The sequence below is a fragment of the Bos grunniens genome, chromosome 13, assembly GCF_055505025.1.
Source record: "Bos grunniens cultivar Pamir isolate PY7600 chromosome 13, Bosgru_T2T1.0, whole genome shotgun sequence".
NCBI classification, from domain to species: domain Eukaryota; kingdom Metazoa; phylum Chordata; class Mammalia; order Artiodactyla; family Bovidae; genus Bos; species Bos grunniens.
The window spans coordinates 30758915-30903093 of record NC_141177.1 but is presented as its reverse complement, the minus strand read 5'-3'; the positions used below and the strand labels follow the sequence as shown (position 1 = coordinate 30903093).

The 144179-nt window shown below is 43.0% G+C and overlaps 2 protein-coding genes and 1 pseudogene across 5 annotated transcripts; 1 reads left to right on the top strand and 2 right to left on the bottom strand.

Moving 5' to 3' along the window:
- Nucleotides 1-30220: 30220 nt before the first annotated feature.
- Nucleotides 30221-39284, top strand: SNRPB (small nuclear ribonucleoprotein polypeptides B and B1). Of its 4 annotated transcripts, none has more exons than XM_086333108.1 (8): nucleotides 30221-30332; nucleotides 33022-33173; nucleotides 33452-33575; nucleotides 34878-34989; nucleotides 36831-36983; nucleotides 37698-37836; nucleotides 38166-38291; nucleotides 39128-39284. In XM_086333108.1, the coding sequence occupies exons 4-8, from the start codon at nucleotides 34960-34962 to the stop codon at nucleotides 39163-39165; spliced, it is 486 nt and encodes a 161-aa protein (XP_086189234.1). In that variant the 5' UTR covers nucleotides 30221-30332; nucleotides 33022-33173; nucleotides 33452-33575; nucleotides 34878-34959; the 3' UTR covers nucleotides 39166-39284. The 4 variants fall into 4 exon arrangements, with proteins under 4 accessions (XP_086189234.1, XP_086189235.1, XP_086189232.1 ...); XM_086333109.1 differs by having other exon boundaries at nucleotides 38984-39284; XM_086333106.1 differs by lacking the exon at nucleotides 33452-33575.
- Nucleotides 39285-40375: 1091 nt separating this feature from the next.
- Nucleotides 40376-40642, bottom strand: LOC147360653 (TP53-regulated inhibitor of apoptosis 1 pseudogene; annotated as a pseudogene).
- Nucleotides 40643-63241: 22599 nt separating this feature from the next.
- Nucleotides 63242-100931, bottom strand: TGM6 (transglutaminase 6). Its single transcript, XM_086333105.1, has 13 exons — nucleotides 100844-100931; nucleotides 92570-92743; nucleotides 91835-92077; nucleotides 90924-91042; nucleotides 89641-89769; nucleotides 87774-87951; nucleotides 87107-87245; nucleotides 83644-83747; nucleotides 83323-83565; nucleotides 74473-74814; nucleotides 67571-67725; nucleotides 67074-67207; nucleotides 63242-65911 (listed from the first exon to the last, which is right to left on the bottom strand). Exons 1-13 carry the CDS (start codon nucleotides 100848-100850, stop codon nucleotides 65758-65760), a joined length of 2121 nt encoding a protein of 706 aa, XP_086189231.1. The 5' UTR covers nucleotides 100851-100931; the 3' UTR covers nucleotides 63242-65757.
- Between the last annotated feature and the right edge of the window lie 43248 nt (nucleotides 100932-144179).

Here is a 144179-nt window from a genome sequence, read left to right as displayed (position 1 = left end):
CCAGGGTCCTCTGTCCCCATGAGATTTCCCAGGCAAGAACACTGGAGTGGGTTGCTGTTTCCTCCTCCAGGGGATATTCCCGACCCAGAGATCAAACCTGCATCTCCTGTATTTTTCAGGTGGCTTCTTTACCACTGAGCTACCTGGGAAGCCCATGACTCTCATATCAGCTACAATTTACCCATGAACTGGTGAAAATGCCAGCTTCTCTTGGGAACCAACCAGCTTTGCTTGGTCCCAGTTCCTTGTAAAAAAATCAGTTGGTTTTCTAGGTAGCTGGACTCACTTTTTAGTTGGCAAACTTCACAGCAGGCAAAGTGGCCAGAAATCCTGCCTCTACGGAAATAATACTTGGGGTCCTTTTGTGGTAACTAATCTTTGCAACTGAATTTTCACTGAAATAGAACTTGGAAGGGGATCAGAGAACAGGTAGTGGCAGGAGAGTATCTCACTTCACAGATGTTACAAGTTAAGATATATCATTTTTCTTTTGACAGCCCCCTTCCCGCCAATGATCTTTGATACTACAAAATTCACTGCCTGACACCAGACTATTCTTCATGAATCATGTCAAAATTTTACAGCATTATTTGATAATCCCTTAGGAGTATTTGGCCAAAACCAGATTACTGGGCGACTCCCAATGATTGGTATTTAATCTGGCACAGAGGTCTATTAGCTGCTACCCACAAATTGGACAGGAACTTGTTACATTGGTACACTAATCCCTACTCTCAAGATCACCTCTGACATTACCCAAGGTCCATTTTGGCCCACTGGTTTGTCTGCTAGGAAAAAGAGATCAGTTGGTAGTTTCACTGAAAAAGGAGAAACGGTGGCCCTGATTCCAGAACTGAAACCCTAACCACTCTACAGGAATTCTGGATTCCTCTCTTTTCTCTTCAGAATTCATTTCATACTTTGCAAGAAGCCCAGATAGTATGAGGAACCTTACATGCTAACATAGAGAGGGAAAGCTATAGGACTCAGGCAGTGCCACCAAGACTGGAACCTCCGGAGAGCTTCAGAATGAGAGGTTATGTGAAAGAATGTTGTACTTACATTCCTACAGGCCACTCAGAGATCTTGAACATTACTGAAAAGATCCAGGAAGTAAATGAAGATATCATAAAGCTGGGTAACATGCCCAATGGCCCCATGCATAGTTCTGTGGACGACTCCTCATTGTTGGGCATGAGATCTATTCTCTTGTTCAGTCTGAGCACTTGGCTCCTGCATGACAAGTGAGCTATACACACTCTGGCCATAATCTTCTTACTCCAGAGCTTTGAAGCTGTTGCACAGCTGCTGTGTGTCAAATGATCCAGCAAAGGGTCCTCCATCAGAAGGAACTGGAGAACCTGACACAAGTTTGAAAGGACCATCAGCAGATACTTGACACATACTTATGACACCTTAAACAGCAGTGAAGATCTGGGTTGGTACTCTCAGCTATTAGTGGCTAGTCCTTCAGTTCAGGCTAAAGAATGAGAAACTGAGAACTGAAACCATTTTCCTATACGCAGCCTGGACACAGAAATCAAACTATACCTTAGTGTGTATATGAAGATGACGTGTTGTGCTGCTGTCTTCATTCAGGTCAGTTCAGTTCAGTGGCTCAGTCATGTCCGACTCTTCGCGACCCCATGAATCGCAGCACGCCAGGCCTCTCTGTCCATCACCAACTCCCGGAGTTCACTCAGACTCATGTCCATTGAGTTGGTGATGCCATCCAGCCATCTCATCCTCTGTCGTCCCCTTCTCCTCCTGCCCCCAATCCTCCCAGCATCAGAGTATTTTCCAGTGAGTCAACTCTTCGCATGAGGTGGCCAAAGTACTGACTATTTTTCCAGGAATATCCTGCCTGGAAAATGGCTTGATTGCTCATTATAGAATTTTCTCAGAGACCCATCAGCTCTTCAGCAGAAATCATCACAGACGCTAATTTGCCCCCTAAGATCCTTTTGATGCTTTGATTCAAAATCCTGGCCTTGCTGTTTGTTGTGGACTGTTATATTGTGATTCTTACCCAATCTTAATTAAGCCCTCACTTTGAAAGTCCTATCCTAAACCAAACTTCTATTTCTTAATAAATTCTGACCTTATTTTCCTTCTGTGAGATATTGTCAAGACTTTGCTTGCTGTAAGCATTAAAGCAGTTTTGTCTTATCAACAGACTGTGTTGGTGATATTTAGGGACCCAGCTCTTGACAATAATTTAGGTAAACATCTTTTAAAAAGAAGGAATAAAAGATGAACTAAAGGAAAAAAGATCTTGGAAATATAGAGGAAGAGTGATGAATTATGGCTAGGATGGTTGAAAATGCTTCACAAAGAACTGATGTTTTCCTTGAATGTTGAAGAATGAACAAGGGTTTGTCAAGAAAAGAAAGGGCTGGAAATAGAGAGAGTTGGTGGTGAGATGAGCAGATTCCAGGCAGAGGAAATGGGGGTTTAAAGGGCCCCAGTGAAAATGCCAAGCAGTCTGGGGGTGTAGGTGACCAGGGCAGAGCTGAGTCTTGGGTATGACTGATGCTGCGGCAGGGAGCATGGGGAGAGGAGGTTGCCCAGAGAGCAATGCATACCTTTGGGGAGCAGGAGGAAATCTACAGGGAGAAAATATAATACTGGAGCATCTACCAGATGTGATCACATCAAAGGATCATGACAGCAGCACTAAAGAAGTTGTTGAGGGTGGAGACACCTGATGTAAACACACTGAAAAGTACTGAATGCTAGTTACAGACTCAGAGATAGACAATCACATGTGTGGCAGGAAGGTTTTCTTCACCCACTCCTGCCCTAACCTTCTTACCTCTTAGGGGAAGAGGGTTTTGGGTAAGACAATGTAACAACAAATTCTTTAGGTGTAATAATAACTCATCAAGTTAGGAAGATGGTTAGCATTGGCCAGTGAAAGATGGGTTTGTCCTACAGATGCTCTTTGCTGTGCTTGGAAAAGCTTTGGGCAGAAACAAATCTACTCTTTCCAAAGATGTGGGAAGGAGTGTGAAAAAGTGTGTGTCACCACAGCTGTGATCTCAGGGAAGAGTTCTAGAACTGAGCTCTGCTCTCAGAGAGGGCAGAGGAACAGAGACAGGGGGCAAGGGATTAATGATTCATCTGACTGCTTCCAGTCTTGGTTGAAAAGACTGGATAAGAAAGTCAATATATGTTTGTGTTCTCTTCTGAACTGTGTATCCTCAATTAGCTAAGAAGTGGTTTTCTCTTTGGTAATGAACTGTGCCAGGCATTCTTCCAAGCACTGTAGACATTACTAGAGGGTTCATAAATTTTTTCCAAACTGTAATTCCTAATGTAATCTCATTTCCCAGCTGAATGAAATTCATGTGGAATGTGGAAAGCAAGCCAGAATTTGCCTTTCAATCTTCCCTAACCTTTTTTTCACAGAAAGCAAACTGCTTTAGTTTTTCTTTCATAGTTTTCAATAGAGTTCACATAATGCATAATTTAGGAGCTGGGAGAGCAGCTGTCACATTAGGAAGAACTCCAAGCCCTGAACGCACTCACTTACACTTAACAGGCCTCCTCATGTGTATGCACCTGACTCAAGTGAAAAATTCAGAACGAAAAATAGGCTGAAAGGAAAAGAAAGAAGCTGGGAGACCGAGTGTGTCTGGCTCACACTCCAGTTCCTCACAGTTAAGTATGTTCACCAAATGATACAAGAGAAGGGAGAATTCTGACCCTCCTTTTTGATGGATGGAATAAAAAATTGTAATTATTTTGAGAAACACACTTTGTATTCTCAGACATATATTTTCCTTCTTGTAGAACAGAAGCTGAAGGAATAGGATTTGGGTCCCTCAGAGGTGACTCCAGAGGAGATTTAAAATGGAAATCTTTATGTAATTGGGTTTCAGTTCATTGAATGAATTCCCTTTATTTAACTTCACTGCATCCCTTGACCACTGGGGTCCCTGAAGTGAAAATTTTCACTCAATTCCTTTTTCCTCTGCACAAGGGAAAATGGCAAGGGGGGAGAGATGTGTATGAGGCATATTTCAGTAGAAAAAGGTTTGTGTTTTAGGCAAAATGACTTTGTATTTCAGGACCATTTGCCCACAGGTGGCCCCCGCAAGGCCCACCTCTTCAGGGGGGCAGAGGGGGAGTTGGGATGGGAGGAGAATGGACAGAAATTGGAAGACAGCAGGGAAATGGAATGTGGACCTGACCAGCATCAACACAGTGTTACCCAGGGCTTGGACCCTCCATGAGGACAGGGCCTCATCCAGCCCCACTGGGAATCTGTGCTCTTTCTCACAGTCACTCCTGACACTCTGGAGGGACGGGAAGATTAGACAGGGAGGAGGGGGGGTGGGGAGAAGGGACAGTGGCCATGTGGCAGCTCCGGGGGCAGGAAGGAGTGTTGAGATGCTAGTGGTGCCTCCATAGCCTCTCTCTCTGCCCAGAGTCATAGCTCTGCTACACACCTTGCTCTCGGGTGTCCCCCCAACCCCATTATGGACTGCCTCACCAAGGGCTCAGGCCCCAAGTAGTGGGTGAGTAGTAGGTGCAAGAGGGAAGGGGTTGGCAGATGCAATGGGGTAGATCCTGGGGCCAGATCCCCTATGCTCCATGTGTCAGCATGGGGTCAGGACAAGTCCTTCTCCTGGGAATGAGGAGGGGGATCTCTCCCAACACCCTCCCCCAAGAAGTCCATTGCCTCCTGAGTCTCTGCTTCCTCACCTACAAGCAGGGCCCTGCCTGGGACGCAAGGAGGAGAAAAACGTACCATAACCACATGTCTCCTGACCTGAAGTGCAGGATGCCTGACCCCTGGGTGTGGCTCAAGCTCCCCTGATGGCACTGGAGGGTTTTCCACCTGTGACTTCAGCTCTTCCTGGAGCAGGTTGTCCCCTCTGCGTAAAACCCTCACTGGCCCACGGAGGAGCTGTGTCCACATTTCAGATGGGAAGGTGACCCACTGCTGCTGGCACTTTGTGAGGGTAAGAGCTTGTCCTCTGGAGTCAGGTTGCCTGGGTGTGAGCTCTGGCTTCACTCCCTACCGGCTGCCTGGAATGGCATCCCGACCCCACAAGCTGGTGAATGTTCACTGATCTTTGAGGCTCAACTCAGTGTCACTCACTCTGGGCCTCTCCCTTGACTCTCGGGGCTGAGGGCAGGCCCTCTCTAGCAGCCCTTGCCCTCCTCCCCAATTGAACTATTATACCTGCCTTGGGAGAGCTCCTTACAGTGAGTCGGGGGGAGGGCAGGAAGCAGGAGGATAGAAGAGAAGGTTGAGTGGATGGCTGGACTTTCAGCTCCCCAGGATACCTCACCCCTTCTCACCTGTGCCCAGAGAGCCGCTCCTTGCCCGCCCCCTCGTGCCACCTCCTCCTGTAAGAGATGGAACAGGTGTGAATGGCTGACCTCTGGAGAGCGCCCTTGCCCACTCTGCCCATCTCACCATGGGGACCCTTAGCAGGTTGATAGGGCCTCAGAGGGAACTGGGCTCCAACTGTTTAGCTCCACAAGCTCTAGGGCCCATTGTTCTGACATTTCTCTGGCACCCTGGAAACTTGTGAGGTCAGAACATCTCCACAACCACAGAGAGAAAGAGAAATCTGTGGAGAGGATTGCTAAGGAAAGGTGACTGTTACCAAGGCAGGGGAGGCTGAATGAGCCTGCGGGCACAGACGGCCTCTGTCACTCAACCTTAACGCAGGCATAGGCTGTTTTTAATCCCTCCAACAGCCCTTCAAGGAGGCTATGGCTGCCTTTGCTCATGGATGAGGCAGGGAGAGTTTGGATAACCAGACTGAGGTTGCTCAGCAAGCAAGTGGCAGGCCCTGCAACTCAAACCTGGGTTCCGCAAAACATCCCGTCTGCTTCCCTGTCCCCTGCTGCCCAGGAAACCTGGGAGGGGGCTCTGCAGAGATGAGGATAAACTCACCTTCCTCCCCTTGGCCCTTTAGCTGATGGCTCATGGTCCGCAGGGCTCTGTCGGCCCCCAGGCCAGCTCACAAGTCTCGCTCGTCCACGGACAGCTTCGGCCTGGGATGTTTTGGGGCTCTCATGGTGGTTGGCTTCCTTTCCTGGTAGCCAAAGCTCCTTGGCTTGTTTGAGATTGAACGTGGAGGTGGGTGAAGTTTGGGAGACAGGTGGGGCAGGAGGCGGTGAGTTCCCAGCCCTTCAATCCGGCTGCACAGTCCTCTGCTCAGGTTTCTCTGCAGAGGCGCTGCGGTCTCGGGTTACAGGCATCACTTACGCACAAAGGGGCCCTGAAGGGGCCAGAAGCTGCTGGCTCACTTCCCGACAGTGATGCCACTTTTACTCCAGCCAGGGGAGGTGCGAGGAGCTTCCCAGGGCTCTTTCCCTCCATCTTGGGTCCCTGGTTGGGGCAGGCACTGGGGAAATGATAGGATATTTGTGAAAGTTATCACCAGGACTTTTACTTAAAACACAAACTCCCAGGGTACCAATGGACATTCAGATTAGTCTGCATCTGAATCCTGATAAGGAAGCCCTGAGCCCACTCTGAGGAACTGTTTCTGTTTGCACCATCTGCTCACTTGCTCGCCAGCTCTTCCCCCTGCTGCCTGGCTTCAAAAAGGGCAGATTTGGCTGGGTTGGAAACCACCTTTCAGGGTGCCTCTGAAAGGTGATCACAGTCCTCAGCATTCTCTGTTCTTAACCTGGGGTCCCTGGCACTCCAAGAGTCATGAATGGAATTTTGTGGGTCTGAGAACAGGAATGGGGGAAAACATTGTATCTTCATTTTTCCTTGCCTTAAACCAAAATTTAGCATTTCCCCCCAAAAAAGTGTGATTTTGTCCCCAATAGGAGTCACAAATATTTTCTTTTCTTTTTAAATTGAAGTATAGTTGATATACACTATTATATGAATCATAGGTGTGCAGTACAGTGATCCACAATTTTAAAGGTTATGCTCCACTTATGGTTATTATAAAATATTGGCTATATTTCCTATATTGTGGAATATATCCTTGTAGCTCATTTCATGGAGAAGGCAATGGCACCCCACTCCAGTACTCTTGCCTGGAAAATCCCATGGACGGAGGAGCCTGGTGGGCTGCAGTCCATGGGGTCGCTAAGAGTCGAACACGACTGAACGACTTCCCTTTCACTTTTCACTTTCATGCATTGGAGAAGGAAATGGCAACCGACTCCACTGTTCTTGCCTGGAGAATCCCAGGGACGGCGGAGCCTGGTGGCTGCCATCTGTGGGATCACACAGAGTCGGACACGACTGAAGTGACTTAACAGCAGCTTATTTCATACATAAGAGTTTGTACAGCTTAATCCTCTTCCCCTATGTCGTCCCTCCCCCGATTCATCTCTTCACAGGTAACCACTAATTTGGTCTCTACATCTGTGAGTCTGTTTCTTTTGTTATATTCACATTTGTTGTGTTTTGCAGATTCCACATATAAGTGATATCATATATCTGACTTATATATGATATCTCTGTTTGTCTTAATTCACTTAGCATGAAAGAAAGGTGAAGGTTGTGTCTGACTCTTTGTGATCCCACGGACTGTAGTCCATCAGTCACCTCTGTCTATGGAATTCTCCGGTCAAGAATACTGGAATAGGTAGCCATTCCCTTTTCCAGGGGATCTTTCTGACCCAAGGATCAAACCCAGTTCTTCCACTTTGCAGGCAGATTCTTCACTGTCTGAGCTACCAGGGATGCCCTCCACTTAGCATAATACCCTCCAAGTCCATCTATGTTGCTACAAATGGCAAGATTTTATTCTTTTTTATGATTGAGAAGGATTCCGTTGTGTATATAGACCACATCCTCTTTATCCATTCATCTGTTGATGGACACTTAGGTTGCTTCTACACCTTGGAAACTGTAAATAATGCTGTGATGGACATTGGGGTGCATGTATCTTTTTGAATTAGTGTTTTTGGTTTTTTAAAGATAAAACCCAGGAATAGAATTTCTGGGTTATATGGTAGTTTTTTAAAAAACCTCCATACTGTTTTCCACAAAGGCTGCACAAATTCACATTCTTACTACAGTGTATGAAGGTTCCCTTTCCTCCACATCCTTGCCAACATTTGTGTTCTTTTTGATGATACCCATTCTGGCAGGTGTGGCGATATTTCCTGATTGTTTTGATTTTGCATTTCCCTGAGGATGAGCATCTTTTCCTGTGCCTGTTAACCATCTCCATGTCCTCTTTGGAAAAATGTCTATTCAAGTCTTCTGCCCATTTTTTAATTGAGTTATTTGTCTTTTTATTGTTGTTGAGCTGTATGAGCTATTCGTATATTTTGGATATTAACTTCTTGTCAGTCATATCGTTTGGAAATACCTTTTCCATTTCTGTAGATTGTCTTTTCATTTGTTGATGATTTCCATCGTTGTGCAAAAGTTTTAAGTTTAATTAGGTCCCATTTGTTTAGTTTTTCTTTTATTTCCTGTACTTTAAGAGACAGATCTAAAAAAATATTGCAATGATTTATGTCAGAGTGTTCTGCCTATGTTTTCCACTAGGAGTTTTATGGTTTCTGATCTTACATTTAGATCTTTAATCCATTTTGAGTTTATTTTTGTGTGTGGTGTGAGAGTATATTCTAATTGCATTCTTTTACATGTAGCTGTTCAGTTTTCCCAGCACCACTTTGAGAAATAAAATGTTTCCTGTCATGTCAATAAACAAACAATGTCACAGTCAGAAGTGATTGCAGCCCTCCAACGTGAGCCATTGAGTACTGTGGGAACTCAGGAAAGAAAGAATTCCTGCCATCTAGCTGCCGTCAGACTGCAGCCATTCCCAATGGTGAGCCCTGGGGAAACTCAAAATAAGAAAACACAGGATACTGGCCCCAGATAGCTTAGGTGCATAGCAAAGGAATGATTTCCTGAGCCCAGACTCTTGTATCTTCTCATATACAGAAAAGCACTAAATTCCTTAACTTGAGATATCTGGTTTTCTTTAATTAATGATAATAATTTGATGTTCAGACTACCTGCCCTTGGTTGCAAAACTTCTATATATTTTGGGTCCCCTCCTTTGCTCCTTGGAGCAGTTCTCTCAGTGTTACTTGAAATGCTGCTCCTGGGATTGAACATCTCAGTGTGTCTGCTGAATAAAACAGAACTCTCAACTTTTAGGTCATGCATATTTTTTTAGTCAACAACTTATTGATGAGACTGTCTTTTCTTTATTGTACATTCTTGCCTCCTTTGTTGTATATTTTTGCCTCCTTTGTTGACCATGAGTGTGTGGATTTATTTCTGGATGGAGTCACAGATATTTTCACATCATACCTTCCAGGGCCCAAGAGTAGGCTTTTGTCTAACACTCAGAAATGAATTGTCTGAGGAGACACATGTGCTGACAAAACAAGACAGATGAGGCGTCCCTTATTGGGAAGGGGTGCCTTGGCAGACAGCAGGGGTGTTAGGGAACCCAGGAAGACTGCTCTGCCATGGGGTTCACAGTCTCAGATTTTATGGTGACAGGATTAGTTTCTGGGTTGTCTTTGGCCAGTCATTCTGACTTAGGGTCCTTCCTGGTGGTACATGCATTTCAGCGAGGATGATTCTGGGAGGTGGTAGGACACACGGCGTCTCCTTTTGACCTTTCTTGAATTCTTCCAGTTGGTGGTGGCTTATTAGTTCTGTGTTCCTTACCAGGCTTCCTGTTGTAAAATAACTCAGACAGATGGTTACTATGGTGCCCAGCCAAAGTGGACAGTTTCAGTCACTGTTTCTTCTAACAACTCTAAAGCTGTTGGAGATCTCTCAAAATATCATTTATGTTTATCACCACTTTGAAATTATGATAGTTTTATATTTGCCACTAGATCTTGCTGCTTAATTTTGAGGAAGCACATATGTCACTGTTGACAGATTTTTAAAATTATTTCAACGCCAATTTCAGGATCATTAGTCTCTTTTGTAATCCTAGTACTTTATCACATGGAATTAAAATCAATGTTCTGAGAAGGGTAGTCTATATATCTCACCAGGATTCTCACAATAGGATTATGAACTTACTCCAGGGCAAGTCTTACAGGGGTGTTAGAACAGACCCAATCTGGGACTTTTACTCCCCTAACAGGGTCAGGAGTAGGACTGTCTGCCACATGGGGACCTTGGCAAATGGCAAGGGCAAAAGAACCACCAAGTGTGGTAAAACATCTGAAATGCACACAAAAGTTCAACTCAAGCTTTAAACTTTTTCTCTTTGTCACTGACGCTCTCCTCAGATCATGTTGCTGGTTTCTGCAGCATGTCCTTGCCCCACACTGGGGTTCAGGGGAAGTGAGGGGACTCTCAGTTGCATTCTCTGGCCTCTGCTGCCTCTCCCCATCTCCTGATGCGGAAGACCCTCCCAGCAGACCTACCCTGCCCTTCCCTATTCTCTGCCATTGGAGGAGGGATGCTTTCTGCCTCACCTTCCTCTCTGGAGGGGAAATCCCTTGTGTCTCAGCACTTGCCCTGTTTACACCATGAAATGTTCCCCTTCTCTGCTTCCCTCAGAAAATTTCAAGCACTCACTAGGGCCAGACCCAATTCTAGGCATTTGGGGATTCATCAGTGAATAAGACAGAGACCTATGGCCTTGGGAACTGATGTGTTTCTGATGTGTTAAGGTGATTAGTTTTAGCCTGTGGTGTCTCAACATGTGATCTCAGATTTAGAGATGTCTTCCCTCTCACAATAGTGTCTATTTTCCACAATTATTTCTATGGAATTCCAAAGTCAAGTTTGGGAGTCAAATAAATAATATGAGTATTTTGCTTAATTTGTTGCATGGCACTTACATCAATTTCAATATTTCTAGAGGGAAATACATCCAGGGGAGAATGAGAAGGTTCCTGAGGAAGGGAGGAAGGCTGTGCCATCTTTGTCTCCATGGGGCCCACCCACAGGGTTCCTAGGCTGCAACAGGGATGCAGAAGGCTGATGACATCTTGTGAGGCAAAGGGACCCAGGTTAGAGCCACTTGCTCAAGGAGTGAGAAGAAGAGAACAACATATGTGCTTTAAAACTCTTACCCAGGTAGCATGCGTGCTGTATGCTGCTCTTTGCTGGGTCCTGCCCAGGAACCCTCTGCAAGACTCCCATGTTCTTTCTGCCAGGCTGTCGGCAAGGCCTTATAAGGATTTGTTTAGAGCAGAAGCAAGAAGAACTACAACTGCAGCCTCCGGAACAAAAACCACAATCACAGGAAGTTAAAATGAAAAGGCAGAGGATTATGTCATAGATGAAGGAACAAGATAAAACCCCAGAGAAACAACCAAATGAAGAAGAAATAGGCAACCTTCCAGAAAAAGAATTCAAAGTAATTACAGTGAAGATGATCCAGGATCTTGGAAAAAGAATGGAGGCAAAGACTGAGAAGATACACGATATGTTTAACAAAGACCTAGAAGAATTAAAATACAAACAGAGAAGAATACAATAATTGAAAAATATACTAGAAGAATCAATAGCAGGATAATTGAGACAGAAGAATGAATAAGTGACCTGAAAGACAGAATGGTGATAATCACTGCTGCAGAACAGAATAAAGAAAAAAGAATGAAAAGGAATGAAGACAGTCTGAGGGACCTGTTGGACAACATTAAATGCACCAACATTCACATTATAGGGGTCTCAGAAGGAGAAGAGAGAGAGAAAGGATATGAGAAAATAAGTGAAGAGATAACAACTGAAAACTTTCCTAACATGGGAAAGGAAACAGTCAACTAAGTCCAGGAAGTGCGGAGAGTCCCAGGCAGGATAAACCCAAGGAGGTGCATGCCAAGACACATTGTAATTAAGCTGACAAAAATTAAAGACAAAGATAAAATATTAAAGGCAATGAGGGAAAAAAATGACAAATAACATACAAGGGAATGCCCATAAGGTTATCAGCTGATTTCTCAGCAGAAACTCTGCAAGCCAGAAGGGAGCGGCATGCTATATTTAAAATGATGAAAGGGAAGACTCTACAAGAAAGAATACTCTACCTGGTGAGGCTCCAGTTCAGATTTGACAGAGAAATCAAAAGTTTTAGATAAGCAAAAGCTAAGAGAATTCTATACTACCAGACTAGTTTTGCAACAAATGCTAAAGGAACTCCTCTAGGTGGGAAAGAGACTAGCAACTTAAAAACCAAAAAACAAACAAAAAAATCTTGTACATATATGTACCGTTATATCAAAACCTCATGAGAGCAGCAAACCCAAAAACAACAATAGACAGACACACAAAAGGAAAAGCAACCCAAACCCAACACTATAGATGGTAATCAGACCACAACAGAAGGGAACAAAAGAGGAGGGGGAGAAAAAGACAAACCCAAAACAATTAAGAAAATGGCAATAGAAATACACATATCGATAATTACCTTAAAAGTAAATGGATTAAATGAGCCAACCAAAAGACGTAGACTGGCTGGGGGGATTTGAAGACAAGACCTGTATATATGCTGTTTACAAGAGACCCACCTCAGACCCAGGGAAACATACAGACTGAAAGTATAAATGGAAATCAAAAGAAAACTGGAGTAGCAACTCATATCAGACAAAATAGACTTTAAAACAAAGACTGTTAAAAGAGACAAAGAAAGACACTACATAATGATCAAGGGGTCAATCCAAGAAGAAGATATAACAATTATTAATATATACACCCAACATTTGTTGTTGTTCAGTCGGTAGGTTATGTCCAACTCTTTGTGACCCCAAGGACTGTAGCATGCCAGGCACCCAACATAGGAGCACCTCAATACATAAGGCAAATACTAACAGATGGAAATGGAGAAGTCAACAGCAACACAATAATAGCGAGGGAATTTAACACCCCACTGTCAATGGACAGATCCTCTAGACAGAAAATTAATAAGGAAACACAGGCCTTGAATGACACATTAGACTGGATGGACTTGATATTTGTAGAGCATTCCATCCAAAAGCAGCAGAATACACGTTCTTCTCAAGTGCACATGGAACATTCTCCAGGATTGACCACATCCTGGGCCACAGGGTGAGCCTTGGTAAATTTCAGAGAACTGAAATCTTATCAAGCAGCTCTTCTGATCACAAAGCTATGACATTAGAAGTAAACTACAAGAAAAAACTATAAAAAACACAAACATGAGGAGGCTAAACAATCTACTCCTAAACAACCAATGAATCACTGAAGAAATCAAAGAGGAAATTAAGAAAAACTACCTAGAGACAAACGAAAATAAAAGCACAATGATCCAAAACCTGTGAGACGCAACAAAAGCAGTTCTAAGAGGGAAGTTTATAGGAATACAATCTCAAGGACTTGTGACCCCATGGACTGTAGCCTACCAGGCTCTTCTGTCCACAGGATTTTCCAGGCAAGAGTACTAGAGTGGGTTGCCATTTCCTTCTCCAGGAGATCTTCCCGACCCAGGGATTGAACCTGGGTCTCCCGCATTGTAGGCAGATGCTTTACCATCTGAGCCACCAGGGAAGTCTCTATTCAATTACTACAACCACCATCTGAGGTGGGCAGTCTCATTATCTTTTTTTTTTTTTTTGTAAACAGATAGGAAATTGAGGCTGAGATAGTAAGTGTCCTTCAGTCCCTGGAGGCTGCTCTTACTCCAGGACACAAGCTTTTATTCCCTACGCTCTCTGACCTCTCAGGAAAAATCTGGGTCACACCACATCCTTCCTTTCCAAGGACCCTGCATTTGCCTCCCACTTGGGAGGCCTCTAGAGCAGAAATCTGACTGCATCTCTCCTCTGCTTAAAGCTCTGCCCTAAAACCTTATGGTCTGGGATGAAACTCAGACTCCTTACTGTGCAAAGCAAGGCCCCTGAGAGCTCCGGGTATCTCCAGCCTCCTCTGCCTCTCCATTTCAGGCCAGCTTTCCACCTTAAAACTGAAATTGGGTCTTTACTCCCAGTGCTATCATCTTCCTTTGCTTTGCTTCCTCTCAGCTGAGGATACAACTCTGAAGGATGCTGCCATCAGGACTCGTGGCAGAGCCCTGGGCACACCAGCCATTCAACATTTAAAAGTAAGTCTTGGAATGATGTTTCCTCACAGAGTTTTTGAGTGCTGAACAAGGGAAGCATGTAAAGGTGATTTAGAGCACAAGCTGGGGTATCAGGCAGAGTTCAGTCCTGTATGACCTTATGCATGTTATTTATCCTTCCTGAGCCTCTGTTTCTTTATCTCAAAAATGGGGTTAAGAGGGCTCCTTCTGGGACTTATGAGGGACAGGTGGATGAAGGTAGGTAAAGGAACCTGCACAAGTTCCAGTAAATAAAGAGCACGCCCCACTATCCACTTATGGGAGGTGCTTGCTTCATGCTCTGAGTCCTGTGGGGCCTGATTTATCTCCCCTCGCTCCATGTTCTCTATTCATGCCCCTCTGTGCCCTTGGCAGCAGGGCAAAGAGGGCTGTCTCTTACTTGTCACAGGAAGATCCCAAGGCTGGTCCTGGATCAGCCAAGAAACTGCTTGCCGTCAATAGGGAAGCACCTGAATTCAACCCGAGCCAGAGTCCAAGAACAGCTCCTCCTAAAAGCTGTAGCCAAGCCCAGCTAGAGTGGATTCTCCACTTTGAAGTGATGTTTCTTAGACTTTGAGTAACATTCTTTCCAACCAGAGAAGAACCTTGTTAGAACAGGAGAAGCCACATCAGGGAGTCTCAGGATCACCTGCAGTCTTTCTCTTGCTGTTCCTGCTGGAAGGGGTTCACGTCCTTCCTTATTGGTTTCTACTTGTCTTCCTCCTGCTGGAGGACAGTGGGGTTCTTGTGGGCAGGAGTCCAATACCTCAGGATGAGGAGCTTACTCCCTCTTTAAGCTGCTCTTTTCACCAATGCCCATACTGGTTTGGGGAAGAATTCATTCTGGGGCCTATTTATGAAAGCTTCACAAACACAGAGGGCTAACCATCAGAAGCACCCAGCGTACCCCTTTCCAAGGGATCAGCCACACACACGTTTTGGTCGCTTGCATCCATAATGCCTAAGCCAGCCCCTAACCCACTTCCCACAACTCTTTGATCGCACTGACCACATTTGACAACTTGAGTCTTCCTCTCCTGTGTTCCCTCAAGTGTGAGGCAGTTCTTGACCCTCCACAATGCTGGGGAAAGGAGGCAGCTTGTCTTGTTTGTGGGGAGGAATCGGGGACCCCCAGGAAGCAGTGTGCTGAGTTGAGTTTTAATGTGAGGCAAAGGGAGAGTATCTTGGGCAGAGGTAATGGGTAGGGCAGGGCAAGAAGTCCAGTGTGTGTCTTTTGGTGGTGCTGCTGGGTCAATGGAAGGTGAGGCCAGGAGGAGGGTGAGGCTGTCAGGCAGACTGGGCAGATGGTGAAGGAGACCTATAATCATCTTTCAAGGATACAGAACACTGAAGGGTTTTGATCAAGGGCACAAGAATCTCGAACAAACAGAATGGTTAGAAGCAGGTGAGTTATAACGTCTGTGATACTGACTCATTGAGTTCCAAAGGTTTTGCTGTCCTTGAGGCAATCCAACCACTGGATATGGAATATCAGAAAACAATATCCAACCCCAGCTACCAGCGGGAGAGAACAGGCATCCTGCTTGGTGGTTGCAGGGCAGGTGGGGCAGCCAGGGCTTTGGAAGAGCTCTCTGGGTGGCAGCGTGGGTATTATAGTTACACTGTGTCCACATTCTTTATATTTCTTTCCTGTGGAGCTTCCAAGTATACTTGGGATGGTCAGCACTTAGGCAAACGTCTGATTCTGACTTATATCCTTCTTGTATCATTGCCACTGTTCCAGGCTGGTGGGTACATGAGGACTCAGACACACAGCTCTGCTGGGATAGGTGGCAGGTTTCTTTCAGCGGATGAGAAGGTGGTGTACCTGATACCATCTTGAGAAGTTCTGTAAGAACTTCTGCTCTTTACTTGGGGAGATGCTGCAAGGCAGAAGTCAACACTCCATCCATGGGAAGGAACTGCATCCTGACTCGTCACATGGCGGCTGGTGTCTGAGATCCTTTGAGCCTCTGGGAAGATTTCTTCTCCCCTTTGCCCTTGAGTTTTGTCTCGATATTTGCCTTTTCTTTGTGGTGATTTCACCATAACTATAAGGTGAAATCTCTTGATTTCACATATTTGCAAGTTTTCAGCAAAACAATCTACTTTGTAGACAGTAAGACCAAAACAGGTGGTGCAAAAACATATCTTTCAACTTTTCATAAATATTCTTCTTATTTTTCATTCTGCTCAACACAGGCTTTAGCTAATTAATACTTGAGTTGCATTTATTGGACATTCAACTCAACATAAATAAACATTGCTCTGAAGAGTAATAATGTTGTGAAACTGCTAGATGGTATTTTGGGGGCAGTTCCAAGGAGCTCCAGTTCTTCATGTCTCAGCACAGAAAGAATTCAGTGGGAGGCAAAGTGATAGATAAGAAGTGATTTAATAGGAATAGGATGCTTGTGAAGCTTACCAGTGGGTGGGCAGGAGGGTGCCTCAAGCAAGAACTTATTGGTTACAGTGTTATAATCAAAGGAAAAGAGGGGAGAGGGAAAACACCATCTCCTTCCTCATTCCTGAATAGATGTCACACTTCAACCTTCTGTTCCACCTCCATGTCGGGTGGGGAAGTTTTCTTGTCCCTCTGTGGTCAAGTTAGGACTGTCATGGTACTATGGAAAAATCATTTCAAGTCTCAGTACAATGAGGGTCTTTCACTTTGAAATTTTTTACCTTCCCATAAACTATTGTTTTTCATGTATGCAGAGAGCATGTTCTAGGGATCATTAACTTACTTAGCTCACTGGGCAGCAGGTGGGTCTCATGCCCATATTGTCTTGGGGCCTCTCTTGCGTGGTTTTGTTGCTAAATAAGCCTGTTCAATTTTGTGGTTAAGCAAACCTGGTTTCTAGAGTGATCATTAACTTACAGAATCTCCTATACTTTTTTCTTTTCCTGTAATCTCCTAGAGGAATTAACTATTTAATAACCTACTTTGTCCTTTTACTCTGTCCTTATCAATAGGAATAGTATTTTACCATGATGGTGAATATTTCTATTGCTAAGGTTACAGGTGGTAAGCTCTATAGTAATCCTCTTTCATGAGTGTGGCTTGATCTGAGAAAACCCTAAAACCCAACATAACAACAACAAAATGACATGTGCAATTTCAACCAGAAGTCCCTGGGCATCCAAATCTGGTGGTGATTTTGTCTCAAAACCCCTCATTAATTGGGAACTTCTTGGATCACCTTGTTAATTTAACTCCCCAATTAAAAAAACATCTCTCTCTCTATAATTAGCTATGGGTATCTTCTTACAAACATCCAGTATCGCTCACAGAATGTTGTAAACCAGCACAATAGAGAAGCTCCAGTGACAGGAGGGAATGCCTTCTTTGGATAAGGTGAGCTGGTGTGATGGCCGGGCTCTTACCCTCCACCTACAGGCTGCACCAAAGAGCTTCCTACAGGGAAGTTTGCGGGGGCAGGGCAGCCACGGGGCCATGGAGATCTGGATGGCAGCCACGTGTCCTTGCAAATTTTGCGGTCTGTATTATGAGCGGCTGATTCTGAGGTTCCTTTGTACAGGCTCTTAGTTGGTCGACTTTCCTGGATCAGTAGGAAAAGGGTGGGGCAGAGCACTGAAGGTATTTACAAGGATACCCCTGCCATCCCAGGGACAGGGGAGCCTGGTGGGCTGCCGTCTATGGGGTCGCACAGAGTCGGACACGACTGAAGTGACTTAGCAGCAGCAGCAGCCTGCCATTCTGGCCTCTTTATTAGGAAGGGAGAGCCACATCTGGTATTTGGAACCTGAGGGTGCACTACTCCCAGGGAGGGGATGATTCTGGCCAGATATTAGCTGGGCAGATGAAGAGATCTGGCTGGGCATGGCTCACGATCCATGAAGAAAACTGCAGCCAGGTGGTATCCGTGGCCATGGGTTTTATGCACCTGCTTCTTTCCCCTCCTCTTCAGGAGGCAGAGTCAGGCAAAGAGAGCTGGGAACCAGGATTCCGAGGCCTTGTTACTTATGCCCATAGGGGATAAAGACAATTAATAACTGGAATGTTCCCCACAAGCTAGCTGATAACAGATGTCACCTGGATCAAACAGGTGACAAATCCCTCTTCAGCCTCCATTATATACAGGACATAAGCAAGATACTTGATTTCTTCATCTGTTTGGTGGAGGTAATTTTGCTACGAGTCCTACAAGGATGCTTTGGGGGTAGAGGGTGTAATGTGGCTATTAACAGGAACACCCTAAAACCCTGAGGCGTTCAGAGGGGTTCTCTTGCTTATAGCCCCACTTTTAGGAGAGCACGGACCAGGCCATTTCCTCTGTTCCTCCATGCACCTGTCTTGATGCTCTTCACCAAGGCAGAGAGGGGTTAACTTCACCCTGCTGCTGCTCATCTCTGGCCTCTGCTGTGCTTGCTTGTGCCCATGTGGCTCTGGCGGGGGCAGGGGTGGGGGGGTGAGCAGCTTCTCCTCCAACCCACGGAGCAGCACTAAGCCCAGGATGTACTGCCTGTCATCAGCAGCTTGCAGATAACCAGGTGTGGCTGTAGCAGAGCCCAGGGCAGGAAGTCTCAAACAGGGACAACTCAACAGCTCGAATTTTCTTGGCTGCTTGTGCCCTCCCCGCTCCCCAAGTGTTTCAATGCTACCTGCCACTTGGTTTCCAGAGCTCAATCTTCCTAGCAAGATGCCTCTCATCTGATAAACTTGATCATGCACAAGTTGATCATGCACAGACTGGGAGTTTACTGAGCTGTAGACTCCCCATGGTTTAAGATTCCTGGGAAACTACAAGTCGTGTGGTTGGAATGCTGCTTGCTTGCTTGGTGAGCAGGGACCATGGAAAGGAACTGGGAAAGGTACAAGGGGACTTCACTTGTTGGGATGCAGGTGTCTGCCTAACGATAATTGAGTGAGGACTTATGGGTAAACTCATGGGTAAGGTCTCATGAGTTCTCACTCTTTTGATGTTTGTTTTTATCATCTAGAGGTTCTTGGCTATCTATTTAACCTTGGGGTACTGAAAAGCCTGGGGAAGCTTTCTGCCCATGGGTGGGCATTGCTGATTGGCGGGGTGGGGGTGGGGGTCTCACTTTAGGACAGGGTTACTCAACCTGCACATTATTAACATTTAGGACCAGATAATTCTTTATGTGGGAGCTGTCCTGTGACTTGAAGATGTTAAGCAGAGTCTCATTAGATACTTATTAACTTCCACCCCCACCTCAGGTAAGACAAACAACAGGGTCTCCAGAGATTGCCAAGTGTCTCCTGGGGGCAAAAGTGCCATAGGGTTGAGAGTCACTGTTCTAGAATGATGAGGCAGGGATAAGAGACACCCATTCAGTGTCCATGCGCCTCGTCTGTCCCAGAGAGAAATCTTCCCGTCTCCTGCCTGAGGAAGATGACCTTGGCGCCAGTGTGGGAAGCTGAGGCAGAGGAGGCTGGGAGCCCCACTCTTCAGCACGTGGTTTTTCACTCCAATCTGTTCTGTCTGTGCTGCTTTGTCTTGCTCTCAGTCCAGAGCTCCCCACTGTCAGCCTCTCCAGTCAATGCTGAATCTTTTGCAGGGGTCTAACATTGTTTTAAAATAACAGCTTTACCAAAAAATTCATCCTTTTAAAGCGAACAATTCAGTGGGTCTTAGTACATTCACACAACATTTGTCTCTGGTTTTCAGAAGTGATTGCTTCATTCTTTTTCAACTTGGTGCTGACTGTGATCATAGTTAACACGTGGAAACCCTTTCCTGGTGAAAGTTCTGTTAGCCCCCCATGCCCCAAGTCCAGAAGAAGAGAGGGAGCAGAGCTGGCTGGTGTGTGGGAAGGGTGAGCCTTGTCTGGGGCTTCCTCTCCTCTTGATTCAGGAACATGGCCCACCCTCATCTGCTCTGCACTTTGTGGAGGGCAGGAGTTCACAGCCATCTGGTCCTTTCCTGGCTGTTTGGTGGGGCGCTTCCCTACAGAGGCTTGTAAAAGTTGCAAGGAGGACACCAAGGTAAAAAAAGTAGGGACCTTGCCTCTGGGCAAAAAGTGGGAACTAGGTTGGTGGCCATTGGCACTTAGCCTCTGGTGGTAGGGTATGGGGAGGATGACATACATCTTCATCTCTGGAGCAGAAGGTCAGGACTTAGACCTTGGATAAAAAGTTCTGAATTCAGGTTATGGGGTGAACAATTAGAGAGTACCGAGGGAACAGAGGGACCCTAGCCACTGGAGGGAGAGTGGGGACTAGGCATTGGGAGTGGTCACTGGGGATTCAGGTGGACTTTGGGAGGGAGACTCAGTGTCTAAGTTGGAACCAGGAAACTTGGCCTCTGGGACCAGCTTGCGAGGGTGTCCCCTAGAAGGCCCTGTGAGTGCTGTGGACACCCCTGGAGGTTTGCAGGTCAGACTCAGTGCTCTCCATCCTTAGAAGGGGCCAGAAAGGGACCAGGTGAGGGAGGCCCCTGACTTACGGCCCTGGGGGGAAGCAGGTGGCCGGGCTGAAAGGTCCCACATCCTCTGTGAAGGCCCCTTGGCTTCCCCTGTGGTTCCAGCCGCTCTCCTACCCCAAGTGGACGGGAGAAATTGCGCTTGGGTCCTGGCAGTCGGTCGGACGCCCCCTGTCGGCCAAGCCGGGACTTTGCCTCTGGGGCGACGCGGGGCGACAGACGAGCCAGAACCAGAAACAGCTTCTACAGGTGCAACGCAGCCTATCTGGGCCTTGGCAGCTGGAGATTCCACCAGTGTTTGTACACTGGTGAAAACAAATTAACATTTGTTCCTTGCCAAAGTAAGAATCTGTTGTGAATTAGAGAAACTTCACATGAATCTAAGCAGTATAATTAGAAGAGGCTCAGATCTTTGATCTCAAAAGTAACTTCCTGTGAATTAGAGCACATGCAAACGTAACCAAGCAATTTATGTTGAAATGAAAAATAAGCTATATTAATTTCTTTGATTTCTTATAGTGAGTTATAGCACATTAGCTCAGAAAGGCAAATTAGCTCGGAAACACACATCTCAAACTAAAGATCTTTTAACAAGTTAGAGCAAATTAATATACATCTAAGAAGTATTCCTAAACCAAATTTGGCATGAAAATTTGGAACAAATTTTCTATTTATCAAACTTAAAACCACTCATTTAAAATAAAATGTCTTATCTTTAAAGTGCTATATAAAATTTTTGGCTTCTGGTTCAAGATGGCAGAGTAGAAGGGCATGTGCTCATCTCCTGTGAGATAGCCAAAATTGCAACTTGCTGTTGAACAGCCATAGACAGGAGTATGCTGGAACTCACCAAAAAAAGATACCCAATGTCTAAAGACAAAGAAGAGCTTGCAGTTAGATGGTAGGAGGGGTGTAATCATGATAAAATCAAATTCCATACCCGCTGGGTGGGTGACCCACAAACTGGAGAACAATAATACCAAAGAAGTTCTCCCACTGTTGTGAAGGTTTTGAACTCCATATCAGGCTTCCCAGCCTGGGGATCCAACAAAGGGACTGGGAATCCCCAAGGAATCTGACCTTGAAGGCTGGTGGGATTTGACTACAGGACTTCTACAGGACTGGGGGAAACAGAGACACCAGTCTTGGAGGGCACTTGCACACACCAAGAGCAGTCAAGGAGCTGTCACCTCACAAAGGACTGTCACCCAACAAGTCACCCCACAGGAGACTGAACCAAAACTACCTGCTAGTGTGGGAGGGTCTCATCTGGAGGTGTGGGTTGACAGCGGCTCACCACAAGGACAGGGGCACTGGCAGCAGCAGTCCAGGAATATCCCCCTTGGCATTAGCCCTCTTGGAAGTCACTGTACCATACAGTAACTGTACCATACAGCCCATAGACCCCAGGGTGGGCTGCCTCAAGCCAAACAACTACCAGGGAGGAGCACAACCCCATCCACCAGCAGATAACTGGATTAAGGTTTTGGCTTCCCTGGTGGCTCAGACATTAAAGAATCTGCCTGCAATGAGGGAGACCTGGGTTTGATCCCTGGGTTGGGAAGATCCCCTGGAGAAGGGAAAGGCTAGCCACTCCAGTATTCTGGCCTGGAGAATTCTATGGAAGAGGAACCTGGGAGGCTACAGTCCATGGGGTAGCAAAGAGTTGGACACAACTGAGCGAATTTCACTTTTACTGAGCAAGACCCTGCCATCAGAGTAAGACTCAGTTTTTCCTACCACCAGTCCCTCCTCTCAGGAAGCTTACACAAGTCTCTTAGCGTCCTCCATCAGAGAGCAAACAGAAGAAGCAAGAAGAACCACAGTCCTACAGGCTATAACAAAAACCACATCATAGAAAGTCGATCAGGATGAAAAAGCAGAAAGTTATGTCCCAGATGAAGGGACAAGATAAAACTCCAGAAAAATAACTAAATGAGGTGGAGATAGGCAACGTTCCAGAAAAAGAATTCAGAATAATGATAGTGAAGATGATCTAAGATCTCAGGAAAACAATGGAGAAGATGCAAGAATTGTTTACCAAAGACCTAGAAGAACTAAAGAACAAACAGAGATGAATAATACACTAGAAGGAATCAATAGCAGAATAAGTGAGGCAGAAGAATGGATGAATGACCTGGAGAATAGAATGGTGGAAATCACTGCTGGCAGAACAGAATATAGAAAAAAAGAATGAAAAGGAATGAAGGCAGCCTAAGAAACCTCTGGGACAACATTAAATGCACCAACATTCAAATAATAGGGGTCCCAGAAGGAGAAGAAAGAGAAAAGACCTGACAAAATATTTGAAGAGATAATAGCTGAAAACTTCCCTAACCTGGAAAAGGAAATAGTCAAAAAAGTACAAGAAGCACAGAGAGTCCCAGGCAGAATAAAAACAAGAAGGAACACGTAGAGATACACAGTAATCAAACTGACAAAATTAAAGACCAAGATAAAATATTAAAAACAATAAGAAAAAAAAAAAACAAATAACATACAAGGGAACTTCCATAAAGCTATCAGCTGATTTATCAACAGAAACTCTACAAGCCAGAAGGGAATGGCACAATATATGTAAAGTGATGAAAGGGAAGAACCTACAACAAAGAATACTCTACCCAGTAAGACTCTTAATTCATATTTAATAGAGAAATCAAAAGTTTTCCTGACAAGCAAAAGTTAAGAGAATCTAGTACCACCAAACCAGCTTTACAAAAAATGCTAAAGGAAATTTTCTCAGCAGAAAATGCAAGGAAAAGACCTACAGAAAATAAACACAAAACAATTAAGAAAACGGTAATGGATCACACATATCAATAATTACCTTAAATGCAAATGGATTAAATTCACCAACCAAAAGACACAGACTGGCTGGGCGGACGAAAACATGTGAATGTATGCACTTACCACATCACTCTGCTTGACCCACCAAACTGTATGTAAGTATTTTATATTGTTAGGTTAATCATGTTCCCATTATGGCTTGCAATTGCAATTATCTTTTATTTTTTGTCTGGCTATTGATTGTGAAAACAGATAAACATCTTTTATATTGTGATTATGTAACTATTATTCACTTAATACCATTGTATCATGATTGGTCCACAGAAAAATAATAGAACCCTATATCATAAAAATTACCATTTAATAGAAAATCCTGTAGTCACTTTTGAAAATCCAGATGCATATCACAAATATCTTGGAATTTTTTGAAAACTACAAATGCCCAGGTATTACTTTTTTTTTCCACCAGGGCTTCAAATATGTTTGTAATGAGCAGTCATGTTTAAAAACAATTGAACTATATGCTGATCTTTTACTTTTATCTAGTTTGTTTCACTTTTTCTATTTCATATTCAGTGCTTCCATTTCATTTAGTTTGTTTTTCATTTTCTCCATCTCTTCTTTTTTTAAAGTGTTCTTTCTTAAGCCTTCATCAAGTGTAGTAGAAAAGCTTTTGTATACATATATATATATATAAATAACATGTATAATATATATATTAGAAAATTTATGAATTTTTGCCTAACAAAAAAAATTTATGACATTTTTATTCCACTTGTTTGACTTAGTATGAATAGAATGCTAGATTTCTAACTAAAAACAGATATGCAACAACAACAAAAAGGTTTACTGTATAACAAAGGGAACCATAGCCAATATCTTATAATAACCTGTAATGGAAAATAATTTCAAAAATAATATATATGTATATGTATAATAGAATCATCTTGTGCATCTGAAACACTGTAAGCCAACTATACTTCAATAAAAAAATATATATTTAGAAAAAATTAAGAAAAAATATTTTTATGTGCAAATAAGTTCAGAAACACATCATCACCTCAAAAGTACTATTTTTGTGCAAATTAAAGCAAATTAAAATTAACTTATAGCAAATTAAGTAGATTAAGTAGTGTGTTAATCATACACTTTTACTTATATAAATCAAAAGTTCCTTATTATGTTGAGTTAATGAAAATAAAGATGATACTACACTATGTGTACAAATAAACAGTATGCCTACAAACAAACAGTATCTTTATAAACAATCTAAGAATCAGACATTGCCCTCTAAGGAAATTTCTAATGGTGAGAGAGAGCAAATAAGAATGAGGTAGAACTAATTTAGAGAAATCTAAGCAGTAGTAGGGAATATGTCATTATTCTTTAATTTACCTTGTGAGGAATCAGAGTAAATATAGTCAATTCTAAGCATTGTAGGTGAAATCAAGCTCAAAATCACTCATTCATTTCAAATGAAATTTCTTATCGATTCTCCAGGCAAGAACATTGGAGTGGGTTGCCATTTCCTTCTCCAATGCATGAAAGTGAAAAATGAAAGGGAAGTTGCTCAGTCATGTCCGACTCTTAGCGACCCCATGGACTGCAGCCCACCAGACTCCTCCATCCATGGGATTTTCCAGGCAAGAGTATTGGAGTGGGGTGCCACTGCCTTCTCCCCTTATTGCTCCTTAGAGATATTCATACGTAACTGTTGATATATTAAAACAAGTACACACTCAAGTGTGATCAAAAGGACCTTCTTGAGATAACTTAGAGTGTATCTAAGAGTTTATGTGAAATCAAGATAAAAATCATTCATTCATTTCAAACAGCTTCAGAAGTACTTTGTAAATTTTATGTATGCAAACAAGCTCAGAAAACACATTCATCTCAAAATTTCCTGCTTCCCTCAGTCACCAGGGGGAGCTCCTCAGGCCTGGCACAAAGGCCACTCTTTTCCTCATGACAGACAGAAGCTGATTTGACTGCTGCCAAAATCTCGGCTCTCTGTCCCCCTCCAGAGGCTGAGTCCATATTTCAGCTCCAGAAACCAAGTCCTACTCTCCCATTTCAGAAGCTAAGACCCCACTCCCCACACCAGAATTTAAAGACCCCACTTCCCCATCTAGAGGCTAAGTTCCCACCACATGCCCTTCTGGCTAGGTCCACACATCCCCTTACAGAGGCTGAACCCCAGTTTTGGCTGCAGAGGTCACCTGATGCTACATCCTGCTTCTCTCCTCTGGGTCAGTCTCTGCTTCTCCATCCAGAACCTAGGTCCTCAGAGCTCTCATTAGAGGTTAGGTCCATACTCCTCCTTCTAGAGGCTGAGTCTGGACTTTGGCTCCACAGGCAGTCCCTAGCTCTCACCTGAGAGGAGGTGCGCCTTTCTCTCCAGAGGATGAGAACTCTCTGCTGGCCCCAGAGCCTGAGTCCCTATCCCTCTTCCAGATGCTGAGTCCCCATTTCAGATCCAGAGTCTAGTGTCAACTTGTGCTGCCAGTGACTGTCCCCATATTCTGCTATATATGTGCCCCTTGTCCCATAGTCTTAAGTTGCTACTTTTCCCTGCAGAAGACAAGTCCTTACATTCACAAGTACTTTTAACAGGGTGCCAACAAAACTACTGGAACCAGAGTCAATCAGTAATCTTCCCAGTTCCCTTCTCCTTAAGGTGAGTTACAGTGTATTTAGTTAAAATTAAGCAACATATTAATAAATACAAGCTCAGGATCAGACATTGTTTTCAAGAGTAACTGTAACTTCTTAGGCAGTTAGAGTATTCAGTTTATCTCAGTCTCTCAGTCATGTCTGACTCTTTGTGACCCCATGAATTGCAGCATGCCAGGCCTCCCTGCCCATCACCAACTCCCGGAGTTCACTCAAACTCATGTCCATCAAGTCGGTGATACCATCCAGCCATCTCATCCTCTGTCGTCCCCTTCTCCTCCTGCCTCCAATCCCTCCCAGCATCAGAGTCTTTTCCAATGAGTCAACTCTTCGTATGAGGTGGCAAAAGTACTGGAGTTTCAGCTTTAGCATCAGTCCTTCCAAAGAAATCTCAGGGCTGATCTCCTTTAGAATGGACTGGTTGGACCTCCTTGCAGTCCAAGGGACCCTCAAGAGTCTTCTCCAACACCACAGTTCAAAAGCATCAATTCTTCGGCACTCAGCTTTCTTCCCAGTCCAACTCACATCAATACATGACCACTGGAAAAACCATAGCTTTGACTAGACGGACCTTTGTTGGCAAAGTAATGTCTCTGCTTTTGAATATGCTATCTAGGTTGGTCATAACTTTCCTTCCAAGGAGTAAGCGTCTTTTAATTTCATGCTGCAATCACCATCTGCAGTGATTTTGGAGCCCAGAAAAATAAAGTCAGCCACTGTTTCCACTGTTTCCCCATCTATTTCCCATGAAGTGATGGGACTGGATGCCATGATCTTAGTTTTCTGAATGTTGAGCTTTAAGCCAACTTTTTCACTCTCCTCTTTCACTTTCATCAAGAGGCTTTTTAGTTCCTCTTCACTTTCTGCCATAAGGGTGGTGCCATCTGCATATCTGAGGTTATTGATCTTTCTCCCGGCAATCTTGATTCCAGCTTGTGCTTCTTCCAGCCCAGCGTTTCTCATGATGTACTCTGCATAGAAGTTAAATAAGCAGGGTGACAATATACAGCCTTGATGCACTCCTTTTCCTATTTGGAACCAGTCTGTTGTTCCATCTCTAGTTTTAACTGTTGCTTCCTGACCTGTATACAGGTTTCTCAAGAGGCAGGTCAGGTGGTCTGGTATTCCCATCTCTTTCAGAATTTTCCACAGTTTATTGTGATCCACACAGTCAAAGGCTTTGGCATAGTCAATAAAGCAGAAATAGATGTTTTTCTGGAACTCTCTTCTTTTTTCCATGATCCAGCGGATGTTGGCAATTTGATCTCTGGTTCCTCTGCCTTTTCTAAAACCAGCTTGAACATCAGGAAGTTCATATTGCTGAAGCCTGGCTTGGAGAATTTTGAGCATTACTTTACTAGCGTGTGAGATGAGTGCAATTGTGTGGTAGTTTGAGCATTCTTTGGCATTGCCTTACTTTGGGATTGGAATGAAAACTGACCTTTTCCAGTCCTGTGGTCACTGCTGAGTCTTCCAAATTTGCTAGCATATTGAGTGCAGCACTTTCACAGCATCATCTTCCAGGATTTGAAATAGCTCAACTGGAATTCCATCACCTCCACTAGCTTTGTTCGTAGTGATGCTTTCTAAGGCCCACTTGACTTCACATTCCAGGATGTCTGGCTCTAGGTGAGTGATCACAACATCGTGATTATCTGGGTCATGAAGATCTTTTTTGTACAGTTCCTCTGTGTATTCTTGCCACCTCTTCTTAATATCTTCTGCTTCTGTTAGGTCCATACCATTTCTGTCCTGTATCGAACCCATCTTTGCATGAAATGTTCCCTTGGTATCTTTAATTTCTTGAAGAGATCTCTACTCTTTCCCATCCTGTTGTTTTCCTCTATTTCTTTGCATTGATTGCCGAGGGAGGCTTTCTTATCTCTCCTTGCTAAGAGTTAGAGTATAGCTGATCTAAATTAGTCAATGTATGTGAAATCAAGCTCAAAATCACTCACCCACTTATAAATGAAATTTACAAGCTTCATAAGTGATATGTAAATTTTATATGTACAGGCTTACTCAGAAATACATGTATGACACAAATATACAATCCCACATCACTCTACCTAACCCTCCAAACTGGGTGTAATTATTTGGTATTAGGTTAATCATGTTTCCATTATGGCTTGTAATTGCAATAATCTTTTATTTTTTGTCTGGCTACTGATTGTGAAAACTGATAAACGTCTTCTACTATTGTGATTTTTGCTTAATACAATAATTGCATCATAATTAGTCAACAGAAAATAGTAGAATTCTGTATCAGTAAAAGTACCATTTAATAGAAAAACCTGTAGTCACTTTGTAAAATCCAGATGCATGTCACAATTATCTTGGAATTTTTTGAAAAATACAAATGCCCGGGTATTGCTCTTTTTCCTTTGCAGCTCCAGATGTGTTTCTTATGAGTCAGATCAGATCAGATCAGTCGATCAGTCGTGTCCGACTCTTTGCGACCCCATGAATCGCAGCATGCCAGGCCTCCCTGTCCATCACCAACTCCCGGAGTTCACTCAGACTCACGTCCATCGAGTCAGTGATGCCATCCAGCCATCTCATCCTCTGTCATCCCCTTCTCCTCTTGCCCCCAATCCCTTCCAGCATCAGAGTCTTTTTCAATGAACCAACTCTTCGCATGAGGTGGCCAAAGTACTGGAGTTTCAGTTTTAGCATCATTCCTTCCAAAGAAATCCCAGGGCTGATCTCCTTCAGAATGAACTGGTTGGATCTCCTTGCAGTCCAAGGTACTCTCAAGAGTCTAATGAGTAGCCATGTTTAAAAACAAGTGGACTATATGATTATTTTTTCTTTTATCTAGTTTGTTTCACTTTTTCTATCTCATATTTGGTGCTCCCATTTCTTTTAGTTTATGTTTTCCAATTTCTCTCTCTCTATTTTTTTTTTGACATTCTTTCTCAAGACTTTACCAAGCATAGTAGAAAAGCTTTTGTATACATAAATATATATATATTAATAGTATGTATAATATAATATATACATATTTAGAAAACTTGCGAATTTTTGCCTAAATAAAAAATTTGACATTTTGATTCCACTTGTTTAACTTAGTCTGAATAGAATGCTAGACTTCTAATTTATATTCACTTAAAATTCTGAAATACTTCCATGTATTTTGGCATCCAGAAAAAAAGTCTAAAAAGTTTATTATCTTAGTGATTAAAAAAATTTGAATTAGGCTTGACACTTCTAATTCAGTTCTGAATATATAAAGAAATATTATGTTGCCAAAAAACAAGAAAATTATCATGTGATACAGTATTATTAACTAAAGTACAGATTTTGTCCAAATCTCAAAAATACAAAAAAAATTTATGGAAATTCAAAATGTAAAAAAATTAAAATATTAATTTTCTTTTTTATGTCTTTACCTGAATGGTCATATTTTCTGTAATGCATTGGAAATACATTTTGTATGTGTGTGTTAGGACATTTTAGTAAAGGTTATTATTGAAAAAAGTCATGGGACTGGATGGATCATGGGATTGACTGATAAATTCATTCATTCAAATATTTATTAAGCCCTTGTTTTGTGCTAAGCAGTGACGTTCTTCTAGGCATTACAGCAATAAACAATGCACAAAGAAAAATTCATATCCTTTGAACTCACATTCTAATGCGGAGGGATAATAAAATAACACACATATAGTATGTTAGCAATCAGTGTTAAGGAGAAAGGTGTTAATAAAACAGGGATTGGGTGGGAAGGTTTCAGTTTTAGAAAAGGACGGCCAGGAAAGCCCTCAGTGGGAAAACGTTACTTGAGCTTAATTCATGAAGGTGAGTTAGCATTCTAAGCAGAGGCAACAGAACATGCAAAGGTGCTGAGCAGAAGCAGGTCGAGTAAGTTCACGGAAAAGCAGGGACTGTGGCTGTAGACAAGAGATGAAAGTGAAAGTCTTTCAGTGGTGTCTGACTCTGCGACTCCATGGACAGATGCAGTCCATGGAATTCTCCAGGCCAGAATATCGGACTGAGTAGCCCATCCCTTCTCCAGGGGATCTTCCCGACCCAGGAATCAAACAGGGGTCTCCTGCATTACAGGCAGATTCTTTACCAGCTGAACTACCAAGAAGGTCCTGTAGACAAGAGAGCCGGGATAAAGTGCCGGGAGATGAGGACCGAAAGTTAACGGGCTGGGACGCGGGAGAATGGGTAGTGAGGGTGAAGAGGAGCAGCTCTAGTACCGCCTGAAGCTAGGAAACTGTCCAACAAAGAGGATCTGAAGATAGCACCGCCCAAAGCTCCGCCCTGCTCTAAGCTCATAACTCAGCGCCTCGGCCGGAACTCAAGGCCCAACTCCGGGACCGGAAGCAGCTTTCTACCCGACCCCATTTTGCCCGCGGTTGTATTTCCGGTAGCGGCGGCGGGAAGCGAGTTACTCGCGGGCTTCTAGGCCTCCGAGGAGGCGAATCCGGCGGGAATCCGAGCCATCAGAACCGCCACCATGGTGAGGAGGCGCAGACCAGCAGCACGGGAGCTCCTGAGTCTCTTGTGGGGTGGGGATCGTGATTAACCGGGAAGGAGGTCATGGGTTGGCCCCTCAGGGGGTGAAGGCCCGGGCCTCGGCGCCTCCGTCTGGGTAGGAAAGACTCACACCGTCGTCCCTCGGTGGACTGGGCGGTGGGGGAGCGGGGGTGGCCAGAAGGCTGGAAATAAGGGACCGAGGCTAGAGTCGCTTGGTGCGCGCGAGGGTAGCGCTGGGGCTCTCCAAGCCTCTGTGGCCTTAGTGCTTGGGATCCCATAGGCGCTGAGTAAACTTTGCGGCATATATGTGTGTGTGTGGGGGGGGGGGGCTTCTGAGCGGGCACTAGCGCCGTAAAAGGACTGATTAAGACCCGGTGGGAGGCTCAGACTTGGGAAGGGTGAGGGTCCGAGGAGTTGCGGAAAGACGTGGAACGACTTGTGGCCGGAAACAGTCTTGATTCTGGTAGATGGGAAGGAGGGAACGGAGGATGAGTGAGGGGAGGAAAAGTTCAACTCTTTTGTTCAGCATACATTTATGCTTGAGTATGCCAGACTTTCCAGGCCCTGGGGCTACACAATGAAGTGTTTCCTTTCTTCACCTCGTTCACTCTTATTTGGAGACACGGGTAACATAATTCGGAGTGGTAATTCAGCGTTAAGTAAAAGTAACGGCGGGGAGCGGGATAAGAATGTTTTCTAGACTTGGTGATCCCTGTCAGAGTCCTAGAAGACGCAGGCTTTCCCCCAGCGAAAATGGGAGAGAATGGTATAGATTCGAAGGACTGCAAGGCCAAGCGTGAAGGGTAGCATTGTTGAAAGTTCTTAGAGGGAAAGGGAAGAATGGGGGTGGGAGGAATTGGCGGGAATCTGATTATTAAAGGCTTTACATGCTATTTAATTTTGTTGGTGATAAGGGATGCCATTCAAGTATTTTTAACAAGCAAAAGGACACGTACTTACTTGTGTTCAGAAAGATACCTGTTACGTAGCTGTTATATATTGGGTGAACCGGAAGTAGGATGTTGTTTAGAGAGCTGGTTAGAAGAATAGGCACTGGATTCAGGCTGACTAGCTTTCAGCACAGCTTAACCTCTTACAGCCTCTTGACCTTATCTGTAAAGTCTGATTTTAAGGATTAAATGAGATAAGTAGTGCTTGTGGCAGTGCCTGCCAGTGAGCGCCCAGTGCGAATTAGCTGTAGAAGACAAATGGAGCAGTAAATGTTACTGTAACGGTTCAGACCCGAGTGGTTAGAAGCTGTGATTACAGTTTGGTTAAAATGGTCATGTAAAAGAAACTGCACCACATAACTTGAGTCTCCAGGGTGACAGGAGTCAAGATTCTGATCCATGCATTTGTAGGTTCAGAAAACCTGTGTTTGTCCAACCTCACAGAGATGAGTAGCAAGCACAGTGCCTGGTACCTCAAAGGCTCTTGGATGAGTTAGGACTGGTCAGACTGATGGGAGGCTGATATAACAAATGCCAGGTTGTTTATTCATAGAAATGTAACTGCCAAGGGCACTTGACAGTCCTCTTCTGAGGTCTATATACTCTGTTTTAGCACAACTACATTTGAAGCCAGGCTGTGAAGCAGAAAAGGTTGTTGGGTTAAGGAGTATGGCAGCTTATATATTCTCATTATGTGTTCAAACTCATTAGCACTCTGACTACTAGGAAGTTTTAACGTTTCTAAATGTAGTCTTGGAGACACACTAACAAATCACTGATTTGGGGGTTCCATTCTCTTCTAAGCTGATCATCTCCTTTCTGATAACAGGCTCTTCATTGATTGGGTTCTTAGTGCCGGTCTCATTCCAACTCTTTTACTCAGTCTTTTTTTTTTTTTAACTCAGTCTTTTTAATGGGATGTTGGTGTTCCACAGCGCCGGAGTCACCTGTAATCTGCACAGTGGCAGATGGCCACTAATCTCTAATATGCATGGGTGTCAGTAGTTTGGAGCCATCTTACCCTCTCACTTCTGAAACATATACAACATTCAGTCCAGTTCAGTCCCTCGGTCGTGTCCAACTCTTTGACCCCATGGACTGCAGCACACCAGGCTTCCCTGTCCATCACCAACTCCCGGAGTTTACTCAAACTCATGTCCATTGAGTTGGTGATGCCATGCAACTATCTCATCCTCTGTCGTCCCCTTCTCCCACCTTTAATCTTTCCCAGCATCAGGGTCTTTTCAGATGAGTCAGGTCTTCACATCAGGTGGCCAAAGTATTGGAGTTTCAGCTTCAGCATCAGTCCTTCCAATGAATATTCAGGACTGATTTCCTTTAGGATGGACTGCTTGGATCTCCTTGCTGTCCAAGGGACTCTCGAGTCTTTTCCTACACCACAGTACAAAAGCATCAATTCTTTGGCACTCAGCTTTCTTTATAGTCCAACTCTCACATCCATACATGACTACAGCATAGACAAAGATATACAATATAGACAAAGGCAATTGTTATATAAAAAAGATGATTTTACGGGAAGGGGGACTAACAGGTCAGGTTTGAAAACAGGTGAGAGAATTCCTAGGAAATGGCTGTGGTTGAAAGATAGAATACTTAGAAAGACAAACAGAAAAGAAGGCTGCAGCAGAAGTTTTAAGGAAAGACAACAGTTTTGTGGGTCCAAAGGAGCTGAGTCTCATTCCTGCTGATTTCTCCTTGCAGACTGTGGGCAAGAGCAGCAAGATGCTGCAGCACATTGACTACAGGATGAGGTGTATCCTGCAAGATGGCCGTATCTTCATTGGCACCTTTAAAGCTTTTGACAAGCATATGAATTTGATCCTCTGTGACTGTGATGAGTTCAGGAAGATCAAGTAAGGAGTGGGCTGCTGGGGAGGGGTTGAGTGGATGGGGAGTGGATTGGGTGGGTGGGGCAAGTGATAGGTGGTGACTAGCTGGCTGGTTCCTCTCAGTTTGCTCTCCTGTTTTACAGGGCAGATTAAAATGGAGAGTTTCTTAAATCTCTTTCCTTAGTCTTGCTCTTTATTTCTAGCAGAGTACAAGTTGTAAGGAGGGCTGCCAGGCTTTTTATTTCTCTGATTTTGTGTGCCCCTGGGTACTGGGGTAAAGGGCTCTCATGTTCTCCCCACAGGTGTGTAAGGGGGGAGAGCTTGATTTTCTGGCCTCATTGCCTATTTGTAAAGCTGTAGCCTAAAGGGCTCTCACAGTGCAGCCTGGTCTGAAACTGCTTTAAGAAGCCTCTGACCCTCTTCAGGGTAAGTGCTCAACTCCCCTTGTGGGTTTGGGGCCAGTGATTTTTGTTGTCATTTATAGAAACAATTGGAGAATACAATCCCATAATTTGTTAGATGATTCCCTTGTCTTAGGACTCACAGATCTTAAGCGTCTAGCCTAGTAAAAGATGTGGTCTAGTGCTTCATTCTGTTTTACAGTCAAGGCATCTTGAGGCCCAAAGAAGTTATGTAATTTCCTTGACCATCCAGCTCTCTTTTGCCACTGGAGTGTCCATAGTGTGTTGCCAGTGGCTGTTAATTCCCTTCGATTCTTTTTGGGACTTTTGTTTTCTTTGTGGCATGAGGTCAAGAAGGATAGGACAGAAAATGGTAGTGATGGCTGAGTGCCAGGTGCACATTAGAGAGTGGCCAACATTTTTGAATGAGACTAACTTTATTCTGGTAATGAAAATGTGCCCATTAGAAATATTTTTTAAAAGTACATAGAAGTATATGAGAAAAAACTTAAGATACCCATAAAGGATTTTTTTTTAAATTGTGAAAGGGCAGTACATGCTTTTTTTTAAAAAATAAGAACTATAGATAAGTTTTTAAAAAGAGGAAAAAATGACCACCCACAGAAAATTTATATAAAAATCATTAAAATGAAACCTTTAAGTAATTTTTAAAAATCAAGGTATTTTGTATTTCCTTTAATTTTAGGATATTGGCTTTGACTTTCCTTTCCCTATCTTGTTGCAATTACTTTTTCCCAGTCTTATCTCGTTTATATTTTGCTCATCCTTTTCTGCTTGTGGGTATTTGGAGATTCGTTTTTGTTCTTTGAGGATAGAAGTATAATTTCTATGTAGCTAATCTCAACCTTTTCCTTTATGGCTTCTATTTCTAATGGGAGGTGAGAGACAGCGTTATAGTTCTGTGGGGTTGAATTAATACTAGAAGGATACTGCATGCAAGTAGAGTGAATGGGATTCAGTTGACTTGAGGAATTGTTTTGACTGCCTTCCTGACATTGTTAAAGCCTTAAGCTGAAGGAAGAAAAAGGGTAATGGCAACAAAGAGTTGACTGAGGAAAGGCTCTCATGGTGGCTTTGTGAGTGAGCCAGGGCTGGGCTTTCTTGAATCTTGTCCTGTCTCTTGGTCTGTGCATTCTCTTGGCATGGGACACAACCATCTGATGGGGGGAGGTTACAAGTTTAGCCTGTCAGTAGATTTAGTGTAAAAAAAGTCTTTGAGGGCCCCTAGGTAGGTGAATATGAACTTTACCCTTTTTCTAATGCTTTTTTTGTTTTGTTTTGTTTCTTCTCCTAAACCTGTCTTTAGACCAAAGAACTCAAAACAAGCAGAGAGAGAAGAGAAGCGAGTCCTTGGTCTTGTGCTACTTCGAGGGGAGAACCTGGTCTCAATGACAGTAGAGGGACCACCTCCAAAAGATGTAAGTCAGAACTGAGAGCCAGTGCAAGGCCAGGAACCTTGTGCAAGGGAGGTGCCACCCTGAGCTGGGCCCTGTGTGGGGTTCTCTGTTTCATTGCAGTACTCACAGGTATCTTCTGGTTTCTGTTTCCGTTATACAGATAATAAACCAGAATCTTAAAGAGGTTACTTTGCAAGTCAGAAGTAAGGAGCTAGGATTTGAGGGTTTGTAACTTTAAATCCCTCTTTTCTTAGTAGATGTACATAGTCAATAGAAGAGGCACTTAAGGCCTCCTGGGTCAGTTCTTAATGTGATGACAGTCTGCTGCTGTTGCTAAGTCACTTTAGTCGTGTCTGACTCTGTGCGACCCCATAGACGGCAGCCCACCAGGCTCCCCCGTCCCTGGGATTTTCCAGGCAAGAACACTGGAGTGGCTTGCCATTTCCTTCCCCAATGCATGGAAGTTGGACCATAAAAAATTGTAACTCCAAACAATAGAATACATGTATATTTTTTGTAAAGTTGTGGAATAATAGTTAATATTTAATTAAGCATCTGCTATTTGCCAAGCCCTTCAGTATTTAATCCATGTAACAGTCTTTTGAGATAGATTATTCCCACTTTATAGATAATGCAAATTGAAGTTTAGTAACTTGCACAAGGTGGCACAGCTGGAAAGTAGTGAAACTGTCATTTGATTCCAAGCAGTAAGGCAATGGCACCCCATTCCAGTACTCTTGCCTGGAAAATCCCATGGACGGAGGAGCCTGGTGGGCTGCAGTCCATGGGGTCGCTAAGAGTCGGACATGACTGAGCGACTTCACTTTCACTTTTCACTTTCATGCATTGGAGAAGGCACTGGCAACCCACTCCAGTGTTCTTGCCTGGAGAATCCCAGGGACGGGGGAGCCTGGTGGGCTGCCGTCTCTGGGGTCGCACAGAGTTGGACACGACTGAAGCGACTTAGCAGCAGCAGCAGCAGTATTGGTTCATTAACATCAGCCTCCCTTTAGAAATAGAAGAGGCTTTAGAGAATCTAACCAAATTTGTTTTCCCTTTTTTGTTTTTAAGATACTGTTTGTTAAAGGAATAATCTTGTTACCTTGTTTTAATTTTTGTCCATATATATATGTTGGGTTTTTTTTTTTACTTGTAATAAGTATGTATCAGTCTGCTTTTTAACTTAACATTGTAAACATTTTTCCAAAGTTGCTGTATTTAAAGATATGTTAAAGATACTTTCAAGTGAGTGCAGAGTAGTTTATCCTAGTTCTTTCCTTCTGTTTAGACTCTTATATACAAAGGATGTTAACCGTGTTTCTGATTCAAGGCCTATGGACCTATTCATAGCTTTGGTATCTATTTCCAGTAGAATTTGCTACTCTAATGTAGCCAATTGTAAACCTTCAGGACCACAACCAGTTTTGTTAAAACCTCTTCATTGGCAGATAAGGAAGCAGTACTAGAATGGTGGGATTACTTGCCCACTATCCCCACTATCACCCACCAAGTGAGAATCAGAGCTGGGACTGGACCTCATATCTCTTTGTCAGGTCAAAACTCTGATCTAACATAGACACCCTTTTGGGTGGAGGCTTAGCTGTTTGTTTATTTAATTTTCATAGGAATGCATATTGGTTGAGTTGTGTGTGCTTCTCTTGACTTAAAACTCTTAAGTTCTTTTAGCCTGCTAGGCATATAATCTTGGATGGAGGAGGAGTGGTGTTAACAGGAATGGATAGTGTTTATAAGAAGGTGTTTTGATGCCCTGTAAATCTGAGGGGTTCTCTTGGCAGTGATATTCCAAAGTGTACTTCTTATTCTCTAGGCCACAAGTGTATTAACATATATTTATTTTTCAGACTGGCATTGCCCGAGTGCCACTTGCTGGAGCTGCTGGGGGCCCAGGGATTGGCAGAGCTGCTGGTAGAGGAATCCCAGCTGGGGTTCCTATGCCTCAGGCTCCTGCAGGACTTGCTGGGCCAGTCCGTGGGGTTGGTGGTCCATCCCAACAGGTGAGGAGTTGGAGGAAGGGGCACCACCTTCTGTAATTAAAGGATAGAGTGAAGATCTGAGTCCAGAATGACCAACTAGGCTGTGATTGTCAAGCTATCAGTATTTCACTGTGCTTCATACACGGTTGGAGAGTCAAGCAAAAAGGAAAGCTTGCTATTATACATTATTTTGATGCTGTAAGAGATGCATGAAAAGTTTTTGACCAACTGTATTAAAGTATTTCCGTGACAACATTTGAAATCTTGACCCTTGCACAATATGGGTGTTAGGAATGCCAACTCTGCAGGTGAAAATTTGTATATAACTTTACAGTTGGCTCATTATGTCCATGGATTCAAGCCAAGAATGTGCACAGTACTGTAGTATGTATTTAGGGAGAAGAATGCCTATAAGTGAACCCTGGCAGATTAAAACCATGTTCAAGGATCAGCTGTACTATAGCTTTTACAACCTATTGTCAGGCCTGTTTGAGCATGCAAATGCCTTATCTAATTTGGATTGGGCATCCTTAACTTAGGCCTGGAAAACAGGAATTGAACTTAAGATCACGCTTGATCTCCTCTGGCATAATAGGTTTTGATAGGAAGTCTGATGCTTTGAGTTGTAGCTCAGTGGATTTGGTGTCTGCTGTTTCTTTACCAAGTTGGAGAGGAGAGAGGGGTACTGCATTGCACTGTACTGTTCTGCCTAACTTCTTTCCTGTGTCTTCCTAGGTGATGACCCCACAAGGAAGAGGTACTGTTGCAGCAGCTGCAGCTGCAGCCACAGCCAGTATTGCAGGGGCCCCAACCCAGTACCCACCTGGCCGTGCAGGTCCTCCACCACCCATGGGCCGAGGGGCACCCCCTCCAGGTGAGGAGCCCAGGAGGAGTCCATTGTTAGTTGATAGAAGATGCCTTAGCTGGATTTATGATGAGACATACCCTTGACTGAAACTAATGACGAGTTTGTGTAATTAAGCAGGATTACTCTGAGATCCAGCTTGGTTGACTGACTTTGGAACTAGCCAGACTAGAGCTCTATCTCTGTCTCAAGTCCTAGTGCTAGGAAGGACTGGAAGGGTGGAATGGTCCCTCTGTCTTAGAATGTGGTGAACAGTTTTGTACGTTTCCTGCTACCTTTTGTACTTTTCCTGCTATGATGGACACTTGAGCTGTATTCTTGGGATTTTTCTCTTGCAGGCATGATGGGCCCACCTCCTGGTATGAGGCCTCCCATGGGTCCCCCAATGGGGATCCCACCTGGACGAGGAACTCCTATGGGCATGCCGCCACCGGGGATGCGGCCTCCTCCCCCAGGGATGCGAGGTAAGTGCCTGTAGCAGTGGCGTTGATTCCCTAGAGCTAGGTTGGGTTAGGAATTAGAGAGAAGGTTGGATTTTGATCATACCTTCTTGGCTTTTATGCCTTAAGTTTAGGGAAGTGAACACTTAGAGGACAGCTTTGTTCAGAAAGGAAAGAGGGAGCAAGCATTTCTTAAATGGACCTTACCTCCCTCTTAGAATAGTGAGAACCTCCCTGTACACAGTACTTCCAGTATCTAAGGCAGTATTCTCTGGTCACTGTAAAATAGTGCATTTTGTTGCATGACCAAGAAAGGTCTTAGGCCCTTTGGTTTGGGAGTGGCTATTAATTAAGGAGGGACTCTGGGCTTTGCTGTACTATTTATTATGGATTATCTGTTTAACTCCAGTTTGAGAAATGCTGATGCAGATCAGTTCTTTTGTTTTGTAGGCGAGAAACAGGCCCATAGAGAGCTCAGTGTCCAGGCCAGTGTTCTTTTCATGAAGCCATAGTGGCCTATAAGTTAACCCGTGGCCAAACTGGCTGATCACTGTATTTATAGTTTTCCATTACTGAGCTTTGTAAGCTTAGGAGCCCATGGCCCCAGAGAAGTACCCCTCTGAGCATTTGGTAACTGCCGGGTGTGGGAGGCTGGGGTAGGGTGGGGATTTGAGTTGCAGATCAGGCACTGACTAAACTTCTTACTCTTACTTCAGGCCTTCTTTGACCTTGGCCACAGAGTTATGGAAGTAGCTCCACAGAGGCTTGGGCCCGATTCTCCAGGGCCACGTTACCACACCTGTTTGTTTGTTAAGCCGTTGTTCGCGGAGTCTCACCGGATTGTCTGGTTTCCCTTACAGGGCCCCCTCCCCCGGGAATGCGCCCACCAAGGCCCTAGGCTCATCTTGGCCCTCCTCAGCTCCCTGCCTGTTTCCCGTAAGGCTGTACATAGTCCTTTTACTTCCTTGTGGCCTGTGACACTAGTTTATAATAAACTCTTTAAGAGAATATTACAAATGCACCTAGTATGTTTGTTTATTTTCAGAAAAACTGTTGATGTATTGGGTGCTTGATAAGAATCAAGAAGGGTTGCCTTGGAAAAACTAGCCCCAATCCTGTTTCCTTAGCCCTAATCCTTAGCTGTTTCCCTTGTAAAATACTGTATTTATTTGCAGGGATGCACAGTCTCATTCAAGAGAATTACAAAATTGAACTGTAAGCAGACATTTTCACCTGTTATACTGGCAAAAATCATCTTGTTAACTTTAATACTGTATTGGTGAGGGTTGTGAATTGGTATATCCTCTTTGGAAGGCACTAATCAAGATAACTTCTTAAGCAGCACTTTATTTTCTTTAGAAACTAAATTTACAATTCCATCTTAAAGTTGAAAGTTGGCAACAAGTCTTTACAATTTAGGATCTTTCTCCATAGCCTCTCTAAAGATCTTAATTCCTAAACTACTCCATGAGCTCTGAAATGGTGTTCCCCACACCGTTCTGGAAGTTTTCACATCTTAATGTGAGATCTGACACCTCTTGTTAACAAGGGAACTGTTAAAAGCTGTCTTCCTCTTGGCTAACGCAGTCCACCAGCAATGTTAACAATTAATTTACTATTTAAAAACAAAACTACTCAAGCATTGCTTGGAACTGTTACGCTGGGAATCCTTTCCAGAAAATTCACTCCCTGAGAGAAAAGAGAGATCCTAACCAGTTGCTTCTACGGACGATCACCCTAGTTTGGTGCATGTAACGGAATGTCCTTTGAAGTATAACTCAAAAGGTCAGGAGTCCTTGGTCATCCTGACAAACCTAATGGCATTTACATACACGATATATGTAAAACTGATCCTAGACCAAGTATTGCAACCATAATCCCAAATAATTCCATTATTTAGCACATGAAGTTCCTGCTGAGTTGCCAGAACTAGCTAGAAGCAAAGAGTGATGGTTCATCATCTTTTACAAGTAAGGAAAAGGCAAGAAGGAAAGGAAACTTCTCCTTCCTAAATTTGTCAAATTGATGGCTATCTTCATGTCTTTGATATGATTGAGAGTCCTCAATTTCCTGATCTGAGGAGTCCATTTTCAAAGTTACTGTCAAGATCAAGAAGCACTTTCAGGTTTTTCTTTGCCATGGCCCAAGAACTCCAGTCTTTCAATAGGAATCTTCTCCTTCATTGCTTTCTAAACACACTGCTGGTAGCACTTGAAGAGGCCAGTGCATGGATCCCTGGAGCCATTCCCCTTGAGGAAATTACTGGCAAACCAGTGATTGAACCACTGGTTGTATTCAGCTTTCGAGGTGGTGCAAGCCTCCCCTACATTGTTCACGATGTCAGTGTCTGTGGTGGTTGAGCAGTGCTTTATCATTTTTCTATAATAAACTATGAAGCAAATACTGAGACATCTCTGATCCAGTGGCTAAGAATCCACCTTCCAAAGCAGGGGACAATTCCTGGTTGGAGAACTAAAATCCCATAGGCCTTGGAGCAACTAAGCCCGTGTGCCTCAACTACTGAGCCTGCACACTCTAGAGCCTGCATGCCACAAGAGAAGCCTGTGCACTGCCAAGAAGACCCATCGCAGCCAAAATACAAAAAGTGTGAAGCAAGTAATAAAAATGAAGTGAATCCTATTGGAAGAGGAACAGTTTTGGTATAACTTTCTCCTGGGGTCATATGCATGTATATAATCTGATTTTTGAGTTGTGGGGTATCAATTTCTTCCACCCAAAGTCTGTTCGATAGGTCACTAAACAGTACTCTATTAGTACATCAAGCTTAAAAAGGCTACAGAAATAAAGTGAATACTCTAAAATTACTGCATGGGATGGAGGACCATCCTAAATGTAAAAGAACTTGGTGGAAAAGGAGAGACTACCGTTGGAGAATGAAGGTGTTTGTCCAGGGAAATAAAAGTGGTTCAGTATAAAAACAGTCAAATGTAACAAGTTAATAGGACAAGGAAAAAGCTGTATGGTCATCTCAGTAAGAAGACATTGGATAAAATTCTAACACATTAGGAATAGAAGGGAAATTTATAAACATGATACAGGTGTGTGTGTGTGTGTGTGTGTGTGTGTGTGTTTTAATGAAAAGCCCACAGCTAACATAATGAAAGGTTGAAAACTTTACCCTTAAGATCAGAAATAAGTGTCCCCACTTCAACCACTGCTTTTTAAAATTATACTGGAAGGTCTACCCAGAGTAATTAAGAAGGAAAAAGCCAAATTGGAAAGGAAGATTGTATTCTTCCTTTATGTGGAAATTCTGTATGTGGAAAATCACGAAGAATACATAAGAAAGCTCCTAGATGTGATAATTGAATTCAGCAAAATTGCAAGTTAGGAGAGTGCAATTGTATTTCTATATACTATCTATAGTCTGAAAAAAGGTCCATTTACAACAGCATCCAAGAGAATAATATACTTAGGAATCAATTTAACCAAGGTTGTGGAAGATTTGTATGCTGACAAGAACATCCTGAAAGAAAAAATGGAAATACCTACCATATTCATGAATTGAAAGACAGTATTAAAATGGCTGTATTTCCCAAAGAAATATAGATTATATGCAATCTAACAAAATTCCAAGAGATCTTTTTGCAGAAATGAAGCTCATCCTCAAATTCTATGAAGCTGCAAGGGACACTGAATAGCAAGAACAATCTTGATATCTCACTTTTAATTTCAAAACTTAACTACAAAGCTTGAGTAATCAAAACTCTGGTACTGGCATAAGGATAGATACAGACCAGTGGAATAGAATTGAGAACCCAGAAATAAGCCGTTGCATATTTGACCATGAAAGTGTCAACACCTTTCACTGGGAAAAGGGTAGTCTGTTGGACAAGTGGTGCTAAGACAATCGCAAAACCACATAGAAAAGAATGAAGTTGGTCACCTGCCTCACTTCATATATCACTCATTAACAAAATGGATTAACAGTTTATAAGAACTAAAACTAAATTGCCAGAAGAAAACAAGTCTTGGTGACCTGGGGTTGCATTCTTACCAGATCAGATCAGATCAGATCAGTCGCTCAGTCTTATATTTGACACTAAAAGCTCAAGGAAAAAAAAAAATGGATTTCATCAAATTTAGAAATTGCATCAAAGGACATTATCAAAAATGTGAAAATGTAGCTTACAGAATGGAAGAAAATATTTGCAAAGCATATATCTGATTTGTGTTTAAAATCCAGACTACTAATTTTATATAAAGAACTTTCAAAACTATAGATAAACAGCCCAATTAACAAGTCAACAAAGGAATACACATTTCTTCAAAGAAGATATACAAATGGGCAACACATGAAAAACTTCATCATTGGTCATGAAAGAAATTCAAATCAAACCCACAATGAGATATCACTTCAACCCACTAGGATGACTTTAATGGGGGAAAAAAGCTGGCAAGGATCTGGAGAAATACTGCATTACTGGTAAGAATGTAAAATGTTGCAGTGACTATGTAAAATGATTTGACTGTTCCTCAAAAAGATAAACAGAATTACCATATGATTCTACTCTTAAGTATGTATCCAAGAGAAATGAAAATATATGTCTACACAGAAACTTGTATAGGAATGTTTGTAGTAGAATTCATAACAGGCAAAAGGTGGGAACAGCCCAACTGTCCCATCAGTGGATTAATTAATAGGTAAATTGTGGGCTGTACATTCAATGGAATATTAGCCATAAAAGGAATGAAATATTGATACTGCTACTATTTGGATGAACCTTGAGAATATTCTGCTAAGTAAAAGAAACTGATCTCAGAGAGACAACAGGGAGCAGCCCTGAAGAGGGATCTTACTTCCCTGCCCAGGAATTGAACATGGGTAGCTTGGAGAAGGGGCTTCCCAGGCGGCACTAGTTGTGAAGAACCCATCTGCCAGTGTGGGAGACATAAAGAGATGCGGGTTCGATCCCCTGGAGGAGGCATGGCAGCCCACTCCAGTATTCTTGCTTGGAGAATCCCATGGACAGAGGAGTCTGGTGGGCTACAGTCCATGGGGTTGCAAAGAATCGGACATGACTGAGTGACAGCACACACCCACGCAGCCTGGATGAAAACCAGGAATCCTAGCTACTAGACCACCAGGGGCTAGAGGTTAGAAGTAAAGTTTCCCTCTTACCCTTTTGAAAGGATTTTTCAAAGAGGCAGAAACTGAAAACAGGTGTGAAGTTTATTATTTGAGACAGCATGAGATGTGGGAGAGCACAACAGAGAAACAGTTTGTTTATTTAAGACAGGTGAACGAATCTAGAGCATGTTATACAGAGTGAAGTAAGAAAAATAATGTATTAACACATACAGAATCTAGAAAAATGATATTGATGAAGCTATTTGCAAGGAAGGAATGAAGATGCAGGTGTAGAGAATGGCCTTGTGGATGCAGTGGGGGAGGGAAAGGGGGACAGAGAAAGCAGCATCAGCATATATATGTATACTATCAGGTGTAAGATGGATACTAGTGAGAAGTTGCTGTGTAGTGCAGGGAGCCTATTCGTGTGCTCTGTGATGACCTGGAGGGATGGGATGGGGGGGGGGTGCGGGGAGAAGGGAAGGGTTGTGTGTATAATTATGGCTGATTTGAGTTGTATGGTAGAAACCAACACAGCATTGTAAAAATTTTTTAAAAAGTTATATATACTGTATGGCATTAAAAAAAAGATACTGCAAAAATAAATAAATAAATAAACACTGAAGCAAGCCAGAGATACACAGCTAGAAAGAAAGAGTATGGGCACCCTCTACTGAGGCAGGACACAGATTAGAGGTGATTTGTTGTTCAGTCGATCAGTCATGTCCAACTCTAACCCCATGGACTGCCGCACACCAGCTTCATCTCCTGGAGCTTGCTCAAACTCATGTCCACTGAGTCAGTGATGCCATTTAACCATCTTGTCCTTTGTTGTCCCCTTCTGCCTTCAACCTTTCCCAGCATCAGGGTCTTTTCTAATGAGTCAGCTCTTCACATCAGGTGGCCAAAATATTGGAGCTTCAACTTCAGCATCAGTCCTTCCAATGAATATTCAGGGTTGATTTCCTTTAGGATTGACTGGTTTGATCTTGCTATCCAAGGGACTCTCAAGAGTCTTCTCCAACACCACAGTTCAAAAGCATCAGTTCTTTGGCGCTCAGCCTTTATGGTTCAACTGTCTATGGTTCAAGTCATCCATACATGACTACTGGAAAAACAATAGCTTTGATTATACAGACCTTTGTTGGCAAAGTAATATCTCTGCTCCTTAATAGACTGTCTAGGTTTGTCATAGCTTTTCTTCCAAGGAGCATTTTTAATTTCATGGCTGCAGTCACCACTGCAGTGATTTTGGAGTCCAAGAAAATAAAGTCTGTCACTGTTTCCATTGTTTCCCCATCTATTTGCCATGAAGTGATGGGATCAGATGCCATGATCTTCATTTTTTGAATGTTGAGTTTTAAGCTGGCTTTTTCACTCTCTTCTTTCATCTTCATCAACAGGCTGTTTAGTTCCTTTTCACTTTCTGCCATAAGGGGGTGTCATCTGCATATCTGAGGTTATTGATATTTCTCCCGACAATCTTGATTCCAGCTTGTGTTTCTTCCAGCCCAGCATTTCTCATGATGTACTCTGCATAGACATTAAATAAGCAGGATGACAATACAGCCTTGACGTACTCCTTTCCCTATTTGGATCCAATCTGTTGTTCCATGTCTGGTTCTAACTGTTGCTTCTTGACCTGCATACAGCTTTCTCAGGAGACAGGTAAGGTGGTCTGGTATTCCCATCTCTTTAAGAATTTTCCACATTTTGCTGTGATCCACACAAAGAGGTGATTGAAATCACTCATATAGGACAGTCCTTCAGTGTCTTTGTTTACATTTGGCCAATTATCTTGTTTCTTTCTTCACTCCTAACTAGTCCTTGGACTCTCCCCCAGATGCCTATGCAACATTTTTCTAAGATTCCACCACAGAGGCTTGTGGGTACATGTCTACACTTATTATGGGAAGGTGTTGCTCCCTCCCCCAACCCCCCCACTTTTTTAAACTTTTTTTTTCACTGTCTCTCCCTCCTTAATCCTCCCTCTACTTGTCCTGGTGTTTCTTTCTTTTTTCTTTCTCTTTTTGGCTGTCCTGGGTCTTCATTGCTGCCAGACTTTTCTCTGGTTGGAGTGAGCAGGGGCTGCTCTCCAGTTGCAGTGCACAGGCTTCTCATTGTGGTGGTTTCTCTTGTTGCAGAGCACAGGCTCTAGGGTGTGTGAGCTCAGAGGTGTGGTTCCTAGACTCTAGAGCACAGGCTCAATAGTTGTAGTGCACAGGCCCAGTTGCTCTGTGGCATGTGGGATCATCCTGGATCTGGGATTGACTTGTGTCTCCTGCATTGGCAGGTGTATTCTTTACCACTGAGCCACCAGGGTAGCCCTTCTTCCCTTTCTGACCCCCAAGGAGCCTTCCTCTGCATGTGCAGACAGGGAAGTTTCACTTGACCTCAGGAGTGGTCATCTTATCTCCACTTTAGCAGAGCTCAGCTTCTGCCATTAGCTTTGTCCTTGGAGTGTCTGGGTGAGAACAAAGCTCCAAATTTACTCCACTTAACAAGCACCGTCTGTTTAGTGCTGCTGCTGCTGCTGCTAAGTCGCTTCAGTCGTGTCCAACTCTGTGCGACCCCAGAGACGGCAGTCCACCAGGCTCCCCTGTCCCTGGGATTCTCCAGGCAAGAACACTGGAGTGGGTTGCCATTTCCTTCTCCAATGCATGAAAGTGAAAAGTGAAAGGGAAGTCGCTCAGTGTCCTACTCTTAGCGACCCCATGGACTGCTGCCTACCAGGCTCCTCCGTCCATGGGATTTTCCAGGCAAGAGTACTGGAGTGGGGTGCCACTGCCTTCTCTGTCTGTCTAGTGCAGGGGCCTGTTTATCTCTTCCCTCAAAACTAGACCCAGCAGGGCATATATGGCTCCTTTTTGTTTTTAGTTTGCATGTTCTTTTTTTTTAAAATTGAGATATTTGTTGTTGTAATTGTTCAGTCACTAAGTCATTCCAACTCTTTGTGATCCCATGAACTGTAGCACGCCAGGCTTCCCTTCCTTCACTATCTCCTAGAGTTTGCTCAAACTCATGTCCATTGAGTTGGTGATGTCATCCAATCATCTCATCCTCTCTCACCCCCTTCCCCTCCTGCCCTCAATCCTTCCCAGCATCAGGGTCTTTTCCAATGAGTTGGCTCTTCACAACAGGTGGCCAAAATATTGGAATATCGGCTTCAGCATCAGTCCTTCCAATGAATATTCAGGGTTGACTTCCTTTAGGACTGACTGGTTTGATCTCCTTGCTGTCCAAGGGACTCTTAAGAGTCTTCTCCAGCACCACAGTTTGAAAGCATCAGTTCTTTGGCACTCAGCCTTCTTTATGGTCCAACTCTCACATCCATACATGACTACTGGAGAAACCATAGCTTTGACTATATGTACCTTTGTTGGCAAAATGAGGTCTGCTTTTTAATATACTGTCTAGGTTTGTCATAGATTTTCTTCCAAATAACTTTCTTTAAAATATTCATATTTTAATTTTATGACTGCAGTCACCATCCAAAGTGATTTTGGAGCCCAAGAAAATCTGCCACTGTTTCCATTTTTTCCCCATCTATTTGCTATGAAGTGATGGAATTGGATGCCATCATCTTTGTTTTTTGAATGGTGAATTTCAAAGCTAGCTTTTTCACTTTACTCTCACACTCATCAGGAGGCTCTTTAGTTCCTCTTCACTTTCTGCCATTAGGGTGGTGCCATCTGCATATCTGAGGTTGTTGATATTTCTCCCAGGAATCTTGGTTCCAGCTTATGATTCATCCAGCCTATCATTTCACATGATATACTCTGCATAGAAGTTAAATAAGCAGGGTGACAATAGAGCCTTGATGTATTCCTTTCCCAATTTTGAACCAACCCGTTGTCCCATGTCTGATTCTAACTTGCTCCTTGTCCTCCATACAGGTTTCTCAGAAGACAGGTAAGGTGGTATGGTATTCCCATCTCTTTAAGAATTTCCCATAATTTGTTGTAATCCACACAGTCAAAGGCTTTAGTGTAGTCAATGAACCAGAAGTAGATGTTTCTCTGGAATTGTCTCACTTTTTCTATGATCCAGTGAATGTTGGCAATTTGGTCTCTGGTTCCTCTGCCTTTTTGTAAATCCAGCTTGTACATCTGGAAGTTCTCTGTTCTAGCTTGAAGAATTTTGAACATTACTTTGCTAGCATGTGAAATGTGTGCAATTGTACAGTAGTTTGAACATTCTTTGGTATTGCCCTTCTTTGGGATTGAAATGAAAACTGACAGTCTTATGTACCTCTTAAATTGTCACCCCCTTATTGCCCTCACCTCTTTCCTCTATTTGTTGGTAACCATAAATTTGCTCTCTGTGACAGAGTGAGTCTGTTTCTTTTTGTTATGTTCACTAGTTTGTTGGATTTTTTTAGATTCCACACACAACTGATATCATACAGTATTTGTCTTTATCTGATTTATTTCACTTAGCATCAGTTCAGTTGCTCAGTCGTGTCTGACTCTTTGCGACCCCATGAATTGCAGCACCCCAGGCCTCCCTGTCCATCACCAACTCCCGGAGTTCACTCAAAGTCACGTCCATCGGGTCGGTGATGCCATCCAGCCATCTCATCCTCTGTTGTCCCCTTCTCCTCCTGCCCCCAATCCCTCCCAGCATCAGAGTCTTTTCCAATGAGTTAACTCTTTGCATGAGGTGGCCAAAGTACTGAAGTTTCAGCTTTAGCATCAGTCCTTCCAAAGAACACCCAGGACTGATCTCCTTTAGGAGGGACTGGTTGGATCTCCTTGCAGTCCAAGGGACTCTCAAGAGTCTTCTCCAACACCACAGTTCAAAACCAGCAATTCTTCAGTGCTCAGCTTTCTTCACAGTCCAACTCTCACATCCATACATGACCACTGGAAAAACCATAGCCTTGACTAGACAGACCTTTGTTGGCAAAGTAATGTCTCTGCTTTTCAATATGCTATCTAGGTTGGTCATAACTTTCCTTCCAAGGAGTAAGCATCTTTTAATTTCATGGCTGCAGTCACCGTCTGCAGTGATTTTGGAGCCCCAAAATATAAAGTCTGACACTGTTTCCACTGTTTCCCCATCTATTTCCCATGAAGTGATGGGACCAAGTGCCATGATCTTAGTTTTCTGAATGTTGAGTTTTAAACCAACTTTTTCACTCTCCTCTTTCACTTTCATCAAGAGGCTTTTTAGTTCCTCTTCACTTTCTGCCATAAGGGTGGTGTCATCTGCATATCTGAGGTTATTGGTATTTCTCCTGGCAATCTTAATTCCAGCTTGTACTTCTTCCAGCCCAGCGTTTCTCATGATGTACTCTGCATATAAGTTAAATAAGCAGGGTGACAATATACAGCCTTGACGAACTCCTTTTCCTGTTTGGAACCAGTCTGTTGTTCCATGTCCAGTTCTAACTGTTGCTTCTTGACCTGCATATAGGTTTCTCACTTAGCATAGTGACCTCCAAATCCATTCATTTTGTTGCAAATGGCAAAAATTCCTTCTTTTCTATGTCTGAATAGTATTCCTTTATATATACATGCATATGATATATATGTATAATATATATACCACATCTGTAGTTGTATCTGTATGAATGCATTAGTTCCTCAGTTGTGTCTAACTCTTTGCGACCCCGTGGACTGTAGCTGGCCAGGCTCCTCTGTCCATGGAATTCTCGAGGCAAGAATCCTGGAGTGGGTTGCCATTCCCTTCTCCAGGGGATCTTCTTGACCCAGGGATCGAACCTAGGTCTCCTCTGTTGCAGGCAAATTCTTTAACATCTGAGCCACCAGAGGAGCCCCTATCTGTATCTATATGTCTATATCTATATATACCAGTTCAGTTGCCTGTGGGAAAAGAAACCTAGTTCAAGGGAAACAGAAATGGACAGGAGAGTTTCCACTCTATGCCACTTAGAACTTAAAATATTTAACAGTGTGAGTTCATTACCTACTTTAAAAAATTAAGTGCATTTTAAAAATTCAAAATTGTAAAATAATGAGTGTACTTAAAAAAGTAAATCCACCAGGAGGCAGCCATGCTCTGTCAGGAGGAAGGAAGCAGCAGATATGTGAGCTCAATCTTATTAATGGATGCTGGGATTGTGGGTTTTTTTTTTTTTTTTTTTTCTCTCCCTAATACTCTGTATTTTCTAATTTTCTACAAAGACCTATACAGAAATAAAATACACTTAAGGAAAGAAGGAAGTGTAAAGCCCTGCCCCTTTATAGCTATGTCTGTATGTATAAACTCCTGAAAGTAGGGTTACCGAGGGAGAGTGGGGCTGCATTTAAAGTGTTGATAGACCTACCAGGTATCCCTCCAGTGGTATCACCCTACACCACTCACAGTGGTGTGTGCAGGTGCTGGGAGTTTGTAGTTACAGTGTTACATCTTATTCAGTTTAAGTTAAAAATAGCTCCTTGTTTTAATTAATATGTGTTTAGCTAAAGGGACACTAGTTATATTTTCATATATTTAAAAGTAACTTATGTATAATCATATAAGAAATGAATCGCCAGTCCAGGTTTGATGCAGGATACGGGATGCTTGGGGCTGGTGCACTGGGATAACCCAGAGGGATGGTACGGGGAGGGAGGTGGGAGGGGGGTTCAGAATGGGGAACATGTGTATACCCATGGCGATTTCATGTTGGTGTATGGCAAAACCAATACAATACTGTAAAGGAATTAGCCTCCAATTAAAATAAATAAATTTAAATTTAAAAAAAGTAACCTACTTTTGTTTTTCAGTAAACTACTTCCTTGGCTCTACCAAGGGCTGGAAATCAGTCCATGTTGTTTCCTACTTTGTGCACTGAACACATGCTGTTGAATAAATTAATGATGAGTAACTTTTCCAAGCTCACTTTCCTCATCTATTAAGTGGGAGTGTGTCTTCTTGTCTCATGGGGGGCGGCATTGTGCCCTTCGCCAGCTTTGATTTGGGTATCTGAGACTGATCTATCTGTGCACCACAAGTGTTTGAAACGATTTATTGTAGACATAATGAGGCTTTCTGGGGAGGCAGGGCAGGGTCCCGAACAGGTCTGAAAATGTTTTGAGAGAGCAGGGTGGGGCAACTCTCCCATTTCACTGTGGTTGTTGGGGTAGGGGATGCTGTGGTGAGGTCCCATAAAAGGGCCAGGGCATGTATGGCTTGGACATCCCACAGGTGTCAAGGGAGGGTGCCCATAGTTTTCTTATGAGCTTTGAAGCTGTCAGCAGTCAAACAGCAAAAATGAAGTGGGCCTTGGTATGACAGAACCTTATCTCTTGTTCTTTAGTCATTAAGTCGTATCTGACATTGACTCCATGGACAGTAGCATGCCTTAAATCACTGAAGATTAGATGAGGTAATATACACAATAAGCTTGCCATAGAGGAGATGGTCAATAAATATTTGCCATTATTATTGTTATTCTTGAGTCTTTCAATTGTAGCTTTGTAAGAAGTTTTTTTCCCTTGTTTTTTTCATTTTGAATATAACCTTAGAATTTTTTTTCCTACTGATCTGCTGTCACTGTAGATCTCATTATAGAGTGAGATCTATAGTGACAATATTGACAAATCTTCTTACATATCATATGGCTTACTTTGAACCATACTTACTTTGAGTCTTTGTTTCATCCCACTTTTAACCAGGTACAGTGCTTTGCATGGAGTCTAAGAAAGAAAATGCCTGTTTCCAGAATCCTCATATTGAACCCAGCCCAATGCTGGGTGCTTCATATATGTCATGTCAGGGAATGTATTTGACATGAATGAAAGAGACTATCCCTGTGGTATTGGCTGGGGAAGCTGGTTGATAAATCTGAATATGATATATCTGCTCCTAGATAAACACCCAACAGAAATTCTGACATATGCTTACAAGAAGACATGTGCAGGAAAGTGCATAGTGACTCTATTCATAACAGCCAAAACTGGGAAGTACCCAAAGATTCATTGACAGTACACAAATAAACTTGTAGTATATTCACACATTGGAATGTTGCACATCAAGGAGTATGAAAGATACACAGTATGAAAGATACACAGAAATACGGATGAATCTTCTATAAAAATGTCAAGTGACAGAAGCCAGACCAATCACAAAATACATATTGTGTAATTCCACTCATGAAGGACAAAAACTAATCTTTGATTCTGCAATCTAGGATAATGTTTACCCTTAAAGGGGGCACAATGGGAATTTTTAGGGTGCTCGGTAGTGTTCTGTTTTTTTGATCTGAGTGCTGGTTATGTAGGGGGTTCATTTTGTGAAAATTCAGGAAGTTTCACATACAAATGCATTTCTGTGTCTTTGTTAAGCCCCTAAAAAACCTCATAGGGGAAAATCTGAAAGGAACAAAATATTAATAGAATTCTTTGTACTTGATGAGCTAACATCCTTGAACGTGGAGAAGGATAATAAATAATAAATAGCCAAATAAATAATTGCTTTGGAGAAAAGGATGAGGTCTGAGTTGCAGAGTGCTGTGAGTATGGTGCTATTTAATGAAGTTGGTTAGAAAAGGCCCTACTAATAAAGAACAATTTGAGCAGAAACCTGTTGGATGTAAGGGAGCAAGTCATGCAGAAAAGATTGAGGATCGAGAAAAAGGATTCCAGATGGAGGGCACAACAACTGCAAAGGCACTAAGGTGGGAGTGAGTTTTTCAGAGACTGTCAAGAGGTCACAGGCCACGTATCAATTGATTCCAGTTGTTAAGGTTTGTCAGTGGAGGATACTTTGCAGGAAGACATTGCAGGAAGAGAGGGCTTTCTGTCCTGGTTCTACTGTGCTCTAGAGGATTTCTGCAGGGAAAGTGACTTTAAAAAAATTTATTTTTAATTGGAGGATAATTGCTTTACAATGCCGTGTTTGTTTCTGCCAAACAACAGCATGAATCGCCGTAAGTATACATATGTACCCTCCTCTTAAACCTCCCTGCAACCCCCACCCCACCCCACCCCTCTAGGTTGTCACAGAGGACGAGATTGAGCTCCTTGTGTTATATAGCAACTTCCCACTAACCATCTGTTTCACCTATGGTAATGTATGTGTTTCAGTGCTACTCTCTCAATTTGTCCCACCCTCTCCTTCCCCTGCTGTGACCACAAGTCTGTTCTCTATTTCTGTGTCTCTATTCCTGCCCTACAAATAGGTTCATCGGTACCATTTTTCTAGATTCCATATATATGCATTGTATACAATATTTGTTTTTCTCTTTCTGACTTACTTCACTGTATATAACAGGCTCTAGGTTCATCCACCTTAACAGAATTGACTCAAATTCATTCCTTTTTGTGGCTGAGTAATATTACATTGTATTTATGTACCACATCTTCATCCATTCTTCTGTTGGTAGACATTTAGGTTGCTTCTCTCTGACAAAAATTGTAGTGATATCTTTTTCAATCCATCTCTCTGAGTAATGATAATAAAAACAAAAATAAATAGGAGCTACTTAAACTCAAAGGCTTTTGCACAGCAAAGTCAACCATAAACAATATGAAAAGATAATGCACAGAATGGGAGAAAATTTTGCAAATGATGCAACTGACAAGGGATTAGTCTCCAAAATTTACAAACAACTCATGTGGTTTAATATAATAAGAAAAAACCCAACAAAAAATGGGCAGAAGACCTAAACAGACATTTCTCCAAGGAAGACATATAGACGGCCAACAGGCACAGGAAAATGATGCAAATCAAAACTACAGTGAGATATCACCTCACAGTCAGAATGGATATCATCAAAAGATAATAAATGCTGGAGAAGATGTGGAGAGAAGGGAGCCCTCCTACACTGTCGGTGGGAATGTAAATTGGTACAGCCACTGTGGAGAACAGTATGGAGGTTCCTTAAAAAACTAAAAATAGAGTTATCATATGATCCTGCAATCCCACTCTTGGGCATATATCCAGAGAAATGTGGTCCGAAAGGATATATGCACCCCAATGTTCACTGCAGCACTGTTTACAATAGCCACTTACAATGTAATTATTGACAGGTATGTTCTTATATTAATAATCTCAGATACGCAGATGACACCACCCTTATGGCAGAAAGTGAAGAGGAACAAAGAGCCTCTTGATGAAAGTGAAAAAGGTGAAAAAACTGGGTTAAAACTCAACATTCAAAAAACTAAGATCATGGCACCTTGTCCCAACACTTCATGGCAAATAGATGCGGGAACAATGGAAACAGTGACAGACTTTTATTTTCTTGGGCTCTAAAATCACTGTAGATGGAGACTGCAGCCATGAAATTAAAAGACACTTGCTCCTTGGGAGAAAAGTTATGATCAACCTAAACAATGTATTAAAAAGCAAAGACATTACTTTGCCAACAAAGGTCTGTATAGTCAAAGCTATGGTTTTTCCAGTAGTCACATATGAATGTGAGAGTTGAACTATAAAGAAGACTGAGCGCCAAAGAATTGATGTTTTTGAACTGTGATGTTGGAGAAGACTCCTGAGAGTCTCTTGGACAGCATGGAGATCAAACCTGTCAATCCTAAAGGAAATCAACCCTGAATATTCATTGGAAGGACTGATGCTGAAGCTGAAGCTTCAATGCTTTGGCCACCTTATGCAAAGAGCTGACTTGTTAGATAAGTCCCTGATGGTGGGAAAGATTGAAGGCAGGAGGAGAAGGGAATGACAGAGGATGAAATGGTTGGATGGCATCACTGACTCAATGGACACGAGTTTGAGCAAGTTCTGGGAGATAGGGAGGATGGGGAAACCTGGCATACTACAGTCCATGTTGTCGCAAAGAGTCGGACACAACTGAGTGACTGAAAAACAACTGTTCTTATTGCTATGTTGTTTAGTATCTTTTGGTTGTTTCTGTATTGAAAGTTTTTTGTTCCTTCTTTTGCTCTCTTCATTTGTGATTTGATGGTTATCTTCAGTGTTATTTTGGAATCTTTTCATTTTTTGGTGTGTATCCATTATAGGTTTTTGGTTCATATACAACTATATATATAACTATATATACACACACATACATATATGTGACTATTTTAAGTTGATGTTCTTTTCAGTTTGAATGCATTCTTACAATCTTGCATTTTTACTCTCCCCATAGTCAGTGTTTTTGGCATCATATTTTACATCATTTTTTGTGTGTATCCCTTAACTACCTATTGTGGATATAGGTGGTTTCACTGATTTTGTCTTGTAACTTTCCTACTAAATTTATAATTGGTTGATCTACTACCTTTACTGTATGTTTGCCTTTACGAATGAGATTTTCCTTTTGTAATTTTCATTTTTTCTGATTGTGGTATTTTCTTTTCTACTTAGAGAAATCCCTTTAATGTTTCTTGTGAAGCTGGTGTAGTGTTGCTGAACTCTTTTAGCTTTGCTTGTCTGTGAAACTATAAAGTCTGAATGATAGCCTTTCTGGATAGAGTATTCATGCTTATAGGTTTCTTCCTTTCATCATTTAGAGGGATGGACCCTATAGGGAGGACTCCAAAATGGCGCCAGCCAACAGTACTGTCCTTGTAGTAGAACAAACTCAAAAATGGTCATCATGAACATCCCTTTCCCCAAGGGGAGTCCCAGTTACCTCCTGCGTCTCCAGGAGGCTTTCCAAGATCAGTAAATGGGTCTGACCCAGGATCCTTATATTACTCTTTCTGAGTTGGGCCTCAGATTTGTGGGCAAGATTTTGAATGAAGTCTCTGGTTCCTACAGCCCTTGCTTTCCCATACTCAAGCCCCATTGGTCTTCAAATCCAGGCTTCTGGGAGCTCATCTTTCTGCTTCAGGACCTCCAGACTAGGGAGCTTGATGTGGGCCTCACACCCCTTGCTCCTTGGGGGAAACCTCTCCAATTGTGGTTATCCTTCTATTTGAGGTTACCTACCCAGGTGGGTGAGTCTTGACTATACTGCATCTCCACCCCCTCCTTCCTTTCTAATTGTAGTTTCTTCTTTGTGTCTTCAGTTATAGAAAGTCTTTTCTGCTATTTTTCAGGTCATTCTCATAAAGAATAAATACTTATAATTTTGGTGTGCTCATAGGACAAGGTAATCTCAGGGTCTTCCTACTCCATGATCTCGGCCACATTTTGAATAATTCCAAGGTTTTTGACCTGAAAAGCTGGAAAGAAGGAGGTTCCACTAACAGTGGGAAAGGACAGGAGTCAGAGATTCAGTTTGGATATGTTATGTTAGACACAACAACTTGAGAAACATTTATTTAAGAACATCTACCAAGCCTCAATATGAACAATGGGAATTCATGGCATATGAGCTGTTCTCCCACTACCCACCACCCCCACCTCTGTAGTCCTATGAGGACATGGTAGGCCATGAAGGCTAATGAAAGGGACAGACTTTATGGGAGAAGAGTACAGAACCACTTGCCAGAGTGGTTGTAAAAATCAGCAGTGACATCAGTGGCAAATAATTAGAGAAGGCCAACAGCACAGCTAACCTAAGGTCTCTGTAATGGTTGGGGCAAGCAACAGACAGATAAACCAGCCAGAAATTTAACAAGGGAGATCTAGGTAGGAGTCAACCAGAGTGGATCTTTGTAAGATCTCTGCTTAATTCCTGGTGGTCTGAAAGGCTGTGCTCATGCTCAAGGCTGTGAGCTCCTACGGAGAGACCAGAGAGGACAGCAGCCAGCTGCTCCTTCCTTGTTGAAGGTGAGGTACTGTAAACACAGAGCATAAAATGTGGACCCCCCCTCCTTGAAAGTTGCTTGAACTTTAAACACGTTCTCTAAACCACTCACAGATCCATCAGCAAAGAATGGGTGTTTTACTGGCTCAAGGTGCTTTCAGCACAACCTCTGACTAATCATATGTTGGCCAAGAGTGACCTCTAGGAAGTCAGGCTTAAAAGTAAAAGCAAGAATTAAAAAGAACCCTAAGTAAAGACATCGGCGCACAATGTGAGGGAAATAGATTTCATGGAATTAATCCAGGCAAACAAATCCAGGACACACACAAAAAACACTACTAACAATCACCCCTTCTGGTGGGATTAGAATTCAGAGTTGCAATGATACATAAAATGTCCAATCTTCAACAGAAAGTATAAGACATGCAACACACACATACACACATACCCACACCCAGGAAAGTGTGACTCCTACAGAGAAGAAAGCAGTCAATAACACAATCTCTTTGGGGACCCAGATGTTAGACTTAGTAGAACAAGACTTCAAAGCAGCTATTATCATTATGTTGACCTAACAAATCTGTAGAACACCCAACAACAACAGAACACACATTCTTCTCAGGCACACGTGGAACGTTCTCAAGGACAGACTAATTGCCAGACAACAAAAAGAGCCTCAATCAATTATTTTTCAGATTAAACTTTTTATTTTGAGATAAGTATAGATTCACATGCATCTGTAAGAAGCAATATGGAGAGATGCACATATTCTTTACCTGGTTTCCCCTAGTGGTAGCATCTGGCAAAACATCTTGTATGGTATCACAACCAGGATATTAACGAAGCAGTCAAGAGAGAGAATATCCCATCACAAGGATCCTTGTTATGCCCTTTTATACACACACTCATTCACCTTCAACTACCTCCTTAACCTCTGGCAACCACTAATCTCTTCTCTATTTCTATGACTTTGTCACTTCAAGAATGTTACATACTGTTGGCTCTCTGCATCTATGGGTTCCACTTTCATGGATTCCACCAACCATGGACTGACATTCTGCAACTGATTGAATTCATGGATGCAAAATCTCTGGATGAAGACAGTTGACAGTACTGTGCTGTTTTGTACAAGGGACTTTAGTGTCCTTGGATTCTGGCATCTGAGAGGGTCCTGGAACCAGTCCCTCTAGATACTGAGGGATGATTGTACATGGGATCAGATAGCAGGTGACATTTTAGAATTGACTTTTTTCACTCAGCATGGTTCTAGGAGATTCTTCCAGGTGTTGCATGTATCAAGTCTGTTCCTTTTTTATTGCTAAGTAGTATTCCACAATATGGATATACCACAGTTTAACTACTCACCAGCTGAAAGACATCTAGGTTGCTTTCCATTTGGGTCTACTACAAATCAAGCTGCAATAAATATTTATGTACAGGTTTTTATGTGATCACATTTTTCATTTCTTGGAATAAGTGCCAAGAGTACAATTGTTGAGTTATGTTAGTTGCATGTTTTTTAAAAAAGGGTTTTGTGTGTGTGTTTGTGTGTGTGTGTGTTTTGCATTTTATTTATTTATTTTTCTTTATTATTTTTTTTTTCTAATTTTATTTTATTTTTAAACTCCACATAATTGTATTAGCTTTGCCAAACATCAAAATGAGTCTGCCACAGGTATACATGTGATCCCCATCCTGAACCCCCCTCCCTCCTCCCTCCCCACACCATCCCTCTGGGCCGTCCCAGTGCACCAGCCCCAAGCATCCAGCATTGTGCAACGAACCTGGACTGGCAACTCGTTTCCTACATGATATTTTACATGTTTCATTGCCATTCTCCCAAATCTTCCCACCCTCTCCCTCTCCCACAGAGTCCATAAGACTGTTCTACACATCAGTGTCTCTTTTGCTGTCTCGTACACCAGGTTATTGTTACCATCTTTCTAAATTCCATATATATGCGTTAGTATACTGTATTTATGTTTTTCCTTCTGGCTTACTTCACTCTGTATAATAGGCTCCAGTTTCATCCACCTCATTAGAACTGATTCAAATGTATTCTTTTTAATGGCTGAGTAATACTCCATTGTGTATATGTACCATAGCTTTCTTATCCATTCATCTGCTGATGAAACCAGAAGGGAAAGAGACACGTGTACCCCAATGTTTTTTTGTTGTTGTTGCCAAACTATTTTACAAAGTAGCTGTAACATTTCATTTACCCCAGCAATGTAAAGAGTTATCATGTTCCTCAGTATCCTTGCCAGCATTTGGCATTGTCACTATTTTTAAAGCCATTTTGTTGGTATGTAGTGCTATCTCATTGTGGTTTTAATTTGTAATTTCCTAATGTCTAATACTCCTTGGAAGGAAAGTTATGACCAACCTAGATAGCATATTGAAAAGCAGAGACATTACTTTGACAACAAAGGTCCATCTAGTTAAGGCTATGGTTTTTCCAGTGGTCAAGTATGGATTTGAGAGTTGGACTGTGAAGAAAGCTGAGCGCTGAAGAATTGATGCTTTTGAACTGTGGTGTTGGAGAAGATGCTTGAGAGTCCCTTGGGCTGCAAGGAGATCCAACTAGTCCATTCTGAAGGAGATCAGTCCTGAGTGTTCTTTGGAAGGAATGATGCTGAAGCTGAAACTCCAGTACTTTGGCCACCTCATGCGAAGAGTTGACTCATTGGAAAAGACTCTGATGCTGGGAGGGATTGGGGGCAGGAGGAAAAGGGGATGACAGAGGATGAGATGGCTGGATAGCATCACCGACTCGATGGACGTGAGTTTGAGTGAACTCCGGGAGTTGGTGATAGACAGGGAGGCCTGGCGTGCTGCGATTCATGGGGTCGCAAAGAGTCAGACACGACTGAGCGACTGAACTGAAATGAACTGAATGTCTAACAACATTAACATCTTTTCATGTGCTTGTTTGCCATCTCTATCCTACTCAAGGAAAAGTTTATAGATTTTCAGGTTTTCTTAGAGAGCTTTTATGCTGTTCTTTACATATTCTAAATGCTAGTTCTTTGTCAGATATGTGGTTTGCAAACATTTTCTTCCAATGTGTAGCTTGTCTTTTCATTCTCTTAACAGAATCTTTTTGCAGAGCAAATGTTTGATTTTTGATGAAGTCTAATTTATCAGTTTTTCTGCTTGGAATTTTGATAGAAATTGCATTAAAACTGTATATCAGTTTGAGTAGAACTGACTTTTTAATTATGTTGAGGCTTTCAATTTATGAACATGGTATGTCTCTCCATTTATTTGGGTCTTCTTTGATTTCTTTCACCAACATTTTATAGTTTTCAGCATATAAATACATATGTTTTGTTAACTTTACATTTAATTTTTTTTAGTGATTATAAATATATTTTAAATTTTAGTTTGGATTAGTCATTGATGGTACATAGAAATGCATTTGATTAAGGAATTGGCTCACACAACTATGGAGGCTGACAAATCATATATATTTATATATACATATATATAAAAAATCTCCTATTGATTCTGTTTCTGTAGAGAACCCTGACTAACATGAGCATCACCACTACCACAATCACCCTCTGCCTTTTTTGCTTCAATTTAAGAAAGAGTCATAAATTGGAGGGAAGGGATTGACTACAGAGGGGCATGTAACAATTTGGGGGAGATAAAAAAAAAGAGTCTGATAACCCACTCTGCCAGACCAATAGATAGCATGCCAAGGATCTTTCTGAGGGACAGCCTTTTAGGCCTACTGAAAAGATGACATAAATGAGAAGCTATTGAAGTGGTCACGTTCAAGGTACTGGCCTCTGAATCCCCCCTTGTTGGTTGCTATACAGGAATTGAAGATTGGGCCACTGACCAATGTTAGAAGGAAGGTATTGAGCTGCATGACACTTTGGGTGCACTGGCTTTCTCTTTGTCCCCTAGACACATCATGCTTATTTCTACCTCTACCTCACTGCCTGGGTGAGTCAAGGTTCTTGGTTGCAACCAATAAAAACAAAAACAAAAACTGACTCTTGTCGACTTAGGCAAGAGGCGATGGAGTCAAAATTATGTATAGATTAGAGAGGATGCTAACAGGCCAGACACAGGGAAATATGGGATTCCATGAGTATCCACAGAATTAAAAAGCAGGCAGCAGGTAACAGTATGGCAGACTACTTATTTCCAAAACTATCTACAGCAGTATTTCCAACCCTATAAACTCTTCCAGAATCTTTCCACTTCTTATCATGAATTGCGTCTATTTCTCCTCCCCTTGAACCAAGAGAAACTTTGTAACTTCTTTGATGACTAGAATATGGCAGAGTGACACTGTTGACCCCCAATCCCAGGTCATAAGGGCAATATGGCTTCCATCTGACTCTTTCATGAGCTACTCCCCTTGAAACCCAACCACCATGTTGTGAGGAAGCCCAGGCTATGTGGAGAGGTAGTAGGTACATGTTTTGGCCCATATCCACAGCCTAGGGTCAGCCAACAGCCAGCACTGACACCAGAAATGTGAGTAAACAAGCCTTCAAATGATCCCAGACCTAGTTTTTGAGCAGCCCCAGCTTCATTAGGTTGAGCAGAGGTGGCTGTCTCTACCAGTTCAGTCAGTTCAGTTGCTCAGTTGTGTCCAACTCTTTGGGACCCCATGAATCGCAGCACGCCAGGCCTCCCTGTCCATCACCAACTCCTGGAGTTCACTCAAACTCACGTCCATCGAGTCAGTGATGCCATCCAGCCATCTCATCCTCTGTCATCCCCTTCTCCTCCTGCCCCCAATCCCTCCCAGCATCAGAGTCTTTTCCAATGGGTCAGCTCTTCGCATGAGGTGGCCAAAGTACTGGAGTTTCAGCTTCAGCATCAGTCCTTCCAATGAACACCCAGGGCTGATCTCCTTCAGAATGGACTAGTTGGATCTCCTTGCAGTCCAAGGGACTCTCAGTAGTCTTCTCCAACACCACAGTTCAAAAGCATCAATTCTTCGGCGCTCAGCTTTCTTCACAGTCCAACTCTCACATCCATACATGCCCATGAGAAAAATAATTATGGTAATTATTTTGAGCCTTTATGGGTTGGTTTGTTACACAGTGAGTGGTAATAGGAACATTCGCAACCATGTCGTAGCATAAATCACATGGTTATGACACTGCCCAAGGCTCTACCACCATTAAATAAGTTAGTATGTGTAAAGTACTTGAAACAGTTTCTGGCATGTAAGGAACTCTCTAGGAAACACACTCATTTAGATTTTGATCATTATTTTTATTATCAAAATTTCAGCTTAAACGTCACTTCCTCAGAGAATCTTTCTCTGATGCCATTATCTCCCCACCATCTGGGGACAGATGGCCTTTAGTTTTATTTATTTGTTTTTTGTCATGTGTCACTAAATTTAATTAACTTATTTACTTAAAAACTTGCTTACTTATTTACCTGTGTCTCTCACTTTACTTTTTATACTTTTAAAAATGTGATTGAATACCTCTGCATACCAGCTGGAAGGTAATCCCCTTAGTGCAGGGAACTTGGGATCTCACCACTCTGTCCTTGGGTTGAGCAGACTGCAAGGTGGTGGACAGGCAGATGTGCTATCCAGACCATCCATCAGTGGAGGACTTCTTTCCCCAAATGCTAGAAGTGCTGTCTGCAGACAACCCTCGGCTGTCGGCCACTTTCAGAATGGCCTTAGCTGTGCTGCTGCTGCTGCTAAGTTGCTTCAGTCGTGTCCGACTCTTTGCGACCCCATAGATGGCAGCCCACCAGGCTCCCCTGTCCCTGGGATTCTCCAGGCAAGAATACTGGAGTGGGTTGCCATTTCCTTCTCCAATGCATGAAGGTGAAAAGTGAAAGTGAAGTCGCTCAGTCCTTTCTGACTCTGAGCGACCCCATGGACTGCAGCCTACTGGGCTCCTCCGTCCATGGGATTTTCCAGGCAAGAGTACTAGAGTGGGGTGCCATCGCCTTCTCCAGGCCTTAGCTGTAGAGCTGCCCAAAGTCATGCTCATTTTGGGCCAAATTGGTGGCAGATGATGGTAGATAAAAAGGCCCAGCCATGTCAGCTAAAGCTGGGATAACTCTGACAGGTCATTCTAGCTCTAGAGCTGCCCATATGTACCCAGGCTGTCACTAGGCCTGCATCATGGGTTGATTTCTTCTCTGGTCCTTTCTCTTCCTTCCAACCCTCTTCCATGAGGTTGATCCCTAGGTCACCCCTCAGTCAACACCCTGCACCCTAAGTTCTATCCCAGAGTCAGCTTCCTGGGAAGCTCAGTCTAGAACATCTGAGCTTAAGGGAGATGGGTAGTTGGTGTTTGCAGGGAGATTGAGGTATCTGGGGCCCCCATAAGATGATACCATCTTGGATGACACATGGAGCCTCCCTGCTGACAGGAGTGTCCTTTGTAGTAAGAGTGGGAGATGATCTCCTGCCTTGGTGGCAGGTGTTCAGCAGAGCTCCTTCTGTTCTTGGCAAACATGTAAGAGGAGTGAATGCACAGGGTGAGGAGAGAGCCCTGGTCAGCTGCCAGGCTTTTATATTTATTCCTGGAGAAGTGGGCTGTGAGCGCACACTCTCACAGAACAACAGAGCTGGAAGGATCCAGGACTTCACCATGCTTCTCAAATATTTCTTCCCAAGTACCTCAAAGGAAAAGGAAGGTGAACTCAGACCCCTGGTGCAAGAAGACAGGTCATGTTTGCTAAATGACATCAAATATACTGAAGGGGTGTGTGGGTCCCCATTTGAGAATCTTGGATCTGGATTCTAAATCCAAAGCCAAGGCCTAGAGCTCAATCTAGCTGGGGTCTGATGGAGGTCAGGACTTGAAATGAGGCTGGATCAAGGCTTAATGTGGGATCAGAATTCTGTTTGGGACCAGGATTCAGCCTGGGTTCAGGAGTTAATCACAAGTCAGGATTAGAGCTTTCTGGGACTAGGATTGTCTGGAGCTAGGTCAGGGTTTGATCTAGGGTTAATCAAGTCATAGTTTAGCTGTGGTAGGAACCAGGACTCAATGTGAGGCCAAAATCTAGGACTCATTCTAGCATCAGGGTCTAACCCAGGCTAATCAATCATGACTAGTGATGGTTCCATCTAAGGTCATGAGCACAAGCTGGAACCTCATCTGAGTTCCTTGTGAGGCCTGCTCAGGGCTTGGCCTCAGTCCAGGTAGGGGCTTGATCTTAGGCTGAGTGTAGCCTGGCATCAGGACTCAGTCCTGGAGCAAGCAGGTAAGCCAGCCTGTTGTTCTGCAGCAGAGTCAGCAAATCACAACCTGTGGGCCAAACTTAGGATGCCACCTGTTTTTATAAATACAGCTTTATTGCAACACATCCACACTTATTTGTCTACCTCTTGCTTATGGCTGCTTGCACGCTGTGACAGCAGAGTGAAGTAGTTGGAACAGAGATCGTATGGCCTGCAGAGTCCCAGGTATTCACTATCTGGTCCTTGACAGTAAAAGCTTGCCAACCCCCGATCTAAAGGCTCGGAGGCCTCTCTGGCATGAGAAAGCCAGAGCATGCCCTAACTCAGTGTTGAGAGCCTCCCTAAAGGTTATGGTGATGTTTAAGAGACCACTCAAAGGACCATGGAGGCCTGAGCCATGGTCCCCACAGCCAGCTGACTAAGGTTTTGCAATCTTGAAATCCCTGTTTGGCCTTTCTCCATGAAGGGCGCTGTCAGGGTGTTGCCCTACCACCTGACAGGTAATCGCTACCTGTGCATTTTTCTTTGCAGCTTCCAAAGTAGAATTTCCATCCACACTCTCCCTTGGGCCATCTTCTCTCAACGTCCCCACATATCCAACCTCTGACCATGGTGCTTTCATTGGCTGCTGGGGTGTCTTCTGCTTTCAGCTGGAGCTGTAAGGACCTGGTCAGTTTTGTCCCAGTGAAGCACTACCTTGGCCCAGCTGAGAGTGCAAAGGGGTCGAACTAGAGACATGACTACCTGGCAGGTACCCCCATCACCTTCAGCTACTTTCCCTTCTTCAAACACATGCCTGTGGGTACAACCAGGCTGTCACTGGGCCTGTATCATGGGTTGATATCTCCTTTCTCCTTCTTCCTCCCCTTCCCTTCCATGAGGGTTGATCCCAAGGTCACCCTTCAGTCAACACCCAGCATCCTAAACCCCATCTCAGAGTCAGTTTCCTGGGAAGCTCAACGTGTGACAATTGAACTTAAGAAAGATAGACAGCTGGTGTTTACAGGCAGAAGTTGGTGTTTGCAGCTCCCAAGGCCCATTCCTGTTGCTCAATCTTAAGGAAAGGGCTGCCTCCTCTGAACCTCCACCTGCCTTTCTTATATGGGCTGTTATTTAGTTGCTAAGTTGTGTCTGATTCTTTTGCAACCCCATGGACTGTAGCCCACCAGGCTACTCTGTCCATGGGATTTCCCAGGCAAGAATACTGGAGAGGGTTGCCATTTCCTCCTCCAGGGGATCTTCTTGACCTAGGGATAGAATTCATGTCTCCTGTGTTGTAGGTGGATTCTTTACCATTGAGCCACTCTATGGATCAGCATTCAAAACCTCTGGATGGTTTGGAGAGGGGTCCTGGAACTGAGGACCTGATACATTAAATGTACCCACTCGTCCGGATTCTCCAAGCTGTCCCCGTGTTGTGTGGAATCACCAGAGAGATGTCTTCATAAGGCTTTGGTCACTAAGATCACCCATCAGACACTGTTTATGTGTTTGTCTGACCACCTTTTTGCAAAGACCCACTACATGAATTGTTCTCACCCGAATCATGTCCAGGAGGTGTCTCACTGCAGATCTGCCTGTTTTGTTGTTGCTCAGATTACTTAAATTATATGCTTAGTTACAGTTCCTTGGCTATCTAGAGCATTTCGAAGCCGATTTCCATGTCTGATGCAGTCATCTTCAGGGCCTTGTGGTGTCCTCTCTACTCCTCATCCTAGTAATTCCTGTTCTGCTTTGACACTAAGAGAGTATGTAATTGTATGTAGGGTAAGCTGCTGGGGAGATTTTTCAAAGTCAACACTACTCTAGTTTCTAAGAAGTAAATAAACACTTGGTGTACTGAGCTGGTCATATGTGACCATAGCTAGATTAGATTTGGGGCTCTATCCCCCAACACTCGATGATCCCTCCTCTATCTTCAACTTCTTTCAGGCAGCAGTAACCCTCCCCCGGCCCCCAGCTGCTAGGCCCGTGTCTTCACTGAGGGAAATTCTCACATCACTTTAAGCCCAATGCTTTTCAGGAACATGACTGTGGGGTATAATTTTGCTGGTGTAAATGGCATGTACATGGGCCCCAGATCTGCCTCTAGCTCACCCCATGGTCATAAGCAAGGTTCTCTCCTCTGTGTAGGGTGGAAGTGTTGAGGAATGTTTAGGTGTCAGTGCCAACACTTTTGGGTTCCCTGTCAGAGCTAGGAGGAGTTTCTTGATCTGGCTCTGGTCAGAGCATTGAAGAGTTGACAGACAAGCAAGGTGAGCACAGGGATCAGCCAGGGTGATGGTGAACTGGCAGGAGGTGGCACAGCTGGGTGGGTCAAGTTACTGTGACACTCAATTCATCAGTCTCCCAGCAGCGAGGGTGATGAGATGGAGGTGGGAGACCCAAAGTTTAAGGGTTACTGAGTCTAACACCTCATTTTACAGATGAGAAAACTGAGACTCAGGAAAGGAGGGCCTTGCCCAAGTTCACAGAGTAGGGCAAAAGCTGAAGTGGGACTGGAATCCAGGCCTCCTGACTCCCATATGGGAAGGGCAGAGAAGTGGACAGGAGAGGAATAGGGACCTTCTCCTCCCTTCTCAGCCCTTCATGCCTGTCATTTAGCTGTGGCCACGTGGATGATCACAAAGCCCTTGATGTCCGGGAAGTGGGGGCTGACGAAGTCTACCTGCAGCTGCCGTGGGCCGCTCTTGAAGGGGGTGATCTTGAATTGGACCGAGGCCTTCTCTTGGGGATCCAGGCTGGGCACACTGGGGAAAGAAGATGGAAGAAAGACAGACCATCAGTCATGTCTCCTTCCTGAGCCTGGTCTGCCAGTCCATGGCACTCCAGAGCCCTCAGGATCAGGTCATACTTTGTGGCTTGACATTCAAGCCTTTCAATGTGCTTTCAGCTTAGTGGGCCCTTCCATTACTTCTCACTTATTTCAACCAGTCAGGCTAGTCTCCTCCCCGTGCCCTGAACATACCTTATACTTACCCTCCTCTAGGCTTTTGGATGGATTGTTCCTCCTACCTAGGGTGCCCTTCCCATTCCAATTACATCCAAGGCCCAGATTAACTTTTTCTTCTTCCAGGAGACTTTCCTTGACAATACCAGCCATAGAGACCTTTGACTGGGAAGCTCTCCACCCTTCTTGATACCTGAAAAGCTCCCCAAGTCATCATTTAAAGTCCAGTTTAAATATCAGTTCTGCTGGGGCTTTCCCCTGGTCCCACCCCACTCCCACTCAAAGGCTGCCTCTGGGCCCCTAGATTTTGGGGAATCCATCCTTTTGCACAAATCACACTGTCTTCATTTGAAGGGCCATATGTTGCTAGAGTCCTTCTCCAGGCAGAACTCCATCTGTTCATCTTGGTGTTTCCAGCAGTTGACATATGAGTCAGGGTACAGGACCATATGAGTGTGACTGAGCGAATGAATGAAAGAATGAATGAGTGAATGAATGACTGAGAATGAATAAGCAAATAGGTGAGTACACGGATAATTCGAATATGTGTGAATGAGTGAATGAATGTATAAATGAATGAATGAGTGTGAATGAATAGGTAAATAAGTGAGCGAATTAAAGAAATAATATGGATGAATGAACCAGTCAAAACTGAGTTGAGCAGATAAATGAATGAATGAGTGAAAACATGACTAGAAGAGTGAATGAGTGAGTGAAGGAGAGAGTAAATGAATAAGAGTGAGTAAATGAATACATAAATGGGTAAATGAGAGAAAATATGAATGTGAATGAGTGGATGAGTTACATGATTGAATAAGTTAAATGATTAAATAAATAAATGAAGAAATGAAAGACTGATGTGTCTAGGCAGTGGGCTGGTTTCTTCCTCCTCCCCTTGCTGGCAGTGTCTTTACGGCCTGTTTTATATGGAAGGTGGCCCTCCCACCCCGGCTGACACTTACTCGATGCTGAGCTGTCCCTGGAGAAGGCCACTGCCCTCCACCATTAGCGAACAGTCTTTCACTCTCTCCGAGAGCGGGTTAAGCACCATCACTTCTACTCCAACTGCCACTCCCACCACGGCTGGGCCAAGTACCTAGAGGGACAATATCCATAAGTCATACTCCCTCCTCCTCATTCTCCCAGGAAACCCACGATCCTGGCTGGGTCAGGGAATGGGGAGTTAAACTTGGCTATCCTTTGCTTCTACCTACCCCATCACTGAGTCAGTCAGTCAGTTCAGTCACTCAGTTGTGTCCGACTCTTTGCGACCCCATGAATCGCAGCACGCCAGGCCTCCCTGTCCATCACAAACTCCTTCCTCTCCATTCACACCACTTGTCCCCACCCTTGAGAGCTGAAGCTAGAGCTAAAAGCACAAATCCCCAGCCTCTGATGCCCTCCTTCAGATCTGAAGGGGGCCTGGCAGGAACAGGTGGCCGATCCAGACAGTAGTCACCTTGATGGTAATGAAGTCCTCCAGAGTAATGTCCTTCTCCACCAGGAGCTTCTCTCCTTTGGTCACAAGGCACATGGCAGCCAACAGGATCTTCTTGTCCTCTGTCAGGTCTTCCTTATATTGAGAATAAGATATTGCAATTGGGATCTTTTTCTCTGGAAGGGAAAGCAGAGGTGGGAGTTGGGAGTCCAGTGTTCTTTTTCAAAGAACCCAGAAGAGGAACTCTAAGAACCTTGCAACCAATGTGAGACAGTCATTATTATCATCAGTTCACAGGTTAAGAAACCTAAGGCTCAGAGAGGGTAATTTCTTGTCCAGTGTCACATAGCAAGTACATCAAGGGGCCAGGATAAGGTAGGATTCAAATTCAGGCCAGTCAGCTACCATGACACCAGGCTGTCTCTCTAAGAGCTTCTGGAGATGTGTTTAAAATTCCCCCAATCATTTCAGGTGGAGATATCACAATCCATTAGTGATTCATCCATCAGGAATTCACTCACTGTTCAATGAGCACCTACTATGTCCCAGGTGCAGAGAAGAAGGAGGCCAAAGGCCTCCATCAAGCTTCCTACTTAATGTGGAGGCCAACTCCTTACAGCTTCTCTAAATCCTCTCTCCCCAGTAAGGCCCAGTTCCACCAGCTGTGGAAAGCCTTCACTGATGCACTTACCCAATGATCTTGTACCCTCTGCCTTCGGAGCGCCTATGGTTCTGACCATGTCTGTCTCTTTCTCATCAGCCACAAACTCCCTGCTTATGTAATCTCTTCTTTTGAGCACGTGTCACACAGGCCATAGGTGACTGTTAGTCATATATATATATTTGATCACTGTATATTTTTTCTTTAAGGTACAACACATTCTTTCCAGTTTGCCTAAGCTCTACCATCCCCTACTGTTCTATTGCCACTGCTTCTTTTATTTCTGTTTCCTTCCTGTCCCCAAAGGTGTCTGAATATTCACCCTGTGGAAAAGATCCATAAATGTTTCAAACTCTCTGTTCCTCAGAGCTTTGAGTATAACACATGCTTCTTGAAAGATCCACGAGTCAAAGTTCTACCTTAACAGGTTCTCTAAGTCTAGCAGGTTCTACCAGGAGAATCTTTACTACAACAATAATAATAATTAATAATTTTAAAAGCTAAATTTTACTGAGAGATTAAAGTGTGCTAGGGACTTGCAAGCACATTCGGGGATTATCTCATTTAATCCTCACAACAATTGCATGAGCAAGTATTATTATTCCCATCTTATAATAACATCAACAATACTGATGATCACTACCATAAATTAAATGTTCTTTAGTGGTAGGAATTGTTAGAAATACTTTATATATGTTATGTCATTTTTTCCGTGTATGGTAGGAGATGAGTGGTTCTCAAAGTGTGGTCCTGGGGCCAGCAGCATCAGCATCTCCAGGGAACTTATTAGAAGTGCAAATTTTACGGCTCCAGAGTAAAGAATCACCAGATACTCCCACTTATGCACATGAAGAGAGCTTTGGATATTAGTTCAGACCATGGGAGAAGGGAAGAGAAAGACTGTTTCATACAATATTCAGAAGAGAGCTTCATTAAGTTCTCTGGATCATGAACTCCATTGACAATCTAATAAAAGCTGAGACTCTGTTCATTAACAAATGTTCCCAACAGTCCCATCAACCATTAGATAGAACTGATGACTATAGACTACTTCATCCAACAAGAGCAGAATACACATCCTTCTCAAGTTCATACTGAATGTTCCCCAAGAATGATCACATTGTGGGCTATGAATAACACATGAACAAATTTTAAAGAATAAAAATTAAACAGTGTATCCTCTCAGACCAAAATAGAGTTAAACTTGATATCAGTAACAGAAAGATAGCTGGATGGCTCCAGAATATTTGGAGATTAAGCCACACACTTCTAAATGACACTTAGGTCAAGGAACATACATCAAAAAATTTAAAAACATTTTGAACTAAATGAAAATATAACAATTTGTGGAATGCAGTAAAGCATTGCTTATATAGAAATTTGTAGCACTGAATACAGATATTAAAAAAGAAGAAAGACCTAAAATCAACAAATCTTAAATTTCCATCTTAAGAAATTAGAAAAAGAAGAGCAAATTAAATCCAAAGTAAGCAAAAAAAAAAAAAAAAGAGAGAGAGAAATAAAATTTAGAAAAAATTTAAATCAGAAATCAATAAAATTAAAAACAAGAAATCAAAAGAGAAAATCAACAAAACCAAAAGCTGTTTTCTTAAAAAATGATCAATAAAACTGATAAGTCTCCAGCCAGGTTAAATAAGAAAAAAGGAGAAGACACAAATTACTAACAACAGAAATGAAAGAGGTGATATCACTATAGGTCCCATGGATATTAAAAGGATAATTAATATTATGAAGAACTATATGCCCACAAACTTTATAACCTAGATGAAATGTACCAATTCCTTGAATACATTTTCTGCCAAAAGTCACAGAAGAAGAAATATACAATCTGAACAGGTCTATTTTTATTTAAGAAATCAATAGTGAATCAAAGAATCAATAGTGAATAACCTTTTAAAACATAAAACATTGTGCCCAGATGAGTTCACTGGTGAATTCTTCCAAGCATTTAAGGAAGAAATGCCATCAATTCTCTACAAACTCTTCCAGAAGATGGAAGCAGAAGGAATACTTCCTAACCCATTCTATGAGGGCAGCATTACTCTAATACCAAAACCAAAGACATTATAGGAAAAGGAAATTACAGACCAATATTTCTCATGAACACTGATGCAAAAATCCTCAGCAAAATGTTAGCAAAATGAATCCAACAATGTATAAAATGAATTATATATATTGACCAAGTGGGATTTATTACAGGTATATGAGGTTGGCTCAACATTCCAAAGTCAACTAATGTAACCTATCACATCAATAGGCTAAAGAACAAAAGTCACATGAGCATATCAGCAGATGCAGAGGAAGAATTTGACAAAATCTAGCACCATTTCATGACTAAAATTCTCAGAAAACTAGGAATAGTTGAGGAAGTTTTCAACTTGACAAAGAACATCTACATAACTATTACTCCAAAAAAAAAAAAAAAAACTACAAAAACCTACAACTAACAACATACTTAATAGTGAGAAACTCAAAGCTTTCCTACTAAGAAGGAACAAGGCATGGATGTCTCTCTCACAACTCCTTTTCAACACTGGACTAGAAGTCCCAGCTAAGACAAAAATACAAGAAAAGGAAATAAAAGGTGTATATATTTGGAAGACAGAAATGAAACTGTTCATAGATGACATGATCATCTATGTAGAAAATCTGAAATAATCAGCAACAAAAAACTCCTCAAAGTAATTATACTAATTATAATTATAGCAAGGACACAAGATATAAGGTTAACATGCAAAATTCAGTCACTTTTTTAAAATACCAGCAATAAACTAGTCAATTTGAAGTTAAAAATTCCACTTATATTAGCAGCACCAAAATGAAAAACTCAGGCATTAATCTAACAATATGTCAAAGATATACATATATGAGGAAAGCTAAACAAACAAACAAAAAAACTGATGAAAGAAATCAAAGACTAAATTAATTAATGGAGAGATATTCCATGTTCATGGATAGGAAGACTCAATACTATCAAGACGTCAGTTCTTCCCCACTTGATCTACAGACAAGGTAAACCCATCAGAATCTCAAAAAGTTATTTAATGTATTTCAACAAACTGATTCTAAACTGATTTATGTGAAGAGGCAAAAGACCCAGAATAGTTAACATCATATTGAAGGAAAAGAACATCAGAGGATCAACATTACCTGACTTCAAGACTTAGTATAAAACTACAGTAATCAAAACAGTGTGGTATTAATGAAAGAATAGACAAATAAATCAGTGGAACAAAACAGAACTCAGAAGTAGATCCACACAAATACAGCCAGCTGATCTTTGACAAAGGAGCAATGCAAATAAAATGGAGAAAAGATAGTCTTTTTAATATATGGTGCTGGAACAGCTAGACATCCGCATTTAAAAACAGATTCTAGACACATACCTTAACCACTTTACGAACATGAAATCAACATTGATCTTAAGCCTGAATGCAAACTGTGAAACTATAACATGTCTAGACAATAACAAATGAGAAAACCTAGATAATCTTGGGTATGATGATGATGACTAATTTTTTAGATACAACACCAAAGGCATGATCCATGAAAGAAAAAATTGATAAGTTGCACTTGATTAAAATTAAGAACTCCTGCTCTGTGGAAGGACTGTCAAGAAAATGAGAAGACAAGCCACAAACTGGGAGAAAATATCTGCAAAATACACATCTGATAAAGGACTATTATACAAAATATACAAAGAACTGAAACTTCAATAAGAAAATGAACAACATGATTAAAAGATGAGCAAAAAATCTATACAGACAACTCACCAAAGATGTACAGATGCACAAGAAAAGATGCTCACATCATACATCATTGTGAAATTTCAAATTGAAACAATGAGATAGGACCACATATCTATTAGAATGGCAAGAACCCAAAATACTGACACCACCAAATGCTGGAAAGGATGAGGAGCTCTTCATTCATGAACTGCCATTCATTAATGGTGGGAATGCAAAGTGTTAGAGCCACGTTGGAAGATAACTTTGGCAGCTTCTTAGAAAACTGAATATATTCTTATCATACCATTAGCAATCATACTCCTCAGTATTTACCCATATAAGTTGAAAACTTATCTTCACACAAAAACCTGCACATGGATGTTTATCGCAGCTTGATCCATGATTGCCAAAACTTGGAAGCAATCAAGGTATTCTTCAGTAGGTGAATGGGTCAGTCAACTGTGGTATATCCATATAAAGGAAATTCAGTGATGACAAGAAATGAGCTGTCAAGCTATAAAAAGCCATGGAGGAATCTTAAATATACCTTCCTAAGTGAAAGAATCCAACCAGAAATGGCTGCACACTATATGATTTCAACGATATGACATTTGGGAAAAGCAGAACTGTGGTGACAGTTAAAAGATCAGTGGTTGCCAGAGATTTGAGGCAAGGGAGGGAGAAGTAAATAGAGGAAGAGCAGGGAATTTTAGGGCAGTGAAACTATTCTGTGTGATATTCTAATGTTGGATACACGTCACACACTTGTCAAAACCCACGGAATGTACAATACAGAATGAACCCTAGACTATGGACTTTAGTTAATGATAATGTACCAGTATCAGTCAATTGTAACAAATGTACCACACTCTTGCAAGATGTTAGTAACACGGGAAGATGGGAGGTGGTGAGGGAATATATGGAAACTCTTGGGACTTTCTGATCATTTTTCTGGAACAAAAACTGCTTTAAAAAGACTGTTAATTTAAAAATTATAAATTTTTAATAAATTACATATATTAATAGTTACACCATTTGGCTTAGTAATTCCATGTTTGTGAAGCTATTCTGAAAAAAAGCAGCCCAAAAATCTAGACCAGAATACAGGAATTTTTTTCACCAGAGTGCTTGCTGCTGCTGCTAAGTCACCTCAGTCGTGTCCGACTCTGTGTGACCCCATAGACGGCAGCCCACCAGGCTGCCCTGTCCCTGAGATTCTCCAGGCAAGAACACTGGAGTGGGTTGCCATTTCCTTCTCCAGTGCATGAAAGTGAAAAGTGAAAGTGAAGTCGCCCAGTCGTGTCCAACTCTTAGCAGCCCCATGGACTGCAGCCTACCAGGCTCCTCCGTCCATTCGATTTTCCAGGCAAGAGTACTGGAGTGGGGTGCCATTGCTTTCTCCGAGTGCTTACTTTAGTCTTTTTTTAAAAATAGCAGGATGGGGGACACAAGTACACTCATGGCTGATTCATGTCAATGTATGGCAAAAACCACTACAATGTTGTGAAATAATTAGCCTTCAATTAAAATAAATGAATTAATTAAAAAATAGCAATAGATAATAACTACCTCAAAGAAGGTAACAGATAAAATAAATCACCACATATTTATTTACAGATTATACATCTGTTAAAATGATGTGAGTGAAGAGCTTATAAAAATATTTATATTATAATGTAATATGAAAAGAGCAGAGCACTAATGAGTTTTTCAAAAAGCAACAGGCTTTAAAAATTTGGAAGGAAAACATGTTAACAATTTGTAGGTGGGTGGCAGGATCATAGGTGATCTTTCCCTTGTGCTAAATCTTTAATGAATATGCATTACTTTTAATAAGAAAAAAAGTCAGGAAAAAGTGTATGTTAATCAATAAATCCTTGTGAAGTGTTATTTTGTGATTTAGATTCTGTGAAAAATAAGTGAGAGAAAAGCAAAAAATATGGGACACCTCCTTCACATATTTTCACACCTTGTCAAATAACACAAGCTTCACTTACTGGAAAAGTGGTTCAGAGAACAATGTCTTTGATTGAATCCTTAGGGTTCAGAAAGTGTATGAGAGAGAGAGGGAGAGATAGAGAATATATGGGATAAGAGGAGAGGGGAGAGGATTCAGGGTGGTTGTAGGTTGTGCCTGATGCCTGCAGAATTCTCAGGACAGGGTCTCACATAGGTAGGCACTTAATAAACACCTCTTACTGGTCTCTTGAGAAACACTAGAGCCAGATGAGCTCCAAAATTTGTTGGATTTTAAAAAGGTAACACAAGACATATTCCACATGTTATGAAATGCTCCCAGCAGGTATTTATTCATTGGTAAGTATTCAAACTGAGTGGGAACACTTGAGCATTACATGTTTGCCACGAGATGATTGTGCACTTTTATTATTATCCTTATTATTCAGTCCCTCTGAACCTCAGTTTTCTCATCTGCAAATGCTCAGAAATATCCCCTTCTCTTCTGGGAAAAGGGGCTGGGCCGACCAGGTCCCACCCAGCTGGGGCGTTCTTACCTTCTTCTGGCCCTAGCTTCACTGTGTGGGATTCGTGCAGGATCTCTGCCACTGGCCTGCGGGTGTAAAGGATGGTGGCACCGCTCAAGTTGACTTGGACCCGCTGGGCCCGGGAGGTGAGGCTGGTCAAGCACAGGGCCAGCTTCAGGTCATGGCCCAGCACCGGTGGCTCCAGCACCTTGAACTTGCCGGTGATGCTGGGCTTGGTGGCAGGCTGCAGGAGGTCATCACGCCAGAGACCACGGCCGCCCCCTCTGCGGACCCGGGCCCTCCTTCCAGAGGCTTCCACACTGAACAGCTTCTTCACGGCCTTGCTGTACACCTGCCTCTCCTTCCGGGACCCTGCAGGGCATGGGACATCATGAGGCAGGCACCGTCTTCTCTGCCACCTCTCCCAGGGCCAGCTCTCCTCATTCCCTCTTCTCTAAGCACAACCACTACTCTATCCCCACTTTAATTTACCATGGCTGTCGGAGGTCTCAAATTGGCAGCCCAAGAGCCATATGCAGACCTCAGCATTGTATTTGGATCTGGGACTACTTAAATAAAATTTTAATCAGTTACCAACTTCAGATTAGAAAATTTCACATAACAATAGAGATTGGTAGCCCTCTGACATATGGATGTGAAATCTCATATAATAAAGATAGCTGACACTTTTGTAGACTTACTATGTGCCAGGCACTGTGGTTCTAGATGATATATATATGTGTGTGTGTGTATATATATATTTCCTCCCTGGCCCAGGATGAAGGTACTATTATCATCCCAATTTTACAGATAAGGAACCCAAGGCACAGGAAATGAAGAAAACTTGTAAGAGAGCTAAAATTTAAACCCAGGCAGTCTGGTTCCAATTTCTGTGTTCTAATCACCCCCTCTTCCCAACCTCTACATGGCGGTCATGGCCTCGAGCTGAGGAAGCTGTGCTTTCTCCGTATGGGAACATACTCGCTGGTTCTCCACAGTCTCCACCTGTAATTCTCCTGCTGCTGGTCTGCCACAGTGGGGTGCCATCTGCAAGCTCCTGAAGACACGAGTTTAGGATCCCCGATCTCCTACTTTCCCTGTTGCTAGCACAGACCTGTCCTCTTTTTTGATCTCCAGACCAATATATGACTGGTCCACTGGCCCACTTCCACCCCCGGGATGTCCCACAGGCGCCTCCAACCCAACCAAATATGCCATCTTCTGCCTGGCAGCATTCCCATGTCAGCAAATGGCTCCACTGTTTACCCAGCATCCAAGTCAGAAACTGGACATGTCCCTGACTCTTCCCTCAACCTTACTACCCACAACTGGTCAGGCGATAAGTTCCGTCCAACATCCTCACTGGTCTCCGGAATCTGCCCCCTTTTCCCCTCACTCCTTTCCCCTCAGACCACCATGTAAACTGTCTCACCCTCAGGTCAGTTTGCTGCCAGGCGACTGTGAACTTTGTTTTCATTTACAGTCCCTCCAGGTCTCCGTTTCCCGTCTATGAAGTGGGGAGAAGAGGTGCGCAGGCGAGGCCTGAGCACAGTGCTCAGGAATGTTCCTCCCTTCTGGAGGATGTGGGCTCCACGTCCACTCCAGTCTTTCTTCTACCCTGACCTGTTCAAGACCCAACTCTGACGCTTCCTCTTCCTTGAGCTCTGGGCTGTCCTCCTTCCCAAACGTTCTCCCAAGTACCTCACTACTGTGTGGCCTGGGCTTGAAGGGATTCGTGTGGACCTAAAGGTTCTTTAACATGTCATGTTTTATTATTAAAATTTATGTGAAGTTTTCAGTTTACTCCATAATTTACTTATAAAATATTTTTTACTAAGAAAATGTTTCTTTTCTCTGCCAAAAATTCTAATGTGACTTTCTCAGGGAGGCCTTCTCTGACCACCTGATTTTTTAAAAACAGCTTTATTCGGATATGTGTTAATTTACCAACACACAATGTACAGATTTAAAAGGATACAAGCCAATGTTTTTTTAATACATTCACAGAGTTGTGTACCCATCACCACAATCTAATTTCATAACAATTTCTGTCACCCTTAAGAAACTCTATAACCATTAGTGGTCACTTCCCATTCCTCCCTGCCCTGCCCCAACCCTAGGCAACTGCTATTTTAATTTCTAATTTGCCTATTCCGGGCATTTCATATAAAGGGAATCATATAATGTGTGGTCCTTTGTGACTGGCTTTTTTTTCACTTAATATTTTTAAGGTTCATCCATATTGTAGAATATATCAGTACTTCATTCCTTTTTACTGCTGAATAATATTGCATTATTGGAGAAGGCAATGGCACCCCATTCCAGTACTCTTGCCTGGAAAATCCCATGGGTGGAGGAGCCTGGTGGGCTGCCATCTATGGGGTCGCACAGAGTCGGACACGACTGAAGCGACTTAGCAGCAGCAGCAGCAGCAGTGGCTGTGAAGCAATATGTTGTTGTGGCTTTGAATATTATTAATGCTGTTAAGCATCTTTTCATGTTTTTTGGACATTTGTATATTGTCTTCAGAGAAAGGTCAATTTAAATCCTTTGCCCATTTAAAAATTGGGTTATTTATCTTTTTATTATTGAGCTATAAGAAGTATTTATACATTCTGGATACAAGTCCCTTATTGGATACATGATTTGAAAATATTTTCTGTTCCATGGGCTATCTTTCTTTTTTCTTGATGGTACCATTTGTAGTACAAGTTTTTAGTTTTAATGAAGCCCAATTTATCAGTTTTTTCTTTTGTCATTTGTGTTCTTGATGTCATATCCAAAAAGGCTCTGTTAAACTCAAGCTTATAAAGATTAGCTCCTGTTTTCTTCTAAAACCTTATAATTTTAGCTCTTTGATACAGATCAGTGACCCATTTGAGTTAATTTTTGTGTATGGTCTGATGTAAAAAGCCAGGTTTATTCTTGTGCACGTGGATAATCAGAGGTCCCAACACCATCTATTGAAAAAGGCTATTCTTATTCACCCTTCATGGAATTGTCTTGACATCCTGTCAAAATCAATTGAGCATAACTAAAAGGGTTTATTTCTGGATTCTTCATTCTTTTCTATTGATCTGTAAGTTCATTTTCATGACCGTATCACACTATCTGGGTTATTGTATATTTATAGTAAGTTTTGAATTTGGGAAGTTTGAGCCTTCCAACATTATTCTTCTTTTCTAAGATTGTTTTGGTTATTCTGGGTCTCTTGCATTTCCAAGTGAATTTTAGAAACAGCTTGTCAATTTTGGTAAAAAAAAACTCAGCTGAAACTTTGATATGGGTTTCATGGAGACTGTAGGTCAATTCTGGGGCACTGCCATCTTAAAAAAAAATCTCTCAGTCCATGAAAATGGGAAATCTTTCCATTTATAATTTCTTTCAACAATGCTTTGTAGTTTTCAGTGTACTAGTCTTGTTCTCCTTTTGTTAAATTTATTCTTAAATATCTTATTCTTTTTTTGCCGTGCTGTGTGGCTTGCAGACTCTAAGTTCCCCAACCAGAGATTGAACCCAGGCCCCGCCAGTGAAAATACCAAGTCCTAGCCACTGGACAAACTACCAGGGAATTCCCAAAGTATTGATATTTTATTATTTTGGATACTATTGTAAATGAACTTGTTTTCTTAATTTCATTTCAGATTATACATTTTTAGTATCTTGAAATACTATTAATTTTAAAAATTGATTTTGTTTTCCACAATTTTGCTGAAATCATTTATTGGCTCTATTAACTTTTAGTGGATTCCTTAGAATTTTATGTGTACACGATTATATCATGTGCAAGAGATAGTTTTACTTCTTCCTTTCCAGTTGGGTTTTCTGCATCTATTGAGATGATCATGTGGTTTTTGTCTTTTTTATTGTTATAGCATACTATATTAATTAGTTTTTAATATTAAATCCATCTTGCATTCCTGCAATAAATCCCTTCCTCATGGCATATAATCTTTTTTATATGTTGCTAGATTCAGTTTGCTAGTATTTTGTTGACAATTTTTGCTTCTATGCACGTAAGGGATATTGATCTCTAATTTTCTTTTCTTGTGATTTCATCATCTGGTTTTGGTATCAGGATAATACTAACCTCATAGGACAAATTAGGAAATGTTCCCTCCTCTACTATTTTCTGAGGAAAAGTTTGTGAAGAATTGGTATTAATTCTTCTTTTAATGTTTGGTAGAATATTCACCAGTGACATGTGGGCTTGGTCTTTGTGTATGTGTGTGTGTGTATTTTTAAATTACTACTGCATTCTATTTATAAACCTATTCAGATTTTCTAATTCTTCCTAAGGCAGTTTAGGTAATTCTTAGAGAAATTTGTCCATTTTATCTAAAGTTATCTAATATGCTGGTATATAGTTGTTCATAGTATCCCCTAATGAACTGTTTTATTCACAACTCTTCTGACACCAAATGTGTGGGAGTTTCCCATACATACACAAGAAGGAAGGGAGGGAGGAGGGCACAGCACAGAAGTGGAGAAACAGATAGCAGAGTAACAGAGAGGGAGGGAAAGGGTGGAAGGGGAGTTCCCTAGGGGCTGGTCACTGGGTCTCTATGGATCAGCCTCTGAGCTCCAGCCCCACAGTCACTGAATGCACTGTCCTCTGCCTGCCTGGCTGGCCAGGGCCTGATCAGCATGTGCTGGGTCTTCCCCCATTACAGGCTGAGGTGGGCAGAATAGTGTCCCCCTAAATGGTATGTCAAAGTCCTAATCCCTGGTACCTGCGAATATAACCTTATTTGGAAATAAGGTCTTCGTAGATGTAATTAAGACTCCTGGGATAAGATCATCCTGGATTTAAGGTGGGACGGAAAGCCAATGATTGATGTCACTGTAAGAGAAAGGAGATGGTGATTTGAGACACATAGGAGGAAAGATGGAGGCAGAGACTGGAGTGATGCAGCCACAAGCCAAAGAATGCAGGGACCACCAGTAGCTAGAAGGATCAAGGAAGGACTCTCCCCTTAGAGACTTTGGCGGGAGTATGCTAACACCTTGGTTTTGTACTTCTGGCCTCCACAACTGTGAGAAAATAATTTTCCGATGTGTTAAGTAGCTACATTTGTGGTAATTTGTTATGGCAGTCCTAGCAAGCAATATGCAGGCTCAGAGGCAGATGGCTGAACCGCCAACCTGGCTCCCCTGCAAGCCCCTGGCACCAGTCTCTAACTGAGATCTTGCCTCTGTGCTTAGAGCCTCTGACTAAAGATCAGTGGGGGGAAACTGCCTTCCTCCGCTCTACTCTAAAGCCTGTTGCAGAAAGCCCACCTGAATCTGAGGACAGCCAGTGTGTTCTTTGTAAATACAGTTTCCTTTGCTTGGAAAGCTGGTTCTTCTTTGCTCAGCATCCAGGCTGACTCAGGGGTAGGGACAAAGCACATTGCCCCAGGGGCTCTGAATCTGTGCTTCAGTGAATGGAGCAAGTAGACAGGCCTTGCCATTTCATCCATGGAATGGGAGGCCTGTGGTTTGGTTGAATAGCACTGCTTAGAGTGAATCTGGAGTCAGGATGCAGAGGGTCCTGTCTTCTCAGAATGGCTTCCCAGCCCTTTATCTCCTGGCTAAATCTTGCTGCCTGTAGATGCTCTTCATGAACTCTCCGCCCTGGCTGGATTAGCAACCCTTTCTCTGTGCTTCTCCAGCCTTCTGGCCTCCCCTACACTGTGCTGATCACCCTGCACTGTCCTTACACTTACTGGATGGTGAGTTCTCTGGGCTCTTCTCTTTCTCCCTTGCCTCTGAATCATACCTGATACTTAGGAGGTGTTTTATATTTCTGGAATACATAAAAGAACCTGGCACAGTGCATGGCACATTGTGGGTAGTCATGGAAGAGACAGCAGTCTAGCAGAGTGGAGGACCAGAGGCTCTGAGATTAGACAGAAGCTCTAGTTAGCGCCCTGCTCTTCTAGGTTTTGGAAACTTGGAGAAGCTACTTAACCTCTCTCTGATTCAACTTGCTTACCTGTAAGATGGGATATTTATGAATATTAAATGAAACAAGTCATGGACATTGCTTACCATGATGCTTAACACAATTTAGATACTATTATTAGCCTAGATGTAAAATCAGCTGCCCCACAGTGGGCAGTCAATCAACAGTAGATTATATTATAATTATATAGTGCAGCCAAGTGTAGAGGAAGAGCATCGTTGTGTTCCTTGGCTGAGTCCACTTTCCTCTCTGCACCTCTGCCTTTCCCTCTGTCAAATAAACGTTATATAAGTATCTACCTTACAAGCTTGTGGGAACTTCTTTGTAAACACTTGTTAAATAAAAGCATGTGAACATGGCCAGCCCACAATTGGCACTCAGCATGGTGACTGCGGTTATTGTCATCACACAGCAGGATGTTGATTTCTCTCGTGGCCATGGCTGATGCTTAGGACAGAAGGCCCCAAAGACCTTGTATTCTAAGTTCTAGAAACTCCCAGCAGATGGGACCAGGCATCAAACTGTGGGACATATGAGAGAAGTAGGAGTTTAGAAGAAGCCTTGCCACATACCACCCCTCTATTCCCCACCCCGTGACAGTGAGGAAGAGGCCTGAAGAGGAGAAGGTCATCAACATCAAGGGCCATGTTTCTAGAGAAGGAACTGAGGGAATATGGTAGTGTGTGTGTTTATGTGTGCATGTGTGTGCATATGTGTGTGGGGAGGTGTTTACAGATAGAATCAGTGTTAAAGTTTGGGGTGTTTGCAATAAGAAGGAGCTGGCTGGTAAAGGCTGGCAATGCCTACAGGAAGAGAAATCTGGCATTTCATTCTGGTGGCATTTCATTTCATTCAGCTCATTACTGAGCTGTGTATTCCATGAGCACAGAGGAAAAAATTGAAGGAAGATGGCAGGTGGATCACGGCCCGTCAAGAACTCTCTCCCCACCAGCTTCTGAGGGGGACACAGCAGCTGGATGAGTTTGGAGGCCACAGCCCTCCAGAATCTGGGGACAGAAATGACTACACATCAGAGAGAAGCTGTGGGACGGCCAGTGGGGCGGGAGGGTGTCTGCCGCAAGAGGGGCCAGTGTCTCAGGAATCAGCAGTGCCTGGGGCTGGCATAGGCGTGAGTCCCGAGACTGCAGGCCATAATAGAGACACCATCTGTCCTCCCAAAGCTTCAGAGTGAGTAAGACAGCAGCACCCGCCTGCCTTCAGGCCTTGAATCCTTGCCCCATGAAGTCAAAGGTGTTTCTTCTCTCCTCTCCTCCTTGGCCTAACACACTAGAAGACTCAGACTGGTGTTCTCAACTTGGCTGCACATTGGAATCGCCTGGAGTGCTTTTAAAAGTCCTGATGGCTGGGCCACACCCTCTGGAGACTGCAATTCAGTTAGCCTGGGTGCAGTCAGCTTGCTGTGGTAGGTTAAAATGGCCATAATACTTTCTTTGCAACTCTTCTCATCAAGAGGTAGAGTGTACTTCCTGTCCCTTCCATCTGGGGTGGTTGTTTATTGTTTGACCAACAGAATGTAGCAAGGGTAAGTTCTAAGTAAAGCCTCAAGAGACCCTGTAGCTTTCGATGTCACCCGCTGGGCACACTGCCAGGATTCTGTGGGTCTGTAGTTGACCCACAGAATCCTGAGCAAAGGGTAATTGTTGTTCAGTCTGTATAACTAAGACTGTACCCTAGGTGACTCCGATGTACATCCGGTGCTGCAAACCACCATACTAAAGGGGAGATAGTGGACAGTTGGAGGCAGCCAGAGCACACGCTGTCCCCTCCTTATACAGCAGCCTTCTGGGGTCACTGCCCCAGTTTGTGCTCAGAGGAGGGGAGGAGACTAGCTCTGACTCAGATTTGAACTTGAAGTCTTGATTACCCAAACAACATCCTTTTAACAGGCAAAAATGGCTGAAAAATGCACAGTCAGATCACAGCATTATTAAGGAACCTGTTACTTAGTGGGAAAAGGTGATTTTTAAAGTTTATAGCTGGAGGCACTGACCAGAAAAAATACATGTGTTTTGTGTTTGTACCCCAACAAGCACAGAATCTTCAGTAAGCCACTGACCCCCTAAATTAGTGACCATGGCTTAGGCCTTGGCAGATGATAAACAGGAGTTACTATTATTATTTGGTAGGGCCTATTGGTATGGACTTCCCTGGTAGCTCAGACGGTAAAGCGTTTGTCTACAATGCGGGAGACCTGGGTTCAATCCCTGGGTAGGGAAGATTCCCTGGAGAAGGAAACGGCAACCCACTCCAGTACTCTTGCCTAGAAAATACCATGGATGGAGGAGCATGGTGCAGGCTACTCTCCATGGGATCGCAAAGAGTCGGGCACGACTGAGTGACTTCACTTCACTTCACTTCTCTGGTATGTATCCTGTTGTTTAGCCTCTAAGTTGTGTCTGACTCTTTGTGACCCCATGGACTGTAGCCCGCCAGGTTTCTCTATCCATAGGATTTCCCAAGTGAGAATACTGGAGTGGGTTGCTGTTTCCTTCTCCAGGGGATCTTCCCCATCCAGGGATCAAACCTGAGTCTCCTGCATTGGCAGATGGATCCTTTACCACTGAGCCACCAGGGAAGCCTCAGTATGTATCCTAAGTGTTCAATAAATAATACATGTTACTATCATCACTATTATTAGTGATTATTATTATCACATGTCAGAATACCTGGCACAGTACATGCAATATATATGTTAAAGGAAATGTAGCTATTGATATTGTCAGATGTGAGAAATCTATTTAGTAAACAAAGGAAGCTGTTAATATAAGCTAAAGACACTTGGCTCAAAGCAGAGAGACAGTGCCTAACCAGGCTGTCACCAACACATCTTATGAGAAAGGGCCTGGCCATGTTGCCCATCTGCAGCAGCCTGGCCACTGGGGAGGCTGATGGAGGCCACTGTATGCCCTTACCTTCTGGATACTTGTAGAGGCTGGTGATGTCCACGCGGGAGTCGCTGCCCACCGCCTTGGTGCTGATGCACCGCCCGATCTTCTTCGTGTCTGAGTACACACGCTCCCGGCTCTCATCCTCATTCCAAAGCCAGGTGATGTAGTCTGCGTTGACCTCCGCAAACACGAAAGGACCATCGTGGGCCAGATGCACGTCGCCCTCGCGGATGGCGGTGACGGAGGCCGGGCCACACCGGAACACGCCTGCGCAGGAGGGGTGGGCGTGAGCATCTCCAGGAGTCAGAAAGCGGGAGTCCGGGACCCACCCGGCTGAGCCCGTACCTTCGCTCTCCTCCTGGGGGGTGGCATCCAGAACCTGCCAACCATTGTAAGAGGGGCCCAGGTCCCGCCGGGCAAACCAGCTCTCATTCCAGACATGGAAATTCCTGCCGCAGAGAGGAAGGGGCAGGGTGGCCTCTGGTGAGCAAGAGAGGTTCCCCAGAGAGGGCAAGTGCCTGTTGCCAGCCAGACCCTGGGCCCTGCTCTGTGGTTGAGTTTGTGAACCGTCATTCAGCTGTATTGATGAATACATATCATCCACACAGGTACAGGCAGACCTTGTTTTATCCTGCTTCATTCACTTTATTCCGCTTTATAGATAACTGTGGTTTTTTTTTTTTTAATAAATTGAGTGTTTATGGTAACCCTTCCTCATGTCTGTCTCACCTGTTTTCCCAGCAGCATTTGCTCACTTCGTGTCCCTTTGTGTCACATTTTGGTAATTTCTGCACTATTTCAAACTTTTTCATTATTATATTTTTTATAGTGATCTGTAATATTTGATATTACTAGTATAACTCGCTGAAGGCTCAAATGATAGCATCTAGCAATAAGTATTTTTAAAATAATGTATGTATATCATTTTTTAGACATAATGCTATTGCACACTTATTAGACTATAGTGTAAACATAACTTTTATATGCTCTTTTGGATTAAAAAATTCATGTGACTCACTTTATTGTGATATTCACTTTATTGAAGTGGTCTGAAACCTAACTGGCAATAGCTTCAAGGCCTGCCTTTATGTATACATATATATGTCTATATCTGTATCTATGCTGCTGCTGCTAAGTCGCTTCAGTCATGTCCGATTCTGTGCGACCCCATAGATGGCAGCCCACCAGGCTCCCTCGTCCCTGGGATTCTCCAGGCAAGAACACTGGAGTGGGTTGCCATTTCCTTCTCCAATGCATGGAAGTGAAAAGTGAAAAGTGAAAGTGAAGTCGCTCAGTCATGTCTGACTCTTCGCGACCCCATGGACTGCAGCCTACCAGGCTCCTCCATCCATGGGATTTTCCAGGCAAGAGTACTGGAGTGGGGTGCCATCGCCTTCTCTGATCTATATCTATACCTATGTCTATATCTATATCTAGATCACCTATATCTATATCTTGTTGTTCAAGGTCCAAAAATGCAATAGCCAATAAGACAGAAGATCCTTGTTCTCATGCAGCTTACATTCTAAGGAAGGAGACAGATAGGAAGACAGACAAAATTAAGTAAGCAGATAACTAATAAAACAATAAAGTAACAATAAATGCTGTGAAGAAAGAGAGGAGCTTGAGATGGAGAATAACTTCTGGAGATCTTTTCTAAGTAAATGACATCTAAGATGGGACCTAGAATAGAAAGAATTAGTCATAGGATGAGTGAAGGAAACAGTGGCCCAGGAGGAAGGAACAGCATGTGCAAAGGCTCTTGAGACAAGAAAAAACTTAGTGTATTCAAGGAACAGAAAGTATGTGTCTTTGGGCTATGTCAAGCACTAGGGTAGGTAGGTTTCAGATTATGCAGAGTTCTGTAGGCCTTGGTAGGGACTTTAAGCTTTAAGTTTCCTATGTTAAAGATGAGAATATGAGGCTAGGAAAAGTGACACCATTTGCCCAACATCACACAGTAGAAAGCAGCAGAGAGAAACCCTGATTGGCCTGAGTTGGTGTCTTTTGTCTTTACAGCTGGCCTCCAAACTGTTCTTTGGAAAATATTATAAAAAGCCTTTGGAAGTAAAGGGGAGAACATGTATAACCTGCATGGCGACAGAGACCCCAATAACAAAAGAATGACCTGTCCATTTTGCATAAATAAAGAGAAGAATGAAAATGTTTTTGGTGCTACTGCAGAGAGGGAGTGAAAAGAACCAAAAATAAGAGAAGAAAAGGGGAGAAGAGAGGCAGAGAGATGGTCTGAGGCTGGACACTAGCTTGGGGGGAAGCTCCCCTGGGGAGGCTGGACACTAGCTTGGGGGGAAGCTCCCCTGGGGAGCTGAAGGACATCCTAAGAAGAGGGATGCTGAGGCTGGCTGTGTTTCTTTCTGTACCATATGCTCTTCACTATTCCCCTGCTCTTTAGAAAGTTGGTTTTTCTTGGCAACTTGCACATGTATGAACAGACATTTGGACAAGGTTATTCATGGAAGCCTTGTTTGTAAAGGCAAATGTTTGGTCCGGCCACATGAGGTGGTTAAATAAGCAATGGTTTTTCTGTCCAATCGAAAAGCAGGCCAGGTTTGTAACTTCTTTTCCACTCACTAGCTGTGTGGCCTTAGGCAAGTCACTTGATCTCTCTGTGCCTTGGTTTTCTCATCTGCAAAACAGGGACAACGATACTACGTTGCTCACAAGGTTGTTTGGAGGAATACATGAATTTGTACACAGGTACCCCTTGGAGGTATAGTGGACTCAGTTCCAGACCCCTACAGAGATGTGGATAGTGCAATAAGATGAGTTACAAGTATTTTTGGTTTCGCAGTGTGTATAAAAGTTATGCTTGCACTATGCTGTCATCTATTGAGTGTGCAACAGCTTTGTGTCTAAGAAAACAACCTACATACCTTAAGGAAGCTGTTGAAAAAATGATGCTGATAGACTTGCTTAACACAGGGTTGCCACAAACCTTCAATTTGTAGAAAAACGCAATATCTATGAAGCACAGTAAAAAGAAGAGTAATAAAATGAGGTAAGGCTGCATTGCAGCACTTAGAACTGGGCCTGGCATAGACTGTGCTCACCGAGTATGATGTTATTAAGTTTAAAACACTATGAAAATAAGGAAACTTTGTATGTACTGATATGGGATTGTTAAATGTAAAGCAAGATGAACAGTATTACGTTATATTGCTGATATTAAGTAGGAGGGAGAGGTGGGGGTGCGTGGGGACCGTGCATATGTGTGTGCCTGTATCTGCAGGGCTTCTCTCTGAAGAGATGTAAGAAACTAATTTCAGCCTTGCATCCAGGAGGATGGGAAGGCTTGAAATGGGGGAGGGAGACTTAAACGCTATAGCCCATTTGGTACCTTTTGAATATTAAAGCACTGAATGTATCTTCTACTTTAAAAAATTAAATTAGAATGAATTTTGTGAAGCGTTGTGCAAAGAGTTTTGTTTGGGCTGAGAGAGGAGCTTGTTCCCACACAGCATAGTGCACAAGCAGCCCAGAGAGCAGGATCAGGCTACAGAGGTGACCCTGCAGAGGCAGTCACAAGAATCTAGGGGCCGGCTCAGAGTCCTGTGGAGCGGAGAGCTGGGGGTACAAGGTCATTCAACCTTGAGGCCTGTTCTTGGACTCTGAGTTACATGTCCAGAGGCCCCTGTACCTCAGAAGAAGAGTCATCCTGCTGGGGACCAACCCCTCCTCTGCAGGGTGCCTGTCACCCCTTCCAGAACTGGCTCAGACCCAGTGGAGCTGGGCTGCAGATCTGGGTGGGCCACAGGGTGCCCCTGGGACCCAATAGCCGGGGACTCACCACATGCTGTCTTCTGTCAGGTCTTCCAGCGTTCGCCCGAAGGAGTCCACGTACTTGTCCACACTCAGGTTCCTGTCCGTGTCATGGGCCGAGTTAAAGTTGGACACAACCCGTGTCGCGATTCCCAAGCACCTGAGGACTGAAGAGCAGGACGCTCACGAGGCTCCAGGACAGGCCGGGACCCAGCCTCAGGGACAGGTGGTCTGGCCCCCCTAGCAGGTGGCCTGTCTCACATCTGGCCACAGCCCCCTCCCTATCTCTCCCAGGGCTGATGCCTGTCTCCAGGCTCAGAAACACCTCCATCTCCTGGACATCCTCTCAGGGGACTTCGAGAGTCACCACTGCCACCCCCCTGTGAATAGATGGGCTCTGAAGCTGACAGGACCTTGGAAGCTGTATAATAACCCTATAATAGCCATACCAGCCCATGAGGACTGGGGGCCCAGGACCACAAGACTCTCTCAAAGGCACTCAGTGAGCTTGAGATTCCTCAAAGATCAAAAGTTGCACAAATGAGGAATCTGGTTTCCCTCTTCATTAGCCTGTCTTCTAGTTCCCCATCACTAATAAAGATATTTTTGGTGTGGGGGAGGGATTCTTATGAAAATATATGCAACCAAATGCAGTTGAGTTGGTCAGGGGTTGGGGATCTTCTTTCTTGGGGTACCTGTGCACATGACTCCAGCGAAGACCCAGCACTGGCCGTACTTGACGGGCTTGAACCTGCCCTTGAACCACTTGTGCAGAATGGCCACGCTGCCACGCCAGTGCAGAGGGCTGGTGCCGCCGCCGTACTTGCCCTGCCACTGGCCTTGAACCACGCCCCGGTCGTTGTTGCTGTTCACCTGGACAGAGGAGGCCACAAGTCCACCCTCCGGCAGGGCTTCCCCCTTCAGGAACTTCACCATCGTAAAATCTCCAACTTTGGGCCACCCCCTTATTTGGGGCTACTCCTTCCTTTTAAACTGTCTGAAAATTGGGGTCATCTGCTCTCTTAAAATACTTACCTTTTGGTGCCATTTATCATTTTCAATTACCTTCCTTCGGGATGTTCTATTGTTGAAAATCAAATATAGTTTTTGAGCATTTCTTGTTTTAAGTGGTCTGTTTTGGGGACTGTTGGTGGTAATAGCTATAGAGACCCTTTGTTGTGGTGGTTTTTAGTCTCTAAGTCATGTCCGACTCTTTTGCAATCCTGTGGATTGTAGTCTGTCATGCTCCTCTGTCCATGGGATTTTCCTGGTAAGAACACTGGAGTGGGTTGCCATTTTCTTCTCCAACGGATCTTCCCAACCCAGGGATCAAACTTGCATCTCCTGCACGCATCTCTTGCACTGCAGGAAGATTCTTTACTGCTGAGCCAAATGTTTACTGTGTACCAGACACCGTTCTAAAGGCTTAGTACACACTATATTAATCTTTTAAACCTATGATGTACATTCTGTTATCTTCCTTTTTTTTTCAGATGAGGAAACTGAGATGCATAGAGGTTAGGGAACTTGCTCACATTGCACAGAAATTTAGAAAGAGGTGACTTGCGAGTTCAGTACTTTGACTTGGGAGCCTGTCAAATCCCACAGGCTTGTAACGCTCTACTGTTTGGGACTGGTCACTGCTTTTGATTCTCTGTGCTCTGACATCTCTCTGAAATCTTGGGGAACTGAGAATATCAAATATGAAAAAACCAGTTTTATCTGTTTTTGGAATCACAGATACCCAGGCACTGACTTTAACAGACACTTACTATAGAGAGAGTTAGTAGGCCCTGTGGCTGCCTTCTGAGGAGGAAGCACTGGCCTGTAACAGATTAAAGACGGCATTCTTCCCACAGCGAGGTGGTTCCATGTACCCTCTCCCTGAATCTGGGCTGGCCTGTGACTGCTTTGACCAAGAACCATGGTGGAAGTGATGCTGTGCCTGTTCCCAGGCCTAGGCTTTATGAGACTGGCAGCTTCTACTTCTTCTTTTTAGAATAATTTCCTGGGGAGGCACCAGCTGCTTTGTCTGGTTACCCTCAGACTGCCACGCTATGAGGAAGCCCAGCCTATTCACATGGAGGCACTACATGGAGAGACAGAGTGATGACTGCCCAGCTGCAGCTCATGCAACCATCCCAGCCCAGGGGCCAGACACGAGAGTGAGCAAGCACCTGGGTGTTCCAGCTCCAGCAGACGTGGCATGGAAGAGAACCAAGGAAACATTGACTGCTGGAACCAATGCCCTAGATGTATAGTCCCCACAAACCATCCCAGAAATCTTCCAGCTTTCAGACACCCCAGCTGAAGCATCTGGGAGCAGAGATGTTCTGTCTTCCCAGTGCCATGCCCAGTTCCCAGTTCCTGCAAATCACTGATTTGCAAAATTGTCAGCATAGTAAATGGCTGTTTTACACCCCTGAGTTTGGGGGTGGTTTTTTTTATGCAGCAAGAGAGAATTAAAACAAAAGGTGATGGGAAAAATCTTAGGGTTGTTCCTGAGGTTTGGCCTAGGGACCTATGAAGGAGAGTGCGTGCAGGGATGGCAGGTCTCCTCACCATGGCGCTGACGGCTCTGGTGATGTAGACGGGGTCATGGCGGTGGGACACGTCGGTGGCTGGGTCGTCTTGGTAACTAGGGGTTCGGTCCAGGATGGAGAGGCAGATGTTCAGGATGTCCTCCTCAAACTGTCCCCAGAGAGGCTGCTCTTAGAGGTCAGAGTCACACCCACAGTTCAGACCCTCTCACAACCTCCCCCAGTCATTTGTGTTGTGCAAGGGAGCTTGCCTACACTTCCTGCCCCCCACCCCACTCCAGGGACACCACAGAGGACCCCCAAGTCTCAAAAACTCAAAGAGTTACCAGGAACCATATGCTCAGCCTTAATCACCTTTTTCCCCATGATTTTTTCAAATACACTTGAGGTAGTTGATAACATTTACGAACTGGGAGATTTTTCACCTGCAAATTAAGATTTCTGGTCTTTGAAGATTTGGAAGGTCTGGGAACCCTGGTCTGATTTTCCCACGTGTTGAGATGGCGTTACCCCTTAGATGGAATTAAACCTTCTGGTATATCATCCCTGCCCAGTCCTGAACCCTCAATGCTTTCAACCCCTGCCCCTCAGCCTGAGAGTCAAGATTCTCTACTTGCCCGGAGTCCAGGCAGACAGAGCTCCTCCACAGAACCTCCGCTACTCCCTGACTCCCCTCCTCCACTGCTCTGACTGCTCTTCCTCTGACTGTCCAGATTCTGCCTGACTTTGGGGACCCAACCCCAATATCATGAAGTCTTCTGTACTCCCTGAGGTGGTTTTCCTTGACAGTCTTTTAAATTCTTTCTGCTGCCATCTGTACCATTCTGACCGTGCCACCCCCTCCCACAACATTGCACCTTGCATTGTAACTGTTTATCTAAGCCAGTGGCTCTTGAAGTGTGGTTCCAGACCAGCAGCAGCAGCAGCACCTGGTGACTTGGAATACAAACTCTCAGGCCACCTCAGACCTAATGAATCAGCAACTTGTTGGGGAGGCACATGGATCCCAGCCACCTGTATGAGCCCTCTGTGTCCTTCCCGTCCACACTCAAGATTGAGAGCCCCCGATCTAAGCTATTTATGTATACCCAATGTACCGTCCCTTCCCAAGGACCCAGTGTAGGCCCTGGTACAACTAATAGTAGAGACTGGATAAGTGGGCTTGGTCCGAGAGTCGGTCTAGTTGTACCTCTTGGGAAGAAGAGGACACACAGAAGGGCTCCTGCACTGACTTTTCTCATGTCCCCAGCCCTCCTTCTGCCTCTCATGCCTCTCACCCCCCTTTTGGTCTGGGCCCCTGGAGACCTGCCCGAAGTTCCAGCCTTGGGCTCGGATGCGCTTCTCCACACCCCGGAAGATGATCCCGCTGTCGTTGAGCACATACTCTTGTCTCTCTTCCTCTGAGTCCAGGAACACGTCGTCCTCTGAAAGGCAGTGGTCAGGCCTGGCGTGAGGGATGGGAACGTGGAGCCCTGGCCTCACTGGCCTGGGGAAGGGGCTACATCAGGCATCAGCTGCAGAATGGTGCCTGGAGGCAGCTGGAATAGGAGCAGGCAAGAGGGGCTTGCCGGCTCCCAGGCTGCCCCCTGGCCAGGCCCTATTCCACCTGGCTGGTCTTTCCTCAGGCAGGGACCAACCCCACCCCAGGCCCAGATGGAAGGAATTTAGGAGCCCTGATGTCTTTGGATAACCTGACTTAATGCCAATTAAATATTAGTAAGAATTGTCATTCAAGTTCCTGCTTACTAACTTAACCCTCAATAAGAGTACTGACCCCAGTACCCCTTATGATGTACCTTGCATACTACAAGCATTAGCTCAATAGATTCTCACCAAAACCCTAATAGGTAGGCACTATTATTATTCACATATTACAGATGAGGAAACTGAGACTCACAGAGGGCAGCACCTTAGCAAAGCTGGGACTAAACCAAGGCTGTCTGTTGGCTAAAGCCTGATACTTACCCACTTTTAGGTCTTTCCTGCCATTAAGCCCCATCTTTGCCCCCTGGCCTTCACACGCTAATTCCTTTCCCTCTGGCACAGCACCTTTGGAGTGTCTGCTACCAACTTCCTCTGCCCAGGCCTGCCCCTACCTGGGCCCCAGGCTCTTGCCAGGCCTTAGCACTCATCCCCCTGTCCCCTAACCTGCCTCCCAGACTTTCCTGAAGGACAGTTTCTGGGAAAACCTCAGCCTCAGACTCAGGAGCTCCTACCTGGGCACCATGGGTTGAAAAGGAGAACAAACTCGCCCAGCTTCCGGTCACTATGTTTGCGGCGAGAGGAAACCCTGGCGCTCAGCTGGTAACGGCCAATGACGGCATTGGGAGGGCTGGCAAGGCTGAAGGTCGTGGTGTTCTCTGTCTGAGCCTCCTTCACTGCCATCCAGGTGTCACCCTGCTCCAGCTCTGATGTCTGGAACACGGCTTTGGTGTGGAGGGCCTCAGAAGCCTGGGGTCCTGGCAGAGAGGAGAGGGAATCAAGAGAGCCAGCCGGCTCCAGGAAGCTCAGCTCTGGAGAAATGGAAAAGCCACAGGCCCGGAAGGCCACCCTTCAGCACCTGAACTGCTGGACACTGCGGTGGGGAAGGGCCTGACCAAGATGCAGGAGGTGGCAGAGTGGAGTCCACCTTGGCTGTCCTGACTCCTGCCCATTTGCCAGATCAAGGAGGAAGTAATAAGCCTCTCTGAAACCAAAGAGTGCTTGAGGAATTTCCATACCTTCCCAGAACCCTGGACTTCTTGGTGTGCATAGAATTCCAGAGTTGTCATCTTGCCTGTCCTACTGCCTGCTGGCAGCACCTTCCAACCACCCCAGAAAGTTCAAACCACCTACAGGGACTTGTTTTCTGCAAAGTCTGGGCTGATGACCACAGGGTTTCAGGTTGCTGGTCACCAGACCCATCTTTAAGGCTGCAGATTAGCAGCAGAATGCACTAACCAGTCAGGTACCTGTCTCCACGGTGAAGATGAGGGTCTCCTCGCTCTCCAGGGGTCTGTTCAGCTCCAGTGTGAAGGTGAACCTCTGGCCCCTGCGGACCACCAGGTTGGAGCCGGGGTACTCCTGGGTGTGGTGTGCAGTGCCGTTGCGCAGCCGCTGCCAGTCCACCTCAGTGACTCTGAGCCCTGGGCAGGGAGAGCACAGGGAGATGGGACCCAGCTCTCGGACATTTCCCATTTACGCCTGGCTCACCTTCCGACAGCTGCAGGCTGCCTTTCTTTTGCTCTTGGAGTCACTATTTACCAGGTACAGTAGTTTCTGGTAAATTGTGTACCAGAAGCAGTTATTCTCAGTTGTTCTATAGTGTTCACAAACTAAGTCTGGGTTGATGTCCACTGGGCTAAGCTCTGAACTAGCCAGTACTGAACCATTGTTCCTGGGCGAAAATACAGGGCTTGGTTCCTGTGAGCCTCTGGTCACAACTTTTTCATCAACTGAACAAAACATAACCTTGTTTTATGTGTTTCTGTTTAAACACACCTTATTTAGTAAATTGTTGATTCGTTAATATTGAACTCATGGACAACAGCGCTGTAATTAATGCCCGAACAAAGCTTATCCAACACGTGTGTTTTCTCCATAAGGCATGTCACACCTTCCTGTGCTTAGGAATACTGGACAGCACTTTAGAGCTAAACATGGAATCATTTTAAACAGCAAAAATCAGCAACAAAAGGGACAAAAATGCAAATTACATAGCACCAGATAGACCATGAAAGCCACTTGTCTGAGCGCTGAAACAGCAAGGCAGAGTGTGCTCATGTCTGGAAGGTACTCAACGAACACGTCTAGGATGAATGAAGATACCGGGGCCAAGGGAAGTGAAGCCACTTTCCAAAGGGCACACAGTCAGGCTCAGGCCAGAGTTGAGTCTGTGAGCTGGTTTCCTACTTTTGACCACTGGTCCGCTGGCTTTCAGTTTCCTTCATGACCCACTGAAGAAATAGTGTTACCTGTTGCCCCAGTGCCTGCAAACATATAAACACGTTCAGATATAGATAAATCGGAAGTTTCACTAATATTTTCCCTTATTTATTATGATGAGTAATGAATGCTGAAATTTTGTGTCCTTTTCTGTCAAAGCTCTTGAGCCACAGACCACCAGGGACACAGTAGAAGTTGAACTAGTCTCGTGGCTGTGAGAAAGCTCCATCCTCCTGGGGAACCAGGAAGTGCCTCAGAAAGGGGGTCCTGGAGAGGGCTTATTGTGGGATTTGGGCTGTTTTTAGGTGGTTTTGGTGAGAGTTGAAGGAAGCAGGGCTTTGATCTGGACTGGATGCTGTCAGGAAGCAAGACAAGTCTATGTTTATCTTAATTATTCTTCTGTAGAAGGTGGGAGGGACGGATGGAGGCTGAAGCTGTCGGTGGAGTGGCAGCATTCATTAGCCAGAATACAGGGGTGTTTACTCATTCTAGGGTGTGGACAACATTCATGCTTTTGTCTGGTTTCACACAGGATTATGGAGTGCTCTTTTTTGTCTTGACCTGTCACAGCTGCATTACATTGGTGGTGTTGCTGCTGCTGCTGCTGCTTAGTCACTTCAGTCATGTTTTCTCTACTTCAAGAGGTGGAGAGAGAAAGTCAGCTCAGAACAGATTTTATTTGGAATGAATTCCCTTGAGTGACTTCCATTACTTACACCTGTCTTTGGGCACCAGGTACCCACTCTCTGGGGTAAGGCATACAGAACCTATGTGGCCTGGCAAAGACGGCTCCTCTAAGTCCTGCTTGGTATATGAAGCTAGACAGCTTGCAGGTACATTCACAATAAGGAGGCTCTCAGGAGGAAAAGGATCGAGGTCCCTAAGCTCTTGCCTTTTGAGGTTCAATATTACTGGAAGTTTTTTGATAAGATGAATTTGTCTTGATTGAGGGTGGCAGCTGATGTTGCCCAGGTTTACATCTCTACTCTGACTTCTTTGAAATCCAAACAATATATCAATCATCTACTTGCATTTGGTGGTCTTCTAGGCAAATCCAATCTAATGTGCTCAAAGCAGAACTCTTGATTTCTTCCTCCCTGATCCCCAAATCCATGCTCTCATGCATCTTGGTAGACAGCACCCCATCTGCCCTGATGCTCAGGCCCAAACCAAAGAATCTTCTTTGATTCCCCTTTGCTCTCACATCCCTCATCCAAATCACCATCAAGCTCAATCACCATCACCACCTCAAAGGTGTGTGCTCAGTTGTGTCTGACTCTTTTGCAACCCCATCAACTATAACCTGCCAACTTCCTCTGTCCATAGAATTTTCCAAGCAAGAATACTATAGTGGGTTGCCATTTCCTTCTCCAGGGGATCTTCCTCAACCAGGGATCGAACCTGTGTCTCTTGCATCTCCTTCATTCTTTATTGAATTCTGGCAGATTCTTTACCACTCCACTGCATACCCCAATGGCTCAGTGCATTAAGAAGCTGCCTGCAATGTAAGAAACACAGGAGATGTGGGTTTGATCCCTGGGTGAGGAAGATCCCCTGAAGTAGGAAATGGCTCCAGTATTGTTACTTGGAAAATTTCATGGACATAGGAGCCTGGTACTGTCCATGGGGTTGTAAAAGAGTCACTCATGACTGTAGCCAGTGACTCTAACTCACCACCTCTAAAACCTGCCCCCAATTCACCACAGGTCTCCATCTCCACCACTAGCCTGGGCCAAGCTACCTGATGTCTCTCTTGTCTAGATGGTACCAGCCTTCTAACTGCTCTCTACTTATGAGCAGCTGGGCTGTTGCTACCATCTCAAACTCAGGCCTGGGACTCATAGAAAAGGCTACTCTTGCTTGAGCTCAGCTGGCAGGCTTAGACTGACATCATGGTTTGGGGGTAATGACTGAACATGAGAAGGGAACTTACACACTGGCACGTGCCCCAGTTTGAGAGCTCCTGCAGGCACCACTGTGGTGAGTGAGTGAGAATTGTGCAGGACCAGTGTTCAACAGCAACCCCATGAGTCAGGAGCCCGACACTAGTGCCAGGGACTTCCCCAGAAGCTGGCCCATTCTCCCATTTGAAAGTAGAACGGAAGCCTTCACATGTAGTGAGTCCAGGAGCTCTTGGGCAGAATAGACCACTCAAGCCCCAGAAATTTGAGCTCAGATGGTCTTTGTTTAGTCTGAACACACAGGAAGAAACTCCATTTACCTTGTACATAAGGTTGTCTAATCTAATACCAGCAAAGCTGGAAGGGCCATGAGAAGCCCAGGTTTCCATTTTATTGACAGAAACTGAGACCCAGAGAAGATAAAAGAAGGGCTTCCTGCTTGAGGGCAGATTGGAGCCACAGCCTATGAAATTTAGCCACTTCCTCTGTGGGGACCGGCTGGAACAGAATGCAACTGCTGGCTTTTTTTTTTTTTTTTTCTTTCCTCCGTAAGATGAGTCAGGAGCAGGGGATGAGGCTGTTATGTGATAATTATCTCCAGCATGCCCCAGGGCTGCTTGGTGGGTGGGGGGAAGGGCTTAGGATGTGGTGAGTGTTCCTGGACTCTGGGTCATGGGTTCAAGCCCTGAGGAGTCCATCTCAGCATCCTCTTTCCCTGTCACAGCCCAAACTGGCTCCTACCAGCCTAAGGGCATCTGTAGGCTCATTATAGGGAGTGGGGTGCATGAGTGGGGTGCATTTGTGGTTGATGAGTAAGAACTGCCATCATCACTATCCTCAAACCTCAGAGACTGTCTCTCTCACAACTTCCTGCCTAGATCAACTCCCTCAGCCGAATTCTCAATGGAAACTTGATCATAGTTCCAGCTTCATACGTCCAAGAAGTGGCTCGTCTGCTGCCCCGATGTTAAGAAGTCTTTCCTTCTGCTGAACCAAGGTTTGTTTTCTTACAACTTCTCCCCACTTGTCCCCACTCTTACCCTTACCCCCACAGAACACACCTGTTCCAAATGCCCCTTGATGATTTTATAGTGCTATTACTGAGAAGTCCTGACCTGTCGCCTCCACCAGTTCTACATTTGCCCTAACCCAGGAGGTTACAGATCTGGTCCCTGGGTGATCCGTCCCTGGAGCTGCTACTTAGATGATCTAAGTCACCTGTACTGGTCAACATTACTCTCCCATGACCTGGCGGGCTGATGGTCAGGGCTGGGGGCCAGGACCCTACAGGGAGAAAGCAGCAGGTCCGAAGTTACAGCCAATTCTTCCCTAGGAGAGTCCTCCCCAGCTCTCATGGGGACTGATGGACTCAGGGGAGGGGAGTTCTATGTACAGGGCAGCCCAAAGAAGGGAGATAGATGTATATGTAGGAGGATTTCTGGGGCCCCATCAAAATAAACCCAGTGATTACCTCCTCTATGTGCTCAGCTTGAATTTTGCTCTCTGAGACATATGTTTCTGTCTTCAGAAAATCATCAAGGCATTGGGATTATAGCTGTTTGCCTACACATTTCTCTCCTCCACTGAAAGGTAAGCCCCATGAAGGCAAGGTCTGGGTCTCATTCTCTGTGGGTCGTTAGAGCCTGGCTCAGGGCCCAGGGCATAGTGGATGCTTGGTGAACGCGGTTGGAGAATGAATGGCTGGGATAAGAGCAGCTGATGCTCACAGCTTCCTGGCACAGCCTCAAGGATCAGCGTCCTTGCCTCTCCACCTGCTCATGCCCCAGCTTCCCCACCCATAATCCCTCTGTCTTAAGCTGTCACATTTCAAAGCCTGCCCTTCCTTCCAGACTTCCTTCCCTCTGCAGCCCTCCTTCCCTTCTCCATCCCACCTTCCTCTCTTAGCCTTCCTTCCCACACTGCATAGTGGTTAGGAGCCTGATTTCAGAGGCACACAGTTGAGTTTAAATAAAAACTTTACTGCTTGCCAGCTGTGTGACCTGAGGCAGGTGACTGACTCTTTCTGAACTTCAGTTTCCAGATGAAAATGGTGGGATAATAGCTGCCTCCTTGGGTGGTGAGGATTAAATGAAATAATTCACACAGAATAATTAGAAAAGCACATATGAGGTGCTCAGTAATTGTGCATGTTATTAATCACATTATTATTGTTATATTTGCACAAGAACTCCTGGCTGCCATTCCAGGGTTCTGATAATCAATGCAATTCTGAATCTTTCACTTAATGGCTATGTGACTCTGGATAAATTAGTAGACCTTTCTGAAGTGGCTTCCCTGGTGGCTCAGACAGTAAAGCGTCTGGCCTGAGTGCGGGAGACCTGGGTTCGATCCCTGGGTTGGGAAGATCCTCTGGGGAAGGAAATGGCAACCCACTCCAGTACTCTTGCCTGGAAAATTCCATGGACTGAGGAGCCTGATAGGCTACAGTCCATGGGGTCGCAAAGAGTTGGACATGACTGAGAAACCTCACTACTTTCACTTGGCAGGCAGTGGTGGCTCAGAGGTTAAAGCATCTGCTCACAATGCGGGAGACCCAGGTTCAATCCCTGGGTCGGGAAGATCCTCTGGAGAAGGAAATGGCAACCCACTCCAGTATTCTTGCCTGGAGAATCCCATGGACGGAAGAGCCTGGTGGGCTATATTCCACAGGGTTGCAAAGAGTCGAACACGACTGAGTGATTTCACTTTCACTTTCTGAAGTACAGATTTCCTTACCTGAAAAGTGCCAATAACAATACTTTCCTCATAGGATTTTGGGGGAGGATATGATTAAATAGGGTAATGGGGAAATGCATTACCTAAATCCGTAAACTTCGAGAGTGAAAGTAGAAGGCATTAATAAACACCCTAGGACAACAAGCTTCAGCCAGGTGAGTGGTCTCCTTACTTGTACTTAGCACAGTGCTTGGTTCACAGTTTCGAGATCTGTAGATGGGGTTTTATATCATCACCTCTTCCTTTCTCCCCCACCACTTTGGCCCTCTTCTCCCAATTCCTACACACATTGTTTTTCTTTTTGTTCCCTCTTCACCTCTTGCTTAAATTACTTCATGGCCCCAAGAACCTGAGAACATTTTCAACTGTTTGACCCAACCCGTTACTATGGAGAAATTGAGGGTCAGTGAGAGAAGGGATTTCCCTGTTGCATGGGGGTCAGCATGTCATTTCTCCTGCTCAAGAGCCATCAAATCCACAACCATTATGCTGGCATTCAAGGCGTACCTATCACTCCCTCCCCTGCCAACCTTGCCTTCTGCTCCCCAACTCACTTGCTCACCAGCTGGCCTAATAAAGAGTTCCCCTTAGAGAGAAGGGTCCGTGTGCAGAGGATTGCCTGCTAACCACAGCCCTAGCTCACCCCAGCTGTTTTTCCTCTTTCCCTTGGGTGACACCAAGCAGGTGATGATGCTCTGCTCCCTGGATCTCTGCTCCAGCCGGGGGATGGAACCTAGTGGGACCAAACCCAGGAGTCTCTGCTAAAGCCAGCACCATCTCCCAGACTCTGGACTCCACATAACTGGTTTTTAATGGGTCCCATTATGATTCTATCCTTACTGTGCATTATGGGTGCTTGACCTTCACACTAAGTGATTGAGGAGTTGCTGACCTCAGAAGCTGCTGACCTCTCTCTCATCAGTAGGCAGTGGCCCATCAACTCCAATCCAGTGTCCCAGACAGAGACAATCCCACATAGAATATCCTTAGACTGAGCTGAAAGATTATTGTAACTCAACAATGACAAAAATGGTCCAATTTCATTTACTAATCAACTGGTAGGGACTACCTGAAGAATTATGTTGAGAATTCTGGGGCCACATCCAAGCTCTTGTAGGGAAGAGCTCTGGCATCAGCTAGTGATGTCTGTCAGGGACAGTATGAAGGAGGGTGAGAGAAGGAGAGGCCTGCAGGCCAGAGACTTTAGATCCAGGATCTGAGATCTCAGTCTTTCACACACAGATTTCATAGTAGGCTTGGTCTACCACTCTCAGGAGCAGGGTCCCAAGAGGCCAGAAGGACCCAAAAGATTGGGGAATTGAATTCAACCTACTAGTCAACTTATACACTAGGCATGATGGATCCAACCTTGATATTTTACAGGTGGAGAAATCGAGGTTCAGAGAGAGGAACGATCACCCAGTGAGTTAGTAATGACCTGACATGGAGCCCCCCGTCCCCAGCTTTGCTCATAGAAGGATCCTTTCTCAGCAATTAAACTTGGCCAGATTTAAGGCTGATAGTATGCTAAATACTGAGGGAAGAGGGACTTCTAGGTGAGTCCCAAAATATACATCCTGAAGGAAGCAAAACCAGTATCTCTCATCCAGAACTAAAGTGAGAAGCCACCCTAGCTCTTGAAACTGAAGCCTGGGGTAGCAAGGCCTGGTTGTCAGAGAGCAGACCTTCCCAAGAGCCAGAAGGGCCCAGGTTGCCAGTAATGTTCCCAATTGCCAGGCGACAGTAAGAAGAGGAAGTTCAAATATGATAAGGAAATTAAAATACCTGCCTTGAAAGTCAAAAAGTAAACAGGACTTGATTCATATAACTGTTACACAATACTGAACAATCAAAATAGAAACATCTTTTAAAAACCTGTGAAAGTAGGATCCCTGCTTCCGCTGACCTGCTCATCACTGGAGCCCAGCTCCCAGCACAGAGTAGGTACAAAGTAATTATTAACTAAAAGACATATTCCTGGGGAAGGCAGGGAATTTACCTCTCACTGTATTTGGGCCCCCGGGGGAGGCACATTTTCTGAGTGTTATGTTGACAAGGCCCCACATGAGATACTGCTGGGGCTGTGAATACTTGGTCTCATCAGTTCCTCACTGCAGGCCTGTGAGATGATCTGAATTATAATACCCATTTTACGGATGAGAAAAGTGGAGGCACCAAGGGCAAATTCTCTTGTTCACACTCATATTGCTCTTTTCACCTGGGCTAGAGCTGCACTTACCCTCAGCTCTCTGGAGTGGGGATTAGAAGAGGATGCAGCCCATGGGTGCCTCATTCTCTTCACCCAGCCCACAACCCCCAGCTCCGCCCAGACATGCTTCTGGATCCCTGTAATGTACACAGAGTGTGAGAAGATTTCAGACCTTCTACGCCTCCCTTTCTGCTCCCCCTCCTCCAGTCAGTCTCACAGGATGTGTTGGGGAGGCCTGGCCCCAGTTCAGGAAGGACTTGCTTGCTGGGTGGTCGGGGCAGGCTCTTACTGTCTCTGGGCCTCTACATCCTTATGAACATGAGGAATAACTCATGGACTGGGCCACACCACAGTGCTAAGAAGCAGTGACCTGAGTTTCTTTCCACAGACACCTGCTTCCCGAAGTTCCTCTCATGGGCCTGGTGCCCTGAGGCCCCCAGGCCCTGCCCACTCACCTGCCATGACAGGGCTGCCCGACTCCTTGCTTCCTCTGCTTGGTGGTGTGTGAACCGTCAGAACAGCGTTTTTGAGCAGCAAACCAGACCCACGTTAACGAGGCAAGTGTTGGGACACTCCTAGGCAGGACAGTCAGAATTCAGAAGGAGGCGTGGCCCTGCTACTCCTGCCGTGACACCTACGAGACACCTAATCACCCAGTAATTGCCTGGGTTTGCACCTAGAATTTGTCCAGTGTGGGAGGGGCTCCAGCTAAGAGGCTTCCAAATGCAAAGTTGAGAGCCAGACTGTGAGAGAAACAATCCCACAAGCCTGGGAACAAGTTTTATGGTCTGCTGTTCTTACAAGAAAACAGAGGCTCAGAGAGGGGGCCCTAAATGTACATGGCTACCAGTTGCAGAGCTGGAATGGGCCAGGCCTCATGGCATCCAGTCCAGGGCAGTTTTCTCCCCTTCTGGTTGAGGAGAGAAGGTTCTGGAAAACACAGTTCTCTCTTGTGTGGGCTCCAGAAGTGTCTACAGGAGCAGTGACCTACCACCCTCTCCCAGGGATGTGCCCCCACCACGTTCCCACCCGTATGCTCAGCCTCCACAGAGGAGCCCTTAGGTTCAGAGGAATAAACTTTAGATCCAGCTGGCCCAAGTTTGAAGGCCAGCTCCTGCCCCTGGTCACTCTGATCCTGCAGAGGTCTGTGATCCCCTGAGTCTTAGTAAAATGAAGACAGCAACCTCTCTTTATCTGGTGACTAAGGGAATGAGAGGGGAAACTCTGGGGCAGGGCCTGGATGCTTAGAGAGCCTGGCTCACAGGTCCCCTGCTCTTACAGTCACCCATACTTCGGGAGTTGAACCATTCCTGAGCTTGTCTGGCCCTTAAGTGTTGGCATCTCTGAGCTCTGTAGAACAGAGGTGGGGACATCATGCTGCCTGGGCTAAATCTACTCTGGGGATTGAAAGGAGACCCTCGGTCTGAGTTCTTGTGGGATCTTCTATCCTTTGGACTCCTTGCGGGGCCTCCCTGTGACAACCCAACTGCCTGGAGTGGTGTCAACCTAGGCTTTTGGGAGGAAGTGAATAATAAAGAGGGGAGAGGCCCTCTGGTTCAAAGCAAGGCTAATTCACTGATCTTTGTGAGCTGGCTCCAGCCTGGAATTTAGAGACCTGAAAGCCACTGGTGCCCCATGACCTTGGATAAGACCTCTCCATCTGAGAATGCTGTCTTCCCACCCTGTGAACTAAAAAGGACTTGGCTAAAGTATTCTCAAAGGCATTTCTAGCTCAAAGTCTAAGATTCTAGGGCCCAAAGACTCTAGACTTGTGTGGAGTAAAATGGGGGGAAATTTATTTTCAGGGGAGCTGGGAGGGGAGTTTCTCTTTGTCGGGGAGTGCCTTAAGAGGAGGCCCTGGGGCCATCAGAGCCCAAGTAGGGTGGGCCAGGGAGGAAAGAGGAAGTAGGAGGGAATAGACTCCCTGAGATGGGCACAGACGGGCAGGCAGTGGTCTATGCCATGAACCCTTGCTCCCCACTTGCTCGTGTGATCATCATTTGGGAAAGTGTATAAAAATTCCAAGGTGTTTGATGTGGTTGGTTTTCTTACAGAAAGTGGCCAAGTGGTTGCGTTCTGTCTGCTGGTTTGATGCAGGCCAAACATCTTTATGGGCTCTTTGCAGGCTCACATGCCTTTAATTACTGACATCTGGTATCTGGCTCCTCCTTTCACGCCTGCAGCCTGCTGCCCTGGGCTCTGGGCAGACCTGGGCCCTCCGAAGCTGTTCTTCTGCCTATATAGGGTCAGACTCCTCCCTGCTAATGATAGTCTCACTCAGGGCCCTTTTATCTTTCATCTTGGGTTTGCTTGCCTGGACTGGGGCTTCCAGAAGAGGCCAGGGCATTCCAAAATCACCCCTTCAACAAACCCAAACAATTCATTGTCAGATTTAGGGGAAAGCAGCCTGGCAGCCTGGGATGAAAGCCAGGAGATTGGGCTTGGTATCTCTGGGCCAAACTGGCTGTGTGGCCCACAACAAGTCACTTACCATCTCTGAGACTCTGTGTCCTCATCTATGAAATAAGGGTGTGAGCTGGATCTTATCGGTTCTAACATTCTCTGATTCTAAATGATCAGACTAGAGATGGCAGACAGGAGCCAAAGACTGGGAAAACTCAGGATACTCCAGTGTCCAGCATACAGTGGGTGTTTCACAAGTTAAAATCTGTGCTATGAAATAAAAATGCTTTAAAATAATTTAATTATTTTTCTTGCTGTAAAGAAAACTATACTTGTAGAAAATCCAAGCAACACAGAGGAAGAAGAAAGCATACATGCATATTGCCTCAAACATATGTAAAATAAATTTCCATAAATCCCATTGTCCAGAGAAGCTCGTTTGTTGCCTGCGCTTTATGCTTAACCGTATAAATGCTCATTCGATGCTTTCTTTTCCAATCACGGACTGCACACACATTGTCGTCAGCAGTGGGGTCTCTTGCGTGAGCTTACAGAATTTAGTTAGCCTTCCCCAAATCGATGGGGATTTACTTTGTTTCCAGTATTTTTGTCCTTGTAAAGAAACAGAATACTATTTTTCCTGGTATTTGTGAGTGCTTCCTGTTTCAGTCTCCTTGACTGAAGAGCATCTTGAGGGCTTTGGAGTTCCCTGTCCTCTCACCTGCTCCCAGCACCAAGCCCTAGATCTGGTGGAGAGGAGGTCCTGTTAAGTAGCCCTGTCCTTTTGGTGGTGGTAGTACAGAAAAACAGAGGCCTCTAGGTGGGCCTTGGAGAATGGGGAAGAACTTTCTCCAGGAAGCGAAGCAGCTAGAGGACTAGGCAGAGCTCCTGCCCTTTAAGCAATAATGGATTATCCACATGCTTGAGACCAGCAAAATGTGAGCACCAAAAGCAGTTTAAAAAATAATTAAAAATTAAAAAAATCAAACTGATCACCTTGGGAAAAATAATTTTGTTGGGTTTGTTTAATCTCAAATTTACTTGTATTTTTAGTTATAGGGATATTGGGAGGGCATCATGGCTTTTCCAGGACTCAGGGCAACTATCTGGCCCTGCCTCAGAGAGTGGCAGAGGCACAGCTAAGAATCTGTGAATGTGGTCTGCAGACTAGCAGCATCAGTATCACCTGGGAGATGGTTAGAAATGCAGGCTCCTGGGCCCTACCCCAGAACCCCTTAACCAGAATCTGCATTGTGACAGGTGATTTGCATGCATTCTAAAATTGGAGGAACTCTATTCAGACCTTCCCTGAATGAATAGAATTGGAGGAATTCTATTCAGACTCTATTCAGGGGCTTCCGTGGTGGCTCAATCAGTAAAGAATCTGCCTGCAATGCAAGAAACCTAGGTTCGATCCCTGGGTTGGGAATATCCCCTAGAGGAGAGCATGGCAACCCAACCCAGTATTCTTGCCTGGAGAATCCCCATGGACAAAGGAGCCTGCTGCCTGGCTGGCTGTAATTCATGGGGTCGCAAAGAGTTGGACGACTCAGTGACTAAGCACACACAATTCAGACCAGCTATTCTCAAAAGAAAGTCCAGGGTTCCCAGGACTCCTTTGGCGAATCTGCGTGGTCAAAACTATTTTCATAATATTAAAACTTTCTGGGGCCTATTTCACTCTCATTGTCTCATGAGTGTACAGTGTTTTCCAGAGGCTACATGATATTGCAAAAAATTGAATGCAAAAGCAGATATGAGAATAGAGCCTTCTATTTAAAGAGATTTGCAAAAAGAGTAAAACAATGCTATTCTTATTATTTTTTGTTTTTGAAAAAAAATTATTTTTCATAAATGCATGTTATTTGTCTTCAGATGCAATGAGCTTATTAGTTTTTAAATGAGTTAATGAATAACATTTTATAAGTTTCTCAGTGTTAATTTCCAACTTGGTAACTATTCAGAAATATAACCCACATAAACAAGTGCTCTTTGGAATTCTCAATAATTTTTAAGGATATAAAGAGGTCCTGAGACCAAAATGTTGGAGAACTGCTGGACTAGAATATGGTTCCCCTCTAGGATTTCAGTTCTGTCCCTCAAGAGAAAAGCCATAAACTGACAAATCAGAGAGGAGGGGCCTGAGGCCATGCCCTCAAGTCCAGATGAGACCATAGGACAGACAAGTCCAGGGGCAGCTGTGCTGTGCTTGGGGCAGCCCACAGAGTGCCCTGGTGCTGGGAATCTTCATTTCCAGAGCCTTGTGGCTCCAGCAAATATGGACAGGTGCTGCTTATGGGTGAATCCAAAGGTCTGAGCAGTTGGCTGGAAATATGAGTCCCTGTGTGCTTAGGATAGAAGTTACCTCCACTGTCTTGAGAACTCATCCTCATAGGATCGTGGTGGGTCAGAGGGACCCACCAGGACTAGACCTGGACTGGGCCTCTGCCAACCCAGCGTGTAAAATGGAAGATGATTCTTTTCCCCTCCCACCACTGGGTGAACTCACTGGACAACTAAGACTGTGAAGCTCTAACTCATTGCTGCATCACCTTATCCTGAAAGCAATAACCATGGTGATGTAGACAGAGTTCAGACTGTGAGAGGGAAGTTCTTGCCCAGTAAGAAAGCAAGTTTCTCTTCTACTATCATCAGGAGACCTTGTTACTGCCTGCTGTGGGTGGACCAGCAGCTGCAGGGCAAGCCAGAAGGTTAGAGGTGGCCTCATCTGGCCCACAGTGTCCAGGTATTACCTTGTTTATCCATCTGTACTTCTGTCTAAGATCACTGAAACCACTAGGTGGTGTTTCAAGGGCTCCAAGGAACTCCAGTCCTTTATGTTCCAGTGAAGAAAGAATTCAGCAGGAGGCAAAGAGTAATTTGTTAGAATAGGGCACTTGTGAGGCTTACACGTGGGCGGGTAAGAGGGTGCCTTACCCTGATAACTTCGTGGGCTACAGTTTTATAGTCAAAGGAAAAGTGGGGAGGGGGGAAAAAACCACTTTCTTCCTGATCCTTGAGTAGATTTCGTGCTTTTAACATCAGCTCCTCCTCCAGGTTAGGCAGAGGAGCTTTTTTGTCCCTACATGGTCAAGCCAGGACTGTCATGGCTCTGTGGAAAAATTATTTCAGGTCTTAGAACAACGAGCATCTTTTATTTTGAAATATCACCTTTCTATAAATTATTATTTTATGCATGCAGAGAGCATGTCCAGGGATTATTAAGTCCCTGAACTAACTGGGCAAGATGTGGGTCTCAGGCCACCATTATTTTATTGTTTTACAATATGTCTCAAGCTTCTGTTGCATGGTTTTGTTGCTAAACAAGCCTGCTAGGTTTTGTGGTTAAGTAAACCTGCTTTCTTGAGTAATCAGTAACTTGCAGGGGTCACTCACATTTTTTTCTACTTACAATCCCCTAGTGGCATTAACTATTTAATTTTCTACTTTGTTCCTTTACTCTATCATCATCAGGACCTAGAAGCTGCTATGAAAGTATTTAGAGCTCACTGTGTTCTTGCTTTGGGCGCTCATGATCCACTCATGATTAATTTTTCATTCATTCACTCCTTCCAAATTAGTTTGACAAATACTTCTTCATTCCCACCAAAGGGCAAATCACTGTGAAGTCTCCAGAGATATCAGTGGTTGGTGCATTTTTTCTATCAATGTCTAGATAGCAACTGATTTTAACTTCTCCCCTTGGTTCATGTGGATTCACTCATTCTGTAATGGGGACAGTGTTTTGAAGTATTTTGAACTGTATTTCCTATAAATTATGTTGCCTGGAACTCCTCGTCCACTGAAGCCAAAGATGGAGGAGGATGAGAACAGTGGGCTACTGCTCAGCATTGGCTGCCTGATTGAGTGTTCTGGTTTCCGTTTGTTTTGTCCCTCACAAGTCAGTGGTCTTCTGGCTTTGCTGGAAAAGGGCTTAATTAACCCTAAATTTGCATTAAGAAGAGCCAGACCTAATGGATTTTACCCTCAAGGTTACTATAAGCCAAGGCCAGAGATCTCTGGATGTACCATTTAAGGGAAGTTCTTTCCATCCAGGAAGGGAAAGAAATCAACTTCTGCTGATTGTGAGAGGAGGAAGGGGGATCAAATGAGATGAAGCAGACAGATTTATCCACCTGACTTCACTTCTCTGGACCAAGTTTCCAGAGCAGCAGGAGGAAAGGTGGGGAAGTGTTGGTAGCTCCTACTTTGAGGGAAAAGCCAAAATTAAAAAGGGTTTTGTCAACTGACCTTTGATGGGAAAAGATCAGAACAGTGGTTGCCTTCGGGGTGAGTTGTTGATAGGGGTTGACTTGGAAGGGTCAGGAAGGAATTTTCTGCTGTGATGGGTTGATTGAGATAGTTGATTGGGAGTCTCAGGTGTTTGTTAAACTTTGATAAATGTACACTTAGGATTTATATATTTTGTTGTATGTAAACTTAATATCCAAGAAAAAAGCTGTAAGCAAATTTCAAGCTTTAGTTAATGATAGGCATGCTGAAGTGTTTAGAGAGAAGTGCATCACCAAAAAATGATATGGATGGGCAGATGTGTGCTAAAACAAATATAGGAAAATGTTAAAGGAGAATCTAGGGGATGGTATACAGTACTTAATAAACAATTCTTTTAACTTTACTGCATGTTGGACAATTTTCATGAAAAATTGAAAAAGGTTTTTTGCTTCATGTGATATAACCTGGTGTAGCTCCTGAGCCCCTTTTGAATGCCCTTGATGTGTTTTGTGAATTTCCAGGCTTGAGTCCCAGTATCCAAAGGCAGGACACAAAAAACTGAAAGCCCACCCTCCTTTGCAGCTAGGATACCAGCCTAAGACCCATATGCATCAAATTACACCCAGACTCTAGCTCGGAAGTGTGTGATTTGATGAGACTGACTCCTCACACAACCTGTGTTTATTGGCATGGGTGGTGGCAGGGACCAGCTTCTGTGGTGATTGTGCTTTTCCAGACACTGTCAAGATGAGTTCCTGCCCCAAAGGTGCTATTGGCAGGGTGGGGAGGTGGGAGCATCGGTAACAACTGTTGTTTCTTTTTGTGAGGCTAGTTGTGAGGTTCCAGACATCATTCCTGGAAGCTGAGTACTTCTGATGATTCTGTGGGTCCTCCTTGTACTTTTAATAAACTCATTTTCTGCTGAAAACAGCAGTTGCAGAAAGAGGATGCCTAAGAGGCAGGCCTGAAACAACCCTGTTTTATATATCAGGTAGGAATCCAGATGTTCCCACATATCTCAGGAAGTAGAGATGCTGAAAGGGCCCATGGAGGAGGTCTTCTGGCTCCTGTATGGCATGTGAGGAGCTTTGCAGTGCTCATACTTAGAAAAAGTAAACAACCAAATCAACAACTCTACTTAGATCCATCAGAGAAATGAAGTTACAGGGAAAACTGCTGCCCCTTCGAGTTCGAGAAACAGACAAGCAGATACAGAGAATGCCAATTTACTGGAACAGAAACCCACCAGTAGAAACCATGGCAACCTATCCAGGAATAGAAAAACCTAAACTGTGATTGATGAATTGCTGGAGGCTCAGTGTGGATAAGATTGAGAGCTACAGACTCCAAGAGGCTCAGTCACAGAGAGGACCATGCGCTTTTGTGAGTTTTACCTCTAGGAGTCCCACTAGGTTCTCACAGTGAACAATGGAGAAAAAACCTCTCAAGTTTCAGGCAAAGGGAGAGGAAAAGGAACCATTATGAAACATATCCTAGCTTTTCATCCTTAACAAGGCTTGTCTGTAAGAGAAACTGTTTCATTAGATGCTAGTGAAGTGAAGCTGCTCAGTCGTGTCCGACTCTTAGCGACCCCATGGACTGCAGCCTACCAGGCACCTCCGTCCATGGGATTTTCCAGGCAAGAGTACTGGAGTTGGGTGCCATTGCCTTCTCCATCATTAGATGCTAACCTACTGGATAAGAACCTAACTGATCTGGGGCAAGGGAAATACCCAACTCCAGCCCACCCTAGCCATCCTGACTAAAGGGGTGGGGGAGAGACTGAGAAGTGCTTGTGAAGGTCACAACCCAGAAATGCAGGCTTCCTAAAAGAGTGAGACCTAATCAAAGGATAATAGAATGCCTCCCCACCCGCTCAGCTTTATTTATATTAATAAAGGTGTATTTTACCAGAATTCTTTTTAACCAGTCCAACTTTCAACAAAAAATTTTACAGCATACTAAAAGGTGAAAACACAGTTTTTGAGAGAGCAAACATCATAACCAGATGTTTGATATGTCAAGGATTTTGGAATTATAAGACTGAGAATTTAAAATAACTAAGATTAATATGCTAAGGGTCCTAATGGAAAAAGTAGACAATAAGCAAGAACAGATGGATAATGTAAGCAGAGGGATGGAAATCCTAAAAAAGAATCAAAAAGAAATGTTAGAAACACTATAACAGAAATGAAGAATGCCTTTGAGGGCTCATTAGTAGACTAGACACAGTTGAGGAAAGAATCAGTGAGCTTGAGGTTATGTCAACGGAAACTCCCCAAACAGAATAACAAAGAGAAAAAAAAGTGAAAAAAGAAGAGAACAGAATATTCAGAATTATGGGACAATTACAAAAGGTGTAACAAATGCACGATGGGAATGTCAGAATACCAGAAAGAGGAAAAGGAACAGAAGAAATATTTGAAGCAATAATAAGTGAGAATATCCAAAGCTCCAAGGGCACCAAGTAGGCTAAGTAAAAGGGCTAATTGAACTGAGGTGGCCTAGGACTGAGACAGAAGCTGCAGAAAGCAAGAACTTCTAACTGGAGGCACATGGTTGGAACCACAGCCTCTAGTCCTGGGAGCCACTCTCATTCCCAGAAGGCCAGATGGGGTCATGGATACATCAGCTGTCACCAGTAAAGACTTATCAGGTCAGATAAATCTCTCTATAACAGAGAACTCCCTGAGGTAAGCCCCCACCCCAGGGCTCCCAGACAGACCTGGAGAGGAACAGGAAGAGGAGAAAGATCCGAGAGACTGAGCATTTGTCCGTCCTGCAGGGGCTGGATCATTACTGTACGTCACATGAGCTGGAAGTGTCCAAGGTATGGTTGATCCAAGTTTTAAAATGTGTCGTTCCTGGGATTCAGCAGGACCAGGGCTCATGAAGATTCGATCAATGATAGAAAATTTAAAAGCCATATTTCCTTATCTTTTGAGGAATTCTAATAGCCACCATTTACTGTGTGCCACCGCTCTAATCTGCTTCTTATAGATCATTTGGCACGTGTTGTCCTCATTTTCCAGAAGCAGAGACTGAGGCTTGGAAAGGACACACATTTCTTAGGGTCACAAATCTAAATATTAGTGGAATCAAAATTTGAACCTGTGTAGCCTGAGTTTTGGAGAAGGCAATGGCACCCCACTCCAGCACTCTTGCCTGGAAAATCCCATGGACGGAGGGGCCTGGTGGGCTGCAGTCCATGGGGTCGCTAAGAGTTGGACACGACTGAGCGACTTCACTTTCACTTTTCACTTTCATGCATTGGAGAAGGAAATGGCAACCCACTCCAGTGTTCTTGCCTGGAGAATCCCAGGGATGCGGGAGCCTAGTGGGCTGCCGTTTATGGGGTCGCACAGAGTCGGACATGACTGAAGTGACTTAGCAGCAGCAGCAGCAGCAGCCTGAGTTTAGAGCCCATATTCTAAATATAGTGTTACACAGTGAATTAACTTTCCAGCCTCACTGAAATTCTTCCATTTCCTTATTTCTGCAACAAAAAGCAAATGCTATTTGTTGGGAAAGGAACAGGTATAGCTGGAATACAGCAGGAATACAAGGAGGTAGCCATGCTCTTGCCTCTCTGGTCCAGGCATCACTGTTTAAGATTCCTCTCTTTCTCTTGCCAGCCACTGAACATACTAGATCTTGTGTCAGGAAAGACACCGTGGAAGGTTGAGTTAGACACACTCCTGCCACCAGGCGTTACATAGTTCAGAATCCCTTAATTAATTCACGCACTCATTCTGAGACAAGCTGGGACCTGGGACCCGGGACCCTGTGCTGCAGTGCTAGAACTTGGACAAATATCTCCTTGAGCAGCAAAATGCAAAGAAACTATAAGGGACTAAAAAAAACTGTGTGCAGGCAGAGTTGGGGCAAATTATGAACAATAAGATACGAAAGACCAAAATAACCCAACTGCTACTTCTGAAGAATCCAGAGCAAAAGCACAGTGATGGGAGCAAAAGCAGGGTACTGTACATGACCCGTGAATACAACACTGCCAAAGCAGTGGGCAGACCACTTAAACCACCCCTCTGGCCTGACCCCTACCCTCATCCCATGTAAGGTACCAGCTCGCCCCCACCTTGAGGACTGAGCAAGCAAAGGAAGCTGTTACTTGTTCTCATTCCCCTCTGCTGTATCAGGGGCCCCAGTGAAACCTTGCCTGAATTTGTCTGGCCTCTTATCAATTTCTATTGATTTAGGACGCCAAGTAGGCTTCCCTGGTGGCTCAGATGATAAAGAATCTGCCTTCAATGTGGGAGACTTGGGTTCGATCCCTGGGTTGGGAAGATCCCCTGGAGGAGGAAATGGCAACCCACTCCAGTATTCTTACCTGGACAATTCCTTGTACAGAGGAGCCTGGCCAGCTAAAGTCCATGGGGTCACAAAGAGTCAGAGTGACTAAAACACACACACAAGGAGGCCAAGAACAACTCGATCATTTATAAAATGCTTATTAACACCTGCTCTTGGCAAAGTGATAATGAAGGTCTGGGGAGGTGGGGGAGATAAAAATGAGTAAGAGACACTCTCCAGCCTTAAGGAAACTCAACATTTATAAGAAAGAGAAAACAAGTACATAAAATAATCATGGACATGGTAGAAATGGATAATTTCTAAGAAGTGCATAAACAGAAAATGTGTTAGAAGTGAGAGAGGCCATTACCAGTAAGTTTCTTGGGAAACATAAAAAAAAGTAATATAATTCTACTGGGAAAATTATGTTCTTTTTGTGAGTCCTTAAGTGCTCTTTTTTTAAAAAATTAAATCTCAAATCTAAAATACTCTTGCACCTAACTTCCCACTTTCCTGTCCTGAAGCATTCTTCAAGCTCTCAAGGAGAGGAAAACAGAAGAAGATGATGAAACAATTAAAAGTGATAGTCTCTTGGCTCTGACTATGTTCAGGCCAGCACAGCCTGGATGGTTCTCAGACCAGTAACTTCAGAAAGCCAGATTCTCCTCATTAACCTTATTGAGAACTCTGCGGAACAGAGAGGTGTGAGGGGGTGACTTCCAGGTAAAGATGTTAAGAGTGAATATATACAGTCATTTCCTGAAACCCTGCTAAAATGGCAGGAAGGAATTCCTATGCAAAAATCATAAATGCACAAGGATGGGATAACTAGGGTGAAGGTCACAGCAGCAAAACTTTAAAATCTAAATAACAGAAAGAAGAATGGCAACTTACTGCTGCTGCTGCTGCTAAGTTGCATCAGTCACGTCCAACTCTGTGCAACCCCATAGATGGCAGCCCAACAGGCTCCTCTGTCCCTGGGATTCTCCAGGCAAGAATACTGGAGTGGGTTGCCATTGCCTTCTCTGGGGCAACTTACTAGCAGATCTGAAAAAAAGAAAACCTATTCCTTACCTGGCAATAGAGAAATCCAGGTAGTGGAGGAAACCAACCCAACAGTCATTGTGGAGTTTCCCAAAGACTCCAGAACTGACAGCATCAGGCACCTCTGTAAATGGAGGTTGGAGTTGGAGATAGGGCTTATGGTAATAAGTAAGATTTGGTTGAAAATCTGTTTATGAAGCAGTCAGTGCCAGGTCCCTCCCTCATTCTGTGAACTGAATGATTTCTCCTTCCCTTTGCCAGGAAATCTTTACTCTTTGCATAGAATACAACAGCATGCACATTTGAGGTCTAGAGTCCTGCAATGAAGCTAAGGGTACTGAGGGGATTTTTCCATACTAGATGTTGAGATGCTGGCCTATCACACCTCTACCTTCTTCTCACACTTTCTACCTATGATGCTGGCAGCTGGGAGGAAGCACTTCTCACAAGGCTGACCACCTCAAAAGATCTAAAAATACTAAGTTGGAGTTTCCCCAGTGAAACAAGCCTAAGTAGTCATCCTATGACACTTGGTCCACAAGCTTCACCTACCCTCTTGGAGCTTCCCATCACCAATCACCACTTCAGTTCCCACTCTTTTTTGAAATTGATGTATCATTGATTTGGGCTTCCCAAATGGCTCCATTGGTAAAGAGTCTGTCAGCAATGCAGGAGACCCAGGTTCGGGAAGACCCTCTGGAGAAGGGAATGGCAACCCACTCAAGTATTCTTGCCTGGAGAATTCCATGGACAGAGGAACCTGTTGGGCTACAGTCCATGGGGCTGCAAAATGTCAGACATGACTGAGCAATTAATACTTTTACTTTCCATCATTGATTTACAACGTTGTATTAGTTTCCTGTGTACAGCAACATGATTCAGTTATGTATATGTACACACACACACACACACATATACAGGCTTCCCAGATGGCTCAGTGGGTAAAGAATCAGCCTGCAATGCAGGAGATGGGGGTAAAGAATTCCTGGGTTGGGAAGGTCCCCTGGAGGAGGGCATGGCAACTCACTCCAGATTTCTTGACTGGAGAATCCCATAGACAGAGGAGCCTGGAGGGCTATAGTCCATAGGGTAGCAAAAAGTTAGACACAACTGAAGTGACTGAGCACACATGCATGTATATGTATATTTTCCAGATTCCTCTCCATTATAGGTTATAGAAGATATTGACTCCAGTTCCTTTGCTATGCTTCCCTGGTGGCTCAGACGGTAAACATGTCTGTCTACAATGCGGGAGACCCGGGTTTGATCCCTGGGTGGGGAAGATCTGGAGAAAGAAATGGCAACCCATTCCAGTATTCTTGCCTGGAAAATCCCATGGACGGAGGAGCCTGGTAGGCTACAGTCCATGGGGTCGCAAAGAGTTTGGACACGACTGAGCGACTTCACTTTCACTTTCCTTTGCTATGAAACAGGTCCTTGTGTTTTTCCTAAGGAAATGGCAACCCACTCCAGTGTTCTTGCCTGGAGAATCCCAGGGACGATGGAGCCTGGTGGGCTGCAGTCCATGGGGTTGCTGAGGTTGGACACGACTGAGCGACTTCACTTTCACTTTTCACTTTCATGCATTGGAGAAGGAAATGGCAACCCACTCCAGTGTTCTTGCCTGGAGAATCCCAGGGACGGGGAAGCCTGGTGGGCTGCTGTCTATGGGGTCGCACAGAGTCAGACACGACTAAAGTGACTTAGCTTAGCTTAGCTTAGCTTAGTGTGTATCTGTTAATCTCAAACTCCCAATTTATCCCTCCCCCCCTCTCCCCTTTGGTAACAGTGAGCTTGTTTTCTTTGTCTGTGAGTCTCTTTCTGTTGTGTTCACTTGCATCATTTTTAAAGATTCTACATATAAGTGATGTTGTATGACATTATTCTTTGTCTGACTTACTTCACTTAGTATGATAATCTCTAGGTTCATCTATATTGCTGCAAATGGTATTATTTCATTATTTTTTATAGCTAAGTAATAGTTCATTGTGTATGCATACAACATCTTCTTTATCCACTCATCTGTTGATGGACACTTATGTTGCTTCTATGTCTTGGTTATTGTAAATAGTGCTTCTGTGAACATTGGGGCACATATGTTTTTTCAAATTAGAGTTTTCATCTTTTCTGGATATATGCCATTAGTGGGATTGCTGCATCATATTTGTAACTCTATTTTTAAGTTTTGAAGGAACCTCCTACAATTCTCCATAGTGGTTGCACCAATTTACATTTCCACATTTTCTCCACACCCTCTCTAGCATTTATTGTTTGTAGACTTTTTGAGGATGGTCATTCTGATTGGTGTGAGGTGATATACCTCATTGTAATTTTGATTTTCATTTCTGTAATAATTAGTGATGTTGAATGTCTTTTTACATGCCTGTTGGCCATCTGTATGTTTTATTGGAGACATGTTTGTTTAGGTCATTTGCTCATTTCTTGATTTGGTTGTTTGTTTGTTTGTTTTTGATATTCAACTCTATGGGATGCTTGCATATTTTGGGAATTAATCCTTTGTTGGGTGCATTGTTTGCAAATATTTTCTCCCATTTCAAACATTGTCTTTTCACTTTTATAGTTTCCTTTGTTGTGCAGAAGCTTTTGCATTTGATTAGGTCACTTTTGTTTACTTCCACTTTTATTTCTTTTGCCTTGGAAAACTGACCGAAGAAAACATTGGTATGATTTATGTCAGAAAATGTTTTGCCTGTGTTCTCTTCTAGGAATGTCATGGTGTCATGTCTCATATTTAACTCTTTAAGCCATTTTGAGTTTATTTTTGTGTGTGGTGTGAGGGAGTGTTCTTACTTCATCAATTTACATGTGAGTATCCAGCTTTCCCAACACCACTTTCTGAAGAGACTGTTTTTTCTCCATTGTATAGTCTTGCCTCATTTTTTGAAGATTAATTGACCATATGTGTATGAGTTTATTTCTGGGCTCTCTATTCTGTTCCACGTGTCTGTTTTGGTGCCAATACCATGCTGTTTTGATAACTGTAGCTTTGTAGTATTTGCTGAAGTCTGGGAGGGTTATTCCTGCAGCTTTGCTTTTTTTCCTCAGGATTGCTTTGGCAATTCTCAGTCTATTTGAAATCTGTAGATTGCTTTGGGCAGTGTGGCCATTTAAACAATATTAATTTCTTCCAATCCAAGAACATGGGATATCTTTCCATTTCTTTGAATCATCTTCAATTTCCATAATGTTTCATAGTTCTCAGTGTTAAAGTCTTTCACCTCCTTGGTCAGGTTTATTCCTAAACCCAGGAATTTTTTTTTTTTTTTGGTGTGATTTTAAATGAGATTGGTTTTTAATTTCTCTTTCTAATATTTCATTATTAGTGTAAAGAAATGCAACCAATTTCTGTATGATAATTTTGTATCCTGCCACCTTGCTGAGCTCATTTATCAGTTCCAATAGTTTTTGTGTGGTGTCTTTAGACTCTTCTATATAAAGTATCTTGTCATCTGCACATAATTGTGATTTGACTTCTTCCCTTCCAAGTTGGAAATCTTTTATTTCTTTTTCCTTTCTGATTGTTATGTCTAAGACTTCCAATACCATGTTGAATAAAAGTAGTGAGAGTGGGCATCCTTATTCCAGAATTTAATGGGAAGGCTTTCAGCTTTTTTTCTTTGGTGTGTTGGCTGTAGGTTTCTCATAAATAGCTTTTATTATGTTCAGATAGTTTTTTTTTCTACCCACAGTTTGGCAAGAGTTTTTTTTTTTATCATGAATGAATGTTGAATTTTATGAAATGCTTTCTCTGCATCTATTGAGATGATCGTGTGGTTCTGTCTTTTCTTTTGATGTGGTGTGTCACAGTGATTGATCTGCACATGTTGAACCACTCTTGTGACCCTGGGATAAATCCAACTTGATCATAGTGTATAACCCTTTTTGTGTGTTATTTGATTCAGTTTGCTAATATTTTGTTGAGGATTTTTGCCTCTATGTTCATCAAAGATATTGGATTGTAATTGTTCCCTTTTGGTAGTGTCTTTTTCTAGTTTTGTTATCAGGGTGATGGTGGCTTCATAGACTGACTTTGGGAGAGTTCCTTCCTCTTCTGTCTTTTCGAAGAGTTTGAGAAGGGGTCATAAAAATTCTTTGTATATTTGGTAGAATTCCCAGTAAATCCATCTTGTCCTGAACTTTTGTCTGTAGGGAGTTTTAAAATTACACATTCTACTTCACATTTAGTGATTGATCTGTTCAAATTATCTTTCTTCTTGATTCAGTTTTGACAGGATGTATGTTTCTAGAAACTTGTCCATTTATTCTAGGTTGTCCATTTTTTGTTGGCTCTTATGGTATTTTGTGTATCTATAGCATAGGTTGTTATTTTTCCTCTTTCAATTCTTCTTTATTTAGGTCCTCTCTTTTCTTGGTGAGCCTGGCCAGAGATTTGTTGATTTCATTTATCTTTTCAAAAGACCAGTTCTTGGTTTTATTGATTTTTTTCTATATTTTAATGTCTATTTTAATTTCTCTCTAATCTTTATTATTTCCTTCCTCTGCTGTGACTTTAAGTTTTATTTGTTATTCTTTTCTTAATTCTTTTAGGTAGTAGATTAGGTTGCTTGTTTTGTATTTTTCTTATTTTTTTAAGGAAGGCCTGTATCACCATGAACTTTCCTTTTAGTATGGCTTTTGCCACATCCCATATTTTGTATGATTGTGCTTTCATTTTCATTTGTCTTATGGCATTTTACAATTTCCTCTTTGATTTCATTGTTGAATTATTAGTTTTTTAGTAGAATGTTTTTTAGTCTCATGTAATTTTTGCTTTTGTTTCTTGCTTTTCTTTCTGTGGTTGATTCCTAGTTTCACGTTATTGTGGTCAGAAAATATGCTTGAAATAATTTCTATCATCTTAAATTTGTTGAAACTTATTTTGTATCCTAGTATGTGGTCTATTCTTGAGACTGTTCCATATGCACTTGAAAAGGATATGTGTTCTGTTTTCTTAGATGTAATGTCCTGAAGATTTCAATTAAGTTTAACTGTTCTATTGTGTCATTTATTTATTTTTTATTATTGTTTTTTCTTTTCTTTTTTTTATTTTTTAACTTTACAATATTGCATTGGTTTTGCCATATATCAACATGAATAACATGAATCCGCCACAGGTATATCTCTGTTGCCTTATTGATCTGTCTGAAATATCTGTCCATTGAAATCAGTGAGAATGTTAAAGTCTCCTACTATTATTGTATTCCCATCAGTTTCTCCCTTTACATCTCTGTTAGTATTTGTTTTATGTGTTTAGGTGCTCCTCTATTGGGTGTAATATGTTAATGAGTGCAATACTCTCTCCTTGTATTAATCCTTTTGTCATTATATAATGTCCTTCTTGATCTTTCTTTGTGGCCTTTGTTTTAAAGTCTATTTTGTCTTACATGAATATGGCTATCCCCACTTTCTTGTCATTTCCTTATGCATAAAATATCTTTTACCGTCTTCTCACTTTCAATCTATATGTGTCTTTTGCCCTAAGTTGGGTCTCCTTTGGCAGCATATTGTATAGTTTTGTTTTATTATCCAATCTTCCACTGTTTGTCTTTTGATCAGGGCATTCAGTCCATTGACATTTAAAGTCATATTGATAGATGTGTATTTATTACCATTTTAACTTTGTTTTCCAGTTGACTATGTATTTCCTTTGTTATTTTCTTTTTTTTTTTTGTTTTTCCTTTTGTGGTTTGATTTTTTTTCTATTATGCTTGAGTACCTTTCTGTTTGGTTTTGTGAATCTATTGTATGTTTTTGAGTTGTAGTTACCCTGGTTTTCAAGTATATTAACCTGTCATTATATCTGTGTACTTTAGACTGGTACTCATATAAGCTCAAACACATTCTAAAAGGTCTACGTTTTCTTACCCCTTTCCCCACATTTTGTAATTTTCATGTCTTATTTTACATCATCATGTTTATCATCTTGCTATTCACTGTAGTTAAAATTGCTTTCACAGAATTTTCTGATTTTTTAAAAAAATGTAGGTACTGGCTAATTTAAGTGGTCTTCAATCCTTATGTATTTTTACCTTTCTTATTGTCATTTTCACTTTCCTATAGATTATCTGTTTCTTTCTTTAGGTTTGAGAAGTTTTCAGTCATAATTTCTTCAAATAAACTTTTGATCCCTTTTCTCTTCCTTCTTTTGATTGTCATGCTTTCTATTATCCCATAGATGTCATATATTATTTCGATTTTTTCATTTTTCTTTCTGCTGTTCTGAGTGGCGATTTTCACTATTCTACCTTCCAGATCACTTACTCATTCTTCTGTATTATTCAGTTAGTTATTTGTTGCCTTTGGTTTGGTTTTCATCTTGGCAATTGAGTTGTCTAATGTTGATTGGCTTTTCTTTATAGTTTCTAGTTCCTTGTTACAATGATCCACATTTCTGTCAGTAGTCTTTCTTAATTCCTTCAGCATTTTTACTACCTCCCTTTTGAACTTGGGATCTGGTGGTTTGGAGAGGTCTGATTCACTGTTATCTCAGGGGATTCCCCTTGTTCTTTTAATTGAGGGCGGTTCCTCTGCTTTTCTCATTTTATTTGTACATTTCTGGCTTTATGAATTTAGAAGCAGCAGTTGTCTACTATGGTCTTGAAGGGCTCCTTTTATGTAAGAGTGTCCCCGTTGCCTACGTGAGTCCAGTAGTTTTGGTGCAAGGACTGTTTTTGGTGTGGATGCCTACCGCTTCTTTCTTCAGAGTGTGCTGGCCATTATCTCCTTGATAGGGGTATGTTTGTTGTTGTGGTGATGACAACGCACAATGGATGCTGGATGGGGCCTCCTCTTTACTCTGTGGATGTCATGGCCCAGTTGGGGTCAGAGTCTACTCCCAAAATATTGTAGTAGAAGTCCCCAGATGCAGTGTGAGGTAGGTGGGACTGGAGTGCTCATGCTGGGAAAGGAACTGCTGCATATTCCTCCCCAGGAGCTGTTTCCTGGGTTATGCACTCTGTGACATCACCTGCCACCTGGTATGTATGCCCACAACATACACTGTTATTCACACTGCCCTTAGCCCCACCCCTACTGTGGGAATGTTGATACTAAGCTTAGATGTCCCTCAGGTGCTGTGCTCACAAATCCGGTGGTATAACCTGCTGAAGCCATGCGCCCACACCTACTGTAGGAGTGCTGAGAATTGGCTTGGATTTTGGCCCTACATGTGTGTGTGCCCTCAAAGCCAGCTGCTGCTGGCTCCAGACGTGCCTCAGCTACAGGCGCCAGTAATCAGCTTAGATGTCTCTCAGTCACTTTGGTCACAAAGCTGCTGGTGTAAATCCACTGAAGCTGCATGCCCACACCTGCTCTAGGAGTGCCAGAAACTGGCTTATACTTCAGCCCTGCCTCCACTTGTGAGAAGCCCACTGGCTCATGCATGGTTCCAGAGCTTGCAGCTTTGGACTCATCCCCACTGTGAGCACGCAGAGAGTGAGGCTGCTAAGGCAGGACCACATACTTTCATTTGTATCCTTTGACAGTGGAGTTCTATGGTGGACCTGGACTCTATCTTGCACACACCCCAAGTTATGGCCCAGACCACACTAGTCTCTTTGGACTGGCTCCATGCAGCTGAACTTAGTCCTCGCCCTGGGTTTGTCCACTGAAGCTGGAGTTTCAGTTGCTGTGGACTTATCGGGCTGGGAAGTGAAGCCAGATGGCTAGGACCACCTGTGCTGGTTTCTTTCTGTCCTGCCCGCTGTGAAGAAGCTGCTGTCCTTTCCTCTGCGTCTCTGAAGCTCCCTATCCATCCCAGTTGACCTTCCAGTTGGTGAAGGAGGTTCCCAGGGTGAGGGACCCTTCCCTTTGGGGAGGATGGGGAGTCGTGTCTACTTCATTTCATCCTTGCCCCTGATCTCTTTGCTCCCTACAATAATGAGTGGATCCTTTGGTGAAGTTGGCAACTCATCCTGAGTTTTATAGGTTGCACTCTTCAGGAGAGCAGGTTGTTGCCTTTCTTGGAGAACTGCCTTCTGAAAGAGCCCAGAGAGACTTGGTGGCTGTCAGGGGGTGAATAGATAGAACAAATTCACTTTCTCTGCCTCCCTTGTGTAAGCCCATGGCAGACAATGTCCAGGTGTTGGGCAGGCCTGGCACAGTTAATGTCAGGAGGATGGAACAAACCTGCCCTTTGAGCTGGGTCTTGAAAAATGCTTCCAGCAGGTACAGGGTCATCTTCATGACCCTGTTTTTGGTTTTCTTTTTTCATTCTCAACTCTATAGATAAATGTGTTTAAAAGAACAACAAAAAAAAGTGTATTTAAAAACAGAAAGTGGGAAGAACACAATGGGGGAGGAGTAGTTGTACGTGGAGTACATCTCTCTCCATGGATACATCAGGAATACACCTTCAGACACAGAAGTGCATGCAGAACACCAGCTGAGAGCAGATAGGAGTACCTGACTAGCAGAAAAGAATATATAGAACTACACAAAACTCAGTAAGATGAAGGAAATAGGGGGGAAAATAGGAGTGTTACTAGGACTGGACTTGCCCTTGGTGGGTGGGGGAACTGAAGTAGGGCTCTGATCCCCACATTGGGGCAATTGTCTGAGTCAGAGGAGAAACATTTAAGGCTGAGAATGAAACAGCTGATCTGTGGCAACCTAAATGAAATGAGAATCAGACAGTCCTTGCTGCAGCCATATGTACCCCAGACAGGGATACAGGTCCCCTAGAAGGTGCAGCAGCTGGGAGTTGGACCTTAGGGATTGTGGAGCAATCCTAGGGCAAGGGCTGCTGTTGACTGCAGCAGAGATGGACTGAGGGGATGTGAGGGAGGAGACTGTGGTGGGAAATGCCTGTGGAGAAAAAGCCAGGCAACCATGGAAGCCAGCGGATACTGCTGACTCATGTGGAGGGGGTGGAGCCATCACCAGAGCTTCTCCCTCCCCACAGGCCAGCTTCGACAGCTGAACTATAGAGAAGCTGGCCCATCAAGCGCCTGATGCAGGGAACTACAGAGTAGGACCCCACCCAGGGTGCTCCTTTAATTGACTTATGCACCAATCTACAGAATAGGACCCCAGTCGAGGGGGCCCTGTATGTGCCTGATGTGCTGAACAACAGAGAAGGACCCCAGACAAGGGAGCCCTCTAAGTGACTGAATGGATGGAGCTATGGAGAAAAACTAGTCAAAGAGTCTTTCAGATCGCCAGCTACAAGAGGGTTGAAAAAAGACTCTGATAGGGCCATAACTCCAGTGACTGAGGCAGTCCAAATCCCTGCACACTTGGTGCCCCCAAGGTCCCCACAAACCAAGCAGCTGCACTACCCTCATGCTCAACCCTTACTGGGACAGAGCTGCCACAGTCAAAAGAAAAAAGTCTTGTGTCTATGCATGCGGGGTTGCTTTGGTCTTGTCCAACTCTTTATGACCCTGTGGACTGTGGCCTGCCAGGCTTTTCAGCCAGGGGGGTTCTCCAGGCAAGAATACTGGAGTGTATTGGCCAATATTGGTTGCTATACCCTCCTAGAGCTCTATATTTCCTGCTGCCCTAGCTGCCAACTCCCCTGAGTACCTGGTGCTGCCAGAACCCCTGTGACCCAAGTAGCTGCACCACCTCCACACCTGGCCCTCAGTGGGGCAGACCCAAGTCCTCCAGAGCAGCCTCAGGAGCAAACCCCAGTGGATGACCCACATGCAGAGGTGGAAATAAAATCATAATTGAAACCAGAGGCAGTGTAGTTAAGGAAGAAGACCCAAAACCTTCCCACTAGCTGTACAAGCTGCAGATTAAATCCACATGATCAAACTCTGTGTCTACAGAATATGTAAAAGGACACTGAGAGCTCCCACAAAAGAAAACTCACTAGTTCTGATAGGTGTGGACATTGGAGGTAAGAACACACAGGAGTAGGACCAGATTAGAATCTGAGCTGCCCCCACAGCAGGTCCAGAGACCAGCACAGTGTTGGAGGGCATCCTAGGGAGGTGAGATGGACTATGACTTCCAGTGAGGGAAAGGATCCTGACAGCAGTGACTCAAGAAAAACATTTATTATTCTTATGCTTTGACTTGTTCTGTAGTTTCATTTGGATTTTTAAATTTTTCCTCCCCCTCCCCCTTGTTATAGTTGTCAATTTTATTGGCACTATGAAATCTAATTAAGCTTTTGAGCTTTTTTTTTCTTTTTCCAGTCACACTTTTTATTGTTGTTATAAACCTCTGCCTCTACATTGGTCTTTTGCAGTTCTGTGGAGTTTTCCTTTTTTTGTCTCCTTTTCTTCTTTTATTTAATTTTTAATTTTTTTAACTTATTATTATTTTTTTCTACATTTATTCCTTTGTTTGCTTTTCCTAATGTTCTTTTCCCCTTGCAATTAATCTTTAATATATATAAATCTTATTTCTCTAACTCTATTTAGCTTTGCATGTCTATTCTTTCTTTCCTTTCTCTCTTATCCTCTCAACATATGTTAGTTTTGCTTTCATTGCTTTATTCCCCAATTGGCGTCTTGCTTTAGTTTTGTTTTCCAGTTTGTGCTTTAGTTAGTTTTGTTCTTAACTGGTGGATACACTTTTTGGTTTCCTTTGTTGGGTGGGTCAATCTATTGTACTTTATTTTTGTTGGACTGCTTTGATTTTGCTTATGGATGTATATGTATATATTCCGTTATTTTAATTATTATTTGTCCAATTTTGTAACTGCCATTTGTCTGGGGTTCATCTTTTGTTTCTCATTTTTGGATATATGTTTTAGTCTCAGTGCCATAACAAACTGCTTGTGGAATCTTCATTCCTGACCAGAGATCAAGCCCTGAACCTTTGGAGTGGGCGCACTGACTCCCAGACCCTAGACTACCAGAGAACTAACCACAGTGGGTATCAAATAATGAGGACTCCCACAAAGGAAATCACATGAATACAAGACTCGGCATCACCCAACCACCAGCAGCACCCTGTGCAGGATGCCTTATCCAAACAACAAACAAAACAAAAATACAAACCCAATCATCAGCAGACAGGATTACCACCTCACTCAGCCTTGCCCATCAGAGGAAAAACAAGCAAACAAAAAACTTAGAACAAATTTCACACTATATGAAGTTTACACAAACCACTGCACCAACCTTAGGGGAGCAGAAACCAAAAGGAAGAAAGAATTCAGCCTTGAAGCCTGGGAAAAGGAGACCTCAAACACAATAAGTTTAAAAAAAATAATGAAAAGGCAGAGAAATACTGCACAAATGAAGGAACAAACTAGAAACACAGAAGTCCAAATAAATGAAATGGAAATAGGCAAACTACCTGAAAAAGAATTCAGAATAATGATAGTAAAGATGATCAAAAACCTTAAAAACAGAATGAGAAAATGCAAGTATCAATTTAAAAAGACCTAGAAGAATTAAAGAGTAAACATACAGAGAAAAATAACACAATTACTGAAATTAAAAATACTCTAGAAGGAATCAATAGCAGAATATCTGGAGCAGAAAAACGAATCAGAACTGGAAGATAAAATAGTGGAAATAATTTCTGAAGAGCAGAATAAAGTAAAAAGAATGAAAAGAACTGAGGATAGCCTCAGAGACCTCTAGGACAATATTTAATGCACCAACATTCAAATTATAGGGGTCCTAGAAGAAGAAGAGAAAAAGAAAGGGTATGAGAAAATTTTTGAAGAGATTATAGTTGAAATTTTCCCCAAGAAGGAAAAGGAAATAGTCAATCAAGTCTGAGAGTCACAAAGAATCCCATACAGGATAAACCCAAGGAGAAACACGCCAAGACACATACTAATCAAACTAACAAATACTAAACACAAAGAATATTAAAAGCAGCAAGAGAAAAGCAACAAGTAACATACAAGGGAAACCCCATACGTTTAACAGCTGATCTTTCAGCAGAAACTCTGCAGGCCAGAGGGAATGGCAGGATATATTTAAAGTACTCGAAGGGAAAAATCTACAACCAAGATTATTGTACCTGGCAAGGATCTCATTCAAAATTGATGGAGAAATCAAAAGTTTTTCAGACAAGCAAAAGTTAAGAGAATTCAGTACCACCAAACCAGCTTTATAGCAAATGTTAAAGAGAATTATATGGTCAAGAAATACAAGAGAAGAAAAAGATCTACAAAATCAACCCCCAAATAATTAAGAAAATGGCAATAGGAACATATATATCAGTAATTACTTTAAATGTAAATAAATTAAATGCTCCAATCAAAAGACACAGATTGGCTGAATGGATATAAAAACAAGACCCATATATATGCTGTCTACAAGAAACCCATTTCAGACCTAAAGACACATACAGACTGAAAGTGAGAGATTGGAAAAATATATTCCATGCAAATAGAAAGCAAAAGAAAGTTGGAGTAGCAATCCTCATATCAGACAAAATAGACCCTAAAGAATATTGCAAGAGATAAGGAAGGACAGTACATAATGATCAAGGGATCAATCAAAGAGGAAGACATAAAAATTGCAAATATTTATGCACCCATCTTAAGAGCCCCTCAATGTATAAGATAAACACTAATAGACATAAAAGGAGAAATTGACAATAATAGTAGTTGACTATTATAACACAATAACACAGTAAAACAATGATAGTAGGAGACTTTAACAGCTCACTCACACCAATGGACAGATCATCAAAACAGAAAATTAATAAGGAAATGCAAGTCTTAAATGATACATTAGATAAGATGGATTTCATTGATATCTTCAGGACACTCCATCCAAATGCAGAAGAATACACCTTCTTCTCAAGTGCACATGGAACATTCTCCAGGATAGATCATATCTTGGGTCACAAATCAAACCTCAGGAAATTAAAGATTGATATTGTATCAAACATCTTTTCTGACCACAATGCTCTCAGACTAGATATCAGTTACAAGAAAAAAACTGTAAAAAACACAAACACATGGAGATTCAACAATACATTTCTAAATAACCAATAGGTTACTAAGATATCAAAAGGGAAATAAAAAATTTCTAGAAACAAATGACAATGAAAACACAACAACTCAAAACCTATGGGATGCAGCAAAAGTAGTTCTAAGAGGGAATTTTATAGCAATACAATCCGGCCTCAAGAAACAAGGAAAACATCAAATAGACAACCTAATTTTACACCTAAAACAACTGGAAAAAGAAGAACAAATACAACCCCCAAAAGTAGCAGAAGGAAAGAAATCATAAAGATCAGAGCAGAAATAAAGGAAAAAGCAATGAATTAAACAGTACCAAAGATTAATAAAACTAAAACCTGGTTCTTTGAGAAGATAAACAAAATTGACAAACCTTTAGCCAGACTCATCAAGAAAAAAAGAGAGAAGAATCAAATCAACAAAATTAGAAATGAAAAAGGAGAGGTTACAACAGACAATGCAGAAATACAAAGGATTATAAGAGACTATTATGAACAACTATATGTCAATAAAATAGATAACCTGGAAGAAATGGACAAATTCTTAGAAAAGTTCAATCTTCCAAGACTGAACCAAGAAGAAATAGGAATTATGAACAACCCAATTACAAGCACTGAAATTGAAGCTGTGATAAAAAATCTCCTAAAAAAACAAAAGCCCAGGACCTGATGGCTTCACATGAGAACTCTATCAAACATTTAGAGAAGAGCTAATGCCTATCCTTCTAAAACTCTTTCAAAAAATTTGCAGAGGAAGGAACACTTCCAAACTCATTCTACAAGGCCACCATCACCCTGATACCAAAACCAGACAAAGACAACACACAAAAAACTACAGGCCAATATCACTGATGAACATAGATGCAAGAATCCTCAACAAAATTTTAGCAAACAGAATTTAACAACATATAAAAAACCATGATCAAGTTGGGTTTATTCCAGGGCTGCAAGGATTCTTCAATATATGTAAATCAAGCAACGTGATACACCACATTAACAAATTTAAAGATAAAAACCATACGATAATCTCAATAGATGCAGAAAAAGCCTTTGACGAAATTCAGCACCCATTTATGATTAAAACTCTTCAAAAAATGGGCATATAAGAACCTACCTCAACATAGTAAAGGTCATTTATAATGAGCCTATAGCAAACATTATTTTCAATGGTGAAAAACTGAAAGCATTCCCCCTAAGATCAGGAACAAGACAAAGGTGTCCACTTTCACCACTATTATTCAGCATAGTTTTGGAAGTCCTAGCTACAGCAAGAAGAGAAGAAAAAAAAAAATAAAAGGAATCCAGATTGGAAAAGAAGAAGTAAAGCTCTCACTGTTTGCAGATGACATGATACTGTACGTAGAAAACCTTAAAATTACTATCAGAAAATTAGTAGAGCTAATCAGTGAATTTAGCAAAGTCACAGGATACAAAATCAATACACAGAAATCACTTGCATTTCTATATATTAACAATGAGAAATCAGAAAGAGAAATTAAGGAATCAATCCCATTCATCACTGCAACAAAAAGAATAAAGTAACCAGGAATAAACTTATCTAAAGAGACAAAAGAACTGTACCCAGAAAATTATAAGACACTTATGAAAGAAATCAAAGATGACATAAACAGATGGAGAGATATTCCATGTTCCTGGGTAGGAGGAATCAATATTGTAAAAATAACTATACTACCAAAGGCAATCTACATATTTAATGTGATCCCTATCAAATTACCAATGGCATTTTTCACAGAACTAGAACAAAAAATTTCACAATTCATACGGAAACACAAAGTACCCTGAATAGACAAAGCAGTCTTGAGAAAGAAATGGAGCTGGAGGAATCAACTTTCCTGACTTCAGGTTATATTACAAAGCTACAGTCATCAAGACAGTATGGTACTGGCACAAAAACAGAAATACAGACCAATGGAACAAGATATAAAGAACCAGAAGTCAACCCATGCACCTATGGGTACCTTATTTTTCACAAAGAAGGCAAGAATATACATTGGGGCAAAGACAGCCTCTTCAATAAATGGTGCTGGGAAAACTGGACAGCTACATGTAAAAGAATGAAATTAGAATACTTCCTAACACAATACACAAAGATAAACTCAAAATGGATTAAGTGCCTAAATGTAAGACCAGAAACTATGAAACTCTTAGAAGAAAACATAGGCAGAACATTCGATGATATAAATCAAAGCAAGATCCTCTATGACCCACCTCCTAGTTCAGTTCAGTTCAGTTCAGTCGCTCAGTCATGTCTGACTCTTTGCGACCCCATGAATCACAGCACGCCAGGCCTCCCTGTCCATCACCAACTCCCAGAGTCCACCCAAACCCATGTCCATTGAGTTGGTGATGCCATCCAACCATCTCATCCTCTGTCGTCCCCTTCTCCTCCTGCCCCCAATCCCTCCCAGCATCAGAGTCTTTTCCAATGAGTCAGCTCTTCACATCAGGAGGCCAAAGTATTGGAGTTTCAGCTTCAACATCAGTCCTTCCAAGGAACACCCAGGACTGATTTCCTTTAGGATGGACTGGTTGGATCTCCTTGCAGTCCAAGGAACTCTCAAGAGTCTTTTCCAACACCACAGTTCAAAAGCATCAATTCTTCTGCACTCAACTTTCTTTATAGTCCAACTCTCACATCCATACATGACCACTGGAAAAACCATAGTCTTGACTAGACAGACCTTTGTTGGCAAAGTAATGTCTCTGCTTTTTAATATGCTGTCTGGGTTGGTCATAACTTTCCTTCCAAGAAGTAAGTGTCTTTTAATTTCATGGCTGCAATCACCATCTGCAGTGATTTTGGAGCCCAGAAAAATAGTCAGCCACTGTTTCCCCACCTATTTGCCATGAAGTGATGGGACCAGATGTCATGATCTTTGTTTTCTGAATGTTGAGTTTTAAGCCAACTTTTTCACTCTCCTCTTTCACTTTCATCAAGAGGCTCTTTAGTTCTTCTTCACTTTCTGCCATAAGGCTGGTGCCATCTGCATATCTGAGGTTATTGATATTTCTCCCGGCAATCTTGATTCCAGCTTGTGCTTCTTCCAGCCCAGCATTTCTCATGATGTACTCCGCATATAAGTTAAATAAGTAGGGTGACAGTATACAGCCTTGACATACTCCTTTTCCTATTTGGAACCAGTATGTTATTCCATGTCCAGTTCTAACTGTTGCTTCCTGACCTGCATACAGCCTAGAGTAATGGAAATAAAAACAAAAGTAAACAGTGGGACCGAATTAAACTTAAAAGCTTTTGCACAGCAAAGGAAACTATAAGCAAGGTGAAAAGACAACCCTCAGAATGGGAGAAAATAATAGCAAATGAAACAACTGACAAAGGATTAATTTCCAAAATATGCAAACACCTGAAACAACTCAATATCAGAAAAACAAACAACGCAATCAAAAAGTGGGGAAAAGACCTAAAAAGACATTTCTCCAAAAAAGACATACAGATAGCTAACAAACACATGAAAAGATACTCAACATCACTCATTATTAGAGAAATGCAAATCAAAACTACAATGAGATATCACCTCACAGTGTGGTCAGAATGGCCACCATCAAAAAATCTATAAACAATAAATGCTGGAGAGGGTGTGGAGAAAAGGAAACACTCTTGCACTGTTGGTGGGAATGTAAACTGATACAGCCACCATGGAATACAGTATGGAGATTCCTTGAAAAACTAGGAATAAAATCATCATATGACCCAGCAATCCCACTCCTAGGCATATACCCTGAGGAAACCAAAATTGAAAAAGACGCATGTATCCCAGTGTTCATTGCAGCACTATTTACAATAGCTAGAACATGGAAGCAACCTAGATGTCCATTGACAGATGAATAGATAAAGAAGTTCTGGTATATATACACAATGGAATATTACTCAGTCATAAAAAGGACACATTTAAGTCAGTTCTAATGAGGTGAATGAACCTAGAGCCTATTATACAGAGTGAAGTAAGCCAGAAGGAGAAAGATAAATATCGTATACTAATGCATATATATCGAATCTAGAAAAATGGTACCGAAGAATTTATTTGCAGGGCAGCAATCTAGAGACTAGACTTATAGACATGGGGAGTCTTGGAGGGTGAGATGTACGGAGAGAGTAACATGGAAACTTACATTACCATATGTAAAATAGATAGTCAACAGGAATTTGCTGTATGTCTCAGGAAACCCAAACAGGGGCTCTGTATCAACCTAGAGGGGTGAGATGGGGAGGGAGATGGGAGGGAGGTTCAAAAGGAAGGGAATATATGTATACCTATGGCTGATTCATGTTGAGGTTTGACAGAATACAACAAAATTCTGTAAAGCAATTATCCTTCAATTAAAAAATAAATAAGTTTAATAATAAATATATAAATAAATAAATTTAAAAACAGAAAGTGAAAAGCTCATAGAAATAGAAAGCAGCAAAATGGTTGCTGGCGGCTGGAGGTGGGGGGTAATAAGAAGAGGTCATAAAAGGGTACAAAGCTCTGAGCATCTAATGTAAAATATGGTGGCTTTAGTTGATAACATTGAATTGTACGCAGTAAGTCCTCTACATATGAACCTTCGAGTTATGAAGTTTCCAAGATTCACACATGTATCTGGTTCCAGCAAGGAACCAGAACCTGTGCCATCAATATCAGGCATGAGTGAAATTGCAGCTTGCCCTCCATCTCCTATTGCTGACGATCTTTCAGCTCTACCGTCTGTCGCCTGATCTCCCTCCTCCAGTCAGTAACTCTTCTTGCCTCTTCACTCTACGCAGCCCTGTACGCCAGTTGTTGCACTATACTATTGTACATTTGAAGGTATTGTACTGTAAGATTTAAAATGTTTTCATTATTTTTGTTTGTTTTTAATGTATTATGTGTATGAAATGTATTAGAAACCTATTATAGCACAGTACTATATAGCCAGTTGGGTTTCCCAGGTGGGACTAGTGGTAAAGAACCCACATGCCAATGCAGGAGACCTAAGGGACACAGAGTTCAGTCCCTGGGTCAGGAAGATCCCCTGGAGGAGGGCATGGCAACCCACTCCAGTATTCTTGCCTGGATAATCCCATGGACAGAGGAGCCTGGTGGGCTACAGTCCATAGGGTCACAAAGAGTTGGACACAGCCGAAGTGACTTGGCACCCACGTCTCAATCTTGACTGGACATGGAAAGCACCTGGTTTCCGGGTCTGGCGTTTGCTAGTTGCTGAATGCTGGAAGCTGACTCTGGTCTAGGTCTCCCTCTGTTGGTTATCAGAAGGATTGCAGTGGGTTCAGAGCAACTGAGTCTCAAAATCCAGGCTGCAGCTCAGCATCTATCCCTGTGATTCTTCAGAGAAGGAAGCCTTTGCTTTACTCTGGGCAGACCCTCAGAGCTCTGAGTTGAGCCCCAGCCTAAGTTTCTCCCTGGAGCCACGGATTCAGCCTTGATTAGACCTCTTCTGACCAAAGGAGAAATCAAATCTCATCTCCTTCAAAAGTCCTCCCTGTAACCTCTAGGCAGAATGATTGTGTCCTCTCTAGTACTCTCAAATCCCGGTGCTCTGGGGTGGGAGTGGGGATGGGGAGCTCTTTGACTAAGATGAATGTGTGAGCCTGGAAATAATAATTAAAGGTGACCTTTTTGCTCCCCACCCCCCACCCAGATTTCCCATGTCTTTATTTAGTGATGGATTATGAACCATCTGCTGGCAGGCTATGTGAAGGGTTCTTCAAACACCTTATAACAGCTATTCTTTAGAAGCACATTCCTAGTTCTACTTCATTAAGTTAAGCCTCTGTCAAGAATTCCTTCCCATCTTTCTCCAGCTTACTTCTCACTAATTTTAAGTGCCTACCGTGTACTGAGCATGCTGCTGAAGACTTCACGTGGATTATCTCATTTAGCTCTTAGACAAGGCCTCTGAGTTAGATTCTACCATTGGCACCTGATGCAGATGAATAAATTGCAGTTTTGAAACGACAAATTGCTTCTTGAAGCTGTGTCGCTAAAGAAGAATGAAGGCAAAGACATGTAAGTAACTTAAATACCCACCAACAGAGGAGTGGATAAAGAAGATGTGGTACAAATATACAATGGAATATTGCTTAACCATTAAAAAGAATGAAATAATGCCATTTGCAGCAACATGGATGGACCTAGAGATTGTCATACTGAGTGAAGTTTAAGTCAGACAGAGAAGGAGAAATATCATATGACATCCTTTAGTTGTAGACTCTAAAAAGAAATTATGCAAATGAACTTACTTACAAAATAGAAACAGATTCACAGAAAATGAACTATGGTTGCTGGGGGAAGGATGGGGGAAGGGATAGTTAGGAAGTTTGGGGTGGACATGTACACACTGTTATATTTAAAATGGATAACCACAAGAACTTACTGAATAGCATATGGAACTCTGCTCAGTGTTATGTGGCAGCCTGGATGGGAGGGGAGTTTGGGGGAGAATATATGTACGACTGAGTCCCTTCACTGTCAACCTGAAACTGTCACAACATTGTTTGTTGGTTGGCTGTGCCCCAATACAAAATAAAAAGTTTATTAAAAATGTAAAATATAAGAGTTAAGGCAAAACTAATGCAGTTCTTGATGATTCTATAATTCTTCACTTTAGCTTCTATGGTCCTACTGAGGCTAATTAAGAAAGAAAGTTGTTGATATTAATAATATTAAGGGATATAAACAGTAAAAAGCAAATCAAACAAGCAAAGTAAATTAAGAGAGTTGACTTGAGTATACATTCCAGTGTGTATAATGGATGACCAGTGCAAGTTCGATGAGTGAAGTAAGGCAGCCAGAGCCAGTGCTCTGTGACAACCTGGAGGGATGGAATGAGGAGAGGAGTGAGGGGGGCGGTCAGGATTGGGGAGACACATGTATACACATGGCTGATTCATGCTGACGTATGGCAAAAAACAATATTGTAAAGTAATTACTTTCCAATTAAATGAGTTAAAAAATCAAGAAGTGATATTTTCAAATGAAGATTTTATATACCAAATGCAAACATTGCGTGTGTTTCTAGAATATGAATAAGTCATTTAAGTAGAGAATGTAATCTTGTGCTTTTAAGAGTAAAAGAAAATTTAGCATTTGATTTTTTTTTTAACTGGGTATTTTGGAACCATTTGACTTACAGAGTCATTTTTAAAATAGCACAGAATACATTGCAAAAATGGACACCTCTTCCTTGGTGTTAACATCTGTTAGATGTTAACTTCTTTCAGACTGAGAAATTAACATTGACAAATAAAAGGGGAAAAAATGGAATCAGTGACAGATTTTATTTTCTTGGGCTCCAAAACCTTCGTGGATGGGGACTGCAGTCATGAAATTGAAAGATATTTGCTCCTTGGAAGGAAAGCTATGACAAACCTAGACAGTGTATTAAAAAGCAGAGACATCCCTTTGCTCACAAAGGTCAAAATAGTCAAAGCTGTGGTTTTTCCAGTAGTCCTATATGGATGTCAGAGCTGGACCATAAGGAAGGCTGAATGCCAAAGATTTGATGCTTGTTGAACTGTGGTGTTGCAGAAGACTCTTGAGAGTCTTGGACTGCAAGAAGATCAAACCAGCCAAAAATCCTAAAGGAAATCAACCCTGAATACTCATTGGAAGGACTGAGGCTGAAGCTGAAGCTCCAATACTTTGGCCACCTGATGCAAAGAGCCAACTTATTGGAAAAGACCCTGATGCTGGGGAAGATTGAGGGCTTAAGGAGAAGGGGGTGACAGAGGATGAGATGGTTAAATGGCATCATCAACCAATGGACAAGAATTTGAGAAAACTCTGGGAAATAGTGAAGGACAGGGAAGCCTGGTGTGCTGCAGTCCATGGGGTTGCAAAAAGTTGGACATGACTTTGTAACTGAACAACAACAAATAACCTGAACTAAACCACAGACTTTGTTTGTACTTCACCCATTTTCCACTTCTGTCTTTATTCCAGGTTTCAACTCAACATCTCAAAAAACTGACCTTCACTGAACACTTAGCTTTTTGCCAACTGCTGTTCTAAGTGCTCAACACATTTAAGTCACTGATCACAACTCTATGAGGTGGGTACCTTCATTATCTGCATTGTATAAATGAAGGAACTGAGGCACAGAGAGTTTAAGTAATTTATCCAAAGTCGTACAGTTAGTTTGTGAGACAAACCAGAATCTCCAGGGTATCTGGTACTATAAATTGGGGTCAGATCCAGTAAAATTAAGATTGATGTCAAAGAGATTACCACCTATTTTTTCTTCTAGGGATTTCATGGTTTCAGGTCTTATGTTCAAGTCTTTAATCTACCTTGAGTTAATTTTTGCATATGGTGTAAAATAGTGGTCTAGCATGTAGCTGTCCATTTTTTATCAATCCGATTTTTAAAAAAGACTGTCTTTTCCTCACTGTATATTTTTTTACCATTTTATTATAAATTAGCTCTTTGTATATTTGTGGTGTTATTTCTGGACTCTCAATTCTGTTCCATTGATATGTTTCTATTATTATGCCAATATCATACTTTTTTGATCACTATAGCTTTGTAATATAGTTTGAAATCAGGGTGTATGATACCTCCAGCTTTATTTCTCCTTCTCAAGATTGTTTTGGCTCCTTAGGTTTTTTTGTGGTTCCATACAAAGTTTAGAATTATTTGTTCTAGTTTTGTGAAATATGCCTTTGAATTTTTTTAAAATTATTTATTTTCTTGGTTTTCCTGGATCTGTGCTGTACTTGGTTTTTCTCTAGTTATGGTGAGTAGGGGGCTACTCTTTAGTTGTGGTGTATGGTCTTCTCATTTTGGTGATTTCTCTTGTTCTGGAACATGGGCTCTAGAGCATAGGCTCAATGGTGCATGGGCTCAGTTGTCCCTTGGCACGTAGAATCTTCCTGGTCTAGGGATCAAACCTGCATCTCCTACATTGGTAGGCAGATTCTTAACCACTAGACCACCAGGGAAGTCTGCCTTTGGAATTTTTATAGAGATTACATTGAATTGAATTTGACAGTAGGTTACTTTGGGTAGTATGGACATCCAAACAAGTTTAGTTATTCACATTTATGAGCATATACTATCTTTCCATTTACTTGTGTCTTCAATTTCCTTCATCAGTGTCTTATGGTTTTCAATGTACAGGTCTTTAATTTCCTTGGTTAAATTTTTCCTGTGTATTTTATTTATCTACTTTTGATGCAATTGTAAATTGGATTCTTTCCTTAATTTCTGTTTCTGATAGTTCATTATTAGTGTATGGAAATACCACTGACTTCTATAGCTGCTGCTGCTAAGTCGCTTCAGTCATGTCCAACTCCTAGCTACACCATGGACTGCAGCCCACCAGGTTCCTCTGTCCATGGGATTTTCCAGGCAAGACTACTGGAGTGGGTTGCCATTGCCTTCTCCAACTGATTTCTATAAACTGATTTTCTATCCTATAATTTTACTAATAGTTCTTTTGATAGAATCTTTAAGGTTTCCTATAATATATAAAGTATCATACCATCTGCAAATAGTGACACCTTTACTCCTTTCTTTCCAATTTAGTTGTATTTTATTTCCTTTTCTTGCCTAATTGGTATCATTAGGATATCCAACAAAATGTTGAGTAAAAGTGATGAGAATGGACATTCCCATCTCATTACTGATCTTGGAGGAAAAGGTTCCAGCTTTTTACCATTATGATGTTAGCTGTGGATTTGTCATATATAGCCTTTATTATGTTGAAATATGTTCCTTTGACTCCCACTGTGTTGAAAGTTTTTCTATAAATGGATGTCGAATTTTGTTAAATGCCTTTCCTGCATCTGTTGAGATGATCATACGCTTTTCATCCTTTATTTTGTTAATGTGGTGTATCACATTGATTGATTTGTGACTGTTGAACCATTCTTGTGTTCTTGCAATAAATCCCACTTAATCATGATATATGATGCTTTTAATGTATTGTTGAATTGGTGTGCTAGTATTTTGTTGAGGACTCTTGCATCTATCTTCATGAAGAATATTGACTTGTAATTTTCTTTTTTTATGATACCCTTGTCTGGTTTAAATAGCAGGGTAATGCTGACTTCATAAATTGAGTTTGGAAGTACTCACTGTTCTTCAATCTTTTGGTCAAATTTGAGGATAGGTATTAAATCTTTTTAAAATATTTGGTAGAATTCACCAGTGAAGCCATCTGGTCTGGAATTTTATTCATTGGGAGATTTTTTTTATTACTAATTCAATCTTTGTACTAATAATTAGCCTATTAAGATTTTCTATTTCCTCATGACTCAGTCTTGGAAGAGTGAATGTTTCTATGAATTTATCCATTTCCCCTAGGTTGTCCAATTTGTTGGCATATCATGTGGTAGTCTTTTATCTTTTCATATTTCTGTGGTATCAGTTATAAGGATTCCTCTTTCTTTTCTTATTTTGTTTATTTAGGACTTCTAGTTTTTCTTGGTTAGTCTAGGTAAAGATTTGTTAATTTTGCTTGTCTTTTCAAAGAACCAGCTCTTAGTTTCATTGATTTTTTTGTTTCTCTTCCATTTATTTCTACTCTTATCTTTATGATTTCTTTTCTTCTCCTAAAGTTGGACTTCATTTGTTCTTCTTTTTTTAGTTCCTTTAGGTGTGAAGTTAGATTGTTTAATTGAGATTTTTCTTATTTCTTGCAGTAGACCCGTATTGCTATCAACTTCTCTCTCAGAACTTCTTCTGTATCTCATAGATTTTGGTATGTCACATTTATGTTTTCATTTCACAAATGAAATTTTTTTATTTCCTCTTTGATTTCTTTGATGACCCATTGGTTGTTTCTGTGTGCATGCTTAGTCACTCAATTGTATCCAACTCTTTGTGACCCTTTGGGCTGTAGCTCACCAGGCTCCTCTCTCCATGGGATTTTCCAGGCAGGAATACTGGAGCTGGTTGCCATTTCCTCCTCCAGGGAATCTCCCCAACCCAGGGATCAAACCCACTTCCCCTGTGTCTCCTCCTGCATTGCAGGCAGACTCTTTACCCACTGAGGCATAGCCTGCCTTAATCTCCACATTTCTAGGATTCTTCCAGTTTTCTTTTTGTAGTTGATTTCCTGTTTCATACCATTGCGATCAGAGAAAATGCTTGATAGAATTTCAGTCTTCTTGACTTTCTTGAGACTTGTTTTGTGACCTAACATGTGATCTATCCTGAAGAATGTTCCTTGTGACTTCAGAAGAATGTGTATTTTGCTGCTTTTGGATGGAGTGCTCTATGTATATATCTACTAACTCAACTGTTGCAATGTGTCATTTAAGGTCAATGTTTCCTTGTTTATTTTCTGTCTGATCTATCTGTTGATGTATGTGGGATGTTAAAGTCCTCTACTATTATTGTATTGCTGTCAACTTTTCCCTTTAGGTCTGTTAACATTTGCTTTACATATTTTGGTGCTGTTTTGATGGGTGCATGTATGTTTATAAATATTATATATTTTTTCTGGATTGATCGTTTATCATTATGTAATTCCCATCTTTGCATTTTATTACAGTCTTTGTTTTTAAGACTTAAAATTTTTTAAAATTTATTTTTATTTATATATTTTTGGCTGCACTGGGTCCTTATTGCTGTGCACAGATTTCTCCAGTTGTGGTGAGCGGGGGCTTCTCATCATGGGGGCTTCTCTTGTTGTGTAACATGGGCTCTAGGTGCTCGGGCTTCAGTAGCTGTGACACAGGGCTCAGTAGTTGTGGCTCATGGGCTCTAGAGTTCAGGCTTAGTAGTGGTGCGCAGGCTTAGTTGCCCTGCGGCATATGGAATCTTTCTGGAGCAGGGATCAAATCCGTTTGCTGTGCATTGACAAGTGGATTCTTAACCACTGGGCCACCAAGTAAGTTCTGTTTTAAGACTTTTAAAATCTGATATAGCTATACTAGCTTTCTTTTCATTTTCATGGAGTTTCTTTTTCTATCTTTAACTTTTAGCCTGTGTGTATACTTACTCCTGAAGTTAGTCTCTTGTAGGCAGCATATAAATGGGTCTTGTTATTTAATTCACTTACCTATTTTATATCTTTTGATTGGCACATTTAGTCCATTTAAATTTAAAATTATTATCAATAAGCATGCATTTATTGCAATTGCAATTTTGTTAATTGCTTTCTGCTTTTTTTTTCATAATTCTTCTCTGTTCCTTTCTTCTTCTCATTCTATCTTCCCTTATGGTTTGATGCCTTTCTTTAGTGTTAAGTTTAGATGCTTTTCTCTATTTCTTTTCTATATTTCATTTTGTAACTACTGTGAGATTCATATATAAAACTCTGTATGTATGATGCTTTTGAATTGTGGTGCTGGAGAAGACTCTTGGAGGATTCTGCAGAGTCCCTTAGACTGCAAGAATATCAAACCAGCCAATCCTAAAGGAAATCAACCCTGAATATTCATTGGAAGGACTGACGCTGAAGCTCCAATACTTTGGCCACAAAGTATTGAAGAGCCGACTCATTGGAAAAGACCCTGATGCTAGGAAAGATTGAGGGCATAAGGAGAACGGGGTGACAGAGGATGAGATGGTTGGAAGGCATCACTGACTCAATGGACATGAGTTTGAGCAAACTCAAGAAGATAGTAAAGGACAGGGAAGGCTGGCTTGCTGTAGTCCATGGGATCACAAAGAGTTGGACATGACTTAGCAACTGAACAAAAAAAAATGTTTATAACAATCTGTTTAAGTTGATAGCAGCTTAAATTTAAACAGATTTTTACTCCCTCCCACTGAGCGACTTCCCTTTCACTTTTCACTTTGATGCATTGGAGAAGGAAATGGCAACCCACTCCAGTGTTCTTGCCCGGAGAATCCCAGGGATGGGGGAATCTGGTGGGCTTCTGTCTATGGGGTCGAACAGAGTCGGACACTACTGAAGTGACTTAGCAGCAGCAGCAGCAGCAGCAGCATGGTGTTTTATATTTTTGATGTCTCATTTTCCATTGCTTTATTTGTGTATCCCTTAATTAATTATTGTCGTTTTAGTTAATTTTTACTATTTTTGTCTTTCAACCTTTGTATTTGCATTATAAATAATTGATTCACTATCTTTACTATATATTTATCCTTTTCAGTGAATTTTTGCTTTTGTATGTTTTCTTGTGGTTAATTAGTGCCATTTCTCTTCAGCTCAAAGCAATCTCTTTAACCTTTCTTGAAAGGCTGATTTAGTGGTGATGAACTTCAGCTTCTTATTTGGAAAGCTCTTGATCTCTCCTGATCTGCTGATAGCATTATGAGGTTTCCCTTGTATATAAGAAGTTGTTTTTCTCTTGCTGCTTTTAAGATCTTCTCTTTAACTTTTACCATTTTAATATAATGTGGATTTCTTTGGGTTTATTTTATTTGAAACTCTTTCTGCTTCCCCACATTAGTAAAGTTTTCAGCCATTATCTCTTCAAATTTGTTTTCTGGTCCTTCTCTCTCTCTTCTTTGTCTGGGACCCCCCATAATGCAAATGTTATTCTCCTTGGTGTTGTCCCAGAAGTCCCTTAAGAAATCTTCACTTTTTAAAATTCTGTTTTTATTTTTGCTGCTCTAGCTGCTTGCTTTTCATTGTCTTCCAGTGGGGCCCAGAAACAAGCCCTCCTGTCCACCAACACCCAGTGTTCAAGTAGTGTCCCTTGTATGGGGTGCATGCACCTCCAGATCTAGTGGGGTGAGGCGGCTGTGGATGAGAGCCAAGATGGGGCAAGCCCGTCTGCTGGATCTGGTGGTGCAGGGGCTGTGCTGAACAGGTGCTGGACTGGGGTGAGGTCACACTCTGAGTCTGGTGGGATGGGGTCTGTGGTGGGTGAGCACCAGGCTGGGTAAGCAGTGCTAGTATAAGATTGAGTGCCGAAAATGATGCCTGCTAGCACCAGGCTAACAAGGCAGAAGTTGAGTTAGAAAACCGGCACTTGCCAGCTCCTCTGTCCCTGGAGAGACCTCCAAAAGACCTCCACCCTCCAGTATGCATCCTAAGATGAGTTGCAAATCTCCCTCGCACATGGCACAGGTGCAGCGCAAGCTACTGCTTCTGTGTCAGGACTTGGAGAGAGTGAGTCTGTGTGTAAGCAAGAGAGGAGGCTCAGTTTCCTCCAGTTCTCCTGGGAGTAAGCCCTGCTGGACTTCAGAGCCCGTCATTCCAGGGGCTCACCTTTCTGGGTCAGGTCTCACAGGCTAGGGGCCCCCGTGCGGGGCTGAACCACTCACTTCTTAGGGAAGAGCTCTGTGTTGGCAGCATCCCTCCTGCTTGTGGGTCACTGTACTGGGGCGTGGGGGGGAGTCCTAGGAAGATGGCACCTCTGCCTCTCTTATCCATCTTGATGTGCACTTATCCTCCTCTTTTGTCTTTTGTTGTGGAATAGCTGTTTTGCCAATCTTCGGGTCTTTTCTGAGAGAACTGTTCTATAGTAGTTGAAACTTTAGTGTGTCCATGGGAGGAGGTGCGCTCAGGAGCCTCCTCTGTCACCATTTTAAACCCTTTCCCTGTGGTGAAGTTTTGACTGTCATGCCAGTTACGTGGCCATCATTTGCTCCTGCTCATTTTCTAAGCCTAGTCCTCCATCTTCTCTCTTTAATGAGAGTTCCCTTTGTCCTTTTCTCCTCTCCAGCCAGAGTCATTTTCCTTTGTTTGCAGGCAAGTCTGCCGTGCTTAGTTTCTTCAGATCTCAGCTGAAACAACCCTTCAGAGAGACCTCCTCCAACCAGAGGGGAAGTAGCCTATTACTCCCCAGGACAATACCTGTGTTTTTGCTTCATTCCACTTATAACAAACTGTCATTATTTTATTTGTTTGTTTACCTGCTTCTGTCTGATTCCCCATTATGATGTAAACTTCATGAGGCCATGGATCATTGTGTTCTCATGTGTGCAGTGTAGTGCCTGACAGTAAGTGTTTAAGATGGTTGTGACTGAATAAATGCATAGATGACTGAGGGATGCATGGGTGGTTAAAGAGGCTTGTTTTGGGACAGAGCTGACCTGGGAGGCACCTGACGGTCAGATAAGCCTTAAGTCACATTCCTTCCTCCAGAGTCACCTCAAGTCTCCCAGTTCTCTTCCTCCACGATGAGCAAGCATATCATTTCTACAAGACAGCATCATACAGAGAGAAACTTATTCTTAAGCAGAACCGCAAGGGTTGTTCCTGTCCTTCACTGGGAGTGTTCCTGCTTTCCCAATAAACAGCCAAGCACAACGTGGAACAATAACAAGATACTATTTAGATAAAAGGTTATAATTGGCTTTAATGTTTTTGCATAATACCTACTTAGACATTGATAACCCTGTAAATGATAGGGACACATTAATGACACTGGAAAATTATTCACCAGACTGACATGCACTGAAGCTGGTGACAGTTACTATAAATGCATAACACATTACCTCCGAACTTTGTGGGGTAAAATGTTCATGTATTGTTCTCATGAGTGAAGATTTCAGACAGGGCAAGGTGGGGATGGCTTGCCTGTGTTCCATGAAGTTCAGAGCATTGGCTTGAGGACTTGAGGCCTGAGGGTAACTCTGTCTGGGGCTGTAGCTACTGGAGGTTCACTTACTTGCGTGGTTGGCAGTTGATTCTGGCTGGTGAACCTTAGCTGGTTCACGCCTACATGAGGCCTCTCCATGTGCTTTGGGCTTCCTTACAACATAGAGGCTGGGTTCCAAAGATGAGTGCTGAGAGAGAGAAAGAAAGAGAGAGGAAGAGATAGAGCCAGGCAAGAGCCACATTGTCTTTTAAGCTTTAGAAGCCCCATAATGCTACCTCTGCTGTATTCTGTTCATCAAGGTGGTCTCAACGGACCACTCTGACAAGGGGAGAAATTAGATTCTACTTTTTGATTTAGTCTGCAAGAACACGTGAAACTATACTTGTGATCTGGTTTGGAAAATATTATCTGCCGTACTGTTGCTCCCCAGCTCTGCCCTGCCAAGTTGAAATGAACTGGCCAGTCAGAGTCAGGCTTTTCCGAGTCTTCATCTACTTGCCTCTCCAGCCTCACATCTGTCGAGTTTAGCAACACATCTTCCCTTCTCATGTCTCCCTATGCCAAGGTCCAAGGCCTCCTGCCTAAATATGAGGAAGTCCCAACATCTTTCAAGGTCAACTCATCTAAGAAGTCCTTCTTGATTGCTCCAGTCTCCCATCTGCACCTCAAGTCTTTTCTCTCTGAAACCTGCTCTTCCTTCCAGGACTGCTCTGGAACTCTGAACACCTGGGACATCAATCACGGAAGATGCTTCCTGTGCTTAGGCCAGGGTCCCAGCACAGTGGATAGGGAGCTAGACACAGAGAGATCGCCAGAGTGAGCCTGGAGGGAGAGATAAAGAGCTTCTATTTTACAGTCCCTCACAGCTCACTTGGTGGTTGTTCAGTCACTCAGTTGTGTCTGACTCTTTGCGACCTGATGGACTGCAGCATGCCAGGCTTCTCTGTCCTTCACCATCTCCCAGAGTTTGCTCAAACTCATGCCCATTGAGTCGGTGATGCGACCCAGTGATCTTGTCCTCTGTCATCCCCTTCTCCTCCTGGCGTCAATCTTTCTCAGGAAGAGCAAAAGAGCTTGCTCCATAAGACCTGGAATCACTGAAATGCTCAGGCTAATAGGTGTTGGTGTCAGTTACATGCCTCCTTTCTTCATATCCCACATCTAATCCTTTGGGATGTCTTATGGGTTCTGTTTTCTTCACTACTTCTCAGTCAAGGCATTGCTACCACCCTGGTCTGAGCTACCATCACCTCTCACCTGGGTGGTTACAGTAACCTGATTACTGGACTCCCTGCGTCAGCCAGAAGATTTCTTTTGAAACACAAGTTAGATCCTGACACTTCTCTGCTCAAACCCCCTCTGGACCCCCCCATCTCACTTAAGATAGAAGCCAAAGTGCCACGGTGGTCTCAAAGACCCTGTGGGATCTGTGCCCCCCACCCCACCTCTCTTTCTTCATTCTGATCACTCTCACCCCCACTTCTCCCCTACCAGAGCATTGCTTCCTTTGTTCTGATTACATACCAGGGACACTCCCATCTCAGGGCTTTGGCCTGCTGTTCCTGGAACTCACCCTTTTAGATCTTTACATGGCATTCCTTCACAGTCAATTTTAGGTTTCAATCTAAACATCATCTGTCAGAGGGTTGCCCTGCCCAGTCCCTCCCCAACCCATACCCCTATCCTGACTTTTATTAATTAGTGTACTAATAGTTACTTAAAGATATTTTTCTTTATTGGACTGTGCATTTTATTATCTATCTCCCCACATCTACTCCCATACCTCTGTCTCCCCATGACAACGAACTTCCAGAAAACACAGATGATCATCTGTGCTGAGTCCCTAGAGCCTGATCACAGTAGGGGTTCATGAATCATCTATGATTCAATAAAATCTTGGAATTTAATGGCTTGGTGACCTGGCAGTTTACTCACATCAGGTGACTTGGATTGCCCATGTCATAAACAAAAATGCCAAAATCTTGTAGAGTTATGCCCCTGGTCTCCACAGGGGTATCAAGATTAAACAGAAGGTGGGACTTTCAGTCTGAAGTGTGGACCATCAGATGATTTTACAAAAGCCTGTAATTCTCATCACAGCACAGTAGGAGACCTCAACTTCCCTCAAGAGCCCAGAAATTGGGAGGTGCACCACCACTGACAACTTGTGTGTTTTCTGGAAAAAAAGAGTAGATGAGTGGGGAAGAGAACTGTTTTCCCACTGTCTTATTTGATTAAGCATTTAAGGAATTTTTATACTGTGACTATATTTGTATGAAATATTTTAATAAATGTATCTGTATATGTTAAGCATATAAAGCTTCCAATACTTTGGCCACATGATGCAAAGAGCTGACTCATTAGAAAAGACCAGGAAGCTGGGAAAGATTGAAGGCAGGAGGAGAAGGGGATGACAGAGGACAAGATCACTGGATGGCATCACTGACTCAATGGACATGAGTTTGAGCAAGCTTTGGGAGATGGTGAAGGACAGGAAAGCTTGGCATGCTGCATCCATGGGGTTGCAAAGAGTCAGACATTACTGAGCAATTGAACACCCCACCAACAATTTACTACAGGTTGGCCATCAAGTTAAGAGACATAAGCAATATTACTTAATTTCATTCCAGATTGAACACCCTTGGTTGCATCTCCTGAAGCATGCTAAAGTTGTGGGTTTATTCAGCAAAAGTTGGAGACACAGTTCACCTGGGAAAGCATGCAGGACTCCTGGAATTTCTGTGTTAATGCTTTAATTTCATTGTTGTTTTGCAGAAGACAAATTATGGTGTACAATAATTCATACATGTTGAACTTATGCAATGTCACTGAATAGATCGTATATTATAACGTGATATCAATAAATCATTTTTATACACATTTGCCTATGTTTCTACCTTGCATAATGGCAACTATTCACAGATAAATGACTGCAATAAAGGTGATCATAAAGGTATGTGAAGGCTAGTATGAGAGCAGAGAATGGAGAGAACTTGCTAAACCTCTGTTTCTGCACTGGTATAAGGAGGGGGGTAAATAATGTCTGCCTGTGAAAGCTGCAAGGAGGGGAAATGACATAACGGCAGGAGGACCCCCTACTTATGGGGTAGGTTCCAGGAGATGCTGGTTGAATTCAGCTGTTTGAGGTTTGCTTCTGAGGCAGATATGATCAAGGTTAGGAGGAGAAGTGGCCGGGAGCAAAAAGCAGGGCGGGTGAAGAGGCTGCTTCTGGGAAGAGGGACTCTTAGCTCCCCTGCTAATGACATGTATTCAATGTGGAAAGACAGAGCCTGGAATCAAGTCATTGCAGGAAAGTAGCCTGGGAGGAGGCATCCCAGGATGCCTCTCCAGGGCTGGGTTCTATGGCAGAGGCACACTTCCTTGAGTTTCTCGTCTTTTAC

Coding starts and splice junctions, on each gene's coding strand:
- TGM6 (XM_086333105.1), bottom strand. Junction 92,078..92,569: donor CATCTTCACCGTGGAGACAG/GTACCTGACTGG, acceptor CCTCTCTGCCAG/GACCCCAGGCTTCTGAGGCC. Junction 74,815..83,322: donor CCTCTACAAGTATCCAGAAG/GTAAGGGCATAC, acceptor CATGCCCTGCAG/GGTCCCGGAAGGAGAGGCAG.
- SNRPB (XM_086333106.1), top strand. Junction 37,837..38,165: donor CCGAGGGGCACCCCCTCCAG/GTGAGGAGCCCA, acceptor TTTCTCTTGCAG/GCATGATGGGCCCACCTCCT. Junction 38,292..39,127: donor TCCTCCCCCAGGGATGCGAG/GTAAGTGCCTGT, acceptor TTTCCCTTACAG/GGCCCCCTCCCCCGGGAATG.